Source organism: Dreissena polymorpha, chromosome 1 (assembly GCF_020536995.1).
Source record: "Dreissena polymorpha isolate Duluth1 chromosome 1, UMN_Dpol_1.0, whole genome shotgun sequence".
Classification (NCBI taxonomy): Eukaryota; Metazoa; Mollusca; class Bivalvia; order Myida; family Dreissenidae; genus Dreissena; species Dreissena polymorpha.
In genome coordinates, this window is record NC_068355.1 from 119,180,349 (window position 1) to 119,324,527 (window position 144,179).

Here is a 144,179-nt window from a genome sequence, read left to right on the forward strand (position 1 = left end):
TTATTAAAGAATTAATACATCTTTAGAAATACACAGATATGTACTATTAAAGAAAAAAAAGCCTGTCTCGTCGGTATTGAATCATTTTCTTAATGAGAGTATCTGGAACTATATAATCTTTTTTTTATAAAGAAATAATACTGTTTTAATCAAAGGCAGATATCTGATTTTCAAATTAATTGTATATCTCGGTAATACATTTTTTTAAATTTCGCTAATTATCATCTCCGGAAATATTAACTTTAAAATTTACAAAGTTTTCTTCAAACTTTATATGCGGAAAAAACCTTTATTATTATCTTCGAATAATAAAATTTAATAAAGAAATAATCGTGTTTAAGCAAAGGGAATAACTGAAAGGATTTCTTTTAAAAATACATCAGATTCGGCATTAAATATTACGTGAAGAATTTGACAGATAAGTTCTACATGTCACCCATGTAGAACGCTGTTATTTGTCAAATTCTTCAGTACCAAGAATTCGGCGGGGTCACGTGATAGCCAATATGGTGTCGGTCAATTTATCGATTCTGGGATTGTCTATGCTAAGAGGGAGGTGGAAAACGACAACGGGCGAGGCATGGTATGGTATTGCGCAAGGGGGGTTAGAGGGTTAGGGTTTGGGTTAGTGTTAGGGGTCGGGTTAGGGTTTGGGTTAGCCTAAACCCAACCCTAACCCTAACCCGACCCCTAACCCTAACCCTTACCCTAAACCTTTTTTGGGGTTATCACCCCTGACCATGCCTCGCCCGTTGTAGTTTTCCGCCTCCCATGCTAAGATGCATCACATTCCCCTATGCTTCCGTCAAAGTAGTTCTGCGTAGGAATGAAAATGTTAATAATGAAAGAAAAATTGATTTTTATTGTGTGTTTAAAACGGAATGTCGTTTAAAGAAATGTTATTTAGGTATGTTTAAATGTGATTTTGAATCTCTATTAGGACTGATAGCGATGATCAGAAGCACGATTACCTGACCTACTTTCGCTTTCACTTTTCACTCGTAAAAGAAGTGCTACCCAAAATTCCTTTCGCGTTAGTACACAGGTCAGTAAGACCGGTGTGTACACAATGAGGGCCACAATGGCCAAGACCGAATTTGATTGGTCAAAAGAGCCCATGTGACCCCACACTGAGGTTATATACAAGTAATTAAATATAAGGCTTGAACAAGTATATTGGTAACAGACAAACAATTAAGAAGGCGTACAATGACATAAAATATTTTATGTGTGCATAAACTATTATAAATATAAAAGGGCACACACAAACTGTATTGATTCCGAGAGTTGAGTGTGAAACTGCTCTATCTCTCAAGCCTTATTATTAGAGATAAAATTGGTTCATGCTAAACATGCAGTTAACATCGTTTCTAAACGAACTGTAGTATCCCCTTTTCATACCCTATCTCAAAAAGTAGAAAGTCGATTGAATAACATATAAGTGTAAACGTGAGAACTGTTTGTAGATTGCACGTTTTCTACTTCGATAAGTTTCAGGCCTACCCGCGTGTAATTTTATATATAAATTGATTGGTCGCTTACAAAGGTCAGCTAAGGTGAACAGCTGGGTTAGACAGCTACGCCGAAAAAATACAAACATAGCATCACAATCCAAATTAAAAGATGAAATATATGTTAACATTTTCCGTTAAATGAGATTTCCACGTAGCAAAGATAGGTTACCATTAAAGGGGCGGTCAACCAGACTGCTATATATCACGAAGAAAATTAAAGTTTTAAAATACCGTTTTTTTTACAATTATTAGCTTATATTGATTAAAATAGCACGACCGGTATATCACATTACTTGAAAAATGTTGTTAAGTTTTCTTATTTTCAGTATCAGACGGGGTAATCACGTGACAGACAAGATGGCGACGTCCATGCCGAGGCAGGTATTTTTCGTCGTTTTATACCCTTTATTACATGTACTATTATTTTTTATTCCGCTTACTTTCCAGCCATATAAGGAAGAAAGTTAATGGCTTTTATTTCATAGTAATATTCGCTCTATATCTCGACTTTACTCAGTTTGAAATTTCTTAGCGGGATGACCTAATTAAGGCTCCACTAAGAAAATATGCGGGGAGTAAATTCGAGATATAAAGCGAATTTAAATACGAAATAAACGCTGATCAACTTTTTACTGATATGACTGGAAAGTGAGCGTCATTTAAAAAATAAACAGAAGTAATAAAGGGTATCAAACGGCGAAAAATAACTGTTTTGGTGTGGACGTCGCCATCTTGACTATCACGTGATTACCCCCTCTGAGTTTATTCGTTAATAAAATTGTACTGAGTATGTCTACTAGGTAATTTGGAGAGTTCTGATGTTGTCGTTATATTTTGTGAAACTAAAAGGATTGCTTATATAGAGTATAAAATACAACACTCATTGTATGAGCATGGATGGCCGAGTGGTATAAATGGGATATTTATTAGTTTTTTACTCCAGGACTTTAGGATTCAGTGGTTCGATCCCTGTTTAAGGTTACATTTTTATTTTATTTTTAATTTTATTCTTGATTTTTTACTGGGGATTTTTAGATCCAATGTTTTAATTTCGTGATGTATAGCCATCTGGTTGACCGCCCCTTTAAAGCCGGTGGTCGATATCAACGTGTGTATCACATCAGGTTCCCATGCATTAAGTTTTCCAATTTAATACATTATGATCGATGAACAGACTAACTTAATGAATATGACTGCTGACACGAACCGTACTGAGTTACCGGGGTAAACATTAGTGAATATAAGAAATGGCTTCTGAAATATCTTTGAAGTCTGAAATTAATTCGACGCATGTACTAATTTATTTATAAACCATAAGGCATAATCTATTCAACTATAAGGAAATAACACTGCATATAATAATACATTATAGAAGATGGCTATGATACAGCAAAGAGAGTGAACTTCCGATAGGGAAAGTAGCAACCATTTGGTTGCTTTGTTCACTTCGTCCTGTTTGTCTTCCGAGATATTTAAGGTCAAAAGCTTGAGACTAAACTTATTTAACATTAAGTTTATGTTGTATACACACGTGCAAAGTCTCAGACATTACATCACTGTTGCGTTGGTAAAACATCAATCAGTGTGCTATATTGCCATGCTTATGGAACTAGCATATACATGGTGTAAATTTAAATTATGCATTTTATCAAATTTTGAATAACAATTGTCAAGTGAAAAAGCAAGGTTTGATTTTTTTTGGTTATAAATAACAAATGTATTTGTTATAACGAACGGAAACTAGAAGTGATGCAAATCATGTGGCACTCACATACACATGGTTGATTTCGTTGAAAACAGTTAATACATGTAAAAACGTATATTAGCATCATAAACGTATTGTGTGATAGATAAGGGAACCTTTTGACAGCTTTTAGCATGTATTGAAGGTTTGTCGTTAAATGCTTGACATTGATAAATATAAACATTGGAACGAAATAGCTCGAGTAAAAAAACATAGTATTAGAGTTTACTTGCAAATATCAACGAAAAATTTGCAAATCTGAAACAATTTTTTTTATCAATTTTGTTAATTTTCCAAAACGCGAACAGATCCCTTCATTATAAAACAGGTAATGTTTTCTTTCTGTTTGGTATTGAACGCAACAATCAATTTCATAGTTATGTTTGAAAGCATGGCTGGTATTCACAATTGTTTATGAATGTTGATAGATAAAGTATTGCTAAAAATTAAATCGAAGTGCGACTTGAATTAAAAATAAATAATTCTTCATTAAAATATGATGATAAAATAGAGGATAATTGTTGGATTTGATGGAATATAGATTTTAATAAACGAGTGATCATAGAAACTGATCACGAGTGAGTGGCGCAGCCACGAGTGAAAACAAATTGTATGATCACGAGTGAATTTAATCAATATTCCACAAAATCCAACACATTTTCTTTTCATTCTATGCTTACAAATGATTATTTTTGTATGTGTGCTATTTCGGACAATATTCCCCGTTGGGCGCCCCATGTATGTTGATGGGAAGCTTATTCGTATGCTTTTATAAACAGTCAATGCAGAGTAATCGCCCTTGGTAAAATTGGCGGGGTCGCAATGGGGAAACCAAATATATCAAAAAATAGTTCCGGTCAAACAATAAATATTTTCGATAATTTTCTATGTTATTTTTCATTGTTTGAAGGTTTTAATTGACTGCTATTTCTCTATAAACCATCTGAAAGCATAAAATAACTAGTATAACCTTCTGCATTTTGGTGGTTTTCAAAATGTTATTTGAGCATCAGATTTTTCATAGTGACATGAGCAATCCAGAGCTTCAGTGTTTGTTTTCAAATGCCCAACAGCAGCCATTCAAAGTATCATTCTAACCAGTTGCTTATAGCTTGTTTAGCATGTGTAGTAATATAATTTTCGTCGTCTGAGTTTACGAATTAGTGCAAAAATGGAAAAATAATGTTTGAAAATACGGATTTGAAATTTCGGATGATTGCGTTCAAGATTGATTTTCGTACATAAACACGACAATCTTAAAGGTGGTATCACCTGTATATTGTGTTATGCAATCATGTTATTATTTGCTTTAATCATTTGATGTAGAAGGCGGTATCGCCAATATTTGATGATTGTCATTGCGGAATCGCAGATAATATGTCAAGAATGTCTGATTTTGATGATTGGGGTATATCTGATATGATATTTCAAATGATTGTTTTGAGATTCTATAAACCGGATATCGATTAGTTTGCGCCATATTACAACGCTAAACTACTACAGTTTTACTCTAGGTTTTGGAACCCTTCTTGTTCGGGGGTTGATGCATTTTCAGAAGATTTGGAAACTAAATTTGGTTTGTTTTCTTCCCATAGCTGTTATTCACAGAGTTATTAAGAAATGGCGTATGACAACGCAATTGGTATACTGGTGTGTCCTTGTTGGAAATCTTCACTGTATTGGTCGTTATTGTGTCCGAATGGGTTGTTTAGCGATAAAGTTGTTAATTGGTTTGATTTGCCGACTGATAAACAATTTTTCGTTGAGGAAGCGCCACTGTCATGGGCACCTTTCCAAATTTAATATAATGTATTATTTTCTAAATCAGCATCATTTCACTGAACTACAATATAAAGAAGTGAAACTCCAGCTGCTGGAGCAAGCACCTTTTTAAGTAGCCTTTCCATGCTTTTAAAAAAATACTGATTTTTATTTCAAAACAACCACACGCTCAGCTTTTGTCCAATTTATTTGCACCCCTGGAGTGTATGAAAGTTCCATAATTCATCCAGATTACCAAATATGAGGAAGCAGTTGTTGTGTACAGATGCAGTAAAGTTGTTTAAAGTTTAAACAAGATGAAATAAGTATTCTTTTACAGACATTTATTTTTTATAACTCTTTATCTATGGAAGAGCGCCATGAAATGTAAGTGTTTTCAGCCAAGTAAAAATTGGGTTGGTTAAAAACAAAGTGTCATAAAATTCAAAATAGTATCATGTAAGTAATATTTTGAACTTAGTTTTTATAGATACACTATAAACATGCAAAAATACAAAGAAATAGACAGATTTACCGTTTACTTTTTGAAATAAAAATAAAAATGCAACATGCATGATTCGTATTGTCAGCAGTAAATCACCCAATTAAGCCATAACGTTGTTTTAATTTTTTTTTAAATAAAAAAATTGAAGAATGTGCATAAAATTGAATCATATTCAACAATAAACTTAGCTTATATGTTATATTAAATCAAATAACGTTAGAAAGTAAATAAAACGCGTCGCAAAAAGTATGCGTTGTAAGCACGGACACACAATATCACGGTGCTTTCATGCGTTTTCATAAGTGAGCCTTGTGTAATGGGTCGGGGGTGGGGAGTGGGACACTACTGCCGAGACTCTAGTGGTTGCTATTTATTTGGCATCTGTGATTCAAACATGTAATACGCCATCTCCCGTTATTGCAGCTTTCTATTCGATATAATGGTTACATGAGATGTTCGGTTTAGATTCTCCAAAGCGGTCAAAGTTAGTTGTTAATATATTTGAATTTGCTTAAAGAATTCTATCTCGCCCAAAGTATAAAAAAGAACCAATACGTATCAGAATAATAAATAAAGTTTATGATTGTTTATATATAGTTGGCAACATAAATAATCAGCGTATTATATGTGCTTTTTGAAAACATTTTCTGGTATTTGGAGCAGTTCGGAATTATCGAATATTCACGTTCGTGATATAATTTTTCACGATTCTTACATGGCTATATTTATAGAGGGTAGTAAGACAGCTCTATATCGAGACGGTTCTTGGTTTATGATTGCAAAAACGAACACAAATTTATGTCCTGTTGAGAATGTCAGAAAATTGATGCATTGGTGTAAGCTTATCGATGATGATTATGTAATGTGTAATATATATTTGACTAATCAAGGTTACAGTGTCAGGAAGACAAACAGAGAGATGTCTTGTACAAATCTTAGAGAGCTTTTTCTTTAAGCTAAAAAGCCTCATGTGAAAGATGTTTATAGATATTGTTTGCATTCGCTTCGATCAGGAGGTGCTACTGTTGCAGCAAATAATGGTATTAAAGACAGGCTTTTAAAAAGACATAGACGATGGGTAAGACACGGTGCTAAACATGGTTATTTAAAAGATTATTTTCACTATCGCTTGTCTGCGTCTTTAAGTCTGTGGCAGTCATTGTACGTATATTTACCAAGACTTTGTTATGTATTGGCAGATATTTGTTTTATTAATAAATTTTTTGATTTTGTAAAGAATAATTAATCATTATTCTTATTATTATTACAATGTCCCGTTATTTTTATTCAGTAGTCTGTCCAGATGCTTTACCAAATACAGAAAATGCATTGAAAAGTATATAAGTCTTGTTTTGTTTATGGGGGTACATTGTTGATATATCAGAAGTGAATGAAGTGGTATTTAAGAAAATATAATTTTCGTCGTTTGAGTTTACGAATTAGAAGAAAATTATTTTCACATAATGCAATTTAATTAACGCTTGGTCACACTGAAGGGTTTGTCGTCATTCAGCTTTGGACAGTCGAACTGTTCTTTTATGTAGATAACATGAATTATGGTCATATGTATTTGTTGAATTAATATACCATTTTGATGTTTGTCATGTTTGATGCAGACAGTAGACTGCCCAGATGTTTCACCAAATTTAGAAAATAAATTGAAAAGTATAAAAGTCTTGTTTTGTTAAGGAAAATGCATTAAAGGTAATATGATTTCTTGTTTATTGTATAATACATAAAAATGACTGTTACTTGTTGTTCTATGATAAATGGTACAAATAGTACAAAACCGGGATACTTTTTTAAAGATAATTAATTACGTTACTTGTAAGAAATTGTTTTTAACAAACTGCATACATGTTCTATGTTGTATTATACTTGTTTTTGTATTAATGCATTGAATTGTTTATGATAAAGTCCTTGATTCCACAATTGCTCAAAAGATACCATATCACTTTGTATGTTCATTTGTATGTACCTAATTATTCCTGTAAGTTGATAGCAACTTTAAGCCAAAGTAAATGCAACTCTTTGCGAATACAGACCCTTAAAACCATACCTTTTATCAAAGAGCAATCTTAGCTGAATTGAATTAAACAAGGTAAATCATGTACAAACCAAGAAAGAACTTTTTACAAATCAAAATGGACTGTTTTCCCACCATTTTTAATCGGCTACTCTCCAGAAAAGAGGTATCCGCAAAACCGCCATGTTTCATCCCGTAGTCTCAGATCTCAAACATGACAAATATTTGTTAGTGCATACAAATTAGAAAAAAGAAAATTTATTATGCAAAAGAAGACAACAACAAATGTTTAAACCATTACAACATATTTTTCATCGGTGCACTTTGATTTTTTTAAGAGAGCATAGTCCTCAATTTTCAAGATATAAACCAGACAAAATTGAAGAAAATCAAAGAGCTGGCAATAAAAAAGTGTTGCATAAAAATATTAAAGAAAATGTTCATTGTGCAATGCTATTCTTCCAATGAAATCAATGTAAAGCTTCAAGTTGACAACTGTTTCAGTTTTTAGACGAGTTGCTCTGGACAAAATTCTAATATGAAAGTAAAAAAAGGCAGTAAAATTATGGAATTTCCGCGTTAAAAAAGTCGCACAACTTTTTTAATATTAGATATTCAGACGATAAAACTGGCGTATGCAAAACTTCATTTTACGAAGAAAAATTTCAACAAGTTTTAATAGTGCACATTTTATAATGTAGGGGAATATCTACAGGCAAGTTTTGGTCTATGAACAAAAATACTAATTATGGTGATTCCAGAATATCCCCCTTTTAGTAAAACAGAAAGTCATAAATCAGTGTTGTTCCACCCAATATTGCAAACAGATCCATACTTTCCATTCGTTATAACTTTTAATAACCATCAGTAATACAGTAATGTGAATCAATATCATATACAACAATTGTAACACTTTTACAATATAATAATGAAAAATGAGCATATGTGTGTCTTTTTGGCAGGGAAACAATTCTCAACTTAACCTGTTTCAAACAAGATGTGTTTGTAAAACACTATGTCCCTCCCCCCATATATTTGACCTTTGACCTTGAAGGATGACATCGACCTTGACCTTTCACCTCTAAAAATGTGCAGCATCATGAGATACACATGCATGCAAAATATCAAGTTGTCATCTTCAATATTGCAAAAGTTATGGCCAATGTTCAAGTTTGACGCAAAAACCAACAAGCAGACAGGGCAAAACAATATGTCCCCCAGTAAAATCCTGAGAGTAAAGTATGTTTTAATATAGGTATATTAGGAAAACTGCCCCGACCCCAAGTCATCCATGTTTGATTTTGTATTCATTTCACCAAGTGAATTTGTGTTTAAGCTAACAGTTAACCCAGAGATATCATTCGGATAAATCTTCTGGTGATGTTTCATGAAGATTGGAAATAAATATGACTTCAAGAGGTTTAATAAGGTTTTAAAATAGCCCTTTGAAAAAAACTGTCCATAGCTCTGTTAGCTATGATTTTTAATGAACCGGAACCATTTACGAACTCAGTCGAGAAATCATTAGAACAAATTTTCTGTCCAAGTTTCATGAAGACTGGACTTTAAATGTGATTTCTATAGTGTTGACACAGTTCCAATATAGCCATATAAAATAAAACAACACAGCCTCCTGGTGGCCATTTCTTTACACAAACCGGAACTATTTATAGCTAAGCTGAGGTATTATAAGAACAAATATTCTGACCAAGTTTCATGATGATTTGACTATAAATGTGACTTTCTAGAGTGTTAACAAGCTTTTATTATCGCTATATAAGCAAAACTGCATCGCCCCCTGGCTGCTATGTTTTCAAAAAACCGGAACCATTTTCTTCAGCTAAACACATGTTCTGACCAGTTTTCCTCACGATTAAACTTAAAATGTGATTTCTAGAGTGTTAACAATCTTTCACTCTGGCCATATAAGAAAAAATGCATCGCCACTCGACGGCAATTTTTTTAATGAACCAAAGCCATTTCAAACGTATTCGAGATATCATTAGAACAAATGTTCCTACCAAATTTCATAAAGATAATGATAATTAATGGGACTTCTAAAGTTTTGACAAGTTTTTTTACATTGTGACCTAGTTTTTGACCTCAATTGACTCAGTTTTGAACTTTTCCGAGGTATTGTTAGGCACAAATCTTCTGACAAAGTTTCATCAAGATCGGACAATAACTTTTGCTTCTAGAGTGTTAACAATATCAATTTTGACAACGCACGACTAATGACACAATAAAGGCGATCATAAAGGTGAGCTACAAATGGCAGGATATTTGGGGAACTGGTTCGATTCCCACTGAAACAGAGTATCGAACAAATGTTCGCATTTAATATATTTTTCTGGACAAAATTGAATGGTTTCATGATGTAATATATATATTGAATATATATATGCGTGAAAAGTGGGAATGTGCATTCTTGTAAAAGGTGGGGAAAAGCTCGTTTAATATCACTCATGGCGCGGAGGTCCAATACAAATAAGCGATGAAGATATACTGTCATGTATTTATTTTGTGATAACATGGCTCTACAGTAATGTAATTGTATTCACGTAAATATAAACTTTCGTCAATGTAAGCACAACTGGTTTTAGAATATATCAATCATCAAGTCTTTTGTATTTGCATGTTTCAGCATAATCCAGGTGATAACTTAACATGTTATTCAATACAGTTAGTGCAGTCGTCAGGGAATATGCAATACATTATTGTAATTCAGAACTGTTTCAACAATATCATGAACACGTTTACCTTCGCGAAGAAGTTTTAATACATGCTGATTATCCTGATTACACATCACGAATATTAATTCCTTTCGCGAAGGTAACAAGCGCAACGATAAAGTTGCTAATTTCCCATAGATGGTTTTATGAAAGCGTTTTTTTTAATAAATTTCAGGAGCAATGACAGAAGTTTTATTATCGTCTTAAGCGCTTTTCAATTCATGATTTGAATTAATTGTGGAGTTTATGGATGAATTGTAAAGCGCTTCAGACGATAATAAAACTCCACAATAAATTCAAACACCCAGTGAAGCCGAAGCTATGCTCTGCATCCGACGATTTTGTTGTTTATCTCAAGGCTGTCATTTGTTTCACCAGTTGTTCATCGCCCAGCTTCTTTTGTACCACAGACATTTTTCCTTCAAGATCTTTCGCTACGAATTAACCCACTACAATTCATCTCCTCACACCAGTTTAAAAAGCAATTTATTCAATGCGGTAATGTTTCTAAATTGTCCGATGGTTTTCTCACGTCCCATCCTCTATGGAGCTAAGCTCTAATGCTTTATCTGACAGTATGAGCATGCTTTCAGTAATATAGTATTGATTAATGCCATTTGAAATGGCCACTTGCTGTTGTGTTACAAATTTACAGTTTTAACTTCCTAAAAACTTGCCCCAACTCGGCATTCACATCAATTACAGACACCATTCGCAACTTGTAGTTTTTTAGGCATATATTTAATAAATGTCATCCAGTAGCAATGTTGTGATTGTCAAAGACGTTTGTATTAAACTGATTTTATTGTTGTTGTTTTTTCAAATGGAAATGTGATAGCAAGGTAATGATAATGGTTTGTTTACAAAAAAGTGAATGTATATAAGTGGGGTGTTTGTGTTAATATATATGCACACTTGCCTTAAAACAAGTGTTTATTTTACTTTTTTACATGATTTGTTATTTAAGTTACAATAAAGAGAACACAATGAGTGGGATTCCTAATGTATATGTTGTATTTTGGTTTTCAATAATGAAACCAACAATTATATTATGTATTCTTTTATATTAATTCTTTCCCTGATGGATATTTTAAAGCATGTTAAATGTTCAGTATTACTGTTTCCTCACAAATTTAATAACTACAACGAAAATTTATTTTGTCAATTTACTACAAAAAAAGTGAACAGATCTCTTAAATCGATACTATATAACGCTTTTACCAATTCTAGTTAAGTTGTTCCAACAATACTCCGCTAGTATGTAGATAAAGGAGGGACAACGACTCCGAGTAATGGATATTTCAGGCATTCCATGGTATTTAAAATTGGATAAGTTCAAATGGGTGTATCCTAAAAAACAGCGTAATTTCATAGTTCCTCACAATTCAATGATATCCTGTACTGAATTAAATCAACATATACAATTCGTTATAAATCATGTATTAAATCCTGGGCCAATACCCTGCAAAACAGCGATGTGTTATGGGTAAAAGAATTTTGGCGCCTTAAATCTAGCTTTTCAATGCAAAATAGATTTTCGTTTTAGAGTCTGTACGATTAATAATCCCTACTCTACAAAAACAAGAGGATGATAAATAAGCTTGGGGAAAATCAATCATAACATGTCACTTTCGACTGGAGGATGATAAATAAGCTTGGGGAAAATCAATCATAACATGTCACTTTCGACTGGCATATAATATTAATCCATTTATGACTAGCGTCTAGAAAAAAAGGCCTTGGCAAACAGCGTAGACCCAGATGAGACGCCGCATGATGCGGCGTATCATCAGGGTCTGCGCTGTTTGCTTTAAGGATTTTTTGCAAGAAATATTCTAAATATAGAAATAAATATAATGGACATCCCTAAATTTGGAAATAAATTGATCCAATTTAGAAGGATGGGAGAGTCCACAAGGCATAAATGGGTTAAAGCATGTCACCTGCACAATTCTGCGTACGCCTGCAGATAATGAGGAATAGAAACATCTGTGTCATCCAACTGGCTCATCCGCAGAGCTCTCAACACCACCTCGAGGTCAAAGTCGTGTTTTTAGGTGGGAAAGGAACTAATTTCCCTAGAATCCATGTTCTGAAATCAGACAATATACTTCTAACTTTAATAAGCTGGGGTATTACATCATAGTTACACTTGCTTTTACGAGTTGGAAGTCCTTATCATATAATTTAACCCGGTATACATGAGACTCAGCTAATATCGCGGTTTTTAATAAATGCATGCAAGTTTTTGTTTACAACAAATCAGCGCGAACTACTAGTCCATATAAACGGACTCCCAGAGACTTTGATATGTTTTCAAGATTATTTATTCATGTTTTATATATGTTTAAATGCATTTCAAGTCGGTATAAGATTTATTTGTATACATAATACATTAACAATGTTGATAGTGAATACACATATGCACAAGAACACAAATACACATATACACAGGTACACAAATATATATAAGTACAACAGCATACTTTACACAGCAGAAAAACAAATGTTTCTTAAATAAGTCTTCTTCATCATGGAAATGGTCGTTAATTGAACATATTCACGTTTTCAGTGTTAAGTGGAACATTGGAATGCCATTACAGGCACATGCCGCTAATTTTTACTGTGCAAATCGCTACTAAAGCATAAGCATTCTAAAAGTTACGGGCAGGGAACATTTTATTATTTCTTTTTTGAATTATTTATATTATTGTTCATGCTAAAAACTCGTAATTATTTTTAATTGTAATTCATACATCAAATAAAAATAACAGCGCTTTTTGTTTGATGTTTATTGAACATACTGCACTCAGCACACCTTTTATTAGAATAAAAACAATTCATTGTTATTTTTATTATATATAATTATACTTGTAATAATTTTAAAATGTTATAATAAACTACATGATTATAATTTGTATATAGACTAAATTAATTATTCAATGACACTCATAATGAAAAGTCACAACAATTTGAGTTCAATTATTGACCATAGAAATACAATTTTATAATAAATCACTTTAAACATAATTGAATATATGTACTAACATAACATACAATAACATAGAATTTATAATATCTATCATTCAAAAGATTATATTTAGTGTTCATATCATACTATATGTCAGTGAGGCAAATCGCCAAATCCCCACCTGCACAAATATCAGTAACACGATCTGGTAGTGGAACGAAACGTCCATCATCCAAAGTTGGTTGTTCTTGCGGTAAGAAGCTAACATAACTAGTAATTTAAGAGTTTCAGTTTATGTTATTTGTTAAGAAAAATGGATAGTGCTTAAAAATATCAAGGATAGATAGTAATTGTGTGCATTGAATTCCATTATATAAACTGATACAAACAAAATTGAATCTTCCTTTTTATGGTGAGTCACATCTGTGTTTAAATTTTTGTACGATACTATTAGTGCTATCTAACCTATTTACAGTGGAAATACCAGATGTGAGGATGAAAAGATGGACAGTGGTGCTGTTTTTATTGTGATCCCAGTTAAAAACTCTGGTTTTTCGTTGCAAACAAGAATATCAGTGAAACTGATGGATGCTCCCCGATGATGCGCTTTGCCAATCTATGTTTTAATTACCACCTAAAAATATTATTAGTTTCGGTGACCTTGACCTTGACCCCGGTGACCTTAAACCTCATCAAAAGGTGGAGGTCCATGCAAGGTACCTACATGCCAAATACTAGTATGTAAGAGAACGGTAAAATATTGAAGTCACTATGAGAAACTGTAACAAAAGTGTGAGGGACAAATCTTTTATTAGCCTGGGTGACCTTGATCCCAGTAACCTCAAACCTCATTAAGAGGTAGAGGTCCATGCAAGGTACCTACATGCCAAATATGAAAGAGATCGGTAAAATTTTGAAGGCGCTATGAGAAACTGTAACAAAAGTGTGACGGAGGGAAGAACGGAAGGAAGTAAGGAAGGAAGGACAAACTGGCAACTATATGCTCCCCGAAAATTTATCACATTTATAATCAAGTGAAACATAATTCTAATTCAGTCCTATATCTAATATAAACATGTTGTTTAGAGGCACATAATCATTCCTTTAGTACCGCGAGAATATCGGATTTCAGACTTACGCGGTAAATAGGATAGATACACGTTTTAACCCTTCACATTTCAAAGGTACTCTGTCTATTGGTAGATTTGTTTGGTAGCCGACACAATGATCTTTATATGAAGTAAATCAACAAAATACTCAATAAAGGTGCTACTTTCGAGAAAAGTGGTAACAAAACATGTTACACAAATTATCAAAGGGTTTTTGAATACGCTAGTGATGAGCCTTTAATATTGCAATAAAAAGGGGAAGCAATTGAAGTATACATATCAACGTGGCTCATTATGAATAATTTCCGAGATTCCATCGTTGAACACATATATTACAAACAAAAACATGAAGGTTTAGATAATATTGAATGAACAAACGCTCCTATAAACTCCACACAGCCAAGTAATCGCATTGTGTGGCCAGTGAATATATTATGAGGGTACTCGACTTATACGCGAAGTAACTTTCAGATTATAAGCACAGTTTGTGAAACCGACTCGGAACAAATTCAGTAATTATGCATCTTTCAGACGAGAATATGGCGACACGTATCCCATAAATTTGAATATGGTTGGACAAATTGAAGCAAATAAAAGACCCGGTTTAAATTGGAAGAAAAGGAGCAACAATTCAGGTCCGAAACAGGCTTATTGATCAGGATATCCAAAGGTTAATGGTTACGAACGATATATATATAAAAATTAGTCAAGACTGAATACAAAATAAAGTTGTATCATATCCACACACCTATGTATTGACGCTTTATGGATGTCAGTTACATGTGTGTGTGTAGGGGGGAGTTCCCTTCTAAAGGGGGAGAGATTGTGTACCTTTTTTAAAAGTTGAACAACCGTATTTCTAAAATTATATGCACATACAATTCGTCCATCGCGATTTCTGCCTTCCGACACACATTACCGTGATTCAGCCCAGAGTGATAACGTCTTTTGTCACCGTGATACACTGTGGAGTTGATATTTTTCACAACAATTCGCTTATCTCAACTGACAAGAATTTAGTATTTAGTATTTTTCTGATACATTCTAAAGCCTAACTCTTTCATACTGATTTTCGCAACAATTGCGCCAAAAATGCCAACGCATCAAAAATACGAAACCTTATCACGTACATAACGGAATCCTCAAGACTATAATAAACCTGTGACGTATGCACGGTTTGGGTCACGTGAGCGCCAATTTCACGTGATTTCCACTTCCTCGCACTTCAAAACACAGAAGAACGGCTCAATAACACAAGCAATTTTCAAACGAATTATGTCTACGGATAGCCCTAGCAAAATTGATTTTAAAACATGTTTTGTCTTAATGGATAAACGAGGATATTGAATATCATGTTCATGTGTATTGAATATCATTTTCGTAAAAAGTCAGAAATCAAGCTGATTGCATAAAACAATTTCTCAGATCAGAGCAAGATCAATAAGGCCGATTTGGGGATTGAAAACGATAGGAGTTTTTATCAAGCGTGGTGAAAGTTCATTAAAATTTGTCGCGTAACATGCATAGAATCACGTTTCAAAAAACATTTCGCTGCTTTGTCCTGTATTTTTGCTTGTCTCATTGTAAACGGGTAATGGCATGATTATTCATCATTCATGTAAATGGCGCACTCTGGACCCAACCGGCTATTTATTGCATAAGGAAGCCTATGGTATAACGTGGGCGCCATTTTGTTTTCGGACTACTTTTGAAACTCAAAATAGAATAATATGTCGGCACCCATGCCCGAATGTGATTTGTGCTTCAAACCGGACAGGGGCATGTTTTCTTTTGTATCAAGCACACATGTAGATTGTGACATTGTTAATATAAATTTTCCTGCGGGAAATACTATTAAACGCTGACAAAATCAGGAGGATGCTCGAAAAAAACACACAGTGGACGACGATTTTTATTGCGAAAAGTTGAGAAATTGAGTACATTTTTCATGTTTCTAGAGAGTAAAAGTGTTATTTTCAATTGTGTTCGAAGCAATTGAACTGGAGATGGAATTAAGAAATATCTAGTATGCATCATCGTGTAGAATTATCATTAGCATCATTTCTGTGTAACATTGTAATATTCAAAATACTAGTGTTTCATAGTTATGGTGCTTTTGACATAGTTCACTAACCATCAAGACTGAAATGATTCCTGCACACAGGTAAAGTAAATAATTGAATTTGTGCAGAATGTTTATTTTTAAAATAATTATTTATTTTTACCAATGTATTTTAGATAGATTGCACTGAAAGTCTAAAGCTTAGTAAGACACTCAAGCCTGCATATGTTTCCTGGGTAGACACAATACTTGTTCAGAGCATAGTAGGCTCATGCGATATTGTGGTTATCTCCGCCGTCCGTCTGTCCTTCCGTCTGTCCGTCCTGACAACTTTCTCCTCCTACACTATAAGCACTAGAACCTTGAAACTTACACACATAATAGCTATGAGCATATGTGCGACCCTTCACTATTTAGAATTTTGATCTGACCCCTGGGTCAAAAGTTATGGGGGTTGGGGCCGGGCCGGGTTAGAGATTTTCACTCATTTTTTTAGGTTATTTTACTGACATTTCTTCATTTCTACACCTATTGTCTTCAAATTGATACCGAACCTCTCTTATGACAATACGGTCAATCTCAACTATGCATGGCCCCATTACCAAACCTGGGGCGCCCCGCCCACATAGGCCACGTCCACCCAAAATTGCAGTTTTACTATAATTTCTTCATTTCTACACCGATATACTTCAAATTGATACTGAACCTTTCTTATGACAATACGGTCAATCTCAGCTATGCATGGTCCCATTACCAACCCTGAGCACCCCGCCCACATAGGCCACGCCCACCCAAAATTGCCTTTTACTATAATTTCTTCATTTCTACACCGATTCACTTCAAATTGATATTGAACCTCTCTTATGACAATACGGTTAATCTCAACTATACATGGCCCCATAACCAACCCTGGGGCGCCCCGCCCACATAGGCCGCGCCCACCCAAAATTGCCTTTAACTATAATTTCTTCATCTCTACACCGATTCACTTCAAATTGATACTGAACCTCTTTTATGGCAATACAGACAAAGTGTGTTTTTTTCATTCGAAATCGGGTCCGTTAACGGGACCCATTTCCAAGCAAAAAAGTTCATATTTATCCCAAATGGGATCTAAAAATTCCCAATGGAACCAAAAAAATTTTTTTTGAATAAATATTTTGCTCATCTCCCATCCATATAAGATCAACCTTAGTAAATATAATACTGGGCACACTTGTATCCTCAATTATGAAGCATTTGTAAGGAAATCAACAACAAAAATAATTTCGCAATTTTAGTCAAAACGCCTCAAATTATCCCAATCCAAAGGGACTCGGCCCCATTCCCAAAATGGTGGAGAAAAAAACACTGAGTGAATCTCAACTATGCATGGCCCCATTACCAACCCTGGGACTCCCCGCCCACATAGGCTACGCCCACCCAAAATTGCCTTTTACTATAATTTCTTCATTTCTACACCGATTTACTTCAAATTGATACTGAACCTCTCTTATGACAATACGGTCAATCTCAACTATGTATGGCCCCATTACCAGCCCTGGGGCACCCCGCCCACATAGGCCATGCCCATCCAAAATTGCCTTTTACTATTATTTCATGATTTCTACACCAATCCACTTCTAATTGATACTGAACTTCTCTTATGACAATACGGTCAATCTCAACTATGCATGGCCCCATTACCAACCCTTTGGCGCCCCTGGGTCAAACATGCGGCGTGGGGATACGCGTCGGCCTCTGCCGCGCCATTTCTAGTATCTCATATTATTGGTGCAAATGTCATTTAAGTGTGACATTTCAAAAGAAAATTTATATAAAAGGGTATTTTTTAATTGTTAACAAGAGCTGTGTTCGTGAAACACAATCCCGCTACTGCGCTGCTTGAAGCCATATATTTGACCTTTGACCTTGAAGGATGACCTTGACATTTTACCACTCAAAATGTGCAGCTCCATGAGATACACTTGCATGCCAAATATCAAGTTACTATCTTAAATACTGCAAAAGTTATGATCAAGGTTTTTGGACAGACACACACAATACAAACAGACAGGCCAAAAACAATATACCCCCATCATTCGATCCTGGGTCATAAAAAGGTTATTTAAAGATGATTATTATTTACTTAAGCATATAATTAAAACAAAAAGGTCATTTAATGCCCATTACATGTAACAGTAATTGCATTGTATTTTTCTGCATTAAGTGTGCATTTAATACACTTAAAAATGCAAACAAGACACATTTTTAACAGTAAGAAATGTATTTGTTCTGCATTTTACAGCATTAAAACTCTTCACGTGTATTTTGTATTATCACAAATACACTTTACTATGAAATAAGTATGTTAACCCTCAAAGCCCCTGTGGAAATGGCTATGTAAAGCCACAGTGGAAATGGCTATGTGCAAAAAGCATAAAACCGTAACAGCTTATGAGGTACTCACAGTCTGTTCGGGTTTTATGCTGTGTGCTGCTCTTCAGTATCTAACGTATGGAGATGAAGCCTTAAAAACTTGAATCTTATAAGAGAGGTGTTAAATATAACTTTCAGTTTCTAAGGCACTATAAATGTGCGAAATACGTACATGTATTTAAGTGGTAAAGGGTTTAAGTGCATTTTTAGTGTGTTTTAAGTATATTTTAAAATGCATTAACGCACTTTTTTTGCAAAACATTTTGAACAAAAAAATATAAAATACTCAAATGTAGCATTTTTTTTTTTTAAGTGCATCAAAAACAGTGTCAAATTTATACAGTACCTAATTAGTAGCAATAGGCCTTATTATATGGTATACTTGTGGTAGAAATAATGCATTTTGTATAATACAACATACATTACTTAATCAATATAGCTTCCCATACTGTGCAATACAATGTTTAATTAACTACACAATGCAAAGTTGGAACATGACATCAATCTTGGAATAATCTTTTCAATAATGTATAATATGCTGTTTTAATTTATAAGTGAAATAGACACTTGCTTATAAAAACTGATTTTACATAAAAATATTTTTTAATTTGATTTTGTTAATACTAAAAAAAAGAAACAATTTATTAATGCAGTCAGAATAATACAATATGCAATTATACATGTAATATAAATAATAAAGTAAGAGAAACGCACTTTGGTACTAAAACACCGATTGAATATAACAATAATACATTTTGAATATGCAATTAACAGTTCTGTCTAAGAAAATTACCAATTCTTTTAATATCAATGTATATGATTCTGGCATAGTTTTGTGCAACTCTAAATAGTATTCTATGCATTGAAGTTAATTTTTCATTTTGAAAGCATAAATTGTTTAATTGGGTACAGTAAAATTGATATACAATGTCAATCTAAGTCAAACTTATTTTTTGGATTTCTCTTAGTAGATTCAAGAAATCAAGCCCAGGTACTCACAAAATTTAAAGGTATTTATTACATTTATGGGATAACCATTAAAATGTATTCCTTTGTAAAAAAAACTTAATTTTTTATGTACTGTTGAAACATTGAAATCTAAGTATGATCTAAGTATGATACTGGAAATTTTAATCATTAATAGTCTATAGGTTATAAGAAAAAGATGTTCAACTTTGTGAAGAAAGCATGAAACTTTGTTTATAACCATTTTAAGGTATGCCAAATTCAATAAGATGTAAGGCACGCGATTGGAAAACTTTATATGCCCTGAAATGAGGCTCCAAAAGGGGGCCCATTTTTCATTTTTTATTTTTGAGCAACAGGATAGGACACAAAATCAATACATATTTTTTTCATTAACTATTCTTTCTTTATCTAAAAATGTATCAATATTTAATATATCAAACATGTGTATACTAAGAACACAGTAAAATTACAAAAATGAGGCCCCAAAAGGGGAAAAATCTAAAAATAATGGTTTCAAAACATTTAATGCTTAAAAATGACCACTTATTGATCTTACATATAAACTTTAACTAAATTGATCTTAATAAATGTCCTACAACTTTTTAAATCCAAAACTAAACAATTCCTGCCCCAAAAGTAATGAGGCCCCTAATGGGGAACACTTAAGTAATACCTCTCCGGTAATGCAAATAATACAAATAATGTTGAATCACTGGACCAATAAAAAATCTTAAAATAATTTATCATTTTTGCATTAATAATATCTCATAACAAGTATTCCATATTTAATTTTTACGGTTAAAGCCATATATGAGGCCCTACATGGGAACTTACTAATTATTGTTTAGTGTATATCAACTTCAATACTGAGTATCAGCTTCAATACTTAGTATGAGTAAAATGAGAACACGATTAAGCAAAACAGTACCATATTTTTTTTCCCTAACTATTTTTAAACTTCAGTTCATATCAAATGCATGATATAAAATATAATAATTATATTTCAATTACAAGCAAACTAACTAACAAATGAACTTGATCAAGTCTAAACAACTTCAGTGTTGAATATGTTATCTTAATTCGGTTTGGTTCTTGTAATATGTGTTAGAAGTAATTGTCTCCTAAACAATGATAATTCAATAGTCTGTTCATGTATGGTTAATGCATAATTATACACAACTAAAATGATCAGTAGATAAAAATTCAGAATGAGGCCCAATTCTTGGTTTTTCATGTGTACCAGTATTATCTAAACATGTCATGAAATGTATTATAGATAATTCCATTAGTTCTATACAGCAGTAATTCGTAGTGATGTCATGTATTCATATCATATAAACCTATTTATAATAGAGTGTATACTTAAATGTATCAAATACTTTTGGTATATACTTGTATTATGCAAGTATCTTATTCTCTTACACAAATGCCTTCACAATGGCACAACTGTGTATAGAGTAAAATTGCCTCGATGCATTTCATTTACATCTACCAGAGCAGGTGTTTTTACAGTTGCATTTGATAAGCTCTCTACAACTCTTAGCAGCTTCCAGAAGGGAACTCCAAAATGGGACCCAAGTTTCATTGTTCTTGATCCATCCCCAGTCACTAGGATTAGGCAACTCAGGATTCGCAACCATGGCTTGACCCCAAACGTGACCTGCTTGATACACAGCCCTATTAACATGCTGGACAAGTGCGCATCTGGTAGGTGGAATGTTTTCAATCTGTCTATTTCCTTGAGAAAAGAGATGCTTCCTAGCTTCATTTACAGATGCATGGGATGAGGTTTTGCTTTACAATAAGATAATGTATCGTTCCACAGCCTTGAAATCCTCATCTGTCACTGAAATTAAGGGACTGGACAACCGTTTAAAAACTGGAAAAAGATGAGGGAGCGTAATGAAAAGCGTGAATGCTGTCTTTGTGCCAATGCCTGCAAATGCAGATACAGTATCGCATCTTGACAATGCATCAAGAAATAAAAGAAATAAAAGGACAAACGAAACATCTTTGCCAAGACGAGTGGCTATCAAATGAGCTCGTATGTACCTGAAATGTTTGTTGTGTCCAAATGCTAGCCACAGTTCACAATTTTCAAACTGACTGGGTGGAAATCGTTAGCACTAAGACATTTGTGTCAGTTGCATGAAGCATTACTCGCTTGTAGCCTTGTTAATACGCATCCACAGTATGCAAAATCATACGAGAATCAGCTTCCTCATGGTTGCAAGGCTGTATATAGCTGATATCTGGTTCCACTTGCTCAGTGCTGGTGTTAGCAACTAAAACATTCTCTCTAAAAGTGGTCAGAACCACCTTCCCTGGTGGTGTTTTCAAAAGACTAATTTGTGTTGCCAGAAACTCGTTAAGTGTTGTTTTGTTTTCATCAACCTTTAAGAATGATTTCCAGTTAGCAGGAATTCGAGTCGATCCGTTTACTCTGATTTTATCGCCTGTGCCTCGACTGTGTCTAGTATGTACTTTGAGGCTGATGGGGGTGTACGTGTCCCATACTACATCGACCCTGTCGACTGACATTAGCTGCTTAGATAAATAAGGTGTTGGGAATTTGTATATGTTACGACGCTTTCGCGCCATTGCGCGGAACGTCACGTTACGTTAACGTCATAACTGTGAGTTCGTTGTTTATATACATTGAGATTTGAAATAGATTCAGAACTAGACACAACGTTTTCTTCCTTTTATACGATCACAAGACATTTTGGTGCCGTGATCAGGACGTTAACGTCATAACTGTGAGTTTGTTGTTTATATACATTGAGATTTGAAATAGATTCAGAACTAGACACAACGTTTTCTTCCATTTTTACGATCACAAGACATTTTGGTGCCGTGACAAACTAGTCAAAAGTCGAAATATGCAGCTGAACAAGCTCATTGCGATGCGCGACGGTCATCGTCGCCTTATATCCAGAGAATTAGAGAGATTCGACTCAACCGAGTTAACGACATCAGAGTACGAGAGATTACTTCACATGATTGTGGAAGAAGCAGAAGAAGTGAGAACGCTGAACAATAAGATCGTCAACCATAACGATATCGAAGATTTATCATCGGAACTGGTCGAGGGAAAATCATATTCTTTCGACCTAGAGTTAAAGATACAAAGGCTTAGAGATAATCTGAATAAACGTATCGGAAACAAAGAAGAAATTACATCGAACGTTTCACAAGACGAAAACAACAGTGGGCAACCGGAACCCGATAAAGAAATTGTTTGCGCATAAGACGAAAATTCAGCCGGGTCTTCCGGAATTGAATCGGCACACACTTGAGGTATCTACCACGAAGAAGATGACCAACCAGAGGGTTTCGTTTCAAAAGTTGCCAAAATTATCTCTGCCGTCGTTCCACGGGGATATAGTAGAGTGGCAGACGTTCTGGGACAGTTTCGAATGTTCTGTACACCAAAACCAGGCACTATCAGACGTGCAGAAATTTGCATATCTTCGTGCATTAGTTCATGGCGCAGCGAGTTCATGTATAGCGGGATTCCAGTTAACAAACGTGAACTATATGAAAGCTATCGAGCTACTAAAACAACGATTCGGACAGCCAGAAAAGATAGTAGAGGCGCTGATGCAATCGCTGATCCAATTAGATCCACCAAAGAACACTCCTGATAGTCTTCAAGCATTTTATGATAGACTAGAGACCAGCATAAGAGGATTAGAATCACTAGAAGAGTGCCAAGAGACATATGGGAATCTTTTGGTGCCTGTAAAGAGACAAGTAACCGACCGCAGTACGTCAAAGTATGGCACGTGATCATGGGACCAATCGCTGGAAGCTTCCCGACCTAAGATGTGCCATCGAGAAAGAGATTGCCATCATGCGAGAAGGCGACACACGGGAACTTCCGGTTTACGGCGCACATATGCCGACTGCGTCATTCCATACCGAAAGTAGATGTCCGAGGAAAAAACTCATGCCGTCAAGATCAAACGAAGACATTAAACATCGGAAGGTGACCTATCATTTCTGCGATGGAGAACATTTTGCAACAAATTGTAACAAGACAACCAACGACAGGGTTCAAATTGTTAAACAGAAGAAATTGTGTTTCAACTGTCTGTCAAACTCACACCAAGTAGCATTGTGTAAATCCCACAACAGATGTCGCAACTGTCAGCGAAAACATCATACCGCCATCTGTGAGCAGAGGAATACGCACTCTTCCCTGAATCCTGATGCCTCTCCATTCCAAGGCAGCGCTACGGCACATACAATTCTTCATTCTTCCACACAGGCAAGATCTAATGTTCTCCTGAAGACCGCCGTTGGCAAAGTAAGTTCCGACAACTGTATTATTGAAGCAAATATCTTGTTCGATGAAGGTGCTCAGAGATCTTTTATCACAGAGAAACTTGCGAATGAATTAAATGTTAAAGAGACTGGTACAGAGACAATCTACTTGGCAGCATTTGGTCATTCATCTCAAAATGTGCAGATAATGAAAACCGCCACAGTGCACGTTATCACTGACTGGAAGGAACGGATCCCGATTGACGTCCTAATTACGTCCACCATAGCCGTCCCGCTTCAGAACCTGCAGAAAAACATCACGCCCCTATCATACCTACGAGGTTTAAAATTAGCACACCCAGTTACTGCTCATGAGACGTTTGATATTGCAATGCTGATTGGTGCAGATGCTTACTGGAAGATAGTTCAGAATCACGTTGTTAGAGGCAACGGACCTACGGCAGTACCGTCGAAACTTGGATATCTTCTTTCTGGCCCACTGCCAAATACAAGCGCAGGGACAATGCATCATATGCTGAACGATATGACGTCACCTTTGATCACCGTTGACATCGAGCGATTTCGGAAATTAGAGTCCATAGGCAACACGCCGGAAGTGGAGGTGACTTCCGGTCCGAAAGAACTTCAGACATATATGGATACCTGCATATATTACAAGGATAACCAATACAGTGTTAAACTACCATTGAAAAAAGACCACCCACTATTACCAACGAATAACGATACAGCCGTCAGTCGTACGCAGTACATGATAAAACGTCTACGAACAGACCCGTACATATTCCAGAAATACGACGATATTATAAATGAACAGCGAGAACGTGGATTTATAGAAGCCGTTGACTCCCATACGTTATCGACTGTGATCACGGAAATAGAAGCTGTTATAGATGATCGACCTCTGACCTACATCAGTACCGCGCATAGTGACTTGCAGCCGCTGACACCTTCTCATCTTGTTTCCGGTCGCCGAATCACAGTGCTACAGCCGTGACGTGGATTTGGATTCTCAAAATATCGTCACCAGAGAGAACATTTCCAAACGAGCGCGAATGCAGCAAAGACTCATCGACGATTTCCACTGCAGATGGAGAAGAGAATACCTCACAGCTTTACGCGAAAACCAGCGGATTTCCGGGCGTAATGAACAGACGATTAAAGTCGGCGACATCGTCATGGTACACGATGAAGGTCCACGGTCACGATGGAAATTGGCAAGGGTCGAGGCGCTCATCCAAGGCAACTATGGACGAGTACGAGCCGCAAACATTCGGACTGACGGGGGAATTACGAATCGCCCAATTACCAAACTATATCCATTGGAGGTCGGAGACGTAACAGTGTCATAAATTGACTGATAAATCTTGTTGCGAAAGACGATAATCGTGCTAAGAACGTTTTGTTTAAAATGGATTTTCGTCTCTGATTTAATATTAATGTTAAATTTATATAATTATTTGTTTCATGCTTCGATATTTTAAGTGCATATTCACGTATTTCTATATGTTTATTCACATAAGGTAATACAAGCTTCAATGCATAATCACTGAACGTTAGAACTCTCTTGTCTGACCTGTTGGGATCCAGGGACTGAACAATGGCAGCTCCATCTTGTATGCTAACCTCTACAGGAGGACTCATCTCTGGCGATTCCTCTTCTCTTTCTAGACACTTCAGTAGGTCTGCTTTACTACCTCGTCTAATCTTGTTATTTTCTGCTATAGATGGGGGACCATACATGGTTTTTGTGTTCAAAAAAGGTGTCTAAATCACCGTCTCTCACCTGACATGAAATATACATTCTAGAAAATAATTTAATGTCACTTTTCATACTCTTGACTTTTGATGCCTTTTCCTCTTTCTTTCTGGACCGAGTTCGAAAAAGGGGAAGTGATTTTTTCTTTATTGTCTCGTAAAAACCTTTTATATTGTTGCTTAGACGTTCAAAAATCACAGATTCGTACTGAGCTTTTCCAATTGATTCTGCTGTCTTGACTGGCATGATTACCTCAGGAGACATGACAACTTTTGTGTCAAGTGTTTAAAGGTCTGATGTGTCTTCTTCAAAGGGATTTCCCATATCATCTATTGTTTCGACTAGCTGGCGTACCTGAGTCTGAAACTTTTTTTGTTTAGTTTGCTTCTCCCCATGGTGTTTCGTATCATCTGAATTGTCTGTATTATCACTCGCTTCCATAAGAATGCGTGATGTTTCTGGTGCAGACACCATCCATCTTCGAAGTGCATCTGGATTTTAGGTTAGACCAACGAATCCACCGTCACCCTTTACTATAGCATTCTGCTGCTCATGACTTTGGTCGTGAGCAAGTGCTAAAAATCTGTGTTTAGTTTTATTTGTTTTAAAGTGTCCTTTTGTGAACTCTTCGTGGACATCGATACTTCTTTCTTTAAGTAAAAATAAATCTTGTGAATGGACAGTCAGCCAACGAGCATAATGAACATGGTCTATTGCAAACATCCATGGCACCATCTTACCCAGGCATTCTACAAACATCTCGTAATTAGCCTCCCTTTGAGATTTCATAAACTGTAAAAACAGTATTTCAAGCTCCATTGTTTTATTCCAGTACGCGAATTGAGGATGGATATTATCCATCATATCTGACCACTGCTGATAATCTAACTTTTCAGCACTATCTGTGACTCTTTCGGTATACTCTTTATAAGCTTTACCCTTCAATATATAAAGAGCAGCTACCATCAATTGGTGGGCGCACTGACCACGTGAAGTACTAGCAGCATTCTGTATGCTGTCAGCTCTACCAGCGGAAAGTCCTTGTTCGTACAATACGTCTACAAGATCTTTACGTCTGGTTTTATTGTGTACTGTAAGGCCCATATATAAGGGCAACATTGTCTCTCTATCTAAAGGATGCAGCGTACGAACATGGTTTGAATCTTTCTTCACACGTTTTACAGCATTTAAAACCAGGAGCTGTGTCATTGAAGAAGCAATATCTTTAAGGTTATATTCTTGTCCAGTCTCGTGACAAATATCTGTCCCAGAGAGTATCATTTCAACTTGCATATTTAAAGATTTGGGCAGATCTTGATACTGGGCATCAATCAAAGAGCCTTTGAATTCATACTTTTTGCTTAACAGGTCTTTTCGTACAATACTTGCAGCTCGTAATAAGGTGACAGCTTCATTGTCGTGATTTATACGACTTGCACAAAGTAAGGCATCACCAATGTCTTTCTTAAATGACAATACAACCTCATAGTTTTTTGGTATTGAATATATATCAACCACAGGAGACTAGATCTAATTAATTCATTTAATTATATAATGTAAGTCCAGTTCAACACTCCACTACCAAATATCATGCTGGATACTCATAAGTGCAGTTCAACACTCCACTACCAAATATCATGCTGGATACTCATAAGTCCAGTTCAACACTCCACTACCAAATATCATGCTGGATACTCATGTGGATAATTGCTGAAAAGTTAATTGTTAAAAAAAATGTTTTTTTAACTTACTTATTAGTAACATAGTTATGTATATTATGTGAACATTTGTTATGTGATTTACAAAGGTGAAGTTGGTATTTGGTTTAAAAATTAATGTTTTTTTCGATGAAATTTCCTTGCTAGAAAAGTTTGGGTTACAATCATGACAATACTTAATATACATGTATATAGCGTCTTATCATTCTATTATTATAAATTGACAAGAATTCTATAAAATGTATGTGGCATACTATTTATGCTATCTCAACTTGTTTATATGAACATTAATTGATGTACATTGAAAACGTAAGGAAAATATAATTGTTTACTTCTGAATAATTTGATTTCTTTATTATAATTGTATATACCATAATTATAATTATGCTCTGAGATCATTACATACTATCCGTATGTATATATATACTTTCCATTACATAGTTTAATTAACATTAATTAATATGCTGTTTAATTCAATAATAAACTATGTACATGTTCTGTTATGTTTTTTATATTTTAATCCATCATTTAAATACAAGCACGATGATCTTAATTAAAATGTGCTTTAGATAATTAATATTATCTCTTTGATACCTATTAGCCCGACAAAATAAGGTTTAATATAATGATTTACCTATAGATTTGAAATTAAGGTAAATACTATATGAAACGGGTATTAAATATATTTACTTCTAATGTTATACAAGTGTGTATATGTACTAAAGGTAATGTACTTATAATCTCCCCTTTCAAGTACGAATTTGGAGGATTATCATGTAATGCATCAATAAATACCCATACAATTTCAACAGATCATGCACCTCTCATTTATAATATTGCATTATTTTACCATTTAAATCATTTTCACACAATAATTGTGACATATAGCAATTTCAGGAAAATCTCTATCTCAGAAAAGCCGTTTTTACCTCCCTTTTTGAAATTGGTTTAAAAGTAGGATCCCGGACAGATAGAGCGTGTCATCACGTCTTATTTTATTAAGGGTATATTAAATAAGCTTCATACTAATTTTGGTGCTTTTTTCAGAAAGTTGAACATCTTTGGTATTTTATGTGCCATAACCTATTCACTATAAAGTTTTTAAAACAAAGTTATTATCATTTCAACATGTATGAGTTTCCTGATGATGTAAGTCCTGTATTTAATCTTACACACAAATGCCGGTGTATATTTTTGTTAGTAATGATTTCTGTGAAAATTGTGAATAAGTAACATGTATATTTACCGTTTGCATTTATTGCCTCATTGGAACAATATAGACAGACATTGAGCTTCTATGGTTATGTTCATTTCAGTCCAAAAGTATGGTTATTAAAACTTAAATAATACAGAAAGAAAGCACATACAAAACTGTTCTACTTTAAGAGATGTTAATTTTTATCATATATTTAATCATTATAGAAGCACATATATATTAACAATATTATCAGAAAAATGTCAACATATAGTGCTACATTTATGAGTAACACCAGCAAATGCAGTTAGAGCTGTTTATTGTTATTGTAAAGATTTTCAATGTACATATAGTGTGATAATAGCATTACTTAAATATGCAATAAATTACAAAGATATTAAACAGGAATGTTATGTTTTTACCAGGCATCTAGTAACTACTTGAAATGCATAAAGAAAACCGATATTAATAGTTGCAAAATTGAATAACATTGTCCACTTTTGACCTAAATTAGTTGGACTACTGTAACATATATGTATGCATTAAGGAAGTCATCATAATCAGAACTGATTAGTACGCAACATAAACACCTTGTTATTGACGTGGGTCTGGTTGCTGAAAAATCACTAATATGTGATTTAGCTTTTATACAATTTTTTTTATAGTTATTAAATACTCCAGTAAACATGACATTGTCGTCTGCATAAAAATACATCTTTTTTAGACTATTTTCACAAAACTTGACCAGGAAACATCTGGTATTTCTTATTCAGTTTCAAGTAAATTAATTTTGGATTGATCAAATGTGAAAGGCCAAGCAACTGTGTCATGTTTAACAGGGGCCGTACGCAAGATTTTTTCGCTGGTGGGGGGGGGGGGGGGGCAACCGGGGAGGGTTTGAGAGGGGTCCTCCCTCCCTATATATATATATAACAAAAATTGAATTGAAAGTAGAAAGCTGAATGCATTCATCACACTTCCGATAAATAAATTAGAAACAAAAAGGAAGGCATAACAAAAGGTTCTTAGGTGTAATTGCTATCAAAATGGCTGTGAAGTGCTTCAAGTTAATTTACACATTTCTGTTGTCGTAAGTCGAAGAGATATAAATCTTCACACTAAGTTATTAATTTATTTATTGCCAACATGGATCTAGATGAGGAATAATATGTTTTGTAAGAGTTATACACTAATCAAATACAGAACGTGAAAGGCTGCAATAAAATTAACAATGTGCCTGGCACTGGTTGATGTGGTGTTATTGTTCTCTACAACGGCTCCTCTCACCGTGTTAACAATTCTAAACGCCTTAACGAACGACGTCGTTGTCCCTGTGAAAACCTTTATTTGTGTTCTGTCGCCTCTATATCACGAAATTTTGTACCAGTCCTTCCATTTATTTGTGGTTGAACAGTCGTTAAAGGCATCGCGTTGGCAATATGTTTTAAAGAATGAGAATAAACACAGTTACATAACTACAATCACCGCAAATAATTGCGTATTCTTTAGAACACTGAGGATTATCAAAAGAAGTAAAAACACATTTGTTGAATTTATTTTAGGCGCAGAATACATGAATTCACTTGAACGATATTTATAGGCTGTAAATAATAAATCACACGTATTGAAAATGTTATACATATTTAAAACTTCAGGATTATCTGACAATATTTACTATATATTAAAGACGTTTTCTAAACGTCCAAATTTTTAAATGTTTGTTTTAGGGATAATGCCAATATATATTATTTTAAAAGCACACAATTTTGTTTTACACATTAAAAAAAAATTCTAGTCCAATTATGTAATGATAGTACATGTTTTTTGTTTTTTAATAAATTAATATGAACACTATGAAAAAAGAAAATGAAAATGTCCAATAGAAATACAATTTTAGTTATGGGAAAAAGTCAATGGGAAAATTTTCCTATTTTAACAAATGGGAAAAATCCCCTGGGTAAAATTGAAATAAAAATCTTGATAACGAATCAAAATACACGAACATATAATGAATAGCTAAGATTAAGCTGAATCAAGTAATTATTTTATATATGCAATTTGATATGATTTTATCCTGGATTTTTTCTATTTCAAACGAAAATAGGCACACTTACTTAAGTCTGAAAATCGATTACTGAGCATGAACAAACATATGATGAAAAATCGAAAATCCAATGTTTTTTTCCAAAGAAAGTGGAGACGGACAGACAGACAGACAAACAAACAGACAAACAGAAAGACAAACAGAAAGGCAAACAGACAGACAGACAGACAGACAGACAGAAAGACAGAAAGACAGAAAGACAGACAGACAGACAGACAGACAGACAGACAGACAGACAGACACATAGACAAACAGACATACATACAGACAGACAAACAGACAGACACACACATAGACACACATACAGACACACATACAGACACACAGACATAAAGTAGGGCGGGCGAGCGGACGGGCGGGAGGCAGGCAGGCAGAGAGGCAGGCAGGCAAGCAGGCAGGCAGGCGTTAAACATTTATATAAAATGTTTCTTTCTTTCATTTAAACATATTTATTTAAGACAAGGCAGGCAGACAGGCAGGAAAGCGGGTGGGCGGGCGTTCGGGCGAGGGTTTAATCCCGTGACGAGTACGATTTCAAATTCCAAAATGATCGGCAGTGTAATATAACAAAATTACTGTGCGCGGAGGATGATCTTTGACACTGTTACGCACCAAATATTTTTGTATTCACGAAAGTAAAGGATTCATGTAAAGGTAACTAACAGAAGGCTTAACGGTGATGCGGTTTTTTCACTAGATCGATACTCTGCAGCGAGTCAGTGACATAGAATACCGCTGCCTATATGTTAAGGATTAATTGAAGGCAACGATATTGAAATAATACAAAGAACATATCATTCTACAGTCAGTTCATCAGTATGCCAGTACAATCTACGGCATATGCCAGTGCGTGTGCAAAATAGTAATACATTAATTAAGAAAATGATACATGTACATGTCTTCTTCTTCGTCACTTATATTTGAAGAAGATAACGTTCAAAGAGGCATCTATATTAATATTATCTATCACCCGTGGTATTAAATGACTTCTTTTTAAAAAAGTTTCCTAAATTCTTTTGGTTTTAAAATCGCATTTCTTTCATTTTAAGAAATTGATTTGTGTTAAAATTACGCTTAGATTGTCTGCACTGATAGATCTACGACTAATCTTTTTTCGCTATAAGCATCGCATGTCTACTATAACTAACTTAATTAATCTTTGCATTGGCATAGGTCATGGCATAAGTTATTAACTCCTGTATCCGTTTAAACACTATAATTATTATCTGATTTAACGTTATAGCTTTCAGCGTTTATTACATAAACATATTTATTTGTATTCGTTTTTAAATGAAATGTTAGTGGTGCGTGATTTGACAGTTCGGTAAAATCTTGACAAAAATCTGCCTTACAAATAATTAACCACGCTTTCGCCCTAACATATTTTGTCAAACATGTGAATTTATCAACATTCGCATCGCTCCCTATTCGACCGTTACATACTCGTAAATCACGAGCTATGCATAACTTCAGAAAACTGTCGCCGAAAGCGTTAGATCGATTATCATTAGATGCCCGACGAATGTAAAAATCAGTTTCGTCATCTGCTGATTGAGAAACAGATCGATCATCGTACAAAGCCCGATTTCAAGGCGTTTTAATCACACGAATACGCTACATTCTCATAATAAAAGAAAATAATGCCAATCTCTAGCAGAAAGTCGTTTTAAGTAACGATGTTCAAAAAAGGAAAATATACACCGCACAATTTTTTTAATGAATCAATTGCCCGACATTTAGGTGGCAGGGGATATATCAGTGAAAGGGGGGTCCATGAAAATTACATATCTTTAGGGTAGGTGTTACCTATGGTCTTTAAAAATCAATTAGGTATTTATAAGATGTATTTCTTGTGTTAGGTTGTAGAAAGAATGTCTCAAAATTTTGGAAAAAAACATTACAACTAGCCACAGCTCCCTAGCAAGGAAATTTTGAATCTTCAAAAAGGAGGTTTTCACTTTTGTCGGAAGTCAATATTTCACGCTGCAGAAACAGAACAAAATTTTGAAGGTAAATTGTGAAAAATCTAAACGTATGGGAGAAACTTTTCTAGGCAAATAAACAAAGCACAGGGATGAAATTAGTGAGTAATGTAGCCAAAACTAGGATTGCATTCTGTTTGAATGTTCTGTGCATGCCATGAAATGGGTCAAATTTCTCAATTTTTCATTAAAAATGAGGTGGTCGGGGGGAAAGATCAAGGGCCATAGTTTCACAAGTGAAGAAGCCAGCCTTGTCTTTGGTTGTATTTTCAATGTATATTGCCTATGCTATGACACTGACACAAAAAGGCTTTCTTGTGTCACTTTCTGTTTTGATGCAATGGATTTGACTGTTTGCGGCCTTTCGGAACTCGAAATTTGGTCAAAAATATATCCCCTGCCCCCTTATCAGTTCATATTGTTCACCTACCGAATAAAACAGTGGGAGTCTACGTTGTGTATTAGCAACCTGCTGTGATGGTCTATATCCTATCAGCTCAATACATCGGCAACTAACATTGTATTGGAAAAATAGGATTACTGCCCAAATGACTGCTTTGTTGTGTCCATTTATAATTAGCAACCTTAAACAGAATTATGTTTATTCAGGAATAGCAATAGATTTGTTTCGATCATCACCGTGACTACATAACAACAGTAGCCTACTTGACCAGGAAACATCTGGTATTTCTTATTCAATTTCAAGTAAATTTATTTTGGATTGATCAAATGTGAAAGGTCAAGCAACTGTGTCATGTTTAAGGTTAGGTACCAGTAGTCCCTGTTCTTATTATATACTTTAAATTGCATGTATAATGTATGTAATAGTGAATAAAACAAACAAGTACTTTAAACATAGTTGTGTATAAATTCTTTCATGGTTCAGAGTTAAAATGGTTCTAATTGGCATCTCTCAGTCATTTAATCAGCCATACAATTACTACAACAACTATTTTGGTTCCCAAGACACTGCAGTGCTGTAGCCAAAATGATTAACCTAATGTAAGCGCAGGCATGTGGAATTGTTTTGAATGTATGGGCATATTTCATTGCCCATGCCTTTCCTGTTTTTCACAATGTCACCGTTGTTATAATAACATAAGGCATTTGCAGGTTTACCGTTGCGACCTGCTCTACCGATTTCTTGCATGTACTTTTCAAGTGATGTAGGTGTTTGCATATAAATAACTCTTGCAATTGAAGGCGCGTTTAGACCCATACCTAAGGCAACTGTTGCAAGCACTAAACAAACTTTTGGATTGTTCTTTCTAAGCTCAGAAATAATGTGAGCTTTCATTCTGTCCGTGTAGTCTTTGTGAAATTGTGTTACAATTCGATCTTTTGGTTGTGTACTGGATTCAGGACAATATGCATGTTTTCCTAGTTCATGGCAAAGTAGTTGAAAGCAATAGCCAAGATATTATAAATTACCACAGTACGTTATTGTGACTAGAAACTCAATATGTTGGTCTTTTAATTCAGGCAGCACTTCATGCATTATAATATCATACTTTTCATATTTGTGAATATTTGGCATGTTTTCATTTTATTTCCAAAAAAAAATATAAGGGCGGTCAGGGTTGACTTATACTGTTGTCGTGTTCTTGAATTGCAGAATTTCATATTAAATAAAAAAAGTGTTTTTATAGCATTTGGTGTTGCTGTCGCTGTAAGTGCCAAGTGAGGTATTTTGGGAAACAAACATCTCAGGTCTCCAAGTCTTTGAACGCTTTGCTCACATCTGAACCCCTGTAAAAAGCAAGACACATTACAACAATGATGTTGTTAGGTCGTAATTCCAGCAATCAATATTTAAATTATTTTATAACACGGTTTTTGAATGAACTGGAAAATGCAATAAGAAAATGCAACTTATTTCATTCTTTAAACTAGGAATGTGTCCATAGTTACTCAGAAATCCGTGAATAATGAACAGTCAGATATATTTATGAATAATCGCTTGGTGTCGAATTAGCAAATTGCTTATTTTCAACACAATGATAATCGTGGTATAGATCGCGAAAACATCTTACTACCTGAAAAATAATGCTTTTTCCTGTGCCAGTTGGAAGAACTGCGATATCGTATCTTTCAAATAATAAAGACTCATTAGGGTTTTCAATTGGTAGCCGCTAAAACTAAACTCTATCTTCAGCATGCTCATCGCATATTCTAGATTAGACTTGAAATCCATTTTTACTTAGCTAAAGAAACTTCAGTATACAGTTTATATAGTATTGACATACCTGTACGCTGAAGCCAACCCCATATCGAAAGTCAACCAGAGCCGTAACATATTTATGTCACGCTTTTAATCAAAGAAAGCTTATTTTTCTACGTATATAGGTGAATGAATATAAATTACTGCATCGGGGAATATTTTAAGGTTCAAATGTTTCAAATGCATCTTACAATAGACAATCCCAGAATCGATAATATGAGCGCCGCCATATTGGCTATTACGTAACCCGCGATTGAAAACGGTTCTGAAGAATTTGACAGATTACTGCGCTATCATAGTGTACACCCGCTGTATTCCAATAAACAGTACTTTATGACTTCGCACATTAGGATTGAAAACAAGTGAAACATGAAACCAAGTGTCGATATGTATCACATCGTAAATCAATATAATTTAAATTCAAAATATACACAATAGATTCATAAAATATGTGTCTCTGCAACAATATTCAGTGACAACACGTAATGTTTAAGGCCGAGTTGGCATTTTTAAGCATACCTTTCAGCATAATGCCTTTGTATAAAATTTAATTATTTCTTTATGAAATAAAATTATTCAAACATAATTATAAAGGTATAGAAACATCTAAAGTGTGAAGTAAACGGTGTGATTTTAGCGTAAATAGTGCCGGAGATATTAACAAAGATCTATCAATATATAAAGATTGGAAACATCCATTCAGACCATATTTTTGGGTATATCTTTGATATTAATTAGATAGATTTAAGATCGATGTAGACAATTAAATTGATATCTGCCTTTGTTTAAGCCTATATTATTTCTTATTAAATGTCGTACTTTCTATACTTTCCGGAGATATTCATCAAGAAACGTTGTAAGATTAAAGACTTAGGGCGACTTCTTTAATTGAATACTAAATCTCTTTGTTTGTCTAAACAGTCACCATTTCGCTATTAATATTTCCCTTGTAAGTGTCATTTTAAAGGGGCCTTTTCACAGATTTTGGCATTTTTTAACTTATTCATTAAATGCTTTATATTGATAAATGTAAACATTGGATCGTAAAAGCTCCAGTAAAAAATCAAGAATAAAATTTAAAAAAGGAAAAGAACATTGCCCGGAGCAGGTTTCGAACCAGTGACCCCTGGAGACCTGCCAGAGTCCTGAAGTAAAAACGCTTTAGCCTACTGAGCTATTCCGCCGAGTACACATGCTAGACGTATTTTATACCTTATATAAGCAATCTTCGTAGTTTCACAAAATTTAACGACAAAACAGAACTCTCCAAATTATTCAATCGTTTCGCGTTGCAACGCTTTATAATTTTTAGGTTTTAAAATCGTCAAAAGATGCATATAATGGCTATATTAGACCATGGTAAATGTTCAGTATTACTGTTTCCTCACAAATATCATAACTAAAACGAAAATGTGCGAATCTGAAACAACTTTTTTCAATTTTGTCAATTTACCAAAGCGTGAAAAGATCCCCTTAAAGGTAATATACAAATCTATAGCCGAAATGAAGTTTGTGTTTCTAAAATTGTTTCGCAAATCTTTGCTATCGAAACTCTGTAAGATTTTCAGGTAGAGATTTTTTTTATATTAAAATTATGTATCTAGTTTAGTCTAAAACTAAAGTGGTTTTAGCAATCTTTTATTTAAAAATCGCTCTCAAGCTCATACAAAAATATCTAGCCGGAAATGAATTTTGTGACTTAAATGAACAAGTATCGGAGTTATTCGCTTGCAAAACTGTGTAAGATGTCAGGATATGTCATACTTTTTTATTGAAAAGGACATATCAGCTTTTGTCTACAACTTTCTTATATTATTATTTAAATAACGTTTTACATGTTGCCTGAAATATTATTAAATTTTCTTAATAACATCTTAATTCACGATTGAAATGCTCAACATGAAAAATAATGAGCCTTAAATAAACTTAAATAGTTCCAATTGTGTTCTCTAGATTTCCTAAACGTATGTCTTTATTAAATGTTCGTAAAACGGTCTAAATTTACGCTTAAAAAATAAAAACACGCACAAAATAAGTGATTTATTTTTCGTTAATTACGGATTATAAATGACAGCAACATACATCTCTTGAAAAAAAACTTCAGCGATAAAGGCGCGAACGAAATCGCTCAATGGGAGGCGATGTTCCAAGTGTGGATTAAAAGCGTTTATGGGTTGGCCCGTGACACCACATGTCTGCACATGTGTTGATACCGAAATTTAGATAAGATATCACGCGTCACCTTTAAATAACATGTTAAATGACAATCAAGGCCTTATTCATGCCATGGACCTACACAAATAGGTCCATGTCCATGCTGTGTGTTATTACTCTTAAACGAATACAGATGAACCTTAATTCTACTAATTTGGTAATTTATATAAATAAAAAAAACACGAACTATTATGTGGTTGTCAGATCGATAACAGAAACTCTTCAAATCCTCAAATATATTTGATAAACCCGTTTCGCTTCCTTGTTTTGCGTAGGGACCTATACACACATAATATATAGGTCTATGTTTATTTCTTCAATACCGTTTTGGAGGCGCAGGAGAGTATTCAGGGGCGGGTAATCCGGGAGGTATCGATTTCTGAGATTGTCTATAGACCGTTCCAGAATTTAGTAATTACCCAATTATCTCCCCTGAATACTCTCCGCGTCCGCCATTACACTACTGCCTATCAACCGGTTACATATATAAGAGAGCGCCGATTATTCAACGCATGAATTTCTTTCTTTTTGTATTTTTTTTTTTGTTTATCATGCAAATTGTATGAAATAAATTTTTTCTGCTAGAGGAGATGTTAAGCTAGAGTTATAACAGAAAAATGTTTGAAAAACGTGCATTTTTGTTGGTATTTGTCTAGGAAAAGAAACACGTTGACACATAAAAAAAACCCATTTAATTAAATTAAATGCAATATTTATCATTTGATTATTTGCATCAATCTTAAAATCGCGTAATCCTTTGCATTCCAGTGTTGAATTGCCCGTTTGTTCTGCATAATCCGATTATCTCGTTTTGATCATATATTATCCAGACTTAACTAACAACATGGTGTCATCCCGGTGTGTCATAAACCACACTGGGTGGCAGATGACAGTCTGGTCATTAAACACAATTGATGATGCCACCATGTCTTCTCTTTCTGGTAGTATTAAGCAGTCATTTGGTTTAATAGTTTACCTCCGACATACTTAACAGTTGCGTACATTAGATATGTTACATATTGTACATATTAAAAGTTATGTCCAATATAGAATATCAGAAATTGTACACAGTTAAGATACTAGCTCGTTTAATCCATGATTTAATTTATGAAAAAAAGTATTTGATAATTATAAAATTTACCTAAAAACATAACATTTAACGTATTTAGCGGGTATCGGTTAATTAAAACTACGTCATTTCGTATGAAGATTTAATGTTACGGCAATGCACGAACGACATCATAAAAACAAGAAATTACATTTGACACCAACGGGGGTAAACAAAGTTTAAAAAAACACATGTATATTGATATATGTGTGTTAAAATGTTATATATTTGCCACTCATACTCACTAGTAACGAGTTTTCAATATACATGAATACACAGTTCAATTTGCATCATGTATAGTTGTGTTTTTCAGTTGTATGTTAATATTCCTCAATAGCGTCATTCTCTGTACAAAACCCATCAAATTAAAATTACATGTAAATACTGTCATGCACTTCGCTTATAATAGGGCTTTGTAGTACGTTTATATTCAATGCACCCCTTACACTTTCTATCACTCACGTGTTTATCCCACTAACGTACTTATGCCATTCATAATTATATTTTTATAATTAGATGTATTACTTTTGTAATTTATTGAAGCTTTTCTGCAAAAAAATAATACGGCTTATGCATAGAGCTCTTTGTTGTGCCCAATTGTCGGCCTTTCAGTCTTCAGATAATCTTTACTTTGATGCTAATGACGCGTTTTTTTTAAGATGCAAATAAATGTATTAATTAATTCTTTTGGCTCTAAATAATATATTTTTGAAATATTATTTAGGTGTTTTTTTTCTGAGTTTCGTTTCGATTAATTGACTAAACAAGCGTCGTTATCCATATCTTTTGCGTTACTGCAAAAACCTATAAAATACATTTTTCTAGATTTTTGGTTTATAGCTGTTAAATGATTCCAAAGATGAAAATCTACTCAACTAGATATTTTCACTTTCTTTTCATCTTCCATATAATCTCCTAAAAGATCGTCAAGATCAATATCACTCTCCCAAAAGTTCGGATTTTTGTACGAGACATAATTCCAGCTCACAAAATTAAATTTAAATCAAAACAACAATTTGTTTATATCTGATATCAGTTAGGACAAGAAAAATAATGGAAGGCGTATCAAAAATACCATACTTAATACAATATGTTATGATTTTAGAGTTTAGAGTTTTACCCATTTCAAACAATTAGCGTTAATTAATTGCGCGAGAATCTTTAATAAGTATAATCTGCTTGATGTTGCGGCTATTAAAATCAACACAACAATACATGCGTGAATTGTTTGTAACAAGTAATAAGCAAAATGTCTAATCAAAATAATATGAGCGACTGAACCGCCAAATTTTCGCCGATGATTACCACTTGTTTACACACACACACAAAACAAACACACAAGAGCATTTTAATTTTTTTATTTGTAACAATCAATCTCAACTTCAAACAATCAATTTAACAACAAAAATGTGATAATCATCTGAAAATTATTCATTAAGTAATTTATTTATCCGACATTGGCGAAGCGGGTATTCGCTTCGTCTTTGGCTTTTGGAATCGCTGACTCGCAGAAGTTGGCAGTAGTGTAATGGCGAACAGTCAAGTGACTGGCAATATGGCGGCGGTCAATTTATCGATTCTGGAACGGTCTATAGATGAAAATAACTCTTATCGGTCTGAAATTCACAATTTTGAAGCCATTGTCGCTTTGTAACGTGACGAGTTTTTATTTGGATACTTTCGGATCGACCTTGACATATTTTGCTGAAATTGTAAACATTACTTTCGTTTTCTGAAATCTATTATTTGAGATAAACAACCTACTTCTGGTGGATTATAAGACTGATTTCAGTGTGAATCAGGTAATTTTAAATACTATTTACCTTGAGTTTGTATTTTATCTATCTATCAATACTGTCTAACTCCCCTTGCGGGTATTATTGACATGTGCGCAGTCAGTGCAAGATAAAAGTGTTAAAAGTGAATAAGTGAGAAAGATAAAAGTATGTTCGATTAATCATGCATGGTGAAGTGAGTTAAAGATGATAAAAACATGTCTCTCGGCGTTCAAGGGGCAGAAGGGGAAAGCAGGGACTGCTTAAACCCTTCAAGATCAGGATGCAATACTGTAGTGGCAGGGAGGTTGTTCCACATCACAATAGCACTTGGGAAAAATGAAAACTTATAATAATTTGCAGTGGTATGGATCTGTCTGAAAGAGAGGGGGTGCATGTGACGAGTGAATCTGGTGGGTCCTCGATATATGATGGCAGCGGCACGGCTACTAAACCTTGAACAATTTTGAAAAAGATTATTAATTTAGTATCATTTCGTCTGTCTTGTAGGGTCTGCCAACGAAGTTCCTGTTGCATGGAGGTGACACTGTCATATGGAGAATAATTATGCTTGACCCAGCGGACTGCTCGACGCTGTGCTTTTACAATTTTTTGTATATTTTGTAAAGTGTGAGGACTCCATACTGAAGAAGCATATTCAACCTGTGGTCTAACTATTGTCTTGTATGCCAGCTGGCGAATGTTGGAATTTCTTGTCTGTATGTTCCTTCGTAGAAAACCAAGAGATTTATTAGCGTTATTTGTTATTCTATTTATATGGGCGTTCCAGGAAAGGTCTTTTGAGATGTCCACACCTAAGTATTTTGCATTGTCAACAGTTTCTAGTATTTGTCCATGGAGTCTGTAATTACTAGTAAAAGAGAATTTTGATTTACTTCTGGTTATGTTTAAAACTTGGCATTAACTTGGGTTGAACTCCATGTCCCAAAGATGTTCCCATTTCATAAGTTTATCTAGATCTTCTTGTAGGGTATGGCAGTCATGCTTATTGTTGATTGTTAGATAAACGGCAGTGTCATCTGCAAATAAGCGAACTTGAGAAGAAATAGATTTAGGTAAGTCATTTATATAAAGAAGAAAAAGTAATGGACCAAGCACAGACCCTTGTGGTACCCCAGATGTCACTGGTACCTCGGATGATAATTCTCCATCTAGAGCAACACGTTGAGTACGACCTATAAGGAATGATTTGATCCATGAGAGAGTATCTTTATCCGCACCATGTTCCTGTAATTTGAAAAGCAGTTTAAGGTGGTTCACTTTATCGAACGCTTTACTGAAATCAAGCAATATTAGATCAGTTTGTTGTCCAGATGACATATTTCGTGCCAGGTCATCAATGAGTTGTAGAAGTTGTGTTTCGCAGGAACGCTTTTCTCTGAAGCCATGCTGTAAGTCATAAAGTATGTTATATTTATTGAAGTGAGCTGAAAGATTTGAGAAAACTATATGTTAAGGATTTACATAAAATACAGGTAAGAGAGATAGGTCTGTAATTTGCTGGGTCTTCTTTGTTTCCTTTCTTGTAAAGTAGTATTACATTTGCCGATGTCCATACTTTTGGTAGAATTCCGGAGTCCAATGAGTTCTGAAAAAGAAGTGTTATTATGGGAGAAATTTGTTTACTTAATTCTTTAAGAACAAGAGGTTTGATGTTATCTGGACCTGCTGCCTTGTCTGGTTTAAGATTGGATAGCAACTTCTGCACCCCATTGACACTGACTGTGATCTTTGGCATTGTTGGAAATTTTCTGAAAGATGAAGATGACATTCCATTAAGATTTCTGATAAAAGAGAGACATGATTGAGATAGGGTAAGGGGGGACATAGGTGTAAAAACGGATTGGAACTGTTGGTTCAAAACATTGGCTTTTTCTTGATTCACAGATGTTGATTTTCCTGAAACATAGTCAAAAAGAGTAGATATACCTTGAGCGTCTTGTTTGGAGTTTTTTAAGAGAGTATACAGTTTCTTCGAATTAAAGTTGGATCTGTCTTCTTGGGCGTCAGGGTCTTCAATGCCTAAAATGGACTCAATATATTTATTATAAGCAGTTTTAGCATTTCGTTTGATAAGGTTTTTAATATTGAGGAACATTTTCCTGGTCTTATGTGTTCCATTGTTTTTAAGTCTGAAATAAAGGTTATCTCTTTTTCTCATTAGTCTTTTTATCGGTTGTGTTATCCATGGTAGTGATCTTCTTGTACCTTTAGTTTTTGAGGGAATAAATTGTTTAATACCAGTTGATATCTCATCTGAAAAAATTGACCAAAGTTCTTCTACCGAGGTACTTTCACCTTTTTCAAGAACCCTGTCACTCACTCCTTGCATGTATGTTTTAAAAGAATCCCAGTCTGCCTTTCTATACAGCGGTACAACCCTGGGTTTCTGTTTTGCTATTTTTACTTTTAGATCTGAAATGAAAGATACAATATCATGGTCTGAAATACCTGAAAGAGTTTTTACAGAGTTAACAAGAGTATGATTAGAGGTCAGGAAAAGGTCCAAGATGTTGTTTCCTCTTGTGTTTTCAGTCACCATTTGAGTAAGGTTGAAATCTGCAAGTAAGTCAATAAAGTCATCATAAAGTTTTACATTTCTACATCCAGGTTTTATTGTGGGTCTGTGTTCTGTATCACAGGACACTACAATTTGTTTACAAAACAAGCCAGAATAATCTAAAATACCGGGAAATGTCATTCTGAATTTGAAAACACTTAAGCAAATGGTATGTTACTAAAAATAGAAATAACATCATATGACCGTGAAATCTCGGGAGATTCGCATTTCAAGAACGTCTGTCACATCGCTGTTTTTCTCGATATGTAAGAGCAGAATAGATAAATTTTAAATGTTTAATCACAGGAGTTTGAAATTCTATCAATATAGCTAACTAATGGCTAAAAAAAAAATTATACCCCTATATAGTATAGAGACTTTATCCTATATAGGGTTTTTTTTTTTTATTTAGCCATTAGAATAGCTATATTGATAGAATTTCAAACTCCTGTGATTAAATATAGTATTTTGTGAAAGAATATATCAGTTAAATGTGAAAAATGTCAATCTTTCCATCAAGTGGTTGATTTGGGCCAATAACTGCATTTAAAAGCTGTTTTGGACCGGTCTTTGTTAACTGTCAACTTTTCGGGAATTTCTGGTTGACTTTCCTAATGGGGTTGGTCCATAACTATAAAGTCGCGCCTGTCAAAAATCATAAAAAGCGACATTTAAAGTTATGGTAGCCAGAACTATTTTTTACTCTGAAATGTAAACAATACCATGCAATATACCGTTTGCCGTAAAGGTCAAATAATGATATATTATGTAATTATATATAGTTGAATTGCTTGTTTTTGCATGACAAAGTAATAAGACAATAATTTGGAATGATAATAATGCGTTTACCCTCTGTGTATTGCATCACTATTTTTATGCGTAGTATATCGCCTTATAACGCAGGCGGATCACGCGTTGGGTGTATCAAATACTTAACAGTTGCTTAAATTAGATATGTTACATATTGTACAAATTTGAAGTCTATAGATTATCAGAAATTGAACACGGTAAAGATACAAGCCCGTTTTATTTATAAAAAAAATAAAGTATTTATGAATTATAAAATGTAAAAAAAATTTTTTTTACGTATTTAGCGGGCATCGGTTAATTATAAATACACGAAATACATCATAAAAAAACAAGAAATTACGTTTGCCATCAATGGGGGTAAATAATAATGAAACAATATATATATATATTATGTTATATATGTATATATATTATGTTGTGTGTGTGTGTGTGTTAAATGTAAGATATCATAGTTGTCACTCATACTCGATCACTAGTAACGAGTTTACAATATACATGAATACGCAGTTCAATTTGCATCATGTGAGGTTGTGTTTTTCCACGGAGTGTATGTAATCTAGAGTCCGTGGTTTTTCAGTTGTATGTTAATATTCCTCAAGTCATTCTTCGAACAACACCCATACAAATTAAAATTATTACTCTAGTTTACGCATGCAATTGATAATTTAAATTTTATAATTAGATGTATCATTATTTTTATTGAAGCTTTTTTGCAAATAATTATACGGCTAATGCATAGAGCTCTCTGTTGTGTCGAATTGTCTTTCGTTCAGTCTTCAGACAATCTTAATTACTTTGATGCTAATGACGCGTTCTTTTAAAATGCAAATAAATGTGTTAATGCATTCTTTTAGCACTAAATATTATATTTTTTAAATATTATTTAGGTGTTGTTGTTTTAGTTTCTTTTCGATTTATTGACTACACAAGTCTCGTTATCCATATGCTTTGCGTTAGCTGTAAGCAATGCTTTTGACTACCAGTGCATTGCGCATGCGCGAAAATCAGGAATCAAAACAATAACAATGAACTGGTCTATTTGGCTGGTAGATAGGTACGAGTCTACTCTTTACGGAGAATCCGGAGATGGACGAAGAGTTACGATTGCAAATGGCGTTTCAAACAGTGATGCGATGGTCAAGTGGTTTTACTTGAGACCCGCGCGTGTTTAAATTTAGATTATTTATGTGCATGCACAGAAATTGAAAAGCCCTATCGTTGTAGACAAACACATTTTGACTCATTATCACTTTTTTGCGACACATGAAAAATGGGAAAATATACCAACTCGGGCTGCTTTAGTATGCATATCACGAAGTAAAACATACAAATCTTCGCTTCGATTGATGTACTTGTTAATCACTGTTTAATTAAATGTACATGTATATAGCATATGTACAGTTTCGTGTATATAGCATATGTACAGTTTCGATAAGAATTAATGATAAGAAACCCCGGTAAATGGCATGAGTCATAATATTACATAGAGCTTTTTAAAAACTGTTTTACTTTGTATTTCTGGTACGACCAAGAATATGTTTTTCGAAAGATAATGACGTTATAACAACGAGGCCGAGATTTTTATTATTTACATCATATACATAAAATACTTAACATTACAAATATTTGTTTTAATACTTGTACATAGTATTATTGTAAATGTCTGTATTAAAATACGAATAAAATTGTTGTTTACTTCGAAAAAATGATGGAAAATTCGATGTCTACATAATTGTACAATATCTAATAAAAGATGGAGAATTTGATGTTCACATGCATTCACACATAACAGACCTGTTCTCACTTCTGACAATATTTGCTATTACAATCACAACAAATATACACACTATCGTCTACTCGCTAAGACGGTGATATATTTTGATAGAGGGTAAATAGGTAACTAAAGAAATTCTTATCTGACATTAACAGAAACTAATAACAAACCAACATCTCTTTTATACTAAATAAATCAACATTTATCACAATATTCCTTCGCTAACGTTTTTCTTTAAAGTTTGTGACGAAATTAACTTGATACTAAATAAAACAGGTATTTAGTATAATGACTGAATTGAATACTTACTGCAGAAGTATCGACTGTATATTCGAATCAATACATGTAACAAAAGAGACACTAAAATAGTATGATATAAAAAAAACTTGTTAATGTAAAATGTTTATATGTAATTACTGCCATGATATATGTACACAAACGAGATGCGTTTACTAAAACTATTATTTAAATAAACAACAAGTAAAGCTTGATGAAGAATGTATGCATTTACCTGTAATTAGTGCGAACCACCGTGGCCGCGGTGTTCCAACGCGAACGCGGTGGTTGGCCTTGAGATCGATATCCCGATAACGTCCCGGTTCTCGTCCACTGTCACCACGATCTGCACGACGAAACTACCTTAAGACCACGGCGATTGCCCACGCTGACGAAAAATTGCTGTTGGGCTCGCTCTGTAGCGACGTAGTTAGAGCGTTCTATTAGCACTCTGGATGTCGTGGGTTCTAAACCCGCTTGAGCTTCGTATTTTCACAATAATGGCGACAAGGCAAACACGAATGTGAACATTCAAATGGATCTGAGCTATGTATAATGATTTCAGAAGCCGCTTGTGTAGGGGTCGACACTTGTAGCAAAAGTGTCTGGGGCCTTGAAACATTAAGTCGGAGAGGAGAGTAGTGATTTAAGGTCACTTCCAACAGCCCTGCTGTTGAGCTAGCTCTTAAGCGACGCGGTTAGAGTGTCTGACAACCAATCTGGAGTTTATTGTTTAAGTCAAGGATTTACCTTGTAAATGATGTCCCTATTATACCAGGGCAGATAGAAAGTATAAACTTTTCATTGAAAATGAAAGAAATATGTTATCGTGTTTTTCAACAGTAGAAAATTAACAGAAAATTTAAACAGCCAGAGCGTCGACTGAAATTTCACTTTAATCAACAGCAGGCGGGCAAAAGGTTCCAAGAAACACGTTCAAAACATTACACGCAAATTTATAGCACGCAAAGAGAAAGGTTCGAGGAAAAGGCAATTACTATGGTTGTCCTGTCTGCCAAATTTGTAGACAAAATGTCGCTCCGTGTTTTGCTGAAAATCTACAACAAGGTAGACGTCGTTAATGAGATGAATAATGAGGATATCATTTTTGTTGAGACTTTATTATAAATATACAATAGTTAATCGTTTCGTGTATGACATTATGGATGTTATTTTAGGAACGACCAATTGAATATGCTTGAAATGATTGCACATCATTTAAGAACACAATTCTCGTGTAAAGTGCTACATTATAAAACGTAATATTTACCTTTCGTTCACGGTTAAACTTAATAATGTACATATAAATATGTATATGATTGTTATTTAATACAACTTTGTCTTACGATAAAAATGTGTGTAATGCTGCACGAACATGTATGTTTGAACGCTACAGAGCATACGCTATTACTAAATGTATTACTCTTGCAAACTATATTTATGTTATTGCAGTGTTTTAGATTACCTTTACGTGGAGTGATCATGGGGGCTTTGAGAATATTGGGACTTCGGTCGTCATTCTCACCGTTCGTGCATGCGTGAGTAACAAGTTCTTTTAATGACTTCTCCTCCTCAACCACTAAGAAGGTTTTATTAAACTTGTTCGCAGATTTTCGTGTTAAAAAATGTCATTAAATGGGCTAACTAACAAATATACATTTAAAAAATAGTCTAAACGTATTATTATAGCAAGATAAAAAGATGAATATAATATAGTGTTTGCCTTCCGCGGGATTCGAAACCAGGACCTCTGAGTCTGGAAGCAAAAGTTTTTGTGCTACCCCCCGCGACACGCAGGCCTGCATTAGTATTAACAACTGAATAAGAAACGTTATCTTAGTGTTAGCACTAAATGTATTGATTAAAGTTGTTATGTGCTTTTGTTTTACTGTTAGGTGAATGGTCACTTGCCATGAATAAAGTATACTTAAGCGATAAAAAGATGCCACGCGTTTCCTCTGCTGTGATCTTTTGATAGATTCGCAGGGTCCCAGTCCATATTTTCTTGGAGCCGTCATTCGCTGGACCCAAATCCGCTGCTTCAACTCATCTTTCTCATTCTATTCAAGTCATTGATGTTTGAGGTTACTGTGAATCAGGTGAATACAATCCCCGCAGTCTTCTATGTTTATGAAGACAGTGTGGAAAGACGAGTTTCTCGAGGGCCCAATGTCCTTGCTGTATTCGCGGAGCCGCCCGCAGAAGTTTCCCACCCGATATCCATAGTCATAACAGTCTAAAGCCAACAGATTGTTTAAGTCTTCGAGAAAGTTCCCTTCGGGCGACTCTCGCAAAGAATTTTCTCACCGAATATCTAGATGGTGGTATGTAACCGGTGGTGATGTCATTTTTACGAAATTTTAATTTTACACAACAAAACACAGCTTCCTTCTGCATATGTAGATAATAATACCTTTAAATTCGCTGGATTTTGAATTATGTCTCAGAACACGTGATCCAAATTACTAGAGCTTTCATTTTCAAATGTCCATTATTATGTTGCAATGTCGTTCTTCCGTCGAAAATCAGGTAAATATTGCGATGAAGTTGTGGTAGGCGTATCGTGCACTTTTGTAGTGGGTGGGGAAAGCTGTTTATAATCCGGCAAATTCAAGTAAGTCTCGCTCTGGGAAAATGAAGCATGTGAGTTAAGTGTTTCCACACAGGCTTATCAGGGAATACATTTTCCGCCTGAAATAGTTTTTTTAAAGTAAGAATCGAGTTATTCATTTAACCGTTTTCCCCATAAGAAACAATGTGAAAATCCCCATGTGCAAACAGCATAAAAACAGAACAGCCTGCGAGTCAGTCTTCAAATAAGCCTTTTATGCCCGAAGAGCGAGTCAATTCTTGGGCTGGTCAGTTGATCATAAATGCATATTAAATAGCCAGATCGGTCAATTAAATGTTTGAGCCAGAAATTGTTAACAAAGCGAAAGAAAATACTTGAACACCAGTCAGCCACTTCCGGTTAGACATAATCAATGCAAGTAGGCAGTACAAATCATTATCAACAACTTATAGCGACTCCGGAGATGAAGGAAGTGTTATGATTGGTCAATTTGTGAAATGCCAACAAAAATATCAGCTGATTTATCTGTATCTCCTATTAGTCTCTTCTCATAAAATCGCACTAAAGATGGCATTTTGCCAACCAACATACCACAGCATTTTGCCAACCAACATACCACAGCGGTACCCTACCGGGTAAAAACGTAAACAGCCTACCGACCCTGAATCGACTTAAACAGCTTACGAAGTCTAAAAAGTTCGGACATTTTAAAAATCATGGCCAACAATCAGATGCTATATACATTATTTTTCGGGTTATTACACATGTTAATCCATGAAATGTTTAATTCTCTGTCATGTTTGGTTTCAGATCGAAGTTCAATAATTGTTTTCATATGTTATCTATCATTGCAGCATTATTTAACCCATTCCAATGCAATTTAAGTAAATTATTGTAAGGTTTAACAGTGCTCCAGCCAGCTTTTCAAAATAGAGGGGAGCTTCCCCAAAAAGGGCACATTTCACGCGTTATTTTGGAAAATAGGGCATTTGGTTATAAATATACTTAAGTATATACTTTGGTTATACTATATACTTATTAATCGTAAACACTAGTGCATTGGATGACTTCACCAATTGTATGCTGTTCCTCATTTTGTGTAATGAAATTACAATAAATATATTACTATCTACATTGGCGCTAAGGAAAACAACTTAATAGCCAATTTCCTAACCGCTATGGGCTAGCATCCGACTACACGCATTAGAGATATGTAGATATTATATTTCTTTCCGGTGTGTGTGTGGGGGGCAGGGTTCGACACTAAGGCACGTCCGACAGACATTGTCTAGTAAGATCGGTGGTCGGGCTAGTAAAACTGCGGGCTAGCTTGTCCGACTGGTCGTACATAAAAAAATCTATACTGATTTATATAACTATAACTAACTGCTGTGAAAACATTTATTTTTAATGTGTAAAATTACTCTCGTATCCGTTATTTACATTAATACAAAACTAGTGTATTTAAATAAACGCGGAGCATTCACATGATTCATCGCTATTTTTAGACGCAAAGGAGAGCTTCCTGCAGAAATTACTTGTTTCCATTGGTCAAGTTGTTATATATATTAATGATTTTCTGCAGTGTCGTAAAACTGTAGAGCATTATTTTACGACTTCTATCGAAAATCGGTATCGTCAATGTAAACATTTTTGCGTAGCAGACAAGAGAATGTAATTTAAAGAATGGCTTTGTTCAAGTTCGGATTTTCGTCCGACAATCAGTTAATAAAAAAGAATCCGACGCTTAAACTGACACGAAACGTAAATATGAAGAAACACGAAAACGTCAATTTTATCCTAGATGGAAAATCGAGTCAGTTCCCATGGATTGAATTTGACGGAGAAAAGCAAAAAAATGTTTTATTTTATTGTTTTACTCTATGCATCAAAAACAATCTGGTGTTCACTGATTATTTACTGATAAATCCTGATTAAACAGTTACATGACACAATTGTGTTCATTTGCTATGTCATTTGTAGTCTAGTAGACATCAGGTTCGGGCTAGTACATTTTAAGAGGAGCTGGTCCGAAATTTTGTTGTTTTTTTATCACCTATCATCATTGAACTGCATGTTAATCTTTCAGGTTCCAGTTTCAGCATTAGTGGCCTTTTAGAAGAAAATGAAATGAAGAAAACATGAAATAAATTCAGGGGTTTCACTGGGTCAAAAAAACGTTGTGACTGTCACTACTTAAATTTGTTGCTTTAAATAACTTTGAGCCAATGTTTGTCCACAATAATAATATTAATTCAAACAAAAACCTATATTGACAAATTTAAAGTCTAAACAATGATCAATGTCACAATTAAGTAGCATCCAGTCTGGAGATTAAAATGAAACATTGTTATTGTTAATAATAGGATATATTTATTTCACAACTCGTTATTTCAACTAATGTCAACAACGTTGACAGTTTTGTTAGGTCGCGAAAATATATGACAATATCAACATTACATTTTACTTGCAGAGTGATAAATCCTCCTTCCAAACAAGTTCATTATTTGTTGAATTAACAACTATCTGCCCCTATTCATGTTAAAATTCATCATGATTGGGGACAGACAGTGTTTTAAAGTTCAGAAATAAAATCCAAACACAAATATGTTTTTCATGCGGTAATTTCGGACTAAAAATTAACCGCATATTGGCATTAAAAAAGATGATTAATTTTCAAATGTTAATAGGTATGTTGAATTAAAAATCACTATTTTTGCAAACAAATTATAGCCAAAGAATTCAGAAGTTAAAAAAAATCAATAGTGCTGAATTTGATTTCATTCGAGTGTGATTGTGCCTAACCAAGCGTGACCTCAGAGATAATCTTTCACAGCATGTTACTATCGTCTGCAACAAAAGGCTAATTAGTGCTCTGATAACAAACCATGCCCTTTTGGCTTGTTTGTTCACAATGTGTTGAATTAATACACCCCAGGCTGTCATGTAAGGGTGTTATCTGTGTATTCATGTCGAAGTTTCTGGCGATTTATACGGCATGAAAGCAGGAATTTAGAGATCAAAAGGGCATTTGACAGAAAAATAGAGGGGCGCTTTTTAAGGGGGCAAATTTTAGAGGGGCGCAGCGCCCCTCTATTTATTGCTAGCTGGAGCACTGTTTAAACACTATACATTTGTTAATTATGCATGTATATGTAAGCTTGCTTGTTAAAATTGGGATTAGAGTTAAAAACTATAATCGGAGAATTATGTTAATCTTACATCTTACGGGTGTAACAGTCCTATATGTTTCATTGCTTTATATATATTTTTGCTCAATAATATTTCTAAGAAATTATTAATTTAAACAATAATGCGATTCAGAACAAAGTATTAACGGTCATTACTGACCACACCGGCAGAACTGCATTCCCAAATTTTAATCACTTTTGTCAAAACATCAAGGTCTACAGGCAGTCTAAGCGTGTTTTCTAAACGCCTAACACAATGCCAGTTTTGTCCTATTTTTCTGTTAAATATGTATAAAGTAGAATAACTGTTTAAATACAGGGGTGTCAATTTTCCGGATTATTCCGGAAATCCGGATTTGAGCCGTCCAGGGTTGATTTTGAGGTGAATGTAAATCCGATGAGTTTGTATAAGGCAGGTGGGGGTAGGGACAAAAATTATTTTAGTGCAGGATCATTTCAGAACGAATATTGTTATAGCATCGTCGGCATTCCGGACATTTGCGCTTGGTACCGATTTTATTTATTGATTTCTGATTGGTAAGCGGCTGGCACTGACATGAGCAGGCACTGGCAAAGTAAAGCACTGCAATATCATATTTTAAAACAATATGTTAATCAAATTATATATTGACTGCGTATTTGCTAGGTTACTGGTTACTGTTTTTCATTTTCTGCAGTCAAACGATATGCATATTTAATTTCATTTGCAAATGATGTATCGCGACATGTTTTCGGACAGTCGTTTTCGGATACGCTGGTTTGTTAATTACATTTCGAAGTTCTTAATATCATTTGTTTAGAATGACAAATACACCTGCGGTGTTACGGATGGTTTGGTTTATAATATTTCGCATTGTACTCACCAGAAATTGCACCTAGAAAGACTATAAAAAAAGAACAATAAGCTAGGGCTCGGGGGGGGGGGGGGGGGGGGGGTTGGGCCCTCTCTTCCCTTTATCCTACGGCTTAATTTTCCGGATTTCAAATTTGGGCCAATTGACACCCCTGAAATAATTAGATTTCTACTTACTGGTATCTTAAAGACCGTAACGATAAAGATAAAGCGTGTTTGATTTGAAAATAATTTAGATGAAATGTCATTTAAAAAAATATTCGCCATATAATTTTATTATATTAACTACGAAATTTTTAACCAAAATTAAAATATCGTTATGTTCTCCGTGCTTATAACAAGGTGTGTACAGATACAAAAATTAATACGTTCTCGCTTTTAATGCGGATGACGTGGCGTTGTACATGCAGCACAATTTTCGCGCGCTTTTTTTCGGAACAAAGGATCAACATGAAATACATGAGCACTGTTGATTTGAAGATAGTATTTATTAACGTCGCGTTTATAACAGTAAACTTCGGAAGTGTGTTTCGGAAAAAATTGTATTATGCTGATTGGATAATTTAACAAAACATTCATAGTTGTGTAATTATTTCAATGCTAATTTGTTAAAACGCTTTACGTGTCGAAAATATTGTTTAAGTATTATGCATGAAAAGCACAATTTCCACGAGGATTTCACCCGGTTGCCATCATCAGTCTTTTAAGTAACTGGCAACGATTTTATCGTGGAAGGATACAACGTAGGCAGGGATTTCAATAGACGCAGAATCCTGCGTTTTGACGAGAGCAAATTAAAAATGACTCATTTTTTGACGCAACCCTTTTTCCTGCTGTGTGTCATTTTGATGCGTCAAAAATTTGACCCGTGCGTCAGTCAGTTAACATCTCGAGTTCCATGGTAATAAATCCCGCTTTGCTCCTTATTGAAATTAATGTTTCAGTATTTGAAACTCGGTCTATAATGGAGGGAATACCCCGGGGCCCGGGCGTTGTTTATCTTATCTCTTCCAATACACATGTCACTGTCTAAATAGTGCGTGCCCACTAAGTGGGTAATTAGCAGCTGTGATTACGTGATAATTGATTGACCATCCGATAATTGCCGATTTTTTGCAGACTTTTCAGACGACACATTTAAAGAAAGTCGGCAAAATTAATTAAAGTAAAAACCATATTGATCAAAGGTCTATTAATTACATAGATCCAATAGTAGATCTAAGTCCAGCGAGTTTTGTCAGTTGTTAATCCACCGATAATTACGAGTAACACCCATCTTATATAAACTGGAATCACAGTTCATTTTTAATCTCATCTATTTTTTGAAAAAAAATTATGAGCTATTGTCATCACCTTGGCGTCTGCGTCGGCATTGGCGTCCGGTTAAGTTTTGCGTTTAGGTCCACTTTTCTCAGAAAGTATCAATGCTATTGCATTCAAACTTGGTACACTTACTAACTATCATGAGGGGACTGGGCAGGCAAACTTAGATAACTCTGGCGTGCATTTTGACAAAATTATGTGCCCTTTTTATACTTAGAAAATAGAAAATTTTGGTTAAGTTTTGTGTTTAGGTCCTTTTTATTCCTTAAGTATCAAAGCTATTGCTTTCATACTTGCAACACTTACTAACTATCATAAGGGGACTGTGCAGGCAAAGTAATGTAACTCTGACTGGCATTTTGACAGAATTATGTGCCCTTTTTATACTTAGACAATTGAAAATTTGGTTATGTTTTGTGTTTAGGTCCACTTTATTCCTACAGTATCAAAGCTATTGCTTTCATACTTGCAACACTTATTAACTATCGTAAGGGGACTGTGCAGGCAAAGTTATGTAACTCTGACTGGCATTTGGACGGAATTATGGGCCCTTTATACTTAGAAAATTGAATGTTTGGTAAAGTTTTGTGTTTTGGTCCACTTTACCCCTAAAGTATCATAGATATTGCTTTCATACTTGGAACACTCGCAAACTATCATAAGGGTACAGTAAAAGGACAAGTTGCATAACTCTGGATGTCATTTTTACGGAATTATGGCCCTTTTTTAACTTAGTAACTTTGAATATATGGTTAAATTTTGTGTTTCGATCCACTTTACTTCCTAAGTATCAAGGCTATTGCTTTCAAACTTCAAATACTTTCATGCTATCATGAGGTTACTGTACCTGGCAAGTTGAATTTTACCTTGACCTTTGAATGACCTTGACTCAAGGTCAAATTATTAAATTTTGCTAAAATTGCCATAACTTCTTTATTTATGATTAGAATTGATTAATACTCTGACAAAACTACTCTTACCTGACATACCACAATAGACTCCACCCAAACCATTGCCCGTGACACCCCCTTCCCCCCCCCCTGAATCCCCCCCCCTATTTTTTTTTTTTTTTTTTTTTTAAGATCATCTAACCACACCCTCACACTATACCCCCCCCCCCCACCCCACACCCTCCCCAAAATTATTTTTTTTAAACGGTTAAAAAACAAAACTGTTTATTTTGATTATTTTATGTTTGAAATACCGTCCAACCATCGCACCCAAGAATCCCCCCCATCCGAATCCCCCCCCCTAATTTTTTTTTTTTTTTTTTTTTTTTTTAGATCATCTCACAAATTACCACCGCACCCTCACACTATACCCCTCCACCTCACCCCCCCATTTTTTTTTTTGAAACGGTTAAAAACACAAATATTTATTTTTATTATTTTATGTTTGCAATACCGTCCAACCATCGCACCCAAGAATCCCCCCCCCCATTTTTTTTTCTTTTTTTTCGCATTTTTGGAAGATAATGTAATAAATGTCCACACCCCCACACAATGCACCCCTCTTCACTCCATCCCTCCCTCCTTTGTGATTGAAAATGAGAGTCCCTTCACCTTTAAAAAGAAAATAGATGAGCGGTCTGCATCCGCAAGGCGGTGCTCTTGTTATACTAACAAGTAATAATACTACACATAAACATTGAGAAAACACATTTTCTCGATAAGATATAAATTATCCGAGTAGAATTAAATTGCTGCGTCATGACTTTCGACATTGTAAATGGAGGACTTAACATTCAACCCGCGTTCAGTTTAAAGCTGGCGATTCAAATTGCAAGTAATGGCGATTCAATAATGGAGAAAGCATTAACTGGATTTAACAAACATTTGATAAGGCGATAACAACAAGAAAAATTTGGATTATTAAAGTAAAACTACTACAGGTAAGGCATTCCAAAGTGTACATATTTCGGACATGTATAGTATTCGGATAAACTGTAATAGATATACTAGATGATCCATGCATTTAGATTGTGTTTTGTTAGAAAAGCTATCATAGGGATGATGATAATATAATGATGATAAATATGTGATGAAAAGGTGCTACCGGTACATATCTGAAATTATTTAAATGTGTTAAAAGACTTAAATGTGTTATAACTATAAGGAAGTATATTTAATGTACCAATTCATTAAAATATGTTGTGTTATGTATCATGGTATTGTAATTTAATAAAGCAGTATAACTTTTTAAGATGTTGTGTTACTCTTAGAGCATATTTTTATCTAAAAAAAAAATGAATAATACAGACAAAAAAACAATTAACGCGCTTCAAAATTGACCCCACCATTTTTCAATTTGACTCCTCAAAATTTCAGTCCAGGGGTCATTGACTCCTGGTTTTTAAAATCTATTGAAATCCCAGGTAGGGATAGATAAGTGTGGTCGGTTTAACAAAGTCAATGAACTGCAATAAACCTCTGAACTAATCGATTGATAGCAACACGTAGTTATTCACGTATTTTCTGTCTTCAGTTACTTGGGTCCATGAAACGTGCATTGTGTAAACAATATCGGGTATTATGATTTTTATAGTGATAAGAGACTGTTCGGCGTGTAATTTATCAAAAATGGCAGAGAGAAAAAACGGCCACGATGGAGAAGATCCGAAGTTCTAGAGTTCCATTTTTGCTAAACACAAGGACTGCGACAGGGAAACAAAATAAATAATTCGGAATGTTTTTTTTTGTCGATGTGTTCAAGCAAAATGATGAGTGACATATGTTTTCGGATGAACGAGTGACATATGTTTTCGGATGTACGAGGTTCGGAAATTCCGATCTCGAGATACGAAAAAGTATATCAAAAGATGATTTTCAAGGAGTCCGACGGACTGCCTTGACACAAAAACAAGGAGTCCGAGTCCCATTTCTAGGAGTCTCGGACTCCCGTTAGTGTGTCACTGTCAGCAGTCTGCTCAGGTTTTATGCTGTTTGCTACTCATCTGTTTCTAAGGGTTAGAAATAAAGCCTTTAAATTTGAATTAAGTAAGAAAGGCCATTCATTAAAATTTAACTTCTAAGGGACTATTAATGCATCAAAATACATATCTAAGTTGGAATGGGTTAAAGGAACGATACAGACTGCACCTGGGACAACACTGTAGGAAGATGCATGACATCAGGGTTTTTTTTACCACGGCGAGGCTAAGATGATCATTGTTGAACGAAAAACTAATAGGCATATAACGCCAAAACATAAAATCTCACAAAGAACGGAGCTTAATTGCAGATGATGTCAAATGAACTGTTTCCTATGCAAACGAAGGTTTGTTGTTATTTAGCAAAACACAAGAATATGTGTTTGACCTTAACCATTTGCATATATTAAAGAATCAGATACTGTCATAAACTGTCAATTTAAAAGACAAACATCGAATAAGCAGGATCTGTGTTTATGCTAGGTGTTTTAATTTCTAAAATGCAACCCTTTTCAAGGTATATTCACGGAATTCAAGTTTGCAACTGCGCCATATATGACAAAACATTGAGTGTTAATCATTAATATACTTTGCGCCATATATGACAAAACATCGAGTGTTAATCATTAATATACTTTGATACACAAAGATGCAATTGGCAAAGGATCAATTTTCCTTAGTGTTCAGTAAACAAATATATTGGACGGCTGAACCATCTGCAAGTCATCCCTCTAACTCACCACCAAGTCCTTTCATGTGCACTTTCTGATCTGTCTGTTTAACTTCATGCAAAAATGTCAATTTTGTAACAACTAAAAAGAGCCACATTTGTATTCATTGACAAATGTTATGCCAATCATTAATAGCAAAACCTACCCATACCCTCATCAATATTCACAGGATGTTGCCTTAACAAATGATATTATAACATAAAAGTATGCCATCTGGCCATGTAGAATTGCTTTTTATCTTAGCATGTTTCAAACATTATTTTAGATATTTAATGGAGAGAGCAGTAGATTGAAGTATTCATCTATTTGGAATAGTATGTTTTTAATGGATTTGAAATGTGATTACTAAGCAGGGCTATAGATAACAAGCGTGTTTGCATTATTACGCAATTAAAATAAGCAAAAATGTAATACAATTCTAAATAAAGCATCCAAAAACGCAAATACAAATTTAATAACGTAATTCCCCTAAAAAACATTGCGTCATGAAACGCAATTCTTACGATAACCAGGCGTATTTTTTAGACTGGTTATTTTCCAAACAAAAATGTACCAAATAGTTTATATGCCATCCTATGAAGAAAAGAAGGCAGTCTTTCCAGCGGCTTTCAACCTTTTGGGTGTTATTGTAATTATTCGTTGACCCGTCTGATTTCTACTTTAATTATCAAGGTATTCAACTCAAAATGACCCGAAAACGTGGTGCATCGCTTTAAACAGCCATATCAATTGTGATTTTACGAACTCGGTCTTATTCAATGCAAAAATAAATGAACTTTGATCAGAAATTCAGTAATTGTTTGTAGTTATGTACAGATACGTTTTTGAATTCCATTTGTATAAAAATTATAGTAACCTTAGTAGATTTTTATTATATTATAGATGTCATTCCCTAAATTACCCAATTGAGTTAACAAACCGGAAGTGAAAAACCCAATTAGGCTCAAAAGTAGGGGGTGAACATTTTTGCTAAAACTATTGAATTTACAAAAACCCTTTTGTTGTCAAAAACAGGGGGTTGATTACCCAATATACCCCAAAAGTTATCTATAGCCCTGACTAAGTCTTTATTTTGTTTAAGGCAAAATAACCACTGAGTCAACTGTGCAGTCTGTCACAATAACAACATATGTTACAAAGATGTATATGTCTAATTGTGATATTTCTATAATAGCCAAATGTAATTACCATTGTTAAGTCTGACAAACTACAAATGTTGATTGCCATATTTCTAGATATCAATTTATGTTAATTTTCAGCTGAGAGACATCTGAAATCTCTATTCCAATGTTGAAAGGTTGTGAATGTTGTTATATAGGTTTTGCAATTTGATACAATAGGACAAGATGTGTTTAAAACAAGTCCATTGTGTTTGCTAAATGATGCAAACTGGTTTTTTAAAGTTATTTTATCTGTGTAAACATATTATCCGGGTCCAGCGAATTTCTTGCAGACAGCACAAAATGAAAATAGCATTGTATGAATTGCACCATGGCAGGATGCAGGATCATGTGACTTCGTGCGGTTCCCCCTTTTAACTTTAATGGTTGTTAAGACGACCGTAAGTGGCGCTTTATTTGAAATAACTTTTTATAATTATTTTTTAAAGAACTTCAACTAGGGCATAAAAGACAGATTTTTATGCTGCTTATAATATAGCAATGTGAAATACATAGGAATTACTTTTTTTAATAAGCATGTGTTCTTGTTAAAAAAATTGTCTTTTATGCACTGAAGATTTTTGCAAAAATATAGTTCTCAACAGTTTGTTTAAATTCAGTCCAGCCTGTGCGTAAAACCTGCAGGTTTTTTTTTTACTAAGAAAGTGACGGCGTCTTCCCCTACCAGAATTGTTTCCCCACAAAATACAATATCCCCTCCAATAATATCATTTTTCACCAAAACATATCGTTGTTTAGCATTTATTAAAGTTTTAAATTGATTATTAATAATTTTGATTGCTTAATTATCCATCCCAATACTAGCTCATTTGCAGTGGTTGCTAAAACATTTTAAAATAGAAATAAGCGTCTACAGAGTTGGATTAGAATGTGTAGTTTGCGGTTCTTGTTAATTTTTGCAAAGTCATGCGAAACATTTCGCACTTATCGCTGTCAATGCTGGTAGAAGAATCCTGAAACTAAACGTGCTTACATCTCAGTCGTTAAGGGCATGCTACATGTATATAACGTAATGGATAAAGGGAATGCACTCTAAATGTCATTTGTGTTTATTAACGGTTTTTTAATGATTTTGACAGAAAACTTCTTTATTGTAATTTGGAAAAATTTCATCTAGATTTGATTGGGAATGGGCTGTTTTTTTGCTTTGGGAACGCCTCAATTTTTCGGAGAGGCAGACAGTGGTGAAAAACCCCTGAAATCAGAGTAGATGAGTTATAGACAATGATTAAAACAGTTTTTATTTTTACGTCAAATATGTCTCATTCGCCCTCTATTTTCCCCTTTCACCCAGCATCATGCGTCTTCCCCTTTGTCAAAAAAAATCCCTGACCTGGGAAACCCCGTTGATTCTGCTCCCTGATTACAATAATGTATAGAAATAAAATATTTAGTTCACAAAAAATCTTAGCAAAACTTAATTCTTTTCTTAGAAAGTAAATGATCACAAATAAAGATATTTTATACAACATCATTGTCTGAATGTGTAACATTAATGTTTACTTCCTAACCTTTTGAGCACATTTAAGAGTTTAATACTTTCCTTTCACTTTTTAGCTTAATTGCCTACATTCACTTGAACAAATTAGCAAGTTTACAGGGGCATAGCTAGCATTTTTTTAGCTGTAGGCACGGATATGATACATAAAAACGGAGGGTCCGGGCGTCCTCCCCCTGAAAATTTTTAAACCCTATATCTCCTGTGGTTAGATTTTAAGCATATCTAGACAAATAATAAGATACAAAAATATAAGACTCTAGCTTATTTTCTTTCATATTTTATTTTTTTTATCAGTCAATTGATAGGGATACGGGGCAAGTGCTCCATTTTAAATTTCCGCGGTCATAAACATTATTCGGAATGTTTCTTAAAAATCCAACGATAATCGATTACAACTTAAATGTACTGTAGTGTTTCAATTGAGACAAGTAGATCTACATGTCAGATCTATGTTATCATGTTACAGCAAGTCACGTGATTAGAAGCGAGCTAGAATCTATGCACATATATTACAAAGAAGTAGAGTTGATAAATGGAAGATATGTCCTTTGAACACGACCAAAATCCATTGTCTGAGGATTATGTCAATATGAAATGCAGATTTCTAACACCTCACCCCTCAGGGTCAACATTTTAATGCGTATTTCGAAGTTAATGCATTTAAAAAAAAAATCATGTTAAAAAAAAGTGTAGGCCCGGGCCTGCAGTGCCTAATAGCAGCTACGCCCCTGGTTTAGGGTTTCATTTTTTCTCAAAATTTACCCCAGTATACAAACTATTACTGTCAATGTTGTGTAAAAGCAGTTTAATAGTTTAATTGCATGTTTTTTTATAAGTTTTACAGTATATCATTTAAATGTGACATTCTTTCCATTTATTGTTTAATTCACTTTAAGTTTGCTTGCTTTATTTAAGAACAGGTAAAGTATCACACTATATAAAGTGTATATTTTCCGAAGTTCTTTTGTCCGATTTTATTTCCAGCCTTATGCTGTATATCCACTGTTCCTTTTACTGTCTTCAGATAAAAAGAAAGCTGATAAGGCAAGCCCTAAACCCTCAAACAGGCCAGTCTGGTCAGAACATAATGGAGCCCCAGGTGAGTTCAAAGTAGTTGGTCATTTGCATACATTCGCCTTTTGTTTGCAATATTTTGTTTAATTTTTTTCACAAAACGTACAATTTGTACTTTTTAAATAAATAAAATAAATAAATAATCAGAAACTGTGAAGAACAACAATTTTTTCCTGCATTTGAAATTGCCGTCCTCATTAATTCCCCATTCCAAATGTTTTATTCCCATTTTGCTCTTGTTCAATACCAATAATAAAATGTACATGTATTCATTTGTTGTCCTTTCTTACTTTTTATGCCCCCAGTAGGGTGGCATATAGCAGTTGAACTGTCTGTCAGTATGTCAGTCTGTCCATCTGTCCGAAAAAAACTTTAACATTGGCCATAACTTTTTAAATATTGAAGATAGCAGCTTGATATTTGGCATGCATGTGTATCTCATGAAGCTGCACATTTTGAGTGGTAAAATTTCAAGGTGAACATCATCCTTCCAGGTCTAGGGATCACAAAAAACAAATTCAAGGGAAGTAATAAGCTTTAAATGGACATAATTATCTGACCTGCCAAATTATATTAAAAAAATTAATAAATCAAAGTGGCGCAGTAGGCGGCATTGTGTTTCTGACAAACAAATCGTGGTAAAAGGTCAAGGTCAAGGTCATCCTTCAAGGTCTAAGGTCAAAAATACAAATCAAAGGGAAGTAATAAGCTTTAAAGGGAGATAATTTATTCAATATTGAATATAGCAACTTGATATTTGGCATGCATGTGTATCTCATGGAGCTGCACATTGAGTGGTGAATCTACAGTCACGGTAGTGGCTTTTAATTATTTGCTACAAAAATAGAGAGTGGCTTTTAATTATTTGCTACTAAAAATAGAGATTTGTTAGAGACAAATATTTTCAAGGGAAGTAATTTATATACTTATAAATCTCATATTATATATTTCCTTACCAAGAATTTAACTTCTTTTCACAGTTACTGTACAGATTTTTTATTTGGATTATTTATAACTCAAACGATTGATTTGTCAAAGGTTTTTATGTCCCCCCCTATAGTAGAGGGGGACATATTGTTTTTGCCCTGTCTGTTGGTTGGTCTGTTGGTTGGTCTGTTGGTTAGTTGGTTTGCGCCAACTTTAACATTTTGCAATAACTTTTGCTATATTGAATATAACAACTTGATATTTGGCATGCATGTGTATTTCATGGAGCTGCACATTTTGAGTGGTGAAAGGTCAAGGTCATCCTTCAAGGTCAGAGGTCAAATATATGTGTCCAAAATCGCTAATTTTATGAATACTTTTGCAATATTAAAGATAGCAACTTGATATTTGGCATGCATGTGTATCTCATGAAGCTGCACATTTTTAGTGGTGAAAGGTCATGGTCAAGGTCATCCTTCAAGGTCAGAGGTCAAATATTTGTTGCCCAAATCGCTTATTTTATGAATACTTTTGAAATATTGAATATAGCAACTTGATATTTGGCATGCATGTGTATCGCATGGAGCTGCACAATTAGAGTGGTGAAAGGTCAAGGTCATCCTTCAAGGTCAGAGGTCAAATATATGTGGCCCAAATCGCTTATTTTATGAATACTTTTGCAATATTGAAGATAGCAACTTGATATTTGGCATGCACGTGTATCTCATGGAGCTGCTCATTTTGAGTGGTGAAAGGTCAAGGTCAAGGTTATCCTTCAAGGTCAAATATATGGGTCAAAATTGCTCATGTAATGTCACTTCTGCAATATTGCAATATCTGCAATATTGAAGCTAGCAATTTTATATTTGAAATGCATGTGTATCTCATGGAACTGCACATTTTGAGTGGTGAAGGGTCAAGGTCATCCTTTCAAGGTCAAACGTCATATAGGGGGACATTGTGTTTCACAAACGCATCTTGTTTTTAATGATATAATGATCATTTCTTTACTGTACTAATTTGTGAATGGTTGGGTTCATTACATACCTCTGGACTTATGTCTATAGGTACATGATGAACTCTGGCTATGATCTCTTTGATAAACCACAGGCCTTGGTTGTCAGTGATGTCTGACTTGGTCAATTTGACTGTCTATAGACCCCCCCCCCCCCTGGTGGGATTGGACAAAATGCAGGGAGGTAATAAGCTTTAAAGGGAGATAATTTCTATACCTGCCAAATGATAAATAGAAATTTTATTTCAGGGGTGTCAATTTTCCGGATTATTCCGGAAATCCGGATTTGAGCCGTCCAGGGTTGATTTTGAGATGAATGTAAATCCGATGAGTTTGTTTAAGGGGGGTGGGGGTAGGGACAAAATTCTTTTAGTGCGGGATCATTTCAGAACGAACATTGTTATAGCATCGTCGGCATTCTGGACATTTGCGCTTGGTACCGATTTTATTTATTGATTTCTGATTGGTAAGCGGCTGGCACTGACATGAGCAGTAACTGGCTAAGTAAAGCACTGCAATATCATATTGTAAAACAACATGTTAATCAAATTATATATTGACTGCGTATTTGCTAGGTTACTGGTTACTGGTTTTCATTTTCTGCAGTCAAACGATATGCATATTTTATTTCATTTGCAAATGACGTATCGCGACATGTTTTCGGACAGTCGTTTTCGGATACGCTGGTTTGTCGATTTTAATTTAATTTTGAAGTTCTTAATATCATTTGTTTAGAATGACAAATACACCTGCAGTGTTACGGATGGTTTGGTTTATAATATTTCGCATTGTACTCACCAGAAATTGCACCTAGAAAGACTATTAAAAAAAAGAACAATAAGTTGGGCTCGGGGGGTTGGGCCCTCTCTTCCCTTTATCCTACGGCTTAATTTTCCGGATTTCAAGTTTGGGACAATTGACACCCCTGTATTTCAAAGCGGCGCAGTAGGGGGCATTGTGTTTCTGACGAACACATCTCTTGTCAGTGATTTTTTTTGCTCAAATTTACAGCCGAATTTCGGCTGCTTCCCAATCGCAAAAATACACTTTTTTTCCCAAAATTCTGACCAAAATTTCCAAAAAAAAGCCCAACTTCCACAAAAAAAAATTTTTTTTTTTTTTTTTTTTTTTTTTCAGAAAGAAGTCTCATATAACTTTATTATGATTTCTTAAATCTAGGTCTCAACTTTATTTTTTAAATATCTTACAAAATATATAACTTGAATTTAGTGATTTTTGTCCATAAATCATTCCCAAACTTGCCACTTTTATTGATTAAAAAAAAACAATTTGACCAGACTCCTTTTCTAGAAAACTCCCTGAACATGCACTTAAAAACAATATCACTTCTGTTACTTATAATCCTATTTATAATGCTTCATTTTTCCCAATTTCATGGTTTATCGCGCTATTTTTTCCAATTTCACGGTTTATCGCGCTAATTTTCCCAATTCAAAAGGCACAGGCTGTAACAAATTAAAGCAAAAAAAATTACTGCTTGTTATGCCCCTGGTAGGTGGCACATAGCAGTTGAACTGTCTGTCTGTCAGTCTGTGCGTCCTGTCCCAAAACTTTAACATTGGCCATAACTTTAGCATTATTGAAGATAGCAACTTGATATTTGGCATGCATGTGTATCTCATGGAGTTGTACATTTTGAGTGGTAAAAGGTCAAGGTCATCCTTCAAGGTCAAAGGTCAAAAAACCAAATTCACGGGAAGAAGCAAGCTTTGAAGGGAGATAATTTCTATTTATCATTTGGCAGGTACAGATCATTTTCACAAGGGAAGTAATATTTTTAAAGGGATATAATAAAATAATTATAATAATAATTCAAAGCGGCTTAGTAGGGGGCATTGTGTTTCTGACAAACACATCTCTTTTTATACGGCGCCATTGGCGGAGGGATATTGTATTGGCTTTGTCCGTCCGTCTGTCCGTCCGTCCATCCGGAGCCATATCTTGGAAGTGCTTTGGCGGATTTCATTGAATTTTGTATGAGTATATATATGGATAAATGGATAATGCACGCCAAATGGCGTTGTACACCATCTTGTAATAACGGAGTTATGGCCCTTTGTATCTTGAAAAAATGCTTTTTTGAGTATCAAATATAACACTTTTGTGTCTAGAAGCATATTGGCGGGGATATCAATTCAACGAATTTGCTTGTTATTTACAGGTTTTAATTCTGACATTGCCAGGAAAACAGAGTTGCTCCTTGTTGAAGAAGATTTTCACCCGGGTGACTTAGGTATGATGTGGTATATGTTGACTTAGTATGGAGTTGCAAAAAAGAGCAAATTAATAAGGTTTGCGGCAGAAATGTTATTTATGTACAAGCAATATAGAACGCTTGTCTGCTGCATAATTATGTGAATGTTTTCACCAGTTACTGTACATGTACATCTGTGTAAGTTGTTTCTGTGTTAAAATAAATTGAAACTGCTAGAGAGTACTATGTAACTGCTATTAAGCCTCATTTTAGCCATTTTTGTTCATAAAGAAAGAACGAGAGCGCCGATGGCGTTAAAAGCATAGGTGCAAGATACAGGGAAGAATGGCGTCACGTGGTATAATGTAGTTCGATATCGCCATCCGCGAATTTCTCAAATCAATAATTTCAAACAATTACCGACTATTTAAATAGATAATCTTTCCATTTACATCAGTGTTTGAAACGCTTATGAAAAATAATTACCCAAGCCTTTCAAAATTTAAGCACGGACAGATCTGTATCGAACTATTGTTTTCACAAATGAAAATAGACGCTACCCTATTCGTCTGCGTCAAGAATTTGTCGTAAAACTTGTGGTAAGCGTTAGATGCAGACGTGCACAACAGATTGAGTTCTGAATACAGATTCCTGAATGCAGATTTTTATAGAAACTCCTAACAGCAGTTACTTCCCTTGCTTCGCCCTGGTCAGTAACTTCTAGTATAAGGGAGGCCACTGCGTAGGAGATTGAGATTTATAGTGCAGATAGAATTGTTTTACGAACGAAATTTGTTTTAGGTTATAAGAAGATTTTTTGACATAAAACGGTCTTAGAAAAATTCACTAAAAACGGTGTCAGCAATATTCTTGGAAGAAAACGTTAGAAAAACGTTTCCAAAAAAAAATTGTAAGAATGACCATATACTAAATTAAATAGATATTTCGTCTGATTTTTGATCAGGTAAGGCTTCATAAAGGGTAACCAATCGATGTGGATTTTTGAAATGTGGTATATACCATAAGCATAGGTGCGTAAACGCACCTATGCTAAAAACAGCAAGTGTATAATAGCCATGTGTATTGTGACCCCACTATGCAAGGTCACAGTGTAGCTGCTCATATCAGTGGTGATAAATACACTGATGCAGATAAAACAGTTCAGTAAACCACAGATAGCCAAGATAAAACATGAATATTAGCTATTGTAGTATACTGAGTAGAGTAGCACAGAGAGGGGTCGAATATATATGTAAAACTAGCCCAGTAAGTGTTACTACCATTGTTAAAAGACACTTGTCACATTCCCTAATGTATATCCAATTCTATTGGAGTTGCCGCCTTTGATAAAACAAACAGAACAATGCTGGTGATGTAGAAGTTGGAATTGCCTCTCAGGGCCCTCGTTTGGCCGTTTTTGGCCCCATTCCCCCCTGAAAATAGTATACTTTTGTCCCCTATTTAAGCTTAAATTCCCCCCTCCAAAAAAAATAAAAAAAAATATATATTTTTTTTTACTTTTATACCTATGTTGCCACTGGTATTGTGCAATTAACCTTTGATTAAATGTATATTTATGTAAATTACATTAAAATATAGCAATTTTAAGTGTTAAATGGTTGGTGAAAAGACTTCGGAGTATCCAAAAACGAAAATTATCAAGGGTTGCAATGCGAAACGATGGAATAATTTTGAGAGTTCTGTTGTTGTCATTATCCTTTGTGACACTAAGAGGATTGCTTTTATATAGTATAAATCTCTAATCTAAGCGTGACTTTTACTCCAGAGGTCAGTGGTTCAAGCCCATTTGAGGGTTACTTTTTTTCTTTATTTAATTTTATTCTTGTTTTTTTACTGGATCATTTTAGATCCAATATTTACATTTATCAATATAAAGCTTTTAATGACAAACTTCAACATATGCCAAAATCTGTGAACGTATCCCCTTAAAGTAAAACCATTTGAACACTTAAGAAATAACATTTGTTACCTACTCATCCTTGTTCCGTAATGTGGGTAATTTCCTACAGCTGGTGCGCTTTATGTGAGTAATTTACCACAGCTTATGCAACTGGGGTCTGTGCATGTGCACTACATTCCCACGAAAGTTTATTTGAATTAAAGCCATGAGAGAAAATTATTTTCCTAAGTAAAAGCTGTTACATAAAGTACTGCTATAAAAAGGACCAATAAAGAAAAAGACCAATATACAGTTATTCTACAAGAACAATTGAAAGCCTCGCATCACTTAATGGTTCTTCAAATGTCACGAAACATAAGCATATTAAAGACATTGTGTTGTGATGATATTTGGACTGAGATAAAATGACTGAAAATAACATGGCTGCCAAGTGTGTTATGGTGAAACTTTATGAACACTTACTGCCCAGAAAAGTAAAATACTTTTGGGTCTCAGGCTTGCGCCTTCGAGCCCTGTTGTTTAATAAGATTTGTCTTTACATTAACAGAGGCGTCAAAGTTCAGGATTATATGCTTATGTTTCGTTCAAGTTCCTGTTTTTTTTCTGGTTCATTGATTTTTGGCAAAGTTATGGGCCTTGGACACAGAGAGATTGTGTAGAATACCCTAATTACTCTTAGTTTTTGGACACTTAAAAATAATAAAAATATTTAATGTCCAGTATTTAGATACGAAATATATTAAAAAATAATAGGTGTCCAAAAATTTAGAGACAAAAATTAAGGTGCCTGAAAAATATTATTATATTGAAATACATGCAATAACTCAATGAACAATAATTTTCTTGTGATTAATTTGTTGTTGGGTGAATCCATTAATGTTTACCACTATACATGATTATTTACGCAATTATGGTAAAGTTATGGTCCATTGCCCTCAAGCTTGCATCTGTCAGGTTTTATGACCTTAATCCGGTTGTAAAAATCCATGATCGAAGTATCACAAGATAAACGAAAACAGGGCCGAAGTCTGTAGAGTAGCGCTGTAAAATATACTTTCAGAAAACTAAGAGACATTAATTTTGGACAAAAACCCATATGTCCAAAAATGAAGAGTCACGAAATATAATTATTTGGGCTAAAAAAGAGGGTGTCCGAAAACTTGAGTAATTACGGTAGCAGTTTTCCAAATCTTCTAATTTTTGCGGCACTAGTTTATATTGTTTCTCATATGCATCACTAACCTAATTTAATGACACAATTGCCTTATGGGAGTTAATTTACCACAGCTCTGTGGTTTGATAAACCTGGCTATCCACTCTATGTATTTGTTCCCAAGGTTTTATGCTGACATTCCCCAGCCCTCTCTTTATCTACATTGATGTATATCAGTTGTACAGGCTCAGCTCTCTCTTTATCTTCATTTATGTATATCTGTTATACAGATCTCTCTTTATCTACATTTATGTATATCAGTTATACAGACCTCTCTTTATCTACATTTATGTTTATCAGTTATACAGATCTCTCTTTATCTACATTTATGTATATCAGTTATACAGCTCTCTCTTTATCTACATTTATGTATATCAGTTTTACAGATCTCTCTTTATCTACATTTATGTATATCAGTTATACAGATCTCTCTTTATCTACATGTATGTATATCAGGTATACAGATCTCTCTTTATGTACATTTATGTTCATCAGTTATACAGATCTCTTTTTATCTACATTTATGTTTATCAGTTATACAGATCTCTCTTTATCTACATTTATGTACATGTATATCAGTTATACAATTGTCGCTTCTAAATCGCCTGAAACAATCCAGACACTTTATTTTCTTGCAATTTTTGGTATTAAGGGCCAATTGAATTAAGACCAGCAATAAGTAAATATTAAAAAGATATGTATAACAGTAACAACTATTTGAGTTAGTGAACCTTAAGGAAATATTAAAATAAATAAGGGACTATATGAGTGTTGTTTGTAATGAACAAAATAAATGTACAGTAAAAAACTGTATCATAATGATTAACACATACAACTCAATATTGTTTATCAATATTATAGTAATTTATAGATTTGTTTTTCAATTCAGGAGTAAGTCGAAACGCACAAAGTGAATACAAGAAGTACTCTCGATTATCTCCCTTACTAGAAGACATTGTCCGTGACCATGAAGCAGTGCCATATCTTATCCAGTACCTGGAGGCTCGCAAAGCTTCTGCACTGATCAGATTCTGGTTGGATGCGGAGAGCTTTCAAGCGTCCACTTGGACACGGATCAGAACACATTCACTGGAGAGCGTAAGCCGAAGCATGTTAGTCCAGGAGAAGAAGGCCAGTTCAATGTCATCATTGACGTGCTCAGTGGGTAGAGATATCACCAGTCCAGTGTCCTACACCAGTGATGAAACACAAGAAGACGAGTTAACAAACAATGCATGCTTTTCAAACACAAATCAAAATCTTCCACAAATCAATAAATGTGATAACAACGAGTCCATTTCTGACCAAACTTGTTCAACTGAAACTAGTCAGGGCAACGGACACAGTTCAGGTGTCAGCAATCCAGACTCATGTGATACTCCGAAGTCTTTAAGCAATTGTGATCCCAGAGCTCGAGAAAAATGTAAAACCAACCCATCTGAAGAATCCGTTAGTATTCGGCATAATTTAAACCTTCAGCTACAAGATACCTGTGATAACCAAAGCGACACAAACTCTGCCAGTGTTGAGAGTGCCCTATCCTACAGAGACATTGCCTCGCCTAGTCCAACTGGAAACTCTTTTAAATCTGAAGTTAGTGGGAGTGCCGCAACTGTGATGCCAAAATCATACATGCCATCTAGTTCAAGTCTTGCTGAAAAGCTGAGGAAAAGTAAGTACAAATGGATTATGGAGTTTAATATCGTTAGGTTTTGTAAACGAATATCCAAGACTAATTGCTTGAAAAAAAAAGGGGTTAAAAATAACATTTTTATCGAGATTATCATTCTTTTGTAAAAATCTTGACCAATTAATGTTGTTTAAGCTCTATACGAATTTAATAAAAGTAGTAATTTAATTAGGCCAGCTTAGCTGCCACCACCACCATCTGAGGCAAGTTTTCATTACTAAAGCAACTTTTTAATTAATTTAAATACAAAACAACTATCAAAAAGTAATTTAAAAAATAAAATATCAGGTTTCCCACAGATCTTTAAAAGTGCTTGCAAAGGAAAGTTTACCTTGTAAAGAACTTGAAAACTCTGTAATGCTTAAAATGCTTATATTATGAAAAATGCTTAAAAAGTGGTTGAATTTGGCTCCAAAGTGCTTGAAATTTTAAAGGTCAACAGAAGAAATCTGACTAACTGTTCATATTTTATAAAGTAATACCATATTATAACAACAAAGTAAAAAAAAAAAAAAAAAAAAAAAAGTTAGAGCTAAAAAAACGATGATTTTGATGATCGGGAATTTCCGTAACGCGTTCGGCAATTTCCGCCGCTATTTTACCCCGATGACGTATGTGTGCACCACTGCGCATGACGAATATTCCCATGTTATGTACAGTATGCACTGAAGCATGCAAATTTCCCTCAAAACTTTAAGGATTACAAGACTGTGTTGATCATTCACTTGCATATACTTAATTTAATTTATAATCTCTTTTGTGTTGATTACGAGTCAAACTTTTACATGACATTGAGGATTTACTGATTTATAAGATGGTGCAATGTGCAGCGTTTGGCTGCAATGCTCGTCCTGAAAAGCAAACGGAGAAGAAAGGATTCTTCGGCTTCCCAAAGGACGAAAGTATTAAGCGGTAATGGATTCTAGCCGTAAATTAACGAAGGATTATCGACCGAAAGGTGGTGGACTTTACGCCAAGCAAATATGCAAAACTCTGCATAAAACATTTTGAGGATAAGTGCTTTGTCCACCCCCCGAGTGTGATGGCGAGTGCGGGCTTTGGGATGAGACTGTCGCTGCATCCTGATGCAGTGCCAACTTTGTTCCCTGACACGGACAACTTCAAGGCATTACAGCCGAAAGCTCTAAAGCCCGACGAGTTAGGAGCCCCCAAACGGAAACGTGACACCTATGGTGCTTTTGCCAAGAGAAATCGCAAAACGGTAAGAACTAAATTAATAAGGTCAATGATCAGATATGCATCTTAATACCACAAGTTGTATGTTATTTCAAAAAGCTCAAACACTGACCAGGGTCTTCCCCAGGCCATTTAAGCGCCCCTTGCCGGGGCGCTTGAATTTTGAAATCAGAGTCCCCGGGGCGCTTGAAATTTTCCGATCAGTGTATTCTTCAGTAAAAGAAAGTGGAGATTGTCCAAAAAAATCAAGGTTTCCCAATCAGTGTATCAATATTCCCTGTTTTAAAGAGCACTCGGTACCTACTTTCACAAGTAATCGCCATAAACACCACATGGGGTAATGGATAATCCACTGATAAGAGAATAGCATGACGCACATATCGATTATTCTAGCCACATTACAGCGGTCATTTAAATGCTGACAAGGATGTATCTGGTAACTTTCCAGTCGTCAAACTGTGAAGTTCATGGTCCAATCGGTTACGCGAATGCTTATGAGGGCGGGGTTAACTATCGACCATTATTTTTTATTGACGTCGGGCATGAAGTGAGAGTTTATCGCAGCTTGATTAGCAAGAAGTTGTACCATTTGAGTAATACAAAACCGGTAATTAGTACAGTACAGAACATTAAAGACGGTTTCGGGCATCATCATCACACCTTTTTACTGTAAACAAGTGTTACCTTTGACTCATAATTAATACGAGAAATTAATTGCAAGTGGTAAACAATTAATTATTATAGCGAGTAAGTTGTGCAAATGACTCCCAGTTACAATTATGTGATAACAATTAATTTAATTCCAGTACATGTATATTTCAACATGTCCATTTATAGAACTGATTCACCTCGTTTTTCTGACATTTATTCGACACGTAATGCGCTTTAACAAATTTTCGTTGAATTAATTACGCACACTTGTAAATGTTTCGTCCGATAATCGATAGTTAGAAGACTGATTATGGCTACCGGCCATGATCCTCGTGGACAACGTGAATTTCATGCATAATTCCGTCAAAACATTTATTCGACTCGTAAAGTGTGTAAACAAATTATCGTTGAATTTATAACGCAACGGTAAATATTTGTTGAAATCTCAAATGGGAATAATTAAATTTTTAATCCGAAACCCATTACCGTAAGTCGATGTTAAAGCGTTTTTAATCCGAAACACACTTCCGAATGTAAATGTTACCGCAACGTTAAATATTTTTGCTTCAAATTAGCAGTGCAAATTTATTTTGTGTCGAATCTTTTTCTCAATTAAAAAGAGCGCGAAAATTATGCAGCATGTACAACGTCGCGTCTAATGCATACAAATGGCGTGTATTGAGCGTTTTAGCAAGCACACAACAGGTCAGGGGATTGACGCATATTCAGAGGCAATATTTCATCAAATCTATAAATAGTCACTTAAAAAATGGCAAGGTTTGTGTTAAAGAAATAACTGAAAGCTTTTATCGTAAATATTTACCAGAAAGAGATTGATAAAAACGGAATAAACGGGATTATCGGGTAATAAAGAGAAACTTGAAAAATAGTAAGTATACAGTAATAGAGTCGGGTTGAAACGGATGTATTGGGGAATCGTTCGAGTCGGGATTTTACTATCTGTGCGAAAAGTTTTAAAACAATAAAACAATATAAAAAAAATATATTTTTAAATGACTGGGGGATTTTTTTGAATAGTTATAGCGCACCAAATGATGTCTTTTGACGCTGTTTTTTTTTAGTTATAACGCACCACAGAACGTGAACTGACACGTTTAATTAAAAAAAAATCAACGTCGGGAGGGGACACCCCTCCCGAACCCACCCCCGGGGCGCCTGAACAAATTCCTGGGGAAGGCACTGCTGACAATGTAAAAAATACTTTTGAATTAAAAATCATTGTATGTAGTTACAATAGTTGGCAGCTAGTAACCAAACTGACTTTGGCAGTACGGCAAGATCTAACTAGAAATGGCGCGGCAGAGGCCGACGCGTATCCCCACGCCGAATGTTTGACCTAGGTGTGCCCCAGGGTTGGTAATGGGGCCATGCATAGCTGAGATTGACCGTATTGTCATAAGAGAAGTTCATCATCAATTAGAAGTGAATTGGTGTAGAAATGAAGAAGTTATAGTAAAAGGCAATTTTGGGTGGGTGTGACATATGTGGGCAGGGCGCCCCAGGGTTGGTAATTGTGCCATGCATAGTTGAGATTGACCGTATTGTCATAAGAGAAGTTCAGTATCAATTTGAAGTGAATCGGTGTAGAAATGAAGAAATTATAGTAAAAGGCAATTTTGGGCGGGTGTGGTCTATGTGGGCGGAGCCCCAGGGTTGGTAATGGGGCCATGCATAGTTGAGATTGACCGTATTGTCATAAGAGAGGTTCAGTATCAATTTGAAGTGAATCGGTGTAGAAATGAAGAAATTATAGTAAAAGGCAATTTTGGGTGGGTGTGGTCTATGTGGGCGGGGCGCCCCAGGGTTGGTAATGGGGCCATGCATAGTTGAGATTGACTGTATTGTCATAAGAGAAGTTCAATATCAATTTGAAGTGAATCGGTGTAGAAATGAAGAAATTATAGTAAAGGCAATTTTGGGTGGGTGTGGTCTATGTGGGCGGGGCCCCAGGGTTGGTTATGGGGCCATGCATAGTTGAGATTGACCCTAATGTCATAAGAGAAGTTCAGTATCAATTTGAAGTGAATCCGTGTAGAAATGAAAAAGTTATAGTAAATGGAATTTTTTGGTGGGTGTGGCCTATGTGGGCGGGCGCCCCAGGGTTGGGATTGGGGCCATGCATAGTTGAGATTGACCCTAATGTCATAACAAAAGTTCAGTATCAATTTGAAGTGAATCCGTGTAGAAATGAAAAAATTATAGTAAATGGAAATTTTTGGTGGGTGTGGCCTATGTGGGCTGGGCGCCCCAGGGTTGGGAATGGGGCCATGCATGGTTGAGATTGACCGTATTGTCATAAGAGAGGTCCAGTATCAATTTGAAGTGAATCGGTGTAGAAATAAAGAAGTAAATGTAAAATAACCTAAAAAAATGAGTGATAATTTCTGACGCGGCCCCACCCCAACCGCTATAACTTTTGACCCAGGGGTCAGATCAAAATTCCAAATAGTGCAGGGTCGCACATATGTTCATAGCTACCATGTGTGTAAGTTTCAAGGTTCTAGTGCTTTTAGTGTAGGAGGAGATAGTGGCCAGGACGGACGGACAGACAGACGGACGGACGGCGGAGATAACCACAATATCCCCACCTTTTTTTCAAAAAGCGTGGGGATAATTATTTATTGTAAGTGTTTTGACAGGCATCAGTTTGAAATCGACACATTTCGATCTTAATACAAAAATGTATCTATCTATATATACTGCTAGTCGACACAATTAGCATTTCAAGCAGTGGACACTGTTGAGTCCATTTCCTGGGAAGAACCAGTACTTGGTGTCTATGGAGGAGATAATGAGAAAGCTCTCTGAGTAGGGAGCGAACCCAGGAACTCCCGATGGCTAGGCGGACACCGCATCCACTACACCACCGTGACCTCTTACTGTTTTCCACCACGGTTAATTTAGCTCAAGTTCTAATGTAAAGCAGTTGCTGACAAGCCATATTTTCTACCAATAATTCAATTAATAATGTGTTGCTTATCTTTTTATTGTTTAAAATGTGAAAACGCAAGGGCTTTTTAGTAAATCCATTCAGACTTCCAATAATGTATTAATGCTGGTTTAGAAAAAGAGATGATAAGTTAGAAATAGTGTGCCATTTAACTGTTAAAAGAATAAAAAAGAAATTTGAATTAGTAGCCGACAGGTGTTTTATTATTTATATACCAATTATTCTTCATGTAGTGTGAATCATAAAATGCATCTTGATTTTTTTGTGTTTTCATAAATTGAACAGCAACTGATTCTAGTACTTAGTAGCTGATGGCATTCAATGTACTAAAGGTGTGTTGTTTGATTAATTTCTGAAGTGGAAAAAAGAAAAACATGTAGTTTTACTATGAATACAAAGTTAACTTTATTTTACAATTTTGTGTTACAAATCTTGTAGAAAATAAATGACAGCATTATAATATGTGTAAATTAAATAAGCTTTTTTCGGGTTATCATTTTTATATTTTATTTATAAAGTTGCTTCAATTAGGTGGTTACTGTACAAAATAAGTTGGTCACTAAACTAGCTGAATTTTTGCAAATCACCATGCCCACAAGGCACCAAGTTGGCAGAATGTGGTGTATTACCACCTTACAGCTGCCATATATCAAGCTGGTGTCATAAAATAGATGGTCCTCTTTGTTTCTGTAAAGTCAAGTATTGTTATCAGTGATCTACTGTTATCAATCATATTTGGCACAGACAGTAATAAAACAAGCAGATTATCAGACTGCAGTAATCATAACAACTGAATATACAACATACTGCACTAGTAGATAGAACAGTATTAATAAATAGATAGGAAATAAATTGCAAAAAATATAAATAACATTTTAATTTAGAACAACAGCAAAAAATATAAATAACATTTTAATTTAGAACAACAATCTACAATTTTATTCTTGTCTCTTGTCTTTATGCTTTCTTTTAATTTAAACACTGTATTATTTTATTTGGGATATTTTTATATATATATTGTATTTATTTAGTTTGACAAATTATAATTAAAACAGATACTTGCATAAATACTGGCATCATTTAAATAGATTTTTCTTCAAAACTTGATTTTTTTATTAATTAAAAAACAAATGCTCATGAAATGAGCTATAATGCTGCGCATGGACACAGTTTTAAAATACAGTTAAAATGAAAAAAAACAACAATCATTTTTAATGAAATAGTCATGGAAAATTGCTCGAAATAGTAAAATGGTTTTCGGATGATAACTCAAGAACGCATATGCCTAGGATCATGAAACTTCATAGGTAGATTGATCAGAGCTCGCAGATGACCCCTATTGTTTTTGAGGTCACAAGGTCAAAGGTCAAGGTCACGGTGACCCGAAATAGTTAAATGATTTTCGGATGATAACTCAAGAACGCTTTTGCCTAGGATCATGACACTTCATAGGTACATTGATCGTGACTTGCAGATGACCCCTATTGATTTTCAGGTCACTAGGTCAAAGGTCAAGGTCACAGTGACAAAAAATGTATTCACACAATGGCTGCCACTACAACGGACAGCCCATATGGGGGGCATGCATGTTTTACAAACAGCCCTTGTTTCATTTACATTTATCGGATTATATATTTAACATCCGATTAATGTAAATGAAATGATTATGAAATTTTGTTCAATGACATGTGTTGCCATGAAAGTTGGACTATTACTTGTCTTTAGGCTCGAAGGCGCACAAGGAATTACTGTTGGTCATCGGAAGCAAGCGCCTTCTCTCTGACATTCGCATGCTGTCACCAGCTGAAAAGACCTCGATGCTGGAGGCTCAACACAAGTTGGTCTGCCAATTTGCGCCAAAATTTGTCTGCTTTTCATACGCAGCAATGAAACAGAGGTATGAATTGTGATCGATTAATATTATATCTACAGAAGAGCTAGCGCAGGCATGTTGTTTTTGTCTTTCATAGTCCAGTGGTAATAATTTATAAAACTACAACTTTAAGGCAAAAATTAGTTTATTACCTACACGATTGATAAATATTTGTGCAAGTTTAATGAGAACAACATTTGATTATGATGCGGTTTGGGTTTTTTTACATTCGGCATTGGTTGCGGAAATTCTAACAACCAAAAATATGATCTTTAATTCGAGTAAAATTAATATCCTAGTTGACTAATAAACATTGTCATTTGCAGGTCATAAACCATCAAGTGCCCATGAGCATATGTCCATAATAAATATGCATTAGTTGTGAAAATGATTTTAGTTCCTTTTTATGCCCGTGAAGGTGGGCATATAGTGATCGCACTGTCCGTCTGTCTGTCTGCCTGAAATTCCGTCACACTTTGCGTTTAGGTATCGAAAAATGTGGAAAAACACTTTGCGTTTAGGTTTAGACAAATTTGGATAAAGGGGGCATATGTCATCCTATGGTGACAAGCCTTGTTGTTATATGAAATAGTAATTGTTGAAATAATTTGTGATAAAAGGCTATTTTGTAATCCAGATTGCATCTGGCAGCCCTGCATTCCATTTCTAATGCACACAGGAAACATGCAGAGACGAAGAACGGCGAAAAGCGCTACAGGATTTCGTATCCAAAGTACAAGGCGGGACACCATGTCGTGAAACCTGTTAAAGAGGCCTGCAATTATGGTAATGGTCCTTCTAAGCAAAATAGAAAATTGGCATTCTAATATATAATATACAAAAACCTAACAGTGAAACTGACCAAGTTGACTGTTGTTGTTGTTTTTTATGCATAATATGTGTATTTTTATTTATTTGTTCAATGTGCATAGTTTAACCAAGTAGTAAAAAATAAATTGTTGATGCTTTTTTCAGATTATGTCACAGAGCTCATGGTTGAATTGCTGCAATTAAAACAACAGTTCAAGAGCACCCGGATTGCTAAGCAGGCATCTTCTTCCATTCTGTTCTCTCCACCACCATTAGCATCATTTGCGAAGAAAATTTTAAAGAATGAAGCAGTGCAGTTGCACCGCTCTAGGTTTAATTAATTACAGTACCGTAGGTTTCCACGTATAGCGCGCAGTTTTTTACCTCCAAAATTCTAATTAAAAAGCTGGTGCGCGCTATACATTGATACAACGCTATCCTGGCTGCTTAATTGGTAAAAAATATGTTGTGTAATCGTAAATAATAAAAATGGCCGCCATGTTTTTTCCAGAAAGCTACCACCCTATAATCAGGGCTCGCTCTGTCGGTCGCCACTTGAGCCATTTGCGAAAATATTGAGAATTTGGCTCACGAAAAATCCGATTTTCGAAAATGCTAAAATCTCGTAAAATTTCATTGAAAACAGCCGCCATTTTAACCCGAAACTGGTTTTCTATATTTTTCTCTTTGTTTCAATGAAAGTATTCGCAATTTGAACAGTGAACGAAAACCGGTCTGCACCTGTATCGAGACATCGCTTGACCTTATTGTTATTGAAGTGCACATGGTAGCTAGCCAATCAAAACTGAGCTCGCTTACACATGAAATGACGTTGCTGAATGAAACGTAAAAATGGGTGGAGCTATGAATACACAGTTAAAATTGTCATCTGCAAACAAAATAGCGGCCGGTCGCAAATGTCGTATTATAAGATTAAAAATGAAAATAAGCGTGACAATAAATTAATTATTTCCAAGCTGACTATCGATAAACTGTGATAATTAAATAATTAGTTCTATGTCGTCGATGTTACAACTTTCTGCAGATTTTCGATTGAAATGAAAAGGTGATAATAATTTAATTTGATCGTTTTACTTACAAACTATGATAACTAACAGCGGCGTATTTGAATCAAAGGAAAACGTGAAAAACATGCGCAGTTTAATTTAAGTATAGTATAATCGTACAGACTGAGGGGCCATTGTCGAAACAACAAGAAGTCGCTACTGGTAGATATGAATGCGGTAGAAGAAGTTTTGGTCGAAAATAAATTTGTTTGAATAAACTTGCGGACATTTCTTTGTTTGTGTTTTTACACTTCTTTATTGATGAATTCCGATAGGGATTGTTGTCGACAGTCCGGAGAGCAGGCAAAGGTAGGTGTGAATGAGGTCTTTTTTGCGGGTAACGGTAGGTGTGAAAGGGGGTCATTTTGCACTTCGTAATTGGCAGATGTTATTGAGTAATATGTGCCACGACTTGTTAAGACGCTAATTGACATTTGAGACACTTATTGACACTTGAGAACGTGAAGATATGCAATTGCATTTTGTGTGTATAATATTGAACGTTCAACAGTGGTGTACCTCAACAACTGTATCTCTGTCTCCCATGCGACATTCAAATTTACCGGTAATGCCCATGCTTTCCCCGAGGAAAAATCACACGATGTACACTAATTCTTATTTTCTCACGTTTTTCACGAAATGCACGTGGACTGTTAATCTTTTGCTATAAACTTACAAAATTGTCAGAAAAGTATAGTACTATGCAACCCATGCTCCTAGTCATAATGACGCTTCCTATTTTGAATGCTTAATTAAGCTTTCCAATGCCCCAGATTATTGGATTGTGCAATAGTAAAATGGCGGCCATTTTCGGTCTGATTTGGTGGTTTAATTGTCTTTAAAAAAAAATTCTCCATTTTTGCATTTAAAAAACAGCCTGCGCGCTATACACGGGAGCGCGCTATACGTGGAAACCTACGGTAATTGGAAACAACTTGGCATGCCATTTGTCATGTATTGCTCCAGCTGGGTTTAGTGTACGTGCGTAAGGTGTCATCCCAGATTAGCCTGTGCCATATATGTTTGTAATTAATTTAAAAAATCCTCGCGCTGGAAAGATGGGGCAAAGCGTGCGCAAAATATCTCGTCCCATATTAGCCTGTGTCCCTGATAAGACTGTGCAGACTCGACGTGAAAACATGATATGCCCCAAGTTTTATATGACAATGTCTACGAATGTGCCCTTTTCACAAATTAGAACCTAGCTGAAGCACTGATCACGTATTGTTTCAAATTAACATAGCAACTACAATGATTTTTTTGAAAAATGTGAATGTATTATTTTTACAAATATGCTGTAATAATACTTTTCCCATTGTGTGCTATACTGTTAGTATAAAAATGTTAAATGTCAACACCTTTACCGTAAAACGTTGTGTATAACGCGCATTTATGTATAACGCGCATCTACTTTTTAAAGCTAAAAAATCGGGAAAAAAAGTTTTTGAAGCAAAAAAATCGGGGGAAAAATTCCGTACCGCAGGCTAACTGAAAATCTTTATATTTACATTGCCGATCTTACTTATTCTTTTATTGCTTCAATTATAAATTATTTTTAAAACGATAACGATACAACTAGTTGGTGTTTTTTTTAAATCATATTATGCGTAAAAATAAATGTTTGGATTTAAATGAATTATGCATGAAATGCACACTTTCCACGAGGATACCATCAAGGTTTTCATCATATGTCTCCGAAGTAACTGTCCACGATTTTATCGTGGAGTACACATAACGGATGGATTAGTTATAACTAAGAAACTGACATTATTGATTGGTATTGTCACCTGGTTATTCATGCATGACTAATTCACAACCGCGCGTTTTATTTACAATGCCGATATCATGCGTTCTTTTCGAGTGTCTAAAATTGACAGGAGACTTTAACGACTCAAACTTCTCAACACCATCACGACATTACCGGCGATAAACAAACAATGGAGGTGTGAAGCCGTTTGCCGGTTCGCATGTTTTGATAATAGCCCAGCTACACAAAACTTGACAGGTGACGCAAATTGCTCAATAATCACGTCCTCAATCTTGACAAGACGTATGAAAACGTGTAAACAAACACAGCATCAATTTTATTAACACATTTGAAAAGCAAGAAAAATAATCTTAAATATATCGGGAAATACCTTGCCGACATACTATTGTAAATCGACAAGTGCCCCCAAATAAATTGTGTAACCCTAGTACAGTAGGGTATAATATTGTGGGAAAAGTAAACAATAACATTTAAATAAAAATGGCTTCCTCGTTTTTCATTCTCTTCTTCAAATTTATTTGATTTCAATGCTCTGTACGTACCTGAAAAAGATAGAAAATATATATGTTAACTTTATAATGTTTGTTCATCTTATTCAGATCGTCAATATAACACTATTATTAACATAGTTACAGTTAAAACACCCGAAAACAGAATGATGCGAATTACCGCTACTGGGTAACTGACAGCGAAAAAATGTCTTGGCATGGCTGAAGTTGTGCATAACGCGCATCAAGTTTTTAAAATGAAATTTTGGGGTAAAAAAGTGCGCCTTATACACAACTTTTTACGGTATTTTTAAATGTTGGGACCATGTAGTGTTTTTTGTGTGTTAGTATTGGTCTGTAAAAGATGTTTTAACAGTCATTTTGTTAAAGGTACTTAATTTAACTCCATGACAAGTTGTATTGCAACATTGTGCTAGTAAAGCTCATTTACTTATTCCGTCCATTTTTCTAAAACTTGTCGTCAGGTTACAAGTTGTTCTGTTGTTGTGTCTGTGGTAATTTATATTTTTAGATGTTGCAATAAACTTGAATGCTACATATATATTGTTGTGTTGGAATGTTTTCTCCATTTCAAATACATCAAGAGTAAAAATTTGACATGCTATTTCTCATTAATAATATTAAGTCACCTCGCTCGTGGAGAGTTTAGAAAAATTCAATTGCGTCATATTTATATAAAATCAAGACTAATTATTAAAAAATATTTATTAAAAAACAACAGAAATGAGATCATTCAAACTTTGAAGTGAATGTCAACATAAATGAGATCTATTTACCATAAATAAAAAATCGTGTGCAGGGAACACATCGGGTTTCAACAAAATGGCCATGTCAGGATACTAGCAAAAGAAATAAAACATCTATTCTCGGTCATTTAGTATTAAATGACACGACCATTTATGTTAGAATTATTCATTTCAAATCAACATTATTTATTTCAACTAGTACGTTGTTGAAGTGTTGAACTTGAACGGTTAGTAAATTTGGACTGGCATTCGTACGTCGATCAGTTTCAGGGAATAATTATATCTTTTCAATGTGTCATTTATATTTGTCTGATTAAATTATAATTAAATACTTAAACAGTCAAGATGCGATGTCCTGTGTGTGTGCACTATGAAAAATAAAAACACGTTATATGACGAACTTTAAAAAGACAAAAGCTGATATCGTTTCCTTTGTTATGAACTCGTAGCAAGTGGTTAACTCATACGTCACTTCCGGTTTAAACAAAAATGTCGACTCGATCACGAAGTGCGAAAAATCGGCATAGTTATCGGCTGTATACTCGCTGAATACGATGGTTTTAATCGAATTATGATATGGAAATGCATTTAAACGTTATAATCTCCCATAATATTGGTGTATTTCAGAATTTTTTAATCGGATCCGTTGATCTTGAAACTTACAATCCATTGAGTTTGCAAATTTTAAGATTGATATAAATCCAAAGTAGTTTGTTAAACATGGGTGGATGGGGGGGGGGGGTTATTGGACTAAGTGAGGATGAAATGCAAGGTTTCGAATGAATATAGACAAATTCAATTTTCACCCAAGTCCCTGATTGCCAGATTTTCCATTATGGACGTTTGTTTTATTGTCCTGCATGAGTTATACAGGGATTTCAATAGATTTTAAAAACCAGGAGTCAATGACCCCTGGACTGAAATTTGAGGAGTCAAATTGAAAAATGCTGGGGTCAATTTTGAAGCGTGTTAAATGTGTTTTTGTCTGTATTATTCAATTTTTTAGATAAAAATATGCTTTAAGAGTAACATAATATCTTAAAAAGTTATATTGCTTTATTAAATAACAATACCATGATAAAATACACAACATATTTTAATGAATTGGTACATTAAAATCTACTTCCTTTTAAAACATTTAAGTCTTTTAACACATTTAAGTAATTTAAGATATGTACCGGTAGCACCTTTTCATCACATATTTATCGTCATTATATCATCATCATCCCTATGATAGCATTCTAACAAAACAGAATCAAAATGCATGGAACATCTAGTATATCTATTACTGTTTATCCGAATACTACACATGTCCGAAATATGTTAGTATAAAAAATGAACTGTGATTCCAGTTTATATACATGTACATTGTAAGATGGGTGTTACTCGTAATTATCGGTGGATTAACAAACTGACAAAACTCGCTGGACTTACTAGTGGATCTACGTAATTAATAGACCTTTGATCAATTATATTTTTTCTTTAATTACTTTTGCCGACTTACTTTAACCTGTGCCGTCTGCAAGTCTGCAAAAGAACCTGCAATTATCAGATGGTCAATCAATTATCACGTAATCGCTGCTGCTAATAACCCAGTTAGTGCGCACGCACTATTTAGAAGGTGACATGTGTATTGGAGAAGATGAGATAAGATGAACAACGCCCGGGGTATTCCCTCGATTATAGACCGAGTTCCTAATACTGAAACATTAATTTCAATTAGGAGCACAGTGTGATTTATTACCATGGAACTCCAGATGTTAACTGACTGACGCACGGGTCAAATTTTCGATGCGTCAAAATGACGCACGGCAGAAAAAAGGGTTGCGTCAAAAACAAGTCATTTTTAATTTGATCGCGTCAAAACGCAGGATTCTGCGTCTATTGAAATCCCTGGTTATATTTCTTGCTTCAGTTATAACTATAGTTGGAAATATATCCTTATTGATTATATTAGTTTGTGGGAAATATGCATATACAAAATAAAATAAAAAAATATCAGAAAAATAACTATGCTATGCAGCGAAAGAAACAACTTTTTCTTTGAAAAGCGACATAAGTTATATGATTTTTCCTTTTTTCCTTTTTAGCACTTTATAGTGTTTTATTTTATATATCTCAGAATAAATATGTCAATATTAACCCTTCAATATTAACCATTTACCACTTAGATACGTATTTTGACATATCTGTAGTCCTTTGGAAAGTTATATTTAAGATGTACTTTTAATTAATAAGTGTTTGCAAAAACATGCAACAGGTTATTATTAAATAGGATTCAAAACATCATGTGAACCTACTAACCCAATTGTGACAGACAATTCATCATGCTTTCTTTAAGTTGCACTTTTAATTAACATATGACCCTACATATTGATGCAATTCTTAAATTATTGACCAAAGCGTGTGTCAAACCTCACTATACTCACTCAAATGAGGCAAATTTTGTTTAATTATAGCAAAATTTAGTATAAAATATCAGAACATCAAAGTGCAACAGTATAATTATGCTGTAATGTTGGCCTTTTGCAGAGAACTTGCAGTGGTTGGGGTGATGCATTCATTTTTAACCCTTGCCCACTTACATATAAGCAAGTGAAAATTGCTATGTGCAAACATGAAGTTAAAAACCTTTTAATAACCTGTTTGCATTTTTTGCTAACACTTTAGATTGTATGGATTGGCAAAGTTGGTTATTTTAATAGATAGTCAATCGCTCCAAATACCTATATAAGGAGATATCCAATGTTCTATAATTTAAGCAGTCACATGAGAATGGTTTTATGTCAGTATTGGGCCTTCCATCTTTATACCTTGTGGTGTGTTGTAAATAATATTATATATATTCTATATAAAAGTTATTCCAATCATGTAAGTGGAATCTAAAGTTTCGTCATTCATACTGTAATCTTATATAAGGTAAGCTTTTTTTATCACAATATATATCTCATGAACAATCACATTGTTGATATAATTAATGCCTTATAGGGGTATTCCACTACGACCCGATTCCCCACGATTTGTCCCGATTTCCAATATTTTGAGGTCAGGGACATTTGTAGCTCAATCGGCGTAGGACCTAACTCATTCGTAGCTAGTCGTGGGCCAGTGGTAAGTGATTCCTGCAACTCGTGAGCTCCCAAAAAATCGTGGCCAGACTTTAAACATGTTTAAAATTTGGCCAGGACCTCCAAGACTAAATTAAATCGCAGTTGACTCGTAACAGCGTCGTAGTGCGTTCTTGGGCGTCGTAATGAAATCGTAGGTAATTCGTGACTCAATCGGGAAATCGATGATCTCGTGATCTGTCTACGAATCAGCTACAACTTTGTTAAGACTCTCACGAGTTCATCCCGTGTGAGTTGCGAGCCCGCTAAGATTCTCGCAGAATGAATTGCTAGTTTCAAAAGTCTACAGGAAGTCAAGATGTGTTCCATAATTTCAGGTGTAGAGCAAGATGCAGTGCGTATATTCACCAAATACTTAGCTCAAGAAGCCACTCATCCTATAGGCATCACTGATCAACTAAGGAACCACACTATCAGTATGTATAAATAGTGTATCACATTGTTGTTAGCACATTTCATAATTTCTATAGTTGTGGAAGCTTGATTTTAACTGTCATATTTATCCTAATGAGCTATTGTAATCCATTGTCTGTTGTAGTATTTTGCACATTGTCATTTTTAGCTCGACTATTATATATGAAATATATATAGTGGAGCTATCCTACTCACCCCGGCCTCGGCGTGAGCGTCATTGTTAGCGTGATCAGCATACAAATGTTAAAGTTTTCGTACCACCCCATATATATCCTATGTCCCTTGACATATTGCTTTAATATTTTGCATACTTCTTTACCAACATGACCCCAACCTATAAACAAGAGCAGACAACTGTATCAAGCATTTTGTAAGAATTATGGCCCTTTTTTCACTTAGAATATGCATAATATTGATAAATCTATGTTAAAGTTTGCTTATCACCTCAAATATTTTCAATGTCCGTTGACATATTGCTTTCATATTTTGCAAACTTCTTTACCAACATGACCCAAATCTATAAACAAGAGCAGACAACTGTATCAAGGATTTTGTAAGAATTATGGCCCTTTTTTGTCTTAGTAAGTGAATATTTTGTTAAATTTTGTGTTTAGATCCACTTGAATTCTAAAGTATCAAAGCTATTGCTTTCAAACTGCAAATATTTTCTTACTATCATGAGAGATTTTATAAATACAAACATGTACTTTGACAAAACAACACTTACCTGAATACCACAATGTATTTCACCCAAACAACACCCCACGCCCCAACCCAGAATCCCTGCCCCCCCCCCCAATTTTTATGCCCCCCTTCGAAGAAGAGGGGGTATATTGCTTTGCTCATGTCGGTCGGTCGGTCGGTCGGTCGGTCCGTCCACCAGGTGGTTGTCAGATGATAACTCAAGAACGCTTGGGCCTAGGATCATGAAACTTCATATGTACATTGATCATGACTCGCAGATGACCCCTATTGATTTTGAGGTCACTAGGTCAAAGGTCAAGGTCACAGTGACCCGAAAATAGTTAAATGGTTTCCGGATGATAACTCAAGAACGCATACGCCTAGGATCATGAAACTTCATGGGTAGATTTATCATGACTCGCAGATGACCCCTATTGATTTTGAGGTCACTAGGTCAAAGGTCAAGGTCATGGTGACCCGAAATAGTAAAATTGTTTTCGGATGATGACTCAAGAACGCCTACGCCTAGGATCATGAAACTTCATAGGTAGATTGATCATGACTCGCAGATGACCTCTATTGATTTTGAGGTCACAAGGTCAAAGGTTAAGGTCACGGTGACCCGAAATAGTAAAATGAATTTCTGATGATAACTCAAGAACGCTTATGCCTAGGATCATGAAACTTTGTAGGTAGATTGATAATGGCTGGCAGATAACCCCTATTGATTTTGAGGTCACTAGGTCAAAGGTCAAGGTCACGGTGACCTGAAATAGTAAAATGGTTTCCGGATGATAACTCAAGAACGCTAATTGCTACGATCATGAAACTTCATAGGTACATTGATCATGACTTGCAGATGAGCCCTATTGATTTTGAGGTCACTAGGTCAAAGGTTAAGGTCATGGTGACCGGATATAGTAAAATGGTTTCCGGATGATAACTCAAGAACACTTATGCCTAGGATCATGAAACTTCATAGGTACATTGATCATGACTCGCAGATGACCTCTATCGATTTTGAGGTCACTAGGTCAAAGGTCAAATTCACGGTGACCCGAAATAGTAAAATGGTTTTCGGATGATAACTGAAGAACGCTTATTCCTATGATCATGAAACTTGATAGGTAGATTGATCATGACTCGCAGATGACCCCTATTGATTTTCAGGTCACTAGGTCAAAGGTCAATGTCACGGTGACCCGAAATAGTAAAATGGTTTCCGGATGATAACTCAAGAACGCTTATGGCTAGGATCATGAAACTTCATGGGTACATTTGATCATGACTGGCAGATGACCCCTATTGATTTTCAGGTCACTAGGTCAAAGGTCAAGGTCACAATGACAAAAAACATATTCACACAATGGCTGTCACTACAACAGAGAGCCAATATGGGGGGCATGCATGTTTTACAAACAGCCCTTGTATTTGATTGTCAATGTTTTGAAACTTCTTTAAATATTTTCCTTGCTATTTTTTAATATGACTACAAAGTAATTTGTTTAGCCTCCTTGTATTTTATGTGGACAAACTATATTTGCCTTACTCATATGAGTTGAGTTATATCTTTGCTAATTGAACATGATTGTTAAAAGATTGCATTCATAAATGTTGTTCTTTTGATTAAATGTATTTCAGTCTTGTCTATTCTACCGTTGAGTCTTGTGCATAAAAGCATTTGAAAGAAAAAGCTTTTAAAGCAAGTGATATCAAACCCAGTGTATTAGTTTAGAAAAGGCATGTAGGAAGCCCTTAAGGTCTTGAATTTTCCATTTTTTCTGATTTGAAGTGAGTAAATGCAAATGCTTTTACGGTGAAAGCTAAATTGAATTGAAATCCCTAATTAAAGGAAGTGTCTTGTAGTTGGTTAGATAGTGCGTGTAGCCAAAGGACATGTCTGTGTAATAAATTGATTTGACGAAACTAGAAACTTTAATGCTTAGCTTCTTCATGTGTTTAGCTATAATTATTTTGAACATTACAATGCTTGCTACAACTTCTCAATATTCTTTGAGTATTCCTGTAAGAAAATAATAAATTGATTAGTTTCAAGCCAACATGAACATATAAAAAAGTATATGTGTTGTATCTACTCCAAAATTGGTAATATAAATGCCCCCTTCAAAGAAGCAGGGATATGTTGCTTAGCACAAATCAGCGATTTGGTACCAGGTCGTTGGACCAGTGGGTTGAAAAGGAAGATGCCAATTGATTTTTGCATACACCACAAAGGTCTAGGCAATAGGGGTTAAGATTTGAAATCTGTGTCCAGTGTCCGACAAATCCATTGCCCAGAGCCCGGGGGCTACCAACATTTTTCATCGGGCTACTGAAATTTTCCAGCTGACGCCCGCCGGGATACTATAAATCTATAAGAGCGGTAGCCCGGTTTATTGACAGACATGCGTAGAATAAACACGCTGACCTTGTGTTTGTACACTGTGTATTGCTTATAATCCGATAACAAAGTGCAATCAATTAACTTATCAGTCACCGACCACTTGCAGTAATGCCTTAAACAGTAACAGTGTATTTTAATCATCCAATCAGAATCAACATTTGTCGTCTGCTAATAATATAATGAGAGCCGGTTGGATAGTTGGCGCACATGATGCAACATCATTTCGCAGTTTGGAATTCTTTGTTAACCGCAACAATGAGTAATTGCGACAACGTTTTTGATGTCGTTAAATATCCAAGGACGCCAAACATTAAATAAATCAAAACAATAGCGGATTCTTCAAACGCGTTAACGGTAACGAAACCGAAAATGAATATTAATGACAACTTTGTGAACGCGGTTAACACCTGCTAATTAGTTTGCATTGTCAATTAATAATTGGATTAATCGACTGTAAATCAATAATCCCATATATGCCCGATTTATATTTTTAAAACCAAATAATGGGTGGGTAATATAGACGATAAGAGTCATAAACACAAACGTTTGAAATTTTCTAAAGTGTCAAATGAATTTCGGAATATGGTTCTATTTAAAGATATGATGAAATAAGCTCCCAATCAGGACCGTTGTATTGCAACATGCGTAAATAACCTGCCACGGTTTGCACGTGTTGTGTACAGCTATTTTAGGTTACAAAATTCTACATTTAAGAAATGAATTTCTTTGTCCTGATAAAAAACGCGCGAAAATTGGCGTGGGTGTATTTATTTGTAAATAAAAATTTCGTAGCAGGTACAACATTGAGATCATTTAATTTCCATTAAAAGTTTCGTTGTGAATTTCAACTAAAGTACCGGGGTATCTCGCGAATTATTTGGCATTGACATTTTCTCTTAATAAAATATCATGTAAACACGCTGTATCGTTACCGTTATGCTGTATCAGTTCCTTCATTATTGAAACAATTGTTGTATTGTAAACTGACTGCACACAAGTGTCGTAACATACGGATGCAATACGTAAATTCGGACAGTACTTAAAGTCGGACACAAGTACATGTAAATAAATGATTCAATACTCTTGATTTCTTGAAACTTTGTATTTGTTGTTAAAAAGGGCAATTGCATTGATTAACACCATACGAGTCAATCGTATTGATCATCTAAACGCTTTATTTACGTTTACGACTTAACGTGCTGACCGAATTTAAGTACACATACATGTGCACATACATGTAATATCTACATGTAGTATATGATTTTCTTTGGTACATTTACATTTAAGTACACGGTGCCTGTTCTGTAACATTAATTTACAATATTGACTGTGTACATCAGACTACTTGCTGTTTTATGTATATGTATGTATACATATTATGTATATGTAAATAAAGAAATAAAATAAAGATGAAAACCTGCCTCTTATCATTCTGTAAGAAAATTTTATGGGCTACCAAATATTTTTATTGATAGCCCAGTGGGCTACCTGAAAAATAAGAAATTTGTCGGACACTGTGTGTCCATGTTCTAACTAGAGAATGCTTTGACTCACTGTCATTTAAATCGTTTAAATCAAGTGAAAGATTAAGGTTTGTAACATGAAGACTGTTAGTTTTTATATGATATATCTTAAACATGATTTGACGTAAAATGCTTTTCTCTTGATTCTCTTGTCAAAGACACTTCACCCTATGATGATATGACCTATGATGATTATAGACAATCCCAGAGCTCGATTACTCCAGCATTTCCGCCCCTGAAATCTTGCATGCACCATCATTTCGGTACTGAATAACAATACAGGGTGTATATATGTGTGTATAGGTGCCTGAACAATAAAATGAAGTGAAGCGATTTTATTTAATATATTTGTAGATTTAAATAGTTTCTGTTATCGATTTGATCATCACATAATAGTTCCTATTTTTAAATAAATATTTTTATCAGTTATTTGGTGATTAATTGAAACAAGGTTCATCTGCATTTTTTAAGAGTCATAAAACTCAGCATGAATTATACCTTGATTGTCCGTTTTATATATTATTGGAAGGTGACGCATGATATCTTATCTTAATAACAGCAGCAACACATGTGCAGAATGTGGTGTCACAGACATGGGACATCTTCTGCCACTGAGGAAATGCTTTCGTGCCTCTATTGCAGATGTTGTTTTTTTTCAAGACCATTATCTTGCTTAAATTGACAATCCGTAATTAACGAAGAAAAATATCACTTATTTTGTTCGAGTTTAAGTGTTTATTTAAAATCTTAACTTTAAAGTGAAAATTAAATTAAGAAATCAGTACGTTTATGGAATGTATAGAAAATAATTGGAACTATTTAAGCGACTTAATTAAAGGCTCCATATGTGTTATGTTGAACATTTTCATCTTCAATTTATTTTTTATTAAGAACATTAAATAAAGCATGAAATCAATTAAGTAAATATTGAGAATAACACAAAAACAGTTTTTAAGGCTTTATGCTTTGATTTAACCAGTAAAATGTTATTTAAATAATAAAATAAAAATTAAGTTAAAGGCTAAAGCAGATATGCACATTTCAATAAAAAAAACTCTGCCATGTTCTGACATCTTAATCATTTATGCTAAGGAATCTGTCCTGTACTAGTTCATTTAAAATCACAACATGCACAAAATTAATTTCCGGCTAGAGATTTTTGTTTAAGCTTGAAAGCGATTTTTAAATAAAGTTATTATTAAAAAAAAGTTTTCGAGTACCAGTAAACCAGATACTTTTAAATAAAAAAAGTTTTTTTCTACCTGAAATCTTACTGAGTTTCGTTTATAAATATTTTCGAACCAATTTTACTTAAAATCATGAACTTTATTTCAGCTATAGATTTTTGCATTACCTTTACAAATGATACTTAAATAAGAAATATTAATAATGAAATGATAAATAAAAAAAACACACAAAGATTTGTACTATTCAATATAAAAAGTCTTGAATCTTATAAATTTCTGAATGAGTATCTCCGGAACTAGACGTTTTTATAAAGAAATAATAACGTTTTAAACAAAACAGATATCTGATTTTCAATAAAATTGTGTAGCTTGGCCATAAATCTTCCAAAGTTTTGCTAAATAATATCTTCGGAATTATTAACGCTAAAAAGCATAAAGTTTACTTCACACTTTAGATGCTGATATCACTTTTAAGTATATTCAATAAATTACATTCAATAAAGAAAAAATTGTGTTTGAAGCAAAGGCACAACTGAAAGGAGTATTCGGTTTAAAACATTACGTGTTGTTACTGAATATAATGTTGCAGAGCCAAAAATGTAAAAATAATGTAAAAAATCTAGAATATAATATTTTAAGTTAACTTTTAATTTCTAATGGTGTGAAACATAATTACGTAATGTTTCCAATCTTTGTTTGTTGCGAGATCTTTGAACGCTGTAGTCTACCAGATTTTGCAGTACGGTAATGGCAGCGGGTCTCGTGAAAGCCAATATGGCTGCGGTCAATTTATCGATTCTGGGATTGTCTATACCTAAGATAATTTACTTACAATGATTTAAGCTAAGATGCTTTGACCTAAGATGATTTGTTCTTAGATTCTTTGATTTTAGCATGCTTTAAATTAAGATGCAATGACCTAAGATGTGTTTACCTAAGATGGTTTACCTAAGATGCTTTACCTAAGATGCTTTACCTAAGATGTTTTACCTGAGATGATTTAACTTAAGATGCTTTGACTTAAAGCCACACGACTTATTTGGCTTGGTAAATTTAAGTATAAATAAGAAACATATTTTATCTATGCCAATTAGAATATATATGCTGGTTACAAGGTAGAAATCTGTCTTTTTTGCGCTTTTGAACTTTGAAATTGATGCATATGTTTAGAAATACTACTTTGCATTTTAAAAGCGATACCGTTTGAAAATTAATAAATTACTTGCCAACTAGGCTATAGATTTATTGACAATTTTGCACACGTTCAAATTGCATCTATATGTATTGATTAATATGTATTTCATTTCAAGGCGTGTGGCTTTAAGAACTCCCAAAGTATGTTACTGTTTATTATCCAGGAAAGATAGAACACTGTCAATACAAGTCATGAGTTTAATAGTCATGAGTTTAATAGTCATACATGTAGGCAGGTAATAATTATATTTAACAGTTGCATGATTGTATTGGCAAGTTGTATGCAGATTTTGGGGCAAAATGTATTTCAGAAATCTTTTGTTGTCCTTTACCATGCATTTCCACAATTATTAATCATAAGGGAAGTTTACATATGCTATTCTTTTAGAATTTTGTCTAACAAAATGGTAACTAAATTTAATATATATTTTTTGTTAACATTTTCATCCTTGAAATAACAATCAAATACCTTGTATTATAATATATCAGACTATTGGATTATTTGTGAAAGACAGATTGATGTCTAGATTTTTAGTTTTCTTCTGATATTAATTGTCTTGATTTGAGCGTTGAAATCTTCATATAATTGTAATTGGAGGAAAACTTTTCTGGAAATTGGAATATCTGGAAAATCAAAGAGCATGGAAAGTTATTATCATTCCATCCTCTGAAATACAATGGACAGATTGCTCTCATGGGATTGTGACATTCTTCAGATGCTGGTTTCATCTAAACTCTCTCATCACTATAAGGGTTTCTTTTTGTGTGTAAAACATTGTTATTACATTTTCATTTAATATACAGTGGAATCCCTCTAAACCTGATCCTCTCTATACCGGAATCCTCTCTAAACTGGGCAATTTGTCCGGTCCCATTTTTTTCCTATAAAACCATGCATATAATATATAATATTGAAACCGAAATCCCCTCAATTCCGAATACCGGTCATCATTTGGATCAAAATTAGGTCATTCCATACGCAATTGTACCTCTCTAAACTGCTCAGAGCCGGTTTATTGCACCTCAGACCTAGTGTCAAAAAAGTTGTGAATAGCGGATTAAAGACGCGTGAAATTAATAAAGGTGGTCGAAAAATTTGCACACTGTAAAAATCTCAAAACAATTTAAAGATACATGTACTTGTCCTGTGATGTATATATCGATCAATAGAGGTGTGAATACTGATTATAATTACTGATAACAAACATAAGAGTTCTTTAGTGTGTTTTGTTTTTGATGTAGGAAGACGTGCTAAATTTTAATAATCTGAATGCTATTTAATTTTGTGTTATTTATTACAATTGCTTATTTAGTGTCATATAAAATGGTGATTTGCAGAGTTCTTGAAGCAGTTGCATTTAGATATTCATTTAGATTTTTAAATTGGTAATTAAATTATTTATAATAATAATTTTAAACATCTTATAAATTTCCACACCCCACGTTATACCCCCCTCTCACCCCCCACCCCCCTACCCCCCCACCCCCCCAATTTTTTTTTTTTAAACATCATATAAATTACCACACCCCACATTATACCCCCCTCTCACCCCCCTACGCTCCCCCCCCCCCCGGCCCCCCCATTTTTGTTTTTAACATCTAATAAATTACCACACCCAACATAATACCCACCTCTAACTCCCCCCCCCCCCCTGCCCCCCCCCCAATTTTTTTTAAACATCTTATAAATTACCCCACCCCACATTATACCCCCCTCTCACTCCCCCCCTTGATCATGACTGGCAGATGACCCCTATTGATTTTCAGGTCACTAGGTCAAAGGTCAAGGTCACAGTGACTCGAAATAGTACAATGGTTTCCGGATGATAACTTACATTAGGTCAAAGGTCAAGGTCACAGTGACAAAAAACGTATTCACACAATGGCTGCCACTACAACTGACAGCCCATATGGGGGGCATGCATGTTTTACAAACAGCCCTTGTTTGTTCATGTTTCAGGAGCAATCTGTAGAGAAGATGGTCAGGTAGATCCGGAATGTTTTGTAGAATGTCAGCAGTTTGCATTGAACAAGATACAAGAAAGGTAAGTTTTTAAATACTTTCTGTATTTAAGTATTGTGATGGCTAAAAGAGCAACTTGTGTACATTTCAGGTTCTTTGATGACTTTAAGGGCAGCCTGTGTTCTTTTCAGGTATTTTTATGGCTATGAAAGCAGCCTGTCTATAAGAGTAGCCCTTCTTAATTTCAGGTAAAATACCTGGCTATAAGATCAGCCCTTGATCATTTCAGTTCTGGGGACTTATGGTTTGTGCTCCCTCTGTCTGTCTGTCTGTCTGTCTGTCTGTCTGTCTGTCTGTCTGTCCGTCTGTCCGTCCGTCCGTCACACTTTTCTGGATCCTGCGATAACTTTAAAAGTTTGTTTATATTTTTTCATGAAACTTGGAAAATGGATAGATGGCAATATGGATATTATGCACATCATTTCATTTTGTTCCTTCATCAAAAATTCTGGTTGCTATGGCAACAAATAGACTAGAAATACTTATGAAAATGGTGGTTTTCTGGATCCTGCGATAACTTAAAAAGTTCTTAATATTTTTTTCATGTAACTTGGAAAATGGATTGATGGCAATATGGACATTATGCACCTCATTTCATTTTGTTCCTACGTCAAAAATTGAGGTTGCTATGGCAACCAAAAAAACTACAAAAAATTCTGAAAATGGTGGAATTTCTGACAATGGTGGAGCCGGTGGGGGACCATATTGCTTGACAATAGCCTTGTTGTGATGGCTTTAAGAGTAGCCTGTGTTAATTTTAGTTACTTTGATGTCTATAAGATCAGCATGTCTTATTTCATTTACTTTGATGGCTATTAGATCAGTCTGTCTTCATTTCAGTTACTTTGATGGCTATTAGATCAGCATGTCTTATTTCAGTTATTTTGATGGCTATATTAAGATCAGCGTGTCTTATTTCAGTTATTTTGATGGCTATAAGATCAGCCTGTCTTCATTTCAGTTATTGTGATGGCTAAGAGAGCAACCTGTCTTCATTTCAGTTATTGTAATGGCTAAGACAGCAACCTGTCTTCATTTCAGTTATTTTGATGGTTATAAGAGTAGTGCCCACCATTGTAAATACCAGGTAGAGGTGCTAACCAGTGGAATACTCCACATCACCGATGTTATGTACAACGAACAGGCTCTGTTCTACTTTATGGAGGTAACATTTCTGTTGTAGGGGAGATCTATTGAACCTTTTATATTAAAAGCATTTAGTATATCTTATAAGGTATTTGTGACAGTGCCATGCAGTTTTATTGTTGTTTTTGTTGAATTGGATACCGTTTCAGATTATTGATGATATTTTAGTTGTAAATCTGTGATGGGATATATTTGCTACGAGGGGAACCTTGCTCTTTAAACAGACACATTTCTAGTTTCACAATTTAATTAACCCTTTCCCCCGTGAGGAGGCTAAGTAAAAAAGGCTTTTGCACCCAGCGAGTAACTGACAATCTGTTAAGATTTTATGCTGATTGTTGCTCATCAGTAACTAAGGGTTGGAAATAGACCCTTTAAAACTTGAATTTAGTAAGAAAAGTCTAAATTTAAATTTAACTTTCTAAGGGAAAACAAATGCAGAAAAATGCGTATCTATGTGGTAAAGGGTAAAAAATATCTTTAAAACAAAATTGGCCTACTGGCAGCAATTTGGACCTTAAACCCATTTATGCCTAGCGTCTTGAAAAAAGGCCTTGGCAAACAGCGTAGACCCAGATGAGACGCTGCATTATGCGGCATCTCATCAGGGTCTGCGCTGTTTGCTTTAAGGAATTTCTGTAAGAAATATTCTAAATATAGAAATAAGTATACTAGAAATCCCTAATTTTGGAAATAAATTGATCCAATTTAGAAGTATGTGATAGTCCACTAGGCATACATGGGTTAAAAGTGTAGATGTATCCCTACATATGCTGTGTTGTGGTTTTGCAGTATCTGGAGCAGGAGGGCCTCAGTGATCTGCTGCAGTTCCTCATAGCGGCTGATAACTATGGCGACCTCCTACGAAATGCAGACACTTACGATGGGCAAATGGCACAGACCGACGCCATGGTGCTCTATGACAAGTAGGTCAACTTTTGTTGGTCATAATCCTGGTTGCTACAAGGATGTTTGTTATCAGAGGCCAGTAATCATATTGCCTCTCAAATTTGTGCTGTCCTGAATGAACAAGTTACGGAAGCAGTAGGTCAACAGCAGTTAAACAAGAATGAGAGCCCATTCGTCCAGTTGTTCTGGTACTGTTAATGTCGAATCAATTGGTATTAATCATTTGTGACAGACTCCTTTAGATTCAAACACAAATCTGATGAAACGATGTTTACACTATCTCCTGATTGTTCTTTTAAATGAAAATATTAATTGTTATTAAAAATTAAAAGTGGCAGACCTTTTAAAATAAATTGAACACTTTTATAGAACGATTATCATTTAAACTAAAAATAAAGCTTTTGATTGTGTGCAGGTATTTCTCTCTGCAAGCAGCAGTGTCCCTCGGTTTCCCTGACAACGTGAGGTTTGAGGTGGAGAGTAACATCTGCCGGGAGGAGGGTCCGCTGCCAGACTGCTTTGCCAAGCCGCGGCATATCGTGCTACACACGCTGGAAAAGGTGATCCTTCTTTTTTAAAGATTCTTAGTGCTCCTGAAGTTTAAGAAGAAATTTAACTTAAAACTATTATGTTTCGTGCCTTTCAAACATACACGAGAACTCTCACAAATACCAAAATAACACAATTTTACCCTGCAGTATGAAATTCAACATTAATTAATTTATATGGCAAGATGGATTATGTTGTGTGCTAAAAACAGGTACATGACGGTACAGTTTTACCAAATTAATGAAATGATTGCACTATAATTAATATTGTAACTTCTGAGTAAAAACATATTATTTGCGTAATAAAATTAACAAAAATGTGTACACAATATAAATTATGTTTTAAATTGTGTACGATAGTTAACCATATATATATATATATATATATATATATATACAGTCGAAACCCGATGGCTCGAACTTGCTTGGCTCGAATTTCCGGTTGGCTCGAACTCTCATCAAAGCACCAAATTTGTATCGCTATATATTCATATAAAATTTTGTCGGATGGCTCGAATTCGCGAGGCTCGAAATATCAGATGGCTCGACCTGTTTTCACAGTCCCGGTGACAATTTTCACACGTTCTTTTGTTCGGATGGCTTGAACTCGTTTCGGGTCGCATAAACTGTAAATTGATTAGGACAGCTTGATTAAAGGCACTCAATAATGGATATAACACCTGTTGCAAACATGTCATTGACTTAACCGTTAATTGATTTAAGTAAAAGATGACATTTTGTATTAATATAATCAGAAATAATCTCGAGGAGTGCGAAAACTCACAGCACGTTCATTCTCAACTAGTCGTAAAAATGTTGTTTCACGATAACAGCTAAGGAACGCAACACAGACTGACAAAATGTTATTCTTAAAAAAATATCAATAAAAAAATCAATGTAATACTGTCTCATATGTAAATGATGTGTATATAGTGCTGACGCATGTTTTGTTTTTTAGTGCTCTGTGTTACCAGAAAATGTGCTACGTTAAAACTTGCAGATATAACTTACTTTATGATATTTTTATTGTATTTGAAACTGTTTTAAAATATTGGTAAATAAAAGTATTAAGTATATATTTGGTTCTTATTCAAAACAGATAGTAGTACGAAGTAGACCTGAGTTAAATCAATATGTGTACTCTTCAACTGGAGGTAAAAATGTACTGCAGACGTGTTCGTAAACAAAAGTTTATTATAAATCGGATGGCTCAAATTCCGGATGGCTCGAACTTTTGTTACCAGTTCCGACGAGTTCGAGCCATCGGGTTTCGACTTAATATATATATATATATATATATACACAAGCTAGGAAACTCATGATTTTACTATTTTACTTGGTCTCTTTTGTATCATAAGGATTGTTGTGAAGGAACAATCAAGTTATACCATAGTTGCAAAAAAAGAATCCAACAATGTAGACAGTTCCACAAATGTTTCAAAAGGACGAGGAAAAAAGATCCCACTGTGGTTGTTTATTTAGCTGGTACAACATTTCAAAATGCTTCATCATTGAGTTTCGTAAACACAGCACAGACCTTTTTCAAGTAAAAAGACAAATCCATTTACATGCAATTCATTTAAAAAGCTTTCAAAAATACAACCAATTATATTAGATGCTGTGTATTAAGATTGTAAATATGAAATATTCAGCATCCAAATAATGAGTTATTAAGTAACAATTCTTAAATTACTGTTTAATCATTCCTCTCCTGATTTTCAGAGGTATTTCCAGCAGTATTTAACCAGTGACATCTACTACAAGTTTCTGTCGGAGCTAGTGTCCGCTGTACAGACTGCTCAAGAGTTCCCCCTGGGACAGCGTAGAAAAAGACGAGGTTTGTACACTTGTTTATGGTCAGTCAATTAATTAAGCCTTTACCACTTAGTTATGTATTTTGACGCATTTGCAGTCAAATAAAAAGTTAAATTTATTTAAATACCTTTCTTACTAAATTCAAGTTTTAAAGGCTTCATTTCCAACCCTCACTCGCAGGCTGTTGTGGTTTAATGCTGGTTGCAAAAGCCATTTTCAATTTGCTTCTTATGGGGAAAAGAGTTAAGATTTAAACATAAAGTGGTTACTTGTTTCATTGTCTATTGTAGAAATGTTGGTCTTTTTCATAATCGCTCTCTGCCATCTTGAAATAATATTATGATGGTCTTGAGGACCTACGTTCTTTGCTGTGGAAATATATCATATAGTAGATATGTGTATACCTCTTCTTACCAGGAAGTGAGACATCTTCGGAGCACAGTGCAGGTGCCCACTCAGTGGGAGGGGAGAGCATCAGCTCCCGGAACACCCTCCTGGCGGCGGGCTCATCTCGGCCTGTGCAGCTGAGCAAGCTCGAAGAGAACATACGCAACATCCACATGGACGACACTCTGCTCAACCCAGACAAACTCTGGGAGAGGAAGGACGCAGGGTTAGTACTGGAATCATAGCTTTATTCTCAGCACTGATAGGAACAGAGTGTTGTTGTTGATAATGAGTTGTCCAATTGTCGTCATTTCACTGAGAGGTTGGGGTTTGTAGTGGTCATAGCGGACAAGTATTACAAACAAATAAGAAAATTACCAATGCAAATTCCTTAATGTTGTGGCCTAAATCAGAAATTCACTTATTTAAATTTCCAGCAAATAGTCATTTTTAGCTCCACTGGCCAAAGGCCAGCGGGGCTTATGTCATGGTCCTGTGTCCGTCGTGTGTGCTTGCGTGCGTCCGTGCGTGTGTGCGTTAACTTTTTCTTTAAACATCTTCTCCTAAACTACTGGTCCAATTCTGATGAAATTTCTCAGGAATGTTCCTGTGGTGAACCTCTTTCAAATTTGTTCAAATTATGCCCCTGGGGTCAAATTTGACTTTGCCCCTGGGGGTAAAAAAATTGAAAATTTGCTTATTGAAGGCCTATTTTGTGCAAACTTTATATATCTTCTTGTCAAGAACCATTGGGGCTAGGGCTACCAAATTTGGTATGTAGTGACATCTTATAGTCCTCTACCAAGTTTGTTCAAATTATGCCCCTGGGGTCAAATTTTACCCTGCCCCGGGGGGTCAAAAAATTGAAAATTTGCTTATATAAGGCCTATTTTGTGCAAACTTTAAAAATCTTCTTGTCCATAACCGTATGGCGTAGGGCTACCAAATTTGGTATGTAGTGACATCTTATAGTCCTCTACCAAGTTTGTTCAAATTATGCCCCTGGGGTCAAATTTGACCCTGCCCCGGGGGGTTAAAAAATTGAAAATTTGCTATATAAGGCCTATTTTGTGCAAACATTAAAAATCTTCTTGTCCATAACCATTGGGCCTAGGGCTACCAAATTTGCTATATAGTGACATCTAATAGTTTTCTACCAAGTTTGTTCAAACAATGCTCCTGGGGTCAAATTTGAACCTGCCCTGGGGGGTTAAAAATTGAAAATTTGCTTACATAAGGCCTTTTTTGTGCAAACATTAAAAATCTTCTTGTCCATAACCATTGGGCCTAGGGCTACCAAATTTTCTATGTAGTGACATCTTATAGTCTTCTACCAAGTTTGTTCAAATTATGCCCCTGGGGTCACATTTGACCCTGCCCCGGGGGGGTAAAAAAATTGAACATTTGCTTATATAAGGCCTATTTTGTGCAAACTTTAAAAATCTTCTTGTCCATAACCATTGGGCCAAGGGCTACCAAATTTGGTATGAAGTGACATCTTATTGTCCTCTACCAAGTTTGTTCAAATTAAGCCCCTGGGGTCAAATTTGACCCTGCCCCGGGGGGGTCAAAAAATTGAAAATTTGCTTATATAAGGCCTATTTTGTGAAAACTTTAAAAATCTTCTTGTCCATAACCATTGGGCCTAGGGCTACCAAATTTGGTATGTAGTGACATCTAATAGTCCTCTACCAAGTTTGTTCAAATTATGCCCCTGGGGTCAAATTTGACCCCGCCCTGGGGGGTCAAAAAATCGAAAATTTGCTTATATAAGTTCTTTTTTGTGCAAACCTTAAAAATCTTCTAGTCCATAATCGTATGGCATAGGGCTATCAAATTTGGTAATGTAATGACATCTTATAGTCCTCTACCAAGTTTGTTCAAATTAAGCCCCTGGGATCAAATTTGACTGTTCCCCAGGGGTCACAAAATTGAACATATGCTTATATTGGGCCCATTTTGTGCAAACTATAAAAATCTTATTGTCCATAACCATTGGGCCTATTTCTATCAAATTTGGTAGGTAGTGACATCTAATAGTTCTCTACTTAGTTTTTTCAAATTATGCCCCTGGGAACAAATTTGACCTTGCCCCAGGGGTCACAAAAATGAACATATGCTTAAATAAGGCCTATTTTGTGCAAACTTAAAAAATCTTCTTGTTCTTAATTATAGAGCCTAGGGCTACTAAATTTGGTATGTAGTGATATCTAATAGTCCTCTACCAAATTTGTTCAAATTATTTCCCTGGGCTCAAATTTGACCCGGCCCTGGGGGTCACAAAACTGAACATATGATGTTTACAAGTGGAGATTACTGCGGCCGCTTGGCTGTGACCAACAACAACATCAGCATCTTGTAAACATGAGATTAAACCCTGTCATTTAGTGCCATTTTAGGTCAGATGGTGACTGCTTACAAAGGCGTTGAAGTATGAACATGTGTTATGAATGTTTTTCTTAAAAACTGAAAAAAGTCGGGTTTTATTAGCTCCACTGGCCAAAGGCCAGCGGGGCTTATGTCATGGTCCTGTGTCCGTTGTGTGTGCATCAGTGCGTGCGTGCGTGCGTTAACTTTTTCTTTAAACATTTTCTTCTCCTAAACTACTGGTCCAATTCTGATGAAATTTCTCAGGAATGTTCATGTGGTGAACCTCTTTCAAATTTGTTCAAATTATGCCCCTGGGGTCAAATTTGACCCTGCCCCGGGGGTAAAAAAATTGAAAATTTGCTTAAAGAAGGCCTATTTTGTGCAAACTTTATAAATCTTCTTGTCCATAACCATTGGGCCTAGGGCTACCAAATTTAGTATGTAGTGACATCTTATAGTCCTCTACCAAGTTTGTTCAAATTATGCCCCTGGGGTTTAATTTGACCCTGCCCTGGGGGGGTCAAAAAATTGAAAATTTGCTTATATAAGGCCTATTTTGTGCAAACTTTAAAAATCTTCTTGTCCATAACCATTGGGCCTAGGGCTACCAAATTTGCTATGTAGTGACATCTTATAGACCTCTACCAAGTTTGTACAAATTATGCCCCTGGGGTTTAATTTGACCCTGCCCCGGGGGGTCAAAAAATTTGCTTATATAAGCCCTATTTTGTGCAAACTTGAAAAATCTACTTGTCCATAACCATTGGGCCTAGGGCTACCGAATTTGCTATGTAGTGACATCTTATAGTCCTCTACCAAGTTTGTTCAAATTATGCCCCTTGGGTCAAATTTGACCCTGCCCCGGGGGTTTAAAAAATTGAAAATTTGCTTATATAAGGCCTATTTTGTGCAAACTTGAAAAATCTACTTGTCCATAACCATAGGGCCTAGGGCTACCAAATTTGCTATGTAGTGACATCTTATAGTCTTCTACCAAGTTTGTTCAAATTATGCCCCTGGGGTCAAATTTGACCCTGCCCCGGGGGTTAAAAAATTGAAAATTTGCTTATATAAGGCCTATTTTGTGCAAACTTGAAAAATCTACTTGTCCATAACCATTGGGCCTAGGGCTACCAAATTTGCTATGTAGTGACATCTTATAGTCCTCTACCAAGTTTGTTCAAATTATGCCCCTGGGGTCAAATTTGACTCTGCCCCGGGGGGTCAAAAAATTGAAAATTTGCTTATATAAGGCCTATTTTGTGCAAACTTTAAAAATCTTCTTGTCCATAACCATTGGGCCTAGGGCTACTAAATTTGCTATGTAGTGACATCTTATAGACCTCTACCAAGTTTGTACAAATTATGCCCCTGGGGTTTAATTTGACCCTGCCCCGGGGGGTCTAAAAATTGAAAATTTGCTTATATAAGCCCTATTTTGTGCAAACTTTAAAAATCTTCTTGTCCATAACCATTTGGCGTAGGGCTACCAAATTTAGTATGTAGTGACATCGTATAGTCCTCTACCAAGTTTGTTCAAATTATGCCCCTGGGGTCAAATTTGACACTGCCCCGGGGGGTTAAAAAATTGAAAATTTGCTTATATAAGGCCTATTTTGTGCAAACTTGAAAAATCTACTTGTCCATAACCATTGGGCCTAGGGCTACCGAATTTGCTATGTAGTGACATCTTATAGTCCTTTACCAAGTTTGTTCAAATTATGCCCCTTGGGTCAAATTTGACCCTGCCCCGGGGGGTTAAAAAATTGAAAATTTGCTTATATAAGGCCTATTTTGTGCAAACTTGAAAAATCTACTTGTCCATAACCATTGGGCCTAGGGCTACCAAATTTGCTATGTAGTGAAATCTTATAGTCTTCTACCAAGTTTGTTCAAATTATGCCCCTGGGGTCAAATTTGACCCTGCCCCAGGGGGTTAAAAAATTGAAAATTTGCTTATATAAGGCCTATTTTGTGCAAACTTTAAAAATCTTCTTGTCCATAACCATTGGGCCTAGGGCTACCAAATTTGCTATGTAGTGACATATTATAGTCCTCTACCAAGTTTGTTCAAATTATGCCCCTGGGGTCAAATTTGACCCTGCCCCGGGGGGTTAAAAAATTGAAAATTTGCTTATATAAGGCCTATTTTGTGCAAACTTGAAAAATCTACTTGTCCATAACCATTGGGCCTAGGGCTACCAAATTTGCTATGTAGTGACATCTTATAGTGCTTTACCAAGTTTGTTCAAATTATGCCCCTGGGGTCAAATTTGACCCTGCCCCGGGGGTTAAAAAATTGAAAATTTGCTTATATAAGGCCTTTTTTGTGCAAACTTGAAAAATCTACTTGTCCATAACCATTGGGCCTAGGGCTACCAAATTTGCTATGTAGTGACTTCTTATAGTCCTCTACCAAGTTTGTTCAAATTATGCCCCTGGGGTCAAATTTGACCCTGCCCCGGGGGGTCAAAAAATTGAACATTTGCTTATATAAGGCCTATTTTGTGAAAACTTTAAAATTCTAACTGTCCATAACCATTGGGCCAAGGGCTACCAAATTTGGTATGTAGTGACATCTTATAGTCCTCTACCAAGTTTGTTCAAATTATGCCCTTGGGGTCAAATTTGACCCTGCCTCGGGGGGTCAAAAAATTGAAAATTTGCTTATATAAGGCCTATTTTGTGAAAACTTTAAAAATCTTTACGTCCATAACCATTGGGACTAAGGCTACCAAATTTGCTATGTAGTGACATCTAGTAGTCCTCTACCAAGTTTGTTCAAATTATGCCCCTGGAGTCAAATTTGACTCTGCCCTGGGGGGTCAAAAAATCGAAAATTTGCTTATATAAGGCCTATTTTGTGCAAACTTTAAAAATCTTCTTGTCCATACCCGTATGGCATAGGGCTACCAAATTTGGTATGTAATGACATCTTATAGTCCTCTACCAAGTTTGTTCAAATTAAGCCCCTGGGATCAAATTTGACCGTTCCCCAGGGGTCACAAAATTGAACATATGCTTATATTGGGCCCATTTTGTGCAAACTATAAAAATCTTCTTGTCCATAACCATTGGGCCTATTTCTACCAAAATCGGTAGGTAGTGACATATAGTTCTCTACTTAGTTTGTTCAAATTATGCCCCTGGGAACAAATTTGACCTTGCCCCAGGGGTCACAAAAATGAACATATGCTTAAATAAGGCCTATTGTGTGCAAACTTTAAAAATCTTCTTGTTCCTAATTATAGAGCCTAGGGCTAATAAATTTGGTATGTAGTGATATCTAATAGTCCTCTACCAAATTTGTTCAAATTATTCCCCTGGGCTCAAATTTGACCCGGCCCCGGGGGTCACAAAACTGAACATATGACGTTTACCAGTGGAGATTACTGCGGCCGTTTGGCTGTGACCAACAACAACATCAACATCTTGTAAACATGAGATAAAACCCTGTCATTTAGTGCCATTTTAGGTCAGATGGTGACTGCTTACAAAGGTATTGAAGTAAGAACATGTGTTCTGAATGTTTTTCTTACAAACTGAAAAAAGTCGGGTTTTATTTAAATATGTCGAAATTGACCATATATCCGGATGAAAATATTTTTGATGACATGTTAATTTCATGTCTTTTTTGTAGTGTTTAAACCAGTTTAATAATATATTATTGATTTTAAAAACACAACTTCCATGAACATGATTATTTCAAGAAAAGTCGATATATGATACTGCACGGTAAACTCAAACTTTGTATCCAAGAGAAGGTGTTGAAATTAATGAAGTGCAAAGTTCTTAACCATCGTATATGCTGCTTTCTAATAACTAATGATTCACTGTTCCATTTGTTAATGGTGACTCATGAATTGTGGTTATGGTTGTCAATTGCTCAACAATCCATATATATTTCTGACCATTTTATAATTTTCTAAATAAAACTTACGAATTGATCTTAGAAGTCAAATGTATTACTTAATTAAATACATTTATAAATATAAAGAAATAGTCTTTAGATTATCATAATATTGGCAGGCCTGTTGGTCTTAGGGATGTGTGGGTTGATGAGCAATTTCTCCTTTTATCACAATTATTTCTACCCTACCTGATCATTTCCTTCATATTCCATTTTAATTTAATTGACGTCTGCAACCTCTTTCAAATTGGGAAAGTCCAAAATGTGTCGTTTGGTAAAGGGTTAAGGCATTTTGATTCCTATGGGTCTTGTGAATCTGTTTCAAATCAAATGAGTAGATTTGATCTTCAGCATCTAAAAATATGTGAAATAGAAAGAACGACAATATCTTTTGGAGAGATAAATGTACCTACGTTATAAGCAAAGAACCTGTGCAACAATTCCTGGGCTTTTAAGTCTGTTTAGTTAACACGGTAGTATTTTTTTCCATATATAAAAATGCTCACCCTTCCAACTTTAAACCCCCAGTGGGACGAGGGATAGAAAGAGAAAGTCACATGCTTGAGTACATTTCAACCCATGCGCATTGCACGTTTTTTTCGCAAAGAAAAAACAGTGGAGCGATACAGGGCCATCATGGCCCTCTTGTTTATACTCATAAGTGTTAACCTTTGCATTTGCAGGAAGATGTCTCTGGGTCAGATTGACACACTGGGTCAGTTTGTGTCCCAGTTTGACCCAGACCCTGAGGAGCAGGAAGCCGGAAAACAGAAGCAGGGCCGGTTCTTCCGTAGCAAGAAAGACAAGGAGAAGGTAAGCTTTGTATCTTCTATCAGGACTCAATGACCATCACCTAGGTTTGCTGACTGATTAAACATGGCTTCCAGTGGCTCAAACTTTGTCCAAATTTCCATTAGCAAAATTCTGCTGTTGTGGGGCTATTTTTAGTGTATCTAGAAGAAAAGATGGAACCAAACGGCATTGTCATCAGCCACATTGATCAATTTGTAGTCGTTTGCTAACTGAAAAATGCAAGAGAAAATCTTCATACATCAATACGTCAGAATAACAACTATTTCAACAAAGATTGGTCAGTTTGGTAAAGTTTTTTTTTTCTTAGATTTTCTTGATTAAGACTTTTAGCATATATATTTGTCTATTCCATTTGCAAGCTGATTTACAGAAATATTAATATTATGAAGAATAAAAGAATTTTAGGTCATTCAGTTTAATTTAAACCTATCTATTTTGGCTCGATTGCATAGAAAACCTAAGGCTTATCTGAAATGCTTTCTAGTCGGTTTCCTGGGACTAGAACCAGTATGTGGTGTTGATGGGGAAAATCTAAAGAACGATCCCACAAAGGAGATCGAACTCATGACCTCCAGATCACTAGGCGAACACCATATCCACTACACCACTGTGACTCATAATATTATCAAGAATTTTTAAAACAAACATAACATAAGCATGATCATACTATGATGCTTGCTTAAATGTCAATGTCACATATGTGTTATAGGCTTTATGTGTAGCAAAGTTACAAAGGGCACTAGCTTCTGAGTCCAGTGCAATAAGGGGGGGGGGGGGCGTTTGTTACCTTCAGACACATTGCTAGGTGACGTTGACCTTTTTTGCACTCAATCTTATTTGAAAGGGGTCAATGAATCTTTAATGGCAAGACTTCTACCGGACGCATCAGCGTTTATTAAACTCAACATCTTGTTGTATTTTAAGGAGAAAGAAGAAATGGCTCGCAAGGTGGCCGAGATGATCCTGAAGGATGTGACCTCAGTGACTCAAGCTATCAGTGCAATAAAGAACACCAGCTCAATCAGCGAGAACTCCAAGAAATCCTGACAGGATCGGTCAGTGCGCCAGTCCGTCTGTTTGTGATACATGTAAGTATAAACAGAGTTAACTGTTTTGTGTCCAATATTTTTAAGAAAGTTTGGCTTAAATGTGAAAAAATTAATTTGCCAATATTTGTCAATAATTCCATGGTATACTTCTGTGACTTTATAGTTGAAAGAAGTATTTTCATATTTCTTTTTGAAAATATTGCAGTAAAAACCCTTTATATTTGGAAAGCATGTTTTGCATACGATTTTTTCACCAATATTATTATGTCCAGCTTATAATTTGGATTTTTATTTGTGAACCTATTAAATATGTCTCTTTAATAGAATCTTTGTTGTATTTTAGAGATCAAGTCGGCATTGTGCATTCCATTGGAGAATTTGACGAACTAAGATAGGTCAATGTTGTATTTAGTCATTAAAACCTGTTCTGTCCATGATTATAATTATGTTAATTCTATGCTTAACTTCTATGTTAAGTTATTTTATAACTTTTTTTTGTAGAGATCATGGTTTAATAGTTTTTGTAAAATCAAAGGTTATTGGTGAAGCTTTTAATGTTCTTATATGAGTTATCATTTTTTAGTTTTTACAATTTTATCTTACCTGAGCAGGAATTCCTTGATTAGCTTTTGTTAAAGGGGACATCTTCATCTTGATAAATTGACACATAATTGATACTTTAAAATTTCATGCATTATGATTGTTTATGAAATCAAAATCTAGGATCTGTCAATAATGTATTTGTCAGAACAGTCCACACGATTAACTGCCCTTTGATCATGTGAAAACAACTGGCTGATTGGAACTTGATTGTTCATCAGATCTTTACTTAACATCTACGGCATTTGAAACACCTTAAGATGTAGAAACAGTTCAAAGATGGCCTAGATCAGTGTACAAACACCAGTGTTATTGTCCCGTGTTTGCTAGATTGCAATTGACTGTCTCTTTTTGTCTAACCTTGACAAAGCTAGTGCAGTTTGGTTTGATGGCAAGATCTCAGTGGAATTTAAATTAGCCATACCATCAGTGTTTGCACTTGGCAATTGGAAGCATTAACCCTTTCCCACTTAGAAGCAAAGTGAAAATGGCTATGTGCAAACAGCATAAAACCAGAACAACCTTCGAGTAACTTGCAGTCTGTTCAGTTTTATGCTGTTTGCGCCTCATCAGTATCAGGGTTGAAATGAAGCCTTTAAAATTTGAATCTAGTAAGAAAGGTCTTTAATTAAATGTTACATTCTAAGGGACCACACATATGTCAAAATACGGATCTAAGTGGTAAAAGGTTTACAGTTAAATAAACATCTGATGTAGGACAGTCATGTAGGTGATGTCATTCAGCTGGCAGATGTTTTCTTTGTCATTGCCTGTACTCAGGTGAGCACTTTCAGTCATCATGTTGTCCAGATAAAGTTTTTTGGTTCTTAAAGGGACCGTCAATCAAGATTGCCGAAAAAAGACAAGTTCTAAAATACCGTATTTTTTCCAATTATTAGTTTATATTGATTAAAATATAACGACTGGTGTGTCACATTACTTGAAAAAAGTTACTATTTTCAGTATATTCGGTAATAACATTTTGTGATATGAAATCGAAAGTACAACGCGAAAATAGGTGACATAGCGATATACACATTATAAATAACGCAAGTAGATTGATAATTTTATATATATAATATATACAATGCACTATGCATGCACAATTCGCATTCCTGGGTTTACCACGTGATGATGATGATCAATCTACTTGCATTATTTATGGTTAAATGGTAGTTACCTGGTACCTGTACCCAGTAAAATTTATTACCGAATATACTGAAAATATGAAAACTTTTTTCAAGTAATGTACTATACCAGTCGTGATATTTTAATCAATATAAACTAATAATTGTATAAAAAAAAACGGTATTTTAGAACTTGTCTTTTTTCGTTAATCGCGGTTGACGGTCCCTTTAAAGTTGCATATGTTTTAATGCATGTTCATTTACCATAGGCTGTTGCAATGAATTGTTACTATGTGTTTTATTAAGTGTACATATATAATAATGCTTATGGTGCTATTGAATTAATACCAATCGAGCTGCATCTGTGATGAGTATGGATGAGATTGTATGTAGCTAATAACTGTATGAGAGTAAACTTCAAATGATTTAATTGCATTACTTTAATTCTTTAATTGGGCAATCCACCAAAACCAGCTATCGGTACTTTGTTTTAATTCTTTATTTGATGTGTTGTCTGTCGTGTGAAGGATGTCCTTTAGGAGTATAAAAAACTTAAGGAAGTCTTTGAGAAATTTGTAACAAAAATACACACATATTGGTTCATAAAGGCCCTATAAAGGTGACAAATCCAATTATTATGCATATGAACTGGTCTAATTTTTACCGGATTTCAGTTACTCTTGCATAAAAAAATGCTAACAACACAGCTTAGGTGCAACGTTGTCAAGAAATATGGAAGATATACACGTTTCATAATTGGAAGAAATGTTTACAACTTTGAAACTAACGTGATGTGTAGCCTCAAAGCGGTGACGTATGCTAAAAATAGCAGAAAGAAAATTCAATTTTAATTCTATTTTAAAGAATTTTTTACCAGCAGAAAGTAACTTATTAGATCAATACAAACGTTTTAACCATTTAGAAGAGAACTACTTTGTGAGTGATACTGGAACATGTTGAAAATCATTGATATATTTTTGGTAACCTGAGTCACTTTCACTTTCCCCAGTAAACAGCGATGTAAATAAACTGATTGTTTGTAAACACAATTGACTTGGAGGACACTGTATTTTTAGCTCAAAACAAGTTGTTTTGCTCATTTTTTATGATAATGTCCAATAGCATATTTATATTGTTTTTTGATAACCTTTATAAATAAAATATGAAAAAAATATTTAAAAATCAGTAAATAATTATGGATCGTCACCTTTATAGGGCCTTTAAGAGAAATTTGTTGGATTAAAGGTCAAGCTTTCCTTTGGTTCCTTGAAAGAAAACTTTTGAAAGTTTTAAAACAATAATGTAACTTAATATAATTTCAGTAGTCATGGTATAAGGTGTGAAGAAAAAGTGATCCAAATAACTCAGGAGACCTTGAAAGATAATATGAATAGTTTAAACTGTTCTTTAATAAATACTCATCAGTTCATATTATATATATAAGCATTTGAAACACAGAACAATTAATGTTTTTGAAACGCAGAACTGTGAAAGCGTTTGAAATACGGAACTGGAATTTTTTAACGTTTCGGGTGTCAATGTTTAAATTATTTAAACCACAATTATTTATCTATAAATGCCCTGTTTCTGCAAGTAAAATCCATTTAAGACTTAATGAAATATTGTCCAGCCTTGTACTGTTTCTATCCAATTGATGAGCTTGTTCCTTCTGATTAATTGAACTTTTGATTGTCATGGCAATTATAAAAATACAAAAATCTGAATAATCAGTTAAAATCACAATTACGGAAAGCTGTGAAGAGTTGTAATAATTTTGTTCTCAGTTTACCATTCCTTTTTGTTGTTTCAAGCATTGAAGCATGGGCACAATTTTTTCTGTTTGAAATATCTTGCTTTATAAGCCAGTAAGTTGAGGTGAATAAATGTACTTTAATCAGTACAGAATCAGAAACCTTCTTTTCATCATCAATTTGTTTTTGAAAACAGGACACTCTTTGCATTAACTCTGTGAGTAGCAACATGGTCACTTAAAGCTTCTGGTCTAATGCGAGTACATGTGAAAACCTTTGTATTATTTTGTGGGTTGCAGGTACCATGTTTTGTGCAAAGCAAACAAAAAATACCATTCCCTTCAACAAAAGACAACCACCACATTTCAGTCATTTTGCAATGATCCTTTTTGTCCATCAGCAAGTTGTGCTGGAATCAATACTTCAGCTGCTTTTGCCGATCCTCTTCTGCCTTTGACACTGAACTGCAGTCACTGAAAAGGTCATGGTGGTGAACCTAATGTTCATCTTCCTTAATCTCGGCTTTGGACAGAACACCAAAAATATCTGAAAAATATCTTAATAGTTAGTGATTTTTTGCCATCAAAATATTATTCTATGATTCAACATTTGTTGAGATTTAAGATGGTACAAACTTGAATACTCTTGTACATTACAACACTGATGTTTTTCTAACAATATGATTAAAATCAGAAAAACTTGGTTAATTTACATGAACAAAATAACGAAGTTACTCATTTTGTAAGAATTATGGTCCTTTTTATGCTTCCGGATCGAAAGATTCGGGGTATATTGTTTTTGCCTGTCTGTCATTGTATGTGTGTGTGTGTGTGTGTCCCAAAACTTTAACCAAAACTTTAACCTTCTTCATAACTTTTGCAATATTGAACGTAGCAACTTGATATTTGGCATGCATGTGTATGTCATGGAGCTGCACATTTTGAGTGGTGAAAGGTCAAGGTCATCCTTCAAGGTCAAAGGTCAAAAAAATAAATTAAAAAACTTTAACCTTCTTCATAACTTTTGCAATATTTAATTTAGCAACTTGATATTTAGCATGCATGTGTATCGCATGGAGCTGCACATTTTGAGCAGTGAAAGGTCAAGGTCATCTGTCAAGGTCAAAGGTAAAAAAAAATTCAAAGCTGCGCATTAGGGGCATTGTGTTTCTGACAAACACATCTCTTGTTCCACTTAGAAAATGCATATTATTGATAAATCAATGTTAAAGTTTGCGTACCACCTAAAATATTGTCTTTGTCCCTTGACATATTGCTTTCATATTTTGCATACTTCTTTACCAATATGACCCCAATCTATAAACAAGAGTAGACAACTGTTACAAGCATTTTGTAAGAATTACATCCCTTTATTCCTCAGCTACCTTTGAATTTTTTCTGATGGGACTTGTTGAGCTGCCCTTTTGTCTCCCTGCATATTTGACACTTCCTTCCCTATGCCTCCTCCAGCTCCTGTCTTGTTTCGTGGAACACTTGGAGATCCTCTCCTCACGAGGACGAACAACCCCTTCATCTTCACCTCTTTTCGTCATGCAACTCCTTGTCCAGTAACCTCATCTTGCTGCGGAATTGATGGTACTATTTTCCCTATGAAGACGGACGACCTCCTTAGTACCTTCATCTAGAAACAGTCCCATCGGCTCTTCCATCAAAACTTCATCAGTCACACACTCTTGAACTCATCTCAGCCACACCTAAACATTTCAGGCCTATTTAAATCATAATCCTGAGTTGAGGCACTGTAAGGAAATACTAAAAATTCATTTATTGTCCCCTACCAGTGAAACTGGAGGGGACTTATGGTTTGCGCTCTGTGTGTCCGTCAGTCAGTCAGTCAGTCTGTCTAACTTTCCTGTATCCTGCTATAACTAAAGTTCTTCATATTTTTTTATGAAACTTGAAACATGGATAGATTGCAATATGGAGATAATGTAAGGCGTTTCATTTTGTTCCTACGTCAAAAATTCTGGCTGCAATGGCAACAAATGTACAAAAAATAATAATAAAACAATCTTGACAATGGTGGTGTTTCACCGGAGGGGACCATATTGCTTGACAATATTCTTGTTAATACTGTTGTTGTTTTAAATTGGTCCTAAGCCAGAATCTGGATTAATTATGGCACATCATGGTTTTTAGCTCGACTATTATATATGAAATATATAAAGTGGAGCTATCCTACTCACCCCGGCCTGCGTTAGCTTGCAAATGTTAAAGTTTTCGTACTATCCCAAATATTTTCTTTGTCCCTTGACATATTGCTTTCATATTTGGCATAATTGTTTACCAACATGACCCCAACCTATAAACAAGAGCAGACAACTCTATCAAGTATTTTGTCATAATTATGGCCCCTTTTCCACTTAGAATATGCAGCAAATGTTAAAGTTTTCGTACTACCCCATTTATTTTCATTGTCCCTTGACATATTGCTTGCATATTTTGCATACTTGTTTACCAACATCACCCGAACCTATAAACAAGAGCAGACAACTCTTTCAAGCATTTTGTCATAATTATTGCCCCTTTTATACTTAGAATATGCATATTATTGATAAATCTACAGTACAGCCAAAGCGGAACAAACGTATTTTGCGATCCGCGGCGGCAAGGCGAAACGAGTCGATGCCGCGTCAGTCGTTGAAGCCGCGTCAGTATGCGGCGGCAAGTCGCATTTCGCCGCGAAACTTCGCATCTGTCCGCCGAGGCATGCCGCGGTCCGCGACATGATGCCGAGTCGATGCGATCATGAAATTTTTTTTTTTTAATTATTAGTTACATGTAGTTAACAAATTTTGAAAGAACAATTATAATAATAATTAAAATCATAATAAATTTATTGTGCGCGGATTGTATTAGCATATACATGTAAGCATAGTTAATGTGTCTGGCCAATTATTACGTTTGTTTCCCGCCCGTAGCGTATGTAATTCACACATAAACAAGGTCACGTAATTATGTTTTCGCACATACAAGTGGTCAAGGCTCCAGCATATGGTGGATTTATAAATTAATTGCATGTTGATTCCGCTATTATATTTTATCTGAGAAAATTAGCAGTTTGAAGCCACATCAATAATCAAGACGGTGACGACGTATTTGTAGTTTTGTTAATTATCAGCTTATTATAACTATTGTTTGAATATGCATATATAAACACGTTTTATTTTGTTCATATTATCGATTAATATCGCTACTAATTACCCGATAATCCCGTATATTCCAGTTTTAAAGCAAATGCTGGTAAATATTTACGATACACAAACATTCTCGATATTTCCTTACGAATCAAATACATTTGGGCATTTGTTACTATTTATAGAGATGATGAAATAACGTCTAATCAGGGCGTTTTTTTTCTCCACTGAACACGCGATTTACGCCTGACGTGATGTTCATGTATTTATACAACACAAAATACACCCAAACTTTCCAAACGACGTTCTACATGTCTGCATAATTTTCGCGCGCTTTTTATGAAACAAAGGATATTTTAGCACTGTTTATTTGACACTAGAATTTGCCAAAGGACGCGTTAGCATTAAAATTCGGAAGTGTGTTTCGGATTACAAATATAATAATGATAATCGAACGAAACATAAGCAGTTGCGCGTAATTAATTCTACGCTACACATACATGTATGTAAATGTAGGTGGATATCTTTTCACTCGATCCGCCGCGTACGTTTGCGGCGGATTTACTCCGCGAAAGTACGCGAGGTTAATACAGACTCGGCGTCGTTGCGCGGATCGATGCCGAGTGCCTCGGCGATACGCCGCGTGAACACACGATTCGGCCGCCGCGGACTAATAATCTGGCCGTGGCGTAGCCGCGGATTATGTTTGTGCCGCTTTGGCTGTACTGTATGTTAAAGTTTACTTACTACCGTATATCTGCGGCCATAAATCTATCTCGGCCATCTGTCGAGGGGTATACTTTGGCAAGAAAAACTTAGTTTTTTGCCTTGACTCGGCCATAAGTCGGGGGGTAAGTTTTCTCAATATCTCGGACACGTTTAGGTGACGTTTTAGTCATGGTTCTGAGTGCTTTTGTACGGACAGTTGACATTTATTTGGATACTAATAATAAGAATATAAAACAAAACATTTAACATTTCTATCATTTATTATCATGAAAAATATATTTTATTGTTCAAAATCATAATAACGCCTTAATCCTAATGGCATTTCTTGTAACCACAAGGCCACCATCTCGCAACTCCAGTAACCATTTGAGAAGATCAGTCTCTAATTCATCATATGATATGGGCTTATGAACAACCCGACGTTTCTGACCCTTAGGTCCATCTATAATTCTATCCTTCTACTTACGCCAGTCACGTACAAGTTTTTCACTGACCCCGAACTCACGTTCAGCAGCACAGTTATTTGATGTTTCAGCAAATTCTATCACCCGAATCTTGAAGGCATTATCTTAAGCAACACGCTTCAGTTTTGGCATTTTGATAATCCAAAGTAGACTGTGTATTTAATATGTCCAATCAAACTTGTTAATAATCGAGGGTGAGTGCGTAATTTTATTATAATCAAACAATGAATAAAAACTTCACTCTGATAAGATCTATTTATTTACGAAACAATTATGCGTTAATTCTGGGACAGTTGTGAATAAGTAAACGAAACCACACCTTCATCCAATAAAAAAATATACCGTGTGAAGTTGAAAAATAACGATTGGTTGAGGGCGTATCCAAGGATCGAGTAATTATTTTTGATTGGTCAGAAGTAGTTTGTAACAGAACCGCTGTGCATATATTAGCGGATAACTTTTTTAGGCGTGACGCAATAAAGACAAATGATCAAAAGGATGCCAACACTACACTTTAGACCAATTAGCGATAATTGGTGGCATAGACACCTGCTCCTGTTGACAGCTTGTATTTACACGGATTCACTTTAAATGGGTACAAGTGTCAGCGGCTTGATTTATCTACCGGTATTGTTCTTAATAGACAACGGACGATGTGTCAATGCAACTAATTGCTATGTATGATTTTCGCCACTTAACCGTTTGTCACAAATGTTTAATATTTACGAAGTCATTTATACATGTTTTTATTTGGACTTATTACGAAGATTAATGAATCAAAAACAAATGGAAACATGAGTATTTTGTTATCGGCGGATTTAAGTAAAAGACGAGTCAGCTTTACCGTAAACAGTCATAAAATTCCTCCGCTCTGGAGATTTTATACTTAAAAAAAAGAATCCAGAAATATGGATTTTTATTTTTTAATTTAGTACCACACCCATAAGTCGAGTTGACTTTTAAGGTCAATTTTGGGAGCGTTTTCAAGTCGACTTATGGCCGCGGATATACGGTACCCCAAATATTTTCTATATCCTTTGACATATTGCTTTTATATTTTGCATACTTGTTTACCAACATGACCCCAACCTATAAGCAAGAGCAGACCACTGTATCAAGCATTTTTATTTAATTATGGCCCCTTTTACACTTAGATAATTGAACATTTTGCTTATATTGCCATAACTTCTTTATGTATGATCACATTTTATTATTACTTTGACAAAACAACCCTTACCTGAATACCACAATGGATTCCACCCAAACAATACCCCAAGCCCCTACCCAGAATCCCTTCCCCCCCAACCCCCCCCCCCCGATTTTTTTAAACATCATCTTATAAATTACCCCATCCCACATTATACCCCCCCTCTCACCCCCCCCCCCTACCACCCCCCCCCCCCTACCACCCCCCTAACCCCCCCCCCCCTCAATTTTTTTTTTTTAACATCATCTTATAAATTACCACACCCCACATTATACCCCCCTCTCACCCCCCTAACTCCCCCCCCAAATATTGTTTTATTTTTTTATTTTTGAAAGATCGTCTAATAAATAACCACACCCCACATTATACCCCCTCTCAACCCCCCCCTCCCCCATGATGGCTTACGTTATAATGTCAAGCACTCGAATAGTTGAGCGCGCTGTCCTCTGACAGCTTTTGTTAATATCTGTGCCTTTTTTCTTGAGTTCCTGCTGGTTTTGTCTCGGTATTCCTCTTCCTTCATGCTGGTTTACCTCTTCGATAGAATGTGTGATATTCTTATTATATAACAATGAAACATCTCTGGGGATTATTATATATTTTTAATTTGATTTTTCTGTAGGTAAAAGCTTTGGAATTTAATGCCAGAAAGGAAATGCATTCTCATGACCTTCTATTAATGGAAATGGCATTGACTTGCTAATGAAAGACAACTGCATCAACATACTTATATGCTCAAAATACTCTCCCTTGAAAGGTCCATATTTCTGCTAAACTAAACTGGGTTTTACAATCACCCTTATCAGTTGTTCTAGAAATAACAAGATGTTGTGTCAATTATGATTCTTTTGCTTATCAATCAAAGGTCAATCATATTTATACCCCCCTTCGAAGAAGAGGGGGTATATTGTTTTGCACTTGTCAGTCCGTCCGTCCGTATGTCCGTCCACCAGATGGTTTCCGGATGATAACTCAAGAACGCTTAGGCCTAGGATCATGTTTCTTCATAGGTACATTGATCATGACTAGCAGATGACCCCAATTAATTTTGAGGTCACTAGGTCAAAGGTCACGGTGACCGAAATTTGTAAAATGGTTTCCTGATATCTCAAGAACGCATATGCCTAGGATTTGAAGCTGCATAGGTACATTGATCATGACTCACAGATGACCCCTATTGATTTTCAGGTCACTAGGTCAAAGGTCAAGGTAACGGTGACCCAAAATAGTAAAATGGTTTCCGGATGATAACTCAAGACTGCTTATGCCTAGGATCATAAAACTTCAAAGGTACATTGATCATGACTCGCAGATGACCCCTATTGATTTTCAGGTCACTAGGTCAAAGGTCATGGTGACCCAAAATAGTAAAATGGTTTTTGGATGATAACTCAAGAACACTTATGCCTAGGATCATAACACTTAAAATATGCAGCAAATGTTAAAGTTTTGGTACTACCCCATTTATTTTCATTGTCCCTTGACATATTGCTTTCATATTTTGCATACTTGTTTACCAACATCACCCCAACCTATAAACAAGAGCAGACAACTCTATCAAGCATTTTGTCATAATTATTGCACATATGTGGGGCATGCATGTTTTACAAACAGCCCTTGTTCCAATTTGAAGAAACAATAAAATCTGTTAAAATATCAATTAAGTAAAACTGTAAAGATTTCTAATTATATTTTTTCAGTAAACCATTCCTTGCTGTTGTTTCTATTTCCTTGTTGAAGGTCATGTTTGCAGTTAAGTTGGTTGCAACCACACAGTCTTTTATTGTATAACTGTACATTTGCAGGCCCGTTTTCCAACCTATTTTAGGCATTTACAAAAGAAAAAGACAAGATTTAAAGAACTTTTAGAAATGTTCGGTCTTAAAATATTCCTTTTAAGACTGAAGTCTAAGAATCAGCTGGTGAAGTTCTAGTTGATATTACCGTAAATCCACGAATATAATACGCCATCGTGTACAATACGCACCCCCGATTTTGGTCCAAATTCATGGGTAAAAATTGAAAATCCGAATATAATACGCACAAAAAAATTGTGTCCGAAAACGACCATGACGCTGTCATTTCCGAAAACATGTTTCGATATATTTTTGTGTTGTGGAAATAGCAATCGACAATCTGTCCCACAGTAATACCTCGGCATATTGATCGTGATGTGTTATCGGGCCGTTGTCATGGTAATTGCATAATAAATATCTATGTCTATTGTTTATATTACCGCTGATTGATTTATTTACGCAAATATAATTTATGGATGATTTGATATGATTACAGTCATAGATTTTTGCAGATACAAAATTCTTTACTTGTAACACAATTAATTCTATTTTTATTTCCTGCGAGTATATATTCATACGACACACAAACACTAAAATGGTACCATATAAGTGTTCATGGGTCGTATCAATAGATATTGTTGCGGTTTATATTACCGTTGATTGTTTTATTTACGCAAATATAATTTATGGTCGTTTTGATGAAAATTTTACAATTTTAAGACAATTCTTTCTTAGATAAATGGGTGCCCTGAAAAGGGCTGTTTTGTTGTTTCAAGTGACGAGTCGATCAGAGGTCACTTTCGTCGAATCCCTCGAAATCGCTCTCGTCATCGTCGCTTTCGAAAAAGCAGGCAATTTCTTCCGATGACATGCCTTGCGGCGGATCAACATCAGTGTAGTAATTCTCCTCTGCGGTTGGATCGTTCTCTTCATCTGCGGCGAGGTCCGAAACTGGGGATCTGGTGGCAATATGATCCTCGAAAAGTACGTCGTCCTCTGTGCCATCAAGACTGTTGCAGATGCAGCACTTCTTAAAAGCACGCTGGATGATTGCAGGATCTAGTTGCTGCCAGCAGTCAACTATCCACTGGCAGATCTCCTCCAGTTCCGGCTTTCTTCGTCGCCCTCCGGCAGTGTATGACTGTGGACCGCTGCAGTACCACTCATTCCACTTCAACTGCAGCATTTGTTTCATGGGTTTGTTGACGCCGACGTCTAGTGGCTGCAGCATGCAGGTCATCCCTCCGGGTATGACGGCCAGATGTGTCTTGTATTCGGACAATAGTGACGTCTTTACATCATCTGACTTATGTGCCCTGAAGGCATCGAGTACAAGTAGGGAACGCCGAGAGAAACCACCTGGACGACGGCCCCACACGGTCTTAATCCAGTCATGGACAAGGTTGGTGTCCATCCATCCTTTCGCATGTACCCGCACTTCTACGCCCTTCGGCCACTTGACGCCTCTGGGCATGGTCTTGCGTTTGAAAACGATGTAGGGCGGTAACTTGCCCCCGTCAGCTGTACAGGCCAGCATAACGGTGAAGCGGTTTTTTTCGTTACCTGTTGTTGTTATCGAGACCGACTTCTGCCCTTTTGCTGATACACTAGTATTTGTTGGTAAATCAAACGTCAGTGGCGTTTGATCGGCATTGCCAATCTGGCTCAATGGGAAGTTATGCAGCTTTCGTTGTCGGATGATGTAACGCTGAAATTCAATCAGTTTGTCTTCATAATCTTCTGGCAGCTTCTGTCCTATGTGGGTGCGCCGTCGTACTGAAAGGCTGTGGCGCTGCATAAATCTCCACACCCACATGCATGAGGCCTTGAATGTTTCCGTCCCTTCCATCCCTTTGGCGAGTTTTCTGGCTTCGAAGCCCATTTTCATGGTTGACACGGATATCCCTTGTCGACGCCGGTCGTTGACAAAATCAAGAAGCCGCAATTCTAGTTGAGGGATTTAGGCTGACTGCCCTCGCTCACCCCGTTGGTTTTTTTTCTGGCAAAGCAGACTGGGTTTTTGCTTGCGCCACAGACGAACACAGGCTTCATTACAGCCAAACTCACGTCCGGCTGCTCTGTTGCCATGTGCCTCTGCATAGGAAATAGCAGCTAGCTTTTCCTTGGCAGTGTACGATGCACGTACTTTGCCCATTGTGACAATTCAAGATCGGCGCTAAAAAGTGCCTATTTGACAATAAAAAGATCGGGGCTAAAAAGTGCCTTTTTTGACAATGTCAAGATAAATAAATTTGGAGCTGTTTTGTTCGCTGTCGATGACGATATGTAGTCAGTAGGCTGTATGGAAGATAATGATGCCCAATGCTGACGTTCTGTGTTTATAAAGACCTTGTATGGTAAGTGTCAATAAGAGTCAATTAGCAATCGTTTACTCTGGCCCCTTAATCTGGCCCCTTTTATCAACACCTCGAATACACGGGTATTCAGTCGTTTCCCGCTGACAAGCGAGGGCCCTTCTCAACAACTTTACCGATAACACGTACACGAGCCACCTGCTGACACCTGGGTCAAGCAGTCATAATTGCAAAAGAAACAACAGAAACGCTGTTTATTATAACATTTAATTCCATTTGACAATATTCAGAACAATTATAGTTATAATAATAAAATAATAACTATTATTATTATAAATCTAATATACCGATAGTTGGTTAGCATGTATAGTAATATACGGTGTAGCCAGGACAATTTCCATAAGCACAGTTGCCCCCTGTTTGATGTAACTGTGTAATTCAAAATGGCTGCCGCGAAGCGAATAACAGCGATTAAGTTGAAAATTTGCACAGGAAAAATTTTGTTCTGCTCTAAACTCGTATATTATACGCACCCCCTACTTGAAGAAAAAATCGGCAGGTAAGGTAAAAAAGTGTGTATTATATTCGTAGATTTACGGTAGGTCAGACCATGTTGAAAAGACATTTTTGGCCTGACCAAACCAGTTGGTGATAGTGCTTCCCTGTGCCTTAAATATTATAAAGGCAACTTCCAGGCCGTCCTTGTACAGTGTAACCAATCTGAAGGGAACTGGCCCCATTCCCAAAATGGTAAGAAAAAACACCTGTGTATACAGTATCAGTAACACTGGCGTCTAGATACAGTATCATACTGTAGGGGGTAGTTTCTCGAAAAGGACTTAAACATGCTTCTTAATCAAGTAAAACTAAGTCAACTGATTTCTAGTGTCACGTAATTATGTATCGTTCGTGGAAAAGACACAGTACCAACAAAAGTTCATTTCTGTTTTCTTTGCGTTTTATTTCTGCTTATTAACACAACACAACGTTTCCAAAATGTTTGTCAAATACAAGATACATGCGAAGCCCGCAATGGGCCCATCCCGCGAAAGCCAGCAATAATGCGACTTGTATGTTCGGCCGTTTAAGTAAGACTCTCCATTAATATAGATATAAACAACGAAAGCTTTGATAATTGTTATGTGTACAATTCTGATTGGCTGTGTAACGTCACGTGTCTACATGTACAATTCTGATTGGCCGTTTGTTAAGTCACGTGTCTGCAACCTAAATATACGTATGCAACGGACACCTATCGAATACATACGGAAATGACCGAAGATTGGCACATACGGTAAGCAAATATTCGTGTCCGGTAATTATAACTCGAGGCTAATGATTTGTTGATCCAGATGGCTGCCTATTTAAGATTGTATGAAATGTGGTACAAATTTCGATCATTATATAAATCCAACAATGCCCCAAATGTGCGTTTTGTGTGCGTTATGTTACACTAGGATGATCTGTATACTGATAAGAAACAAAACATTTCTTCTAAATTACAATCAAATCGATTTCTATCAAATCTTTTGCATGTAAAAAATAAAGAAAGAAAGTGCATTATGGCAATTGCTTTGATGCTGTTTACATCCTTTTTTGCACTTTGATGATTGTTAGTGCCTCAATGAATCATATGGTTACAACCAAAACACTTAAAAAATTACAATCCAGTTGATTTCTATCAAAATATTTCATAATGGCAATTGTTGTTGCTTTGTTGCTTCTTAAGCCCTTGTATGCACTTTGATGATTGTTAGTGCCTCCATGAATCATAGGACGATGAATCTTCTGAGTCAGACTTACCAGAAGTACTTCTGGTTACTTTCGCGGACTTTGCTTGCTGTCAGTGTGTAATAGATGATATTGGCGATTCTTGTTGCCTTTTTAGCCTCAATGAATCATTATCTAAATACTGGTAACGACCCATACATTTTTTCATAATTAAAATCCAGTTGATTTATATCAAAGATTTTGTTTGTGAAAAGAAATCAAAGAAATAGTTCATTAGGGCGATTGATGTGGCCGTCACAGTGGTCTTCAGATGCTGGATGGTGGCTGATTTCATGATGGTTTCAGAAGTTGTTCTGAGTGGTGGTGATTGTCTTGTGGATGATGTTGCTGAAGTGACTTCTTCTGTTGGTGCAATTAAACAATCTTGTGGTGTCAAAATTGAGTGAATGTATGTGTCTGTTATATCTAAGGAGTTGAGGATGGGTTCTCAATGCTGTGAATCATGAGGCAACCGAGTCCATGGTCTGGAGGGTGGTAGTGAAATGGGCATCATACATCATTTCTTAACATGTTTTGAGCCCTGTGGAGAAGTGGTTTCGTTACATCAGGATTTGTGATTCCAGATTCTTTATCCTGATCTTAAAGACTTCGACTTCTGTGGTTACATAGATGATGATGTTGGAACTGGTGATGGTGATGCTTCTGATGGTGTAGTAAGAGTTGTATTTGGGGCATTTTGTGGGACTAACGCTGGGGGAGTCTCATTATCTAGAAACAGGAAGCAACCAAAACATAAAAGAAAAATACAATCCAGTTTACTTCTATCAAAGATTTTGCGTGTAAAAAGAAATCAAAGAAATAGTTCAATATGGCAATTGAATTTGCTTTGTTGTTGTTTAAGCCCTAGTTTGCGTTTTGATGATTGTTAGTCTCAATGAATCATATGACAAAGAATTTTTCGCAGTCACAATTACAAGAAGCACTTTTGGTTGCTTTCCGAGACCTAGCTTGCTGTCAGTGTGTAACTAGAATGACAGTTTGTTCTGAGGGCAGTCTCATTATCTAAATACTGAAAACGACTCAAACATATTTAGCTCGCCTGTTATAAATGAAATATATATAGTGGAGCTATCCTACTCACCCTGGCGTTGGCGTTTCAGTGAGCATGCAAATGTTAAAGTTTGCGTACTACCCCAATTATTTTCATTGTCCCTTGACATATTGCTTTCATATTTTGCATACTTGTTAACCATCATGACTCCAACCTATAAACAAGAGCAGACAACTGTATCAAGCATTTTGACAGAATTATGGCCCCTTTTATACTTAGAATATGCATATTATTGATAAATCTATGTTAAAGTTTGCGTACTACCCCAAATATTTCCTGTGTCCCTTCACATATTGCTTTCATATTTTGCATACTTGTTATCAATCATGACCCCAACCTTTAAACAAGAGCAGACAACTGTATCAAGCATTATGACAGAATTATGACCCTTTTTATACTTAGAATATGCATATTATTGATTAATCTATGTTAAAGTTTGACAAAACAACACTTACCAGACATACCACAATGCACTCTATTACATTGGTCAATAGTCTCGGGTTCAATAAACTATAACCTGAAAAGGCATTTGGGAGAAAGGCAACGCGAAAACTAATAAATAATTAAACCCTTTATTAAATACTCTATTAAATACTCTACTTAACTGGGAAATATCAATTAACGTGGAATTCTAGATACCAATAGTGCCTTTGTAAGGCGTTGTCCTAAATCAGAGCAATCACTCGTTTAGTGGAAGATGACGTCCCAGAGTAAAGAGTACAAACAATATATGTAAGGCAAACATATAACAATGCATTAACAAACCCACTCCCACCCTCAACGAGAATATAAGTTTAAGATACACCCACCCAATACGAAAAATACACAAACCCCTTAAACAACATTATATTATAGTTTTAATAACAAAAAGGGAAATAATTATTCAAAAGGGAGAAAATCAACCCTATAACATTCCTCCCCTCTTATCAAAATAATTGAATGAAATGAATTAATTTAAGAATAAAGTAAATAGCCCTTACACAATATTAAATTCAAAAGTCTGTGCACTGAGATCATATTGTAAAAAGATCATATGGTCATGTCAGATCAATATCATATTGTCAATCATGGTGAACACTATTCATAGTTAGAGTCTAATTCATGGACCTCAGCCCACTGCTGGGTGAAATACTCTACAAGATCTATGTTAACGTTTCTCTCACGGTCCCTCCTTGCCTGTTCTCTTCGGGCTGCTACCTCTGCCCGTTCTTCCAAAGAAGCTGCTTGGCCGTAGGGTTTCACCCGGCGGGATATAATGCCCGTTGAAGACTTCTACTGCCATACAACAGTGTCGATGTCTGTATTAATCTTATTAATCTTTATTCTACCCCTTTACCCCTTTACATTAGAAGAATTGTATATACTTGCAAAATTCGACAAAGCACCGAAGCCGACAACGACATTGTGCTACGATAATAGAAAACAACAAGTAATTAACAAAATCTTCTTCAGCGCTATATCATCAAGATACATTTTTTAAGGTTATGAGTGAGTATTTACTATAATTTCAATCTATTCATGCTATTTTCTTATCCTTTGATTTTAAACATTTGTGATCATAAAGAATTTTCGCTGTCACAATTAACAGAAGCACGTTTGGATGCTTTCGCAGACTTAGCTTGCTGTCAGTGTGTAACTTGAATGGCAGTTGTTTCTGAGAGCAGTCTCATTATCTAAATACTGAAAACGATTGAAACATTTTTGTTAGATAGATAGATAGATAGATTTATTTTTGGCATAGGAAGCATATACACAGTTCACAACATAACATAGAATAAAATAATAAGCAATTATTAAAAACTATATCATGTACAATAAACTATGACATGCTCACCAAACCAAGGATAACACAAAAAAGAGCAAGCCATTATGTCCATTGTGGTCCTTATTATTGGTGGCATGACAAAAAGAGGCAGACCTTAAACATAACTATGTTGACCTTAAACATAACTATGTTCATAGTAAAATAATTATTTAATGAAATAAAAAATATATATCACCGTTCAAAAGAGATCAAACTAATTATCACAGTAGTGCTCAGAAAATATGACAGGAGCTGGAAACTAAGATCAATTGATAATGTTATCAATTATTGCAACACATAGATATTTTGACAGTGGTAATTTGATGATATGAGGTATCATGAATTATCTAAATTAAATATATTGCTAAAATGTATGTTATGAAGTATGAACTAATAATTATAAAAATAAAATTAATTACAATCCAATAGACTTCTATCAAAAGTTTTTGCACGTAAAAGGAAATCAAAGAAATAGTTGATAATGGCGATTGTTGTTGCCTTTTTAGCCTCAATGAATCATTATCTAAATACTGGTAACGACCCATACATTTTTTCATAATTAAAATCCAGTTGGTTTCTATCAAAGTTTTTGTGTGTGAAAAGAAATCAAAGAAATACCCTAAAACGCTGTGTATAACGGGCATTTATGTATAACGTGCATCTACTTTTTTAAGCTAAAAAATCGGAAAAAAAAGTTTTTGAAGCAAAAAAATCGGGGGGAAAAATTCCGTACCGCAGGCTAACTGAACATTGTTATATTTACATTGCCGATCTTACGTGTTTTATTGCTTCAATTATTAACTATTTTAAAGACGATAACGATACAACTAGTTTGTGTTTTTTTTTTTTAAATCATATTATGCGTAAAAATAAATGTTTGGATTTAAATGAATTATGCATGAAATGCACACTTTCTACGAGGATACCATCAAGGTTTTCATCATATGTCTCCGAAGAAACTGTCCACGATTTTATCGTGGAGGAGTACACATGACAGATGGATTAGTTATACCCTTGTCAAAAAATAACCCACTTTCATACCAAAACACACTTAAACCAACATAAAACTGTGTTTTTTCTGAGTTTTTCTTAGCGGAAGTTGGTTTTTGCTAATAAAAGTGAGTTTTATGTGCGCTAAACTGTGCTTAACTGAGTTTAAAGTTGGTTATTTTAAGAAGATGTGTGTTTAAGCGAGTTTTTTTCTGTAAGAAGTCGGTTTTTGTGTGTCAAAAGTGAGCCTTTTTATTTATGAGTTGGTTTATGTGTGTTTAAGTGTGTCTTTTTGTTTTATAAGCGAGTCTTTTACAACAGAAGTTGGTCTTTTTTTAAACAGAAGTGGGTTTAAGCGAGTTTAACTTGGTCTTTTTGTAAATAAGTTGAGAGCTGCAACGAGGCTTAAAGACTCACTTTAACACACTTTTCAACAAGTTGGTCTTTTGTTTATTAATATAACTCATCAATGAAACAATAATTCTTCAACTGGGTCTTTGTTTAATGTTTATAGCCATAAATAAAACAAGTCAATTGTAAAGGGGCTTTTTTTACAGCTTGTTTGCCATTGTCCCTATTGTACATTTGTGTGCTCCCCATAATTTTTAGGGAATATTGGATGAAAATGGCTCTTTCAGATTATCACAGGTTCACAGATGGACAACAAGTATCACTGACAAAAACTATAACAATGGTCAAGCTTAGTTTTATACATGAAAATGAAAGAGTTTGTGTTTCACTTTGAATTTTTTCTTTATGTTTGTTTTTATTTTAAACAATATCTTATGATTGTTTTATGTCTTAATTTTTTATTTTTTTTAAACAATCTCATATGATTGTTTATACTTTTTTAAAACAGTATTTACTTGTTAAATCTGCATATTTAAATAATTATGGTATTGGAAACATTATTTTGGAAATAATCTATTTATTTGTGTACATAAGTTATGCAAGATTTTGATATTTGCATATGATACCATCATATCCATTTTCTTAATTTGCAATTAAATAATAAAATGCCAAACATGACCTGTGTTACATAAACTGTCAACAAAATAACAAGACAATACCTAAAAACACCCTTATTTCACACCACTAACAATAAACAGATAACAATCTGTCAGGCATTCAGAGCTAAACAGGGTACTGATTATCTAGGGGTAGATAAGGCTACTGATGGGGTTTGTATGGCACGCCTGAACCACAAAAAAGAGAAAAACTAAGTTTAAGTAACTTAAACTTAGTTTTTCACTACTTAAACTCAATTTAAGTAACTTAATTCGAATTAACGCTACTAAATGCATTAAGTAGTTAAGAAGAGTTATTTTCTATTTATGTGAGAAAAATGAATTAAGCAGAGAAAAACTTAGTTTAACTCGTTAAGTGCGCCCGAACAACAAAAATTGATTTTTATTACCGTTAAGTTACTTAAATTGCATTTAACGCTGCTTAAAATTAATTTAAGTGCTTTCGCATCGTTAATTGTATTTAATTATTACTTAAGTAGTAAAATTTTTACTTAAGTTGAATTATTAATTATCGTTAAGTCAAAACTCGCGTCCGAAAATAAGCATATGAAACAAGCGTTTTGATTGGTTGTCAGGTTTGTTAATAAATTCATGCCCGAGGTCGGAAGAAAAAGATTGCCATGTGGTACGAGCAAAAAATACAGATATTATAAATTTGGATTAGAATCTTAAGTCAGCTAAAATTTGTTTTAGTCTGGAATAACATTCAAAACACCCTTTCATCATCAAATTTTGCTGACAGTCAGTAACTATGCAATAAACATCAAAAACGATCCGCCCGTCTATATATTTCCGGGTCATATCGCATTTACCTGTAGTAATAACTTGTCTTGTATACGAGTAGTCATACCAGCTTGTATGTAGAAACTGGGACTATATTATATGTCCCAGGTAGAAATTAAAGATTATATCGTGTCATCGAATCCAACTTAATTATATTCTATACATGTAAATTTTGGCTTTCATTTTAGTATTTAAATGGAAAAAAAACAGTCTCCAGTATCTCAGTATTGGCAGTGAACTTATAAGTAAACAATCCCAAAAAGTACACATATCAGAAATTACCCAGGTGATATTTTAAGTCTGAGTGCACTATTGTCTTTTAAAATAATTTTAAATGTAAAAAAAGAAAAAAATGTACTGTTAACATATTATTTAGAAACATATCTAACTTAAGTTTCAAGAACACTGTCAGCTGTAGGTAAATGCGTGCGTTGTAACCGATCCATTGCAAAATTGTAAATGGCGGTAGAAGAAAATCCTTTCCTGTTTACGTTTGTTACGACGTTTCTGATTGGCTTAGGTCTTCCGGATCATTAACTGACCAATCAAAACAATTCGACTTTACAACTTAAGTAAAATTCCTTACTAAAGTTGATTTCGTGTAACTAAAAACATATTTTAAGTAGAAAAACCTATTTTAACGCAACTTAATTGAAAATAGTACAATTGATAGAGAAAATCCTTGTTAAGTTGAATTAATTCAACTTAAGTAAGAAAATTACCATTAAGCACCGTTAATGCATTTTCGGTGTTTTAATTAGCGTTAACGCCGCGGGAACCACAAAAACTACTTAAATTCATTTTAAGCAGCGTTAATTCGAATTAAGTAACTTAAATTGAATTTAAGTAGAGAAAAACCTAGTTTAAGTAACTTAAACTTAGTTTTTCTCATTTTTGTGGTTCAGGCGTGCCATAGGTTTGCCTAGAGATAAGGCTGTGTGGAATAAGATATAAGGCTTTTGATTGGCTATTGCACTGAGGAAGTTATCTTTTTGAAAACAACAACTTTTGAAAAATAAGCTGGTGTCAGCAATTGAATATTGAGCTAAATTTAATTCAGCAACATTAATATAATGAAGTGAAAGACTTATAATGGTAGTGTAAAATGTCTTGAAATTCTGTCAGCATGAAGTATTGTGTGATGAAAACAATGTGTTTTTTACTGCAATGTGGAAATCAATAATAAGTTGGTTGGAAAGGAGGTTGAACTGCCTGTTGTTGTTTTTGGAATACTGAAGAACAGTTTTAACAGGTTTGTATTGTCATTTCTTCACCCCTTTTTTTATTTAGTTTATTGAATTAATTATGATCATTATCATATTTATGTATTGTCACTGGGAAATGTAAATGGATAAGTTATTGTATTGCAATTTAAAGGATAAACAACACATTTTGAAGCAAAAATAGATAAACTTACACATGAAAAAGTGTAAATGTTGTGTACAGTGAATAATTATGGTTGTGTTTCATGGTTATTGTCATCTAAAATTTTATTTATATCTATTTCTGGTTATTACTGAACGGATTTCTTTCCCTCATACTTAATTAGAACTTATATATTTTAATTTTGAAGGTTAAACTCTTGCCACAAGGCAAAATTGACATCAATGGGAAGATCCTTAGGAAAGAATGTGCATCATCGCCTGCCTGATGTATGGACTTTTAAACCTGGTTTTTACCCTGCACAAGCTGGCAAACTTGAGGGGAACAACAGTGGGAAAACCTCGCCCTGTCCTTGACCAAGAAAGCTCGATTTGTTGAGAGGTAAACTATACAGGTTATTGCATTTACAATGCCACCAGACCACACAGCCAAATGAGACCACACATCTTGGTACATTTTCAAACTGCATTTTCTACCAAACGCAATTTTTTTAATAATTGATGAAAAGTGCTTAGTCACATGTGATCACGGGATTAAAATTTCAAAAATAAACAAACAAAAACAACAAGCAAATAACTTAAATTTATTATTATTAAAGCAAAAAGATTACCATAACAGCAATATTTCATAGTTAAGTGGAATGAAAACATAACCAATCAACATGTTTGAAGAATGCCTTGCCCTTTTGAAAGTGATATGGTATTAATCCTTTGCAGATCAACTGGCATAAGAGATGCTCAAGAGGAGAAGGACACAAGCAGCATCAATGGTACAACTACGTGTCGCTCCAGGGCCCGCTTTCCAGGTCTCTACCAGCTGCTTTCCAGGTCCCTCCACCCGCCAAGATCAGGTCTAATTCCCTGCACTGGCTGCTTTCCAGGTCCCCTAGCAGTCAAGGTCTCTCCAGTAGCTGCTGTGCAGGTCCCAACACCGTATGCCGTCAAGGTCCCTCCATAAGCTGAAATCCAGGTTCCTCATTCCACTGCGGTTCAGGTACCTCCAACAGCTGAGATCCAGGTCTCTGCAGCAGCTGCGGTCTAAATACTCCACCCGCAGTGGTCCATTGCGGTCAACCTTTTGCTTTAAAATCTTCCATAAATGTCTATTATTTTATAATGTATTGTAAAAATAATCTGTTTGTATTAATTTGCGGTGTACTATTTTTGTCATATAAACATAATTTTCGTACACATTGTGTTTTTTTCCCTTTTAACCACATGGGGCTTATAATGAACTGTTGTAATTGCTTCACAAAAACTATTTTTTCTAGAACATATCAGTCCAAAATTATTTTTTTTCACACTGCAAAATCCCACAAAAGGCTCACAAAAAACCTACTTTCTTAAAAAAACTCACTAAAACACTGTTAAAACCCACAAAAATCAACTTAGCCAAACCCACAAATTTCTTTTGTTTTTTCACAGATAAAATACTGTTAATAACTAGGTTTAAAGCGAGTTAAAAGCATGTTTTCACTGTGAAAAAAACTAACAAAGGCGTGCTTTCAGCTCACTTTTCGCTCACTTAAAAACCGTGTTTAGCCTGCTTATAGCTCACATAAAAAACACACTTTTTACCCACTTAAAACCAACTTCACAGATAGAAGTTGGTCTAAGCATGTTTAAAAAACCTCAAAAAACCAACTTGTAGAAAATCATACTCACTTTAAACCCACTTAAGATGGTTAAAAAACCCACTATGTTGGTTTAAAGCGAGTAAAACCAAGATTTAACTCAGAAAAAACCAAGTCGGTAAGCTAAAAAACCCAGTCGGTAAGCTAAAAGCGTGTCTGAAAAACCCGCTTTTAGCACAGTGCAAATACCGCAGAGTTTAACACAGATGCCTGAAAAAAAACTCACTTTAAACCCACTTAAGACGGTTAAAAAAAAACACTATGTTGGCTTTAAGCGAGTTAAACCAAGATTCAACTCAGATAAAACCAAGTTGGTAAGCAAAAAGTGTGTTTAAAAGACTCGCTTTTAGCTCGGTGCCAATACCGCAGGGTTAAACCCAGTTTAAAAGTGGGTTATAACCGGATTTTGCTCACTTTTTTGACAAGGGTAGCCAAGAAACTGACATTATCGATTGGTATTTCACGTGGTTATTCATGCATGACTAATTCACAACCGCGCGTTTTATTTACATTGCCGATATCATGCGTTCTTTTGGAGTGTCTATACTTGACAGGAAACTTTAGCGACTCAAACTTTTCAACACCATTACAACATTACTGGCGATAAACAAACAATGGAGGTGTGGAGCCGTTTGCTGGTTCGCATGTTTTTATAATAGCCCTGCTACACAAAACTTGACAGGTGACGCAAATTGCTCGATAATCACATCCTCATTCTTGACAAGACGTATGAAAACGTGTAAACAAACACAACATCAATTTTATTAACACATTTGAAAAGCAAGAAAAATAATCATAAATATATCGGGAAAGACCTTGCCGACATACTATTGTAAATCGACAAGTGCCCCCAAATAAATTTTGTAACCCTAGTACAGTAGGGTATAATATTGTTGGAAAACAATAACATTTAAATAAAAATGGCTTCCTTGTTTTTCATTCTATTCTTCAAATTTATTTGAAATTATGCTCTGTACCTACCTAAAAGATAGAAAATATTTATGTTAACTTTATAATGTTTGTCCATCTTATTCAGATCGTTAATATAACACTATTATTAACATAGTTACGGTTAAAACACCGGGGAACAGAATGATGCAAATTACAGCAACTGGGTAACTGACAGGGAAAAATGTCTTGGCATGGCTGTAGTTGTGCATAACGCGCATCAAGTTTTTAAAATGAAATTTTGGGGTAAAAAAGTGCGCCTTATACACAACTTTTTACGGTAGTTCATTAGGGCGATTGATGTGGCTGTCACAGTAGTCTTCAGATGCTGGGTGGTGGCTGATTTCATGATGGTTTCCGAAGTTGTTATGAGTTGTGGTGATTGTCTTGTGGATGATGTTGCTGAAGTGACTTCTTCTGTTGGTGCAATTAAACAATATTGTGGTGTCATAATCGAATGAATGTATGTGTCTGTGTCACAGGAAGCCATTTATGCTATTGTTGAAGTGGTGTAATAACAATTAAATCAAAGTTCTATTTTTATATTTTATTTCCAATGTACTCAACTAATATTTATGTGTCCACATTACTAAAAATCTATTAATTGCTACTCGCTTTCACGCATCCAGTTCTTAACCTTCCTAAACCCTCACTGACTATCATCTCAATCCCTAACTCCCTTCTCTCAGCATTCTGACACACCCCTAATTCCTTTCTTCCAATCAAATCTAATTATCTTAATATGCATCTTTCAGTCATTGGTCACATTCATATCTTTCACCCATCCAACTGTCACTCACAACCTTTTACATAACTATTACCCCCTACTATTTCACACATGTGTAACCGTCTACCCCTTAACCTGGTGGAACTACTTCTCTATAGGTGTCCCTGAATTCTCTTTGATGATTATCTCAGGTTCTCTGGTATTACCACACCAATATAACTAAAGACAACTTACATAATTACCAACATACATGAAATATAAACTAATGAGCATCATAAAACATATTAAATATACTTTCATAACTTACCCCTGGTTACACATTCTCCCTCTCTCACTAAATTTGCTCCGCAAATTAACAATATCAATGCATAATGAATAAACAAGAGCAATATGGACAACATGTCATTCAAAACAAATAAAGAAAGAAAAGCATCATGCCAAAATACTCAAAATATAACGATAGTATTAATGTCAATAACCGTTAAGATTGCATGATAAAGTCTTATTAATCCATTATCATACTATAATCATTATATATTGCAAAATATTGAATCAGTTTTATATCTTATGTGCAATATTAATTAAATCATTTTTTTTTGTTCATTTGTATGTATTCAACAAAGTTCAAACTTTATATAAGTCACATTTATAATGTTTGTCACTTTTTCACCTGTGGCACTTCTGCCCTTATGTAATCTATTGGTTCTCAAAGTTCGTTTAAGTGGCGTTGTGTAATTTTTTGTTTTGACTTAAATCTTCCAGGTTCGTTTAACTACCCATCAAGTTTGCAAAGTAATAAGGCAACAAGTCTTTTTGTAGAATATACCAACTTTTATTCTTGGTTAAATGATCGTATAGATTATATTGTTCTGTATATTATCCTTATTAAATAATTGATACTAGAAAGAGACTTAAATAAACAAGATGCTCCAACACAAATATAATCCGTCCAATAAGTAAATGTCCAAATGTCCGTCTCTCTTGCACTATCCCGTGAAGCCTTTAAATTGGGATGTTCACTGTGCGCGTTAAAAACCGCTTGGCTCCAAGTTTGTTAAAAATACCCCGCTTTTATACTGATCCTTATATAAATGCTTATATAAAGGTTTATATAAATGCTTATATAAACGGTCACGTTTTAGAAAAACATGATGGTCTCAACAATTTAACAACCTCCCCATCATCCTTTCAAAATAGTATCTTAACCCAAATCAACAGTAGTTCGTGGCCTGGTCAACACCTGTGACCGCCAAGAGCACGACATCATACCATGTCCCGAATTGAGTCCAGTCAGTCTACCATAACATTAACTAGATCATCCCATTGTGTGACAGTACATGTACCCTTACATGTATGATATTCTACTGGGACAGGAAAAGTGTTACATACGACCCTTTCTAAGAAAAATTATTAAGGATTAAATTCTTTTTCTAAATCGTCCGTAAAGTCATTGGTTTTGGGCAATTCTTAATTAAATGTTTGGTTGACAGACAGTTGTGACATTTGTTCCTATAATATTCATGCGGACAATCTTGAAGAAAATGATCGGTTGATTTACACCTGTAACATCTGAGCCTATGTTCATCTGGTTCCCGTAGTAATTCATGAGGACAATCTCTGACAAAATGGCCTGTTGAATGACACGTGTAACATTGGTTCCTCTGCTTATCGAGTTCCTTTTGTTGACTGACCGCATTAACTGTTCTACAGTTTTTCGCTATGTGTTTTTTTTCTTCCACATTTATAACACCTGCGCGTCGGACGCGCATGATCTACCTCCATCGGTTGTGGACCATGATCATGTGATTCATACTCTCCGTGACCTTTTCTCATGTTTACCCTTTTTTAGATATTCTGCTCCTTTAGAGCCATGTTAACGGCTTCTGTTAGATTACTCGGATTACTCCTTATTAATTTTTTTCTCACAGGTTGATCGATCAACCCATCAGTGAACTGACCTACTAGAATTCGTTGCATGGGATCCCTCTCATCCAGTTCAACTTCATATGCATCCCTAGCTAACATCAATAGACGTTCCCCATAATTTGCGACATTTTCCCCTGCACGTTGCTTAACGTTCCTTAACAGCTTTAAAGCGTATTGTGGGTCAGTTATATCCCCGTATCGCATTTTCAACTCAGCTTTTAAGTCAATGTACCTAACTTCAGGGTTTGTGGTTAAAAATCGCTTTAAGGTTTCACAGACTGGGCCTGCGGCCGTCTGAAAAACTATTTTAATTTTCCTGGCCTCATCGCAATTATGAATCATAAAAAATCTCTCTAGTTCTAATGTCCAATCATGGAATTCCGACGATTTTCCCAAAAATCGTGGTAACTGTGTTAAAGCTGTGTTTGCATATAAAGTGTCCGGTAAGTTAATTAAACTTTCAGCCAGTACTTGAAATGGTGTTTGTTGCGATCCAGTGGCCATCTTTAGATTATTTTCTTAAAAACTGTAACCTTATTTCTTGATCCTAAAATGTAAAGACTGAACAACGTAACCTAAAATGTGGGTATCTAACCAGCTCAACCTTAATTATGAGTGTTTAACAAGTTGGCAAGTAGATTAAAGAACAAAGATGTAAAAAAGGTTCTGACCTGACTCCGGCTTGCGTGACAAAAATGCCTTCTCAGCTGTGTACCTCCGGTGAACGTTTCTCAGGAGAGCTCCACCGATATGTGCGTGACCTGTAATTATTAAACAATATTTAGAAAATAAGAATTATTTGTTTATTACTTAACAATTATTGATTAAATCTATATAATAAATATAAAACAAAATGTTCGTCGCTGCTTCCAGTCGTTGTCGTGGGGGTTGTCCGCTGCTCCCATCGCCAAAGTCGTTGCTGTTGCTGTTGTAGATGTTGCTGAAAGAAAGTTTGTTAATGTTGTCCGCTTTCCTAGCGTGTCGATGAATGGTTATTGTTGCGCATCATAGCGTCCCACTGTAAAATGAAATGTTACTGCTTCTGGTCGTATCTTCCCACTGTAAAACGAAATGTTACTGCTTCTCGTCGTCTGCTGCTATTGCCTGAAAACTTTTAAGTATTGTCACACGGCTCCAAAAATAGATATTGTCTGCAAACTTTTAAGTATCCTGGCATGCCGCACCAAAAATAGATAAACCCATGCGGCACTTCTGCCCTTATGTTATCTATTGGTTCTCAAAGTTCGTTTAAGTCGCGTTGTGTAATTTTTTGTTTTGACTTAAATGTTCCAGGTTCGTTTAACTACCCATCAAGTTTGCAAAGTAATAAGGCAACAAGGCTTTTTGTAGAATATACCAACTTTTATTCTTGGTAAAATGATCGTATAGATTATATTGTTCTATATATTATCCTTATTAAATAATTGGTACTAGATAGAGACAAAAATAGACAAGATACTCCAACACAAATATAATCCGTCCAATAAGTAAATGTCCAAATGTCCGTCTCTCTTGCACTATCCCATGAAGCCTTTAAATTGGTATGTTCACTGTGCGCGTTAAAAACCGCTTGGCTCCAAGTTTGTTAAAAATACCCCGCTTTTATACTGATCCTTATATAAATGCTTATATAAAGGTTTATATAAATGCTTATATAAACGGTCACGTTGTAGAAAAACGTGATGGTCTCAACAAGTAAACAACCTCCCCATCATCCTTTCAAAATAGTATCTTAACCCAAATCAACAGTAGTTCGTGGCCTGGTCAACACCCGTGACCGCCAAGAGCACCACATCATACGATGTCCCGAATTGAGTCCAGTCAGTCTACCATAACATAAACTAGATCATCCCATCGTATGACAGTATATGTACCCTTACATGTATGATAGTCTACTGGAACAGGAAAAGTGTTACATAGGCCCCTTTCTAAGAAAAATAATAAAGGATTAAATTCTTTTTCTCAATCGTCCGTAAAGTCATTGGTTTTTGGCAATTCTTAATTAAATGTTTGGTTGACAGACAGTTGTAACATTTGTTCCTATAATATTCATGCGGACAATCTTGAAGAAAATGATCGTTTGATTTACACCTGTAACATCTGAGCCTATGTTCATCTGGTTCCCATAGTAATTCAAGAGGACAATCTCTGACAAAATGGCCTGTTGAATGACACGTGTAACATTGGTTCCCCTGCTTATCGAGTTCCTTTTGTTGACTGACCGCATTAACTGTTCTACAGTTTTTCGCTGTGTTTTTTGCTGGAGCAGTATTGAATTTTCATTAAAAACAGTTAGTTGGTCCTTTATTTAAGGCAAGTGACCGATTGCCCAAACAGTACAAAACAGCACAATACAGCACAATACAAACCAACATAAACACAAAATATGAATAAAGCTGGGGTCACCGCCTTGGAACGGTCAATGCAAAGCATTGGGGGTTTAAACCTGGTTATAGAGCGCTCAACCTCACACTTGGCCCAGCAATATTCATAATACATTTAAGTGTAAATAAAATTTAACGTCATAGCATTGTAACTCAAATTAAACAATAATAAAAGGGAATTAAAACGCATTCAATTTAATTACTATTTAATTACTCAATTGCATTGAAGATACAAGAGTAACAGAATTACAACTTTTTGACGAACGATCAAATAAAACTATTAACAATTGTCAACTACATTCCTTCTTTATAGAAAAGATTTGAGAATATAGAATCATATAGTTAATATCTTAGATAATCATCGCGCAAATACAGGAAGAAGCAGCAATAATGGGTGTAAAAATTCCATATTACATAGCTTGGTTGTTTATGTGACAACTAAACAAATTAAAAATAATTAAATCAAACAAGAAACGCCTATCATACTCATAATTATATGGGTCTTTATTTATTTTATATTTAAGTACAACCATATTATTCCTTTTGTTATTCTAAGAATGCTCATTTTATACATATATCTATTTGCAAACCCAGAAATCGCATAACTATCACTTCATCGAGGCAAGAACACATTTAATGATTTTGTCATAGACACATTTCCTTTTGATTACATCTTCAGACTTACTCCTGACTAATCCTTAGCACCGCCCATTTATTCAAGAATAAAAATACAAATTTTATATTAGAACATTAATATAAAGTAATAACCGCTTAAACCTGCGACTTGCACTTGTGCCAATAATATTATGTTCTACTAAGCACATGGATGTCATTACTTCACATGTCTTATACCTTTGTGATTGATCACTTATTGAACAGTTCATAAACTGTTTTGTGTAATCATTGAGAAAAGTTAACTTTCTTTAATTGCCATTTATGGTTTTCGGAATGGACAAAATAAATTGCATTTGTGCCAGCCAAGAGACAGGTGATCGAATAGGGGAAAACAGAGACATTGGTGACTGTGGAACGGATGCTTCCTCTTTGTCCTAAAAACTCTTCTTTTTTATAATGCATGCAAGCAGTCCAATACAGGTAAAGTGTTCCCGGAACAGCTCTGTCTGCACATGTGCACGAAAATGCTCCATCAAATTTGAAATGCTGTATTTGTTCTTTTTTTAGAAGAGCTGAATACTTCTTTCCTGATGCTGGCAACTTATTCATTTTTTCATTTCCAGACCAGGCTTGGCGAAATTGCCGGTCCGCCGGTCCTGACCGGCAGATTTCAATTTGGTCCGGCAGGTTTAACAAGAATGTCGGTCCTGGTGACCGGCAAAATGTGAAATGATTGCAAACAAATCTTTTTTTTTTCAAGTTGAAAATTCGAAGAGCAAATCGCTTACTACATCATGAAAATGAAATCGCTTGTTGTTTTGATGTTTGCTGTAGGTTTGTTACGTACAATTAGCAAATCCAACTTGTTACACAACACCTACTTTAAACTCGTTTGCAAAATCGCCAACTGCGTTCTAACAAAAAAGATCTTGATAGCTTTGACATATTTTTCGAGTAGGATAAGGACAATAAAATATGGTATCGTGATAAACAAGGCCATATGCATACGCCATTTTTCATAAGTGTAAAGAGTACAGTGCATTATGGGGCAGAGCTTTCATTGGACGAGCGAATTTAAATTTAGATTGAATGCAATACGATACATGTACAAAGAAATGTTTTTATTGCATCATATGCAGTGCCATGTAAAAAACGTGCTTCCCGGGGACTTTCTCAGATACTGGTCAAAAATGAAAATGAATCTCTGTTAACAATTACACTGCGTTAGCATGTAAATAAATCGTCTTTTTTATTTAATTAATTACTAGTAAACGTTCTGAAAAATGAAATGCCTTAATCATTAAATGTCAGGTAACGTGTTTTGTACCGTGCGCAGTATATTTTAACAGCCGCTCCAAACTGCAATCATATTAAAGTAAGAATGTTTAAATCGTTTCGAATAACTTTAATTTGATAATTATTCGGCTTGCACATACGTTATTGAAATTATCGCACCGAACCGTTCTAATAGGGAATACATGTAATAAAAACTGACACGCGAATTTTTCACAACATGATTGACATTACACAACCGATTAACACCAATTAGCTGCCAGTGTAACCTCTAAGCGATTAAAATCAATTTAACGGCCGGTTGAATAAAGAGATCAAGATGTGATCGCTGCCATTTTTGAATTTTCTAGTTAAGTTGTTGTTGCTTTACGGTCCGGCTAAATTTTCTCCGGACCGGCACATTTTCTGAAATGCCTGTCCGGATGACCGGCAGATTTTTTCTAATTTCGCCATGCCTGCCAGACAAATTGTTTTCCCTTTTCAGTCAGTGCACCTCGATAACTTTCTTTTCCCATGTCAACATCAGATTGTGTGAACACATTCTCAGTCCCAGAACATATTGTCATCAAATCCTATGTGGGATAAACCTTTGGATTCCATAAAACCAGAGAACTCTCCATATTCAAAGAAGCGAAGGAATGTTCTTTGTCCACTTTTGAACGCCACAGCATAAAGAATACCATCTGTTAACAAAGACGTCTGATGCAGATAACTAAAGACAACTTACATAATTACCAACATACATGAAATATAAACTAATGAGCATCATAAAACATATTAAATATACTTTCATAACTTGCCCCTGGTTACATCTGTTATTTCTAAGGAGTTGAGGATGGGTTCTCAATGCTGTGAATTATGAGGCAACCGAGTCCATGGTCTGGAGGGTGGTACTGAAATGGGCATCATACATCATTTTGTGGAGAAGTGGTTTCGTTACATCAGGATTTGTGATTCCGGATTCCTTTATCCTGATCTTGAAGACTTAGACTTCTGTGGTTACATAGATGATGATGTTGGAACTGGTGATGGTAATGCTTTTGATGGTGTAGTTAGAGTTGTATCTGGGGCGTTTTGTGGGACGAATGCTGGGGGAGTCTGGGTGTAGTGACCAACCGGCATTCCATTGGGATGCTTCAGGGGTGCAGATCACTGCATCTCAAGCAGCTCTGGCTTCTTCAGAGTCGTAGGGGATATGTTTGGGTAGACGGCGAGGTAGGCAGAAGGATTTAGGTGGCAGACCACTGTAGATGGATTGATATGCTGGCCTTGCACATGCCAAGACAGGTCATGAACGTGGCGAAACTCTTAGGGACGTTCAGTGTAGCACCAAGGGCAGATGACTGAAATCTGGGATTGATTCACTTAGATCATGTAGTTGGATAGATCTCGTGGTGATGAAAATGTCAGGACATTCTGAACAGGTGAACGGAGTTGAGCCCTTTATTCGAGGTGCAGATACTGGAAATAGAATTGAAGATTTTGTTGTACTCTCTCACAGAATGAGGTTTTAAAACATGTTTATGACATAAAAAATGTCAACCAATCCAACTTTTGGCTATCAGGACATCTCTAGTTACCAGTACTTATGTAGGAGGCCAGTCCATTGTACTATGCATTCATGGTGTCAAAAGATAGCCATTTTATTTATAATTGAGTTCACATATTCATGCAAATCTCACAAGTTATATACATGTATTCACAAACGAATGCACACTTTAGTTGCAATTAAAATTGAGTACTATACAACTCCCGATTCAATACTGTCATGAAGGTTAACATATGTTTTTGCCACAAAGAGATCCAGTAGGGGGATCCCTCTCAGGTCCGTGATGTCTGCATGCTGTTTGGCCTTTCTGTAGCAACCGTCTTTTTTACAGGTCAGGGTAGCTTGCCATACAAACCATTCTCTTCTTTTTATGTCCCCCACTATAGTAGTGGGGGACATATTGTTTTTGCCCTGTCTGTTGGTCTGTCTGTTGGTCTGTCTGTTTGCGCCAACTTTAACATTTTGCAGTAACTTTTGCTATATTGAAGATAGAAACTTCATATTTGGCATGCATGTGTATCTCATGAAGCTGCACATTTTGAGTGGTGAAAGGTCAAGGTCATCCTTCAAGGTCAGAGGTCAAATATATATGGCCAAAATCGCTCATTTTATGAATACTTTTGCAATATTGAAGATAGCAACTTGATATTTGGCATGCATGTGTATCTCATGGAGCTGCACATTTTGAGTGGTGAAAGGTCAAGGTCAAGGTCATCCTTCAAGGTCAGAGGTCAAATATATGTGGCCCAAATCCCTTATTTTATAAATACTTTTGCAATATTGAAGATATCAACTTGATATTTGGCATGCATGTGCATCTCATGGAGCTGCACATTTTGAGTGGTAAAAGGTCAAGGTCATCCTTCAAGGTCAGAGGTCAAATATATATGTGGCCCAAAAAGCTTATTTTATATATACTTTTGCAATATTGAATATAGCAACTTGATATTTGACATGCATGTGTATCTCATGGAGCTGCACATTTTGAGTGGTGAAAGGTCAAGGTCAAGGTCATCCTTCACAAGGTCAAGGTCATCCTTCAAAGTCAAACGTCATATAGGGGGACATTGTGTTTCACAAACGCATCTTGTTTGAGTTGGGCTACGTCCTAGGTGATGTTGAAGTTGCTAACTAAGGGCGCATTTAATAAATGATGTGCCAGATACTAACTTGTTGGTGTTATACGGATCTTTATAAAATTGTAAACATGAAATAGCGAGTTTATGGGAAGAGTTGCTTTACTCCCAAGTGTAAACTTGTTGAAAGCTTATTGAACTTATATGTATGCAGATTCAGTTTTATAATATATATTTTTTCTCTTTTTTGAAGTTTTTGTGTATGTTAAATTCTTATCACAGAATGTTGATGTTTGATGTTATTTGTTGTCTTATAAAAAATAGCAAGTTCCCAACTCTTCTTTGTGGTAATTATATGTGAAATAAAACACTCACAAAATGAAGTTTATAATGTTGGATGTCCTTCTTCAAACGTGTAAACACAGGAAAGCAGGATTGTTCTAGTTAGCAAATATTTGTTGGACAGCAGTATTTACCGGACGTTCTATTTATTTTGTGTATTGTAATGCTTAAACACAATTTTCTTTGCCACTTACTTTCTGACCCATGTTTGCTTGAAGTTTACAGCAGCAATTCGTTTAGAGGCAAACAATTTAGTTAAACAATCGCATTGTTATACAATTTGTCTCAATTAAATGTGATCTCCATACAGGGGATATTTATTCCACTGTCATGCGCAAAACATGTCCCCTAAATGAAACCCGACTTGTGATGGTAATTTTCATTCTTCTTCTATACAAGAGAGAAGATCTTGCTAAGTTTACTTACAACCTTTTATTTAACCAGAAACTGATGTGGTCAACACACATACAGTATTTAAATTATTGCTTTTGTACATTAAAACTCAACACTTTGTTGTTTACAGATATCTGAATTGCTTGCAAAATGTACCTAGTAAACATTTGAAATAAATACAAAAAACACACATGTAACATTATTCATTCACTGTTTGGATTTTTCCCTTCAAAAAGGATTGTATTGTGTGATCAAAGATCTATAAATAAAGATGTTTATTTATAGATCTTTTTTTTCCATGAAATTGGAAACAAATCATAACTCTATTCACACAAGCAGAAGACAATATATTGCACAATCAAATAAATGTATTTACTTCATTTTAACGTTTTAGTGAAGAAACGTTTCATTTTAACTCTTTTTTTTCCAATTACACATTTTATATAAATGTCCCGTAAATACTTCTATGCAGTAGAAAATGACCATCCCTTTTATAACCCCATATACGGCCCTTGTACATACGCATGTGCACATCCAAAAATGTTTTGTTACATTTGCTTGTAGATGACAAACACAGGATGTATCAGTAAATTTTTCATAAAATATTTTGTAATATTGAGAATGTTATTAACGAAAAAAAACTATTTTTCGTCAGCGAAGTACTTGCTAACCAGTTAACACAGAATAGCAAGCGTATATTATGCAATTTGAAGTATTTTGTGGAAGTGCAAACACAGAATAGCAGTGAATTATGCAATTTTGAAGCCTTTTTAGAATTGTAAACACAGAATAGCAAGTGTATTATGTAATTTTTTATCTTTTTTACACGCAGAATATGAAGTTTTTAATGTCCAAATTTATACTTGCCTGTCATTTGATTAAGTTTTTGTTGGAAGTGTTGTTTGTTGTGTGCTTATTTATTCTTGGAAGCAATTTTGCTTAATTGATTCTTTCTTTCGTCTTACACTTGCAAACAAAATGTGATCTTTTGTAAAAATTGATGAAAGATGCATTTTGAATAATTTGGTTTTTAATCCTGAATGACACAATCAGCCTTAGTAGGACACATTCAACATGTAGTCTGTTTTAATTTCATCAGTTTTGTTGCTGAAGAGGCATAAGGTAGCGCTTACAGAAATAAAGTACAATTATCCATGGCGGTGTAAACAGATGGACATAAGCTTCCATGATTTTTCTCAATTGTCCATTAGGGTGCGCATTCCCCACCAGGAACTGGCCTGCTCTAGTCCCAAAGTTGATACATGTATACCTCATGGTTGCATGGCACGCTCTCTGACACATGGCAAAATGGAATCAACAGGACTCAAATCTACTTTTTGTTTTTACTTGCAAAAACAAATGCAAAAGCTATAATTAATAAAAAACGAAATAAAAACAATTGACAAGTTTGCTGGAAATACAAAAAGAACGTTTATTTATTAAGGACTGTTCAAGGAAAAAACATGATGAGAGGGAATGTATTAAAATTTGGTGTGTTGGGGTCACAGAGGAGATAAATTTGTGTTTGCTTGGACAATTGTTTTCAAATATTAAATAATTGTGTTGTACGTCATTTGTAAAACATAGCAATTTGTGTCAGTTGGTAATATGTTTTGCAATAAGACTTTTTAATTAACACTTTCATAAATCAGATAGGAGTTGACACATGTGTAGGTAACTGGCAGTGAGCAATTTGTTCAACCTCTTCTTGAGTATCAATCCAATATTACTTTCATCCTCTGTGATTAGTTCAGTATTGGTTTCAGTTTTAGGTGAAGGAACCTTTTCTTGAGTTTCTATTCAATATTCATTTCATCCTCTGTGATTGGTTCAGTAACGGTTTCAGTTTAAGTTGAAGTAACCTTTTCTTGAGTTTTTTATTCAACATCCCTTTCATCCTCTGTGATTGGTTCAGTATTAGTTTCAGTTTAAGTTGAAGTAACCTTTTCTTGAGTTTCTATTCAACATCCCTTTCATCCTCTGTGATTGGTTCAGTATAGGTTTCAGTTTTAGTTGAAGTAACCTTTTCTTGAGTTTCTATTCAACATCACTTTCATCCTCTGTGATCCAGGTTCAGTATTGGTTTCAGTTTAGGTGAAGAAACATTCTCTTGTGTTTTTATTTAACATCCCTTTATCAGTTTCAGTTTTAGTTGAAGATTCTGATTGCTGAAAAATGCATATATACAATATGAGCAAAACCACAATAATGTAATGCAATCAAAGAGGACAAAAATGTAATTGTGTGTTGAACAAACATTTAAGAAATAT

At 35.1% G+C, this 144,179-nt stretch overlaps 2 protein-coding genes and 1 long non-coding RNA gene across 5 annotated transcripts; all 3 read left to right on the forward strand.

Annotated features, from left to right (window-relative positions):
* Window positions 1–47,990: 47,990 nt before the first annotated feature.
* Window positions 47,991–108,906, forward strand: LOC127847022 (A-kinase anchor protein 10, mitochondrial-like). Of its 2 annotated transcripts, none has more exons than XM_052378536.1 (14): window positions 47,991–48,144; window positions 60,921–60,995; window positions 65,095–65,166; window positions 69,151–69,933; window positions 84,989–85,087; window positions 94,038–94,122; window positions 95,142–95,265; window positions 96,039–96,172; window positions 96,571–96,715; window positions 98,426–98,540; window positions 98,936–99,131; window positions 105,869–105,998; window positions 106,923–107,086; window positions 107,391–108,906. In XM_052378536.1, exons 1-13 carry the CDS (start codon window positions 48,120–48,122, stop codon window positions 107,043–107,045), a joined length of 2,106 nt encoding a protein of 701 aa, XP_052234496.1. In that variant the 5' UTR covers window positions 47,991–48,119; the 3' UTR covers window positions 107,046–107,086; window positions 107,391–108,906. The 2 variants fall into 2 exon arrangements, with proteins under 2 accessions (XP_052234496.1, XP_052234505.1); XM_052378545.1 differs by having other exon boundaries at window positions 69,154–69,933.
* LOC127847137 (uncharacterized) lies at window positions 69,987–79,862 on the forward strand. Of its 2 annotated transcripts, XR_008033837.1 has the most exons (4): window positions 69,987–71,173; window positions 76,496–76,667; window positions 77,281–77,429; window positions 77,619–79,862. XR_008033837.1 is itself a non-coding variant. In XM_052378796.1 (3 exons), exons 1-3 carry the CDS (start codon window positions 76,561–76,563, stop codon window positions 77,792–77,794), a joined length of 432 nt encoding a protein of 143 aa, XP_052234756.1. In that variant the 5' UTR covers window positions 75,995–76,560; the 3' UTR covers window positions 77,795–79,862. The 2 variants fall into 2 exon arrangements, 1 of the variants encoding a protein (XP_052234756.1); XM_052378796.1 differs by lacking the exon at window positions 69,987–71,173 and having other exon boundaries at window positions 75,995–76,667.
* A 17,878-nt stretch (window positions 108,907–126,784) lies between the features above and the next one.
* On the forward strand, window positions 126,785–129,161 carry LOC127847146 (uncharacterized). The gene is made up of 2 exons (XR_008033841.1): window positions 126,785–127,010; window positions 128,557–129,161. It is a non-coding gene; the product is annotated as an uncharacterized LOC127847146 (long non-coding RNA).
* The last annotated feature ends 15,018 nt before the right edge of the window (window positions 129,162–144,179 follow it).

What these genes read in the sequence shown, in the direction of transcription:
- LOC127847022 (XM_052378536.1), top strand. Translation starts at nt 48,120, where the DNA reads ATGTCGTTCTTCCGTCGAAAATCAG. An exon ending in ACTAAGGAACCACACTATCA is followed by an intron (nt 85,088 to 94,037) that starts GTATGTATAAAT and finishes TTCATGTTTCAG; the next exon opens with GAGCAATCTGTAGAGAAGAT. An exon ending in TGGGAGAGGAAGGACGCAGG is followed by an intron (nt 99,132 to 105,868) that starts GTTAGTACTGGA and finishes TTGCATTTGCAG; the next exon opens with GAAGATGTCTCTGGGTCAGA.
- LOC127847137 (XM_052378796.1), top strand. Translation starts at nt 76,561, where the DNA reads ATGCTGTCACCAGCTGAAAAGACCTCGATGCTGGAGGCTCAACACAAG. An exon ending in TACGCAGCAATGAAACAGAG is followed by an intron (nt 76,668 to 77,280) that starts GTATGAATTGTG and finishes TTTGTAATCCAG; the next exon opens with ATTGCATCTGGCAGCCCTGC. An exon ending in TAAAGAGGCCTGCAATTATG is followed by an intron (nt 77,430 to 77,618) that starts GTAATGGTCCTT and finishes TGCTTTTTTCAG; the next exon opens with ATTATGTCACAGAGCTCATG.